This window comes from Frieseomelitta varia, unplaced genomic scaffold (assembly GCF_011392965.1).
Source record: "Frieseomelitta varia isolate USP_RPSP 00005682 unplaced genomic scaffold, Fvar_1.2 scaffold_187, whole genome shotgun sequence".
Classification (NCBI taxonomy): domain Eukaryota; kingdom Metazoa; phylum Arthropoda; class Insecta; order Hymenoptera; family Apidae; genus Frieseomelitta; species Frieseomelitta varia.
In genome coordinates this window covers 101332-245510 of record NW_025109605.1, presented here as the reverse complement: position 1 = coordinate 245510, position 144179 = coordinate 101332, and the positions used below count along the sequence as shown (strand labels likewise).

General features: G+C 26.2%; 1 protein-coding gene, 1 long non-coding RNA gene and 1 pseudogene across 6 annotated transcripts; 2 read left to right on the top strand and 1 right to left on the bottom strand.

Moving 5' to 3' along the window:
* Positions 1-42169: 42169 nt before the first annotated feature.
* On the top strand, positions 42170-42729 carry LOC122539009 (annotated as a pseudogene).
* Positions 42730-60109: 17380 nt separating this feature from the next.
* Positions 60110-124374, top strand: LOC122539011 (4-coumarate--CoA ligase 1-like). 5 transcript variants are annotated; one of them, XM_043673569.1, is made up of 8 exons: positions 60110-60137; positions 62398-62459; positions 110100-110231; positions 112904-113111; positions 113877-114210; positions 115702-115996; positions 120365-120905; positions 124204-124374. In XM_043673569.1, the coding sequence occupies exons 2-8, from the start codon at positions 62418-62420 to the stop codon at positions 124320-124322; spliced, it is 1671 nt and encodes a 556-aa protein (XP_043529504.1). In that variant the 5' UTR covers positions 60110-60137; positions 62398-62417; the 3' UTR covers positions 124323-124374. The 5 variants fall into 5 exon arrangements, with proteins under 5 accessions (XP_043529504.1, XP_043529503.1, XP_043529506.1 ...); XM_043673568.1 differs by having other exon boundaries at positions 60111-60137; positions 62348-62459; XM_043673571.1 differs by lacking the exons at positions 60110-60137; positions 62398-62459 and adding an exon at positions 98502-98831 and having other exon boundaries at positions 124204-124373.
* On the bottom strand, positions 100584-123107 carry LOC122539012. The gene is made up of 3 exons (XR_006308969.1): positions 123095-123107; positions 115019-115029; positions 100584-100714 (listed from the first exon to the last, which is right to left on the bottom strand). It is a non-coding gene; the product is annotated as an uncharacterized LOC122539012 (long non-coding RNA).
* Positions 124375-144179: the final 19805 nt, after the last annotated feature.

Below are 144179 nucleotides of genomic sequence, written 5' to 3'. Positions count from 1 at the left end.
TGATAACCATAAATCTATATATATATAAGAGAATATATTTTCCGTTATTTATATTTTTGAGAAATATAAGAATAAATAATGTTAGTATGGCAAACGAAAATACAAATATTATTAGTAATTATTAATTGAATACAGAGAAACAAAAAAATAAAGAACAAGCATAGGAATTAAATACAACCTTTACTTTGACAATAGAGTCTAAATTATATTATTATTCATGCATTTTTTATTTTGATTCATTTATTTCTTTAAATCTGATTTTATTGTTAGTTAGATTTCTTATTGATTTAAGATTGTGAATATTAAGTGCATTACAGCGATTATCAAACTATAATACATTGTATATCAAATGCCTTTGTGTGTGTCATAAAATTATTTGAGTAAAGATTTCTCTGATTATCTGAACTTACTCTCATTAGAAACCTCTTGCCGGAAAATCGTTGTTACGGACCAGTGACCCAAATACAATTAGGTACTACTATCGTCGACAGGATGATTTAAGACATTGCACTACCTTGGTAACTTTAAGAAACCGAAATTTTTCTTTTAATAAAATATTTATTTAAGAATTATTATTGTTAATATTGTTAATATTCAATCATTTTGATTATATTTTTATTAAAAGATTCAAAAAAGATATTTTAAAATATTTATTAAATGACAATGAAGATTTTTCTGGAGTGTTCCTGACAATACATAGTATTTTATAATGTCACTTGTGATCTGCCATATACAGAAGAAATCCAATATGATCGATTTTTTGGTTTTATGGTTTAACATTTTAATTCATAGTAATGAAATATAAAAATTAATTTTTAGGTAAAAGCCAGATATAATTTCTAATTTATATATTGAGAATTTTATTTATATTTTATTTTTTATTTTAATCAATTATAACACAGAACAATGCGATTGAAATGAGATAGATGAGTGAAAAATATCCACAATTTTAAGAAATTTGTTAGATTAGCGTTAATTGTACAAAATGCTTTTATAGTTCTATAGTTCGTTATTTTCTGTTAACGATTGAAAAATGATTTACACGAAATCTATAGTGATTGGTTCAATCACTTGTATTGAACGTTCTTCATTGCAAGTACATATTTACATGCTTGCCGATAACAGCTGGTTGCTCAAATCATACATAGTACGTGATACCTGCAAATAACTGCTGCCAACCAAAGTCACTTACCTATACGTGACATATGCCGCGCCAAGTGTTAGGTTGAAAAAACTATGTGGAAAGAATTTTGAAAAATTTAATAAAAGCTGTTTTGTTTTTCATTTTCAGCTAACAATACGTAGAAAAGGAAAATTTCTTGGAAATTTCTATGACTGTTGAATATAAAAGTAATTAAATAATGTTTAGCATGATAATTAGGATTTAGCATAATACTTAGGGTTTCAATCCCGTTAATGTCATTGATTCATTCAGAAATGTTTATTATTCATTAAACTTAAATTCTAGTCTCTTTTAAATTTCATCATTTTTATTCTTTATCTATATTCTTATTCAAATTTAGAAGTTCCTATGTTTATATGTATATCTTACAATGCTATAGATTGAATTCTGTATTTTAGAAGGTGACAGTCAATTCTGTATTTTATTATTGCCTTATGAATCAGTGACGATATTACGTTTCATAATCTACTAATAATCGAATATCTGTCCATTAAGCTGTTTATGAACGAAGGTGCAAAGATGAATATTTAGTAACTCGTTTACTACGTGACAATGTAAAGTTTCTATAATTGCGAAGTAATTCCTAAATCTTATTTTCTAAATTCAATGATCTATTAGGATAAAACGTTGGTGTAGATTCCAAACTAATAACCACAACTTATTTATTAGAACGAGCAATTTTTATAGAATTTCATTTTCATTAACATGATGCTAACCACACAGTAATAATTAAATTATTCTCTATCTCTCTATAAATTCTAGACTTTCTAATAGTGATACTGTTATCAAAATAATGTTCTCCAAACTGCTTAACGATGATTTTCTTATGATCTATTTGAATTATCTGGTGGTGGATTTTCTTAATAACTGTCGCTGGTCATTTCTTTCATTATAGAAAACCTGCTGTAATTTGACTCTTTTTTTCAATTCTTTATCCTTCCCAATTTCTTTCAGATTGCAATCTAAATAGAAATTGATATCTTCATATTTTGATTCATGTTGTCTTCTTTTTAAAAATTCAATTAATTTTTTGTTTTACATCTAATAATTTCTTCAAAGCACTTAACTTATTATATTTGTAATAGTCTACGACAGAAGTTTTAACATTATTGATTAGACGTTTCCTTGATATCATTTCTTTATTGTCTATTTCACGCTCTTCTGTCATATCTAAATGTGAAATTGATTTGTCACATTCATCATTCTGTGTAATAGTGTATCTTTCACATGTATCCAAAAACTTCTCTCCTAAATGGAATTATATTTTTTAATAACATGATTGATGCATTTTCTTATTATTGTAATATCATTTTCTATATAAAAATAATATTACAATCAATAATAACCGTACAAACGATTAAAAAAAAGAACCAGAAAGAAACATTATATGGAAAACATAAGAAAGATGGAGAACAAAAATGTACACAACAAGCGGAATTTGCTAAAGAATACTTGCAATCGATTTGTAACACAAAGATTATTTATAACATAAAAAAGTCACCAAAGGAATTTAAAATAACTCCAAGTTATGATCTAATTACTAGAAAAATCTCATATAACATAACACCGAAGATGTATTCCAATATTAATCAACGCAATTCTAGAACTGTGACATTTCTTATCATAATGGAACTGTACAGAATTATTTTACTACTCAATCAAGCAAACCAGCAGTCGTACACACCAATCTTATTACTTTCAATATTTTCTAAAATATTAAACTGAGTTATATTAATATATCCATGTATTGGAAAGTGTAATAATTGTTAGAATGAATATGGTATAGTGTACAGCGAGTCAAACAAATATCGGTACAACTCTTATTTCTACTGCGATACTCGAATTTTTATTTAATTTCAATCTTACACTCAGTAGCAAACAGAAAGAATTTATAATATTTCAAGAAGATTTTTAACATAAAATTTCATCAAGTCAAAAACTCATGTATACTAAGAAAAATTTTTTCATATCTTAAACATTGAGATGTTTAAACTTAGATGCTTTTTAATTTTAGAGAAATATAAATAGATAAACGTTTTCATATATGTAATATTTTTGCTATAAACTATAATATTCTCGAATGAAAATAAATTTACCATTTTTGGTTCTAATGATAAATGATTTGTCAAGACCTAATACCGAATTGGATTTTGAGAATCTTCGACCAAGATGAAACACGGTGGTGAACATGTTATGGTTTGGAGGTACAATGGAGTAGGAAATTGTGCATTTATCGATAGAACAATGAATGCTCAAGGCTACATATGTACATAATTCATTACAAAGTGCTATTAAATTGGGCGTAAGCGGAACACTTCGCTGCCACAAAAAAGAATGGCTATTCTACAAGGTATTCTGAATTTGAATGTTAAACTTTAGAAACGTATAAAGGATTGATAAATTAAGAAAAAAAATCCTTTAGAAATTTGCTCGTTTTTGTTCCATTTTGAACAAAAGAAACAAAAAGAATTTTCATTTTCTCATTTATTTAGTAAATTTATAAATTTAGAATAACAGAGACTAAATCATAAGTGCAGTGTATCAGACATCAGAACAATATCTAGTTACGATTAATGTTATAACACTTTGCTGCAAATGACCAACCTTTTCAACAGCAGCTTCATTAAATGAATGACATAGATGATAACGAATAATATTATAAGATGATAATGTGGATGATAAAATAAGTGATAACATTAATAAATAAAGTGGCAAAACGAAAACTTTATTTCTTCCTTTGCGATTTTCTTCAAAATGGGGCGAAATGAGCAAATCTCTAAAGAAATTTGGGACACTATAATATAAAACTTACAATCCAACTGAACATTTGTGGCAAATTTAAAAATTGAAGAAAAAAAATAATTAACAGAAATGATTTGGAAAAGGCAAATATATATTACAAATTAAATTAAACGCCGAAATTACAAAAAAAAAAAAAAATAAAATATATTATACTATATAATAAATATAATATATAATATAATTATTAAAAAAAATAAAATATACTTCTGTATAATTAAATATTTCTTTTATAAGTAATAAGTGAAATAATGATATAACTAAATTATAAATGTGACAATATTTCGTTTCCTCGTTGTATGCCAAGACATTATGCATGATGCGTTAAAAATATATTAAAGACATAATTGATATTAACAGGTAACTTCAGTATGTAGAAATAGTATGTAGAGAGATACTATGCCAATATTTTTTTGTTCCATTGTACATTAATATTTAACTTAGTCTATATCCGAATAGTAAATTATATATATCGATAAACTTGAGAGTGGATTAATAAGGAATAAATTATATATATATATAAAGAAGTCCTCTTTTGTTTTTTTTTTTTTTGTTTTTTTGAAGAATAAATATTTGATTTGTGGACCAAAGAAACAAAAATAAATTAACATAAACTTATTTTTAAAAAAAATTTTCGATTTACTGTTTGGTGTCAGTAAATAGACATTGGTTATATGAAGAGCTAAGAAACATACTGATAATTATAAAAAGCCAAATTTTTATAATTTAAGTTAATAATGTTTTTCAGGTATTGAAAATTTTCATATATTTAGTTTCATTTTATATATTTCTGATTCTGATTTATTTTTGAGAAGTGAAAATACTTAATTAAGAAAGTAATACAATAAAATATATTGATTATTCGAAGTGTTGATCATTCGAATACGGCCTAATTATATGTATATACACATTTAAACTATATATCGAAAAATGTTTATATTTTGGAACATTTGTCTTTGCCTCAAATGCTCTATTTTAGTGTCTCATGTAAGTGAATTGTACTATTTCATTTATACTATTAAAAGAAAAAGAGTAATATTGAAATTAAAAGAAAAATTAAATATTATTGAACATTTTAAGAAAAAGAAAAAATATATATCATTTATTATTTAGAATATAATGTGAGAAAATGTACAATTAGCTACATTAGAATAATGAATCAATACTATTAGAATTTCAAAATAACTTAGATAATAAGAAAAATTTTCATCTGTATAGGAGCTTGAAAATAAATAATATAAATAAAAATGATGATAATTTGATTGAGCTGTGTACATACAAATGGATCTTGCATTAATTCAAGAGAATTGAATTGCCATACGTGACGAGATAATGAAAATTTTACAATATCTACTGATTATTAGATTTTCTTTTATACAATAAATATCCATATTGAAAAACTGTTTAATTTCTAGTTGATTTATGACATGGTTACAAATTTTATTGATCCAGACCGATTATCCAAGAAACAGCTTATTGGTTTTGATGAAAAACGGATTTGTTTCCCAATTAGTTCGGATAATCGATGTTTTACTGTAATTAACATAAAACATAATTTTACGAGGAACATCGTAAGACTGACTTACACTACTATGATTCTCAGTCCTTTATATGAAATTGCACAGACAGTAACACTTTAAGAAAGATTTGTATAATATGTCGTTTCACCAGATGTTTGCACCTCTTAGATAAAAGCTATGGTTAAGCGAAATTTCCGAGACACAATATTATTGTGAAAAACTACAAACATAAGAAAATTATTGATTTCTCTGCAAATTCAAAAATGATTAAAAATAATATAAGACAAATATTTTTCAGGCAAGATTAATAGATTACCGCTAGGCACGTTGTTTAGAATTCACAATAGTATTAAGGTATTAGAATAGTAGCATTCATTTCATAATCATTATTAAATATATCAACAAAGCAGTTGGAATTAATTTCAAATAGGTGATATTCGAAATAAAACTACATAATTTATTTTATTGAATAATCGAGTATTACGATAAAAAATATGAAATAGAAAAAAAAATGAGGAAAATTACTACTTGTTAGAATTTAAATATCGCGTATATCTAGATATATTATATACGTACACGTATGTATGTGTGTACATAAGTGCTTTCATGATTAAAAGATTCGAGGAATCAATAAGCGAATAATTATAACAATATTAAGAAACAAATATATATTGGTAGTATATTCAACATAATAACGTTTCTTGAATTATAGGGACAAAAAACAATTATTAATTTTAGCATATAAAAGTAATAACCTTCAAACAAAATTCAGAAAATTTAGAAACGATTTTGTTAGTTTCATTAACAATTGTAAACCAACGTATGATTTACTTGAAATTATTTTGGTTAAATACATAATTAAAAATAGAACCTTAGATTATATTGCTTCATTTAATTTAATAATTTTATGTACTCACTTTGATTTATAAAAAATATTTATAAACAGAATTAACTTTATAAAATTAATTTATAAATAATAATAAATATGTAATATTTAAATAGAAGTTGCTTATTTTTCAACAATGTATTATAAATGTATTATTATTCTCTCTAAAATATTTGTTCTATGAAAACACTATTCAAAACATTTCTTTTTATAGAAATTCTACAAAACAAATATTTTTTTACGAAATATATAAGAGCAGAATTTTTTTAGAAACGAAAATCTCTTAATTTCCAATTGTCCAGACAAGAAATCTGCACTTATAAGATATTTCTATTCTCACAAAAGAAATTCCAAATCAAAGAGGACTAACATTTGAAATCGAATTGGAAATCGATAACAGCGTGACTGTATATGAATAATCCTTATTTCATTCGGAGATTGCATTGTTCAATGAAATATTTTATGTCAATTAAATTGTTATAATAAAATGAATAGTAACTTAAATGACGATTAAATTACACAATTATTTTATTCTATTACTCCAAATTAATTAAATAGGTTAAAGTACAATTACAAGGAGCAGTGGTGGCACCAGACAAAATAATTTTGTTGTCAAATTATATGTCATTGAAAAAGGTGAAAAAGGTGAAAAAGATTATTTAATGTTCCTAAAGATTTTATATGAATTATAAATGATTTAAATAATTATTTACTACAGTGGATATAATTATCCTTCTGTATTTTTCATATCGAACTTCGAGTTTCTTCAAATGTATTGTCATAACAAATTCATAAAAATCAATTAACTTTTATACAATATATAAGCGTCTACTTGCAAAAACTCCAACTACATCAGATTATGTCCATATTAAAATTATTCAAAATTATTTTTCCATGGAACGAATAATTTAAGAATAAAATAATGTCGTATAAAAACAATAAAAATAGAAAAAAAAACGTTTTTTTATTAAAACTAATATATTATATTATCATAACCAGACTACAGATTTTTATGCTATTTTCGTGTACATAATTAAAGAAATGTAATTTGAGATAGAGATAGATAGAGATTTATTTCATCTGTTGAATATTGTAATAAATATTTCTCTAGATATTTTATATATTTTTACAATATTATATACATTTTGTAAAATTTTGCATCTTCAAACTTCTCATAAAAGTATAAAAATCAGCAGTCTAATTATAACAATGCATTCTGAAAATTTTTTGCTTTTTAATTATTATATCGTCACACATACATGTATACATCAACTCGGCAATTTGCATTCGCTCGATCACCACACCTGTGCAAACCAAATTTAATTACTTTTCATAATTAATAATTGAATATACAAATAAATTAATAATCAACAACAGCGTATGACTATTCCTGTATTATAACAATATACCTAGTAACAATACCTAATAACAATAATAATTACATTCAAATCGATTGAAATTCTATAGTAGAGAAAGAAATACGCTCTTAACATTGGAACGGATATAAAACTTTTACAAGAACTTGAGAACAAACGTTCAGTTAACGCCGTGCAAATTCTAAATGTAAAGTTCCGTTTTTATTACGAAGGTACGAAGCGCGACAAAGTTTCAGTGTTTTTCCGATAGTTAAAATTTCCAGAAATTGTGGAAGTTAAATGTCCAGGAAGCCGAAGTGTTGGCTCAGTGCTCATTAAAACCTGATACTTCATTGTGTCAATAAAAGTACAACTGTACAAATGGCCGATTAAATAATTTACAGTTTAATATTCAGAATATAACTTCTGTTCTCCTACAATTTAAGTCACGAACTGATTCGTTACCTGTGTTATTACATAATTTATATGCCGTTTATTTAACAAGCGTTAATTTACTTTTCTCGTGAAATTAGCCTTTTGTGTAAAACATTATAATATAATAAAAACAAACTATAGTTTTATTATGAGAAAATAAAATGAAAAAATTGCAGTAATTATGACAACTACAATACACTTAAGTTAAATTAATAAATGGAACAGTATAATTGGTATTTATTATTTCTTTATATATAATAAACTCATCTTTCCTAATTTTCGACTTATGCCACTTGTCGATTGAAAGACTGATATCATTTATGACGACTAATATAAACTATATATTTACTAAATTTTATGATTTTATTTATATTTTTATTTAAAAATAAAATATTATTTTGATTATGTAAGAATTACATATTTTGAATATTTTAAATAATTATGCTTACTAATGTAGAAATATAATATACATGATTTTTATTTAATAATAATAATGATAATAAGACAATAAATAATTAAACAAGACAAATTAACGATTGAAATAAACATTGAATAACACAATCGACTCTTTTAAACAGCTCTCTCTCTGAACGCTTTCTCACGACTCTCATCGATTCCATTTTGCAACTCGCTCTCCTCTTTTCAAAAAAGAAAAACGCTCCACGCCTATGTTGTGCTTCTCGCATCACATTCATATTTTCCCGTATTTCTATGATCAGCAAACAGGCCGTCTGTTATAATTAAACATAACTAAAAATATAACTACAAATTATAACTGCACTAAAGTAATAACATTAACAGGAAAGGATTTCTTTGTAAAATTATAAATGATAATATGTTATTTTTTCAAATTTCTTTTTTTTTGTTTATTCTTCTTTACACTTAAATAACTTTTAAGAGTATTATGCTTTTATTGTTTAATCTATCACAATTATAAATGTCTCGTTTGAGACATTGAAGATTGTGTTAATTTTATCTATATCCATTTATTCGTTCCATCATATCATCAACTTACTATAAGTTAATTGATTGTTGATTGTAAAGACCACATTGAATGTCATTTATAAATCATGATTTACAATAATTAATGGAATATAATAAAAACAGAAATTACATTAATTCAAGTATATGTTTGGAAAAACTGAGACTTTTAGAAAGTCAGTGTGAACATTAGATTAAAGAGTATGTCACAAAATGTACACGTATTTTGAAAAAATAGAAGAAGTTATTCAAAAATTTAAAGAGTAGAAAAAAAGGTTGAAGAACAGAGAAAAGAAATGAAAGAATATGTATAAAAATATTTTTGAATGGAAAATAAGAAATCTTAAAATTTGCATTTTGACATACTTATTGCGTGACATACATACGATTATACAATTATAATCGTTACATTTGCTGATTTTCAACTTAATGATTTCAAAACTCAATTAATAAAAAATCATTATTATTCATTATTAGTGAATGAAACTAAAATGCTGGATAGTAATCTTATACAGGAACTACCGAAACTAGAATTAAGAAGGTAATAAATCTGCAAAGTTCAATTAAGCATAGAAGCGGAAGTTAATCTAAACATTGTGAAATTGATTCATCAAGTCATGTACAAATGGGGCAGGTATTTTAATCTAATTGCAAGTAACTTCCGTAACTTTAAATTAAGTTTCCCGACTACTTGATCATTGGCTTTATTATAGAAGAAAAAAATTTGAAGACTGAAATGAAAGGCAATGGAAAACTGATAAATATTGCATTCATAAGATAACGGAATAAACATTTTTAAAACTGAAATTTCTGTACCAATTGTTACTAAATAATAGATTGCACAATGTCACATAATGATAAAAAACAATAATATGATCTTTATATTTGTTGTATACCTGATTTTAATAAAAAATTAACTTTATGTCAACAACTTGTTAAAAGCATATTCAAAATAAATTTACATGGCCCTCAGGTTATTATTATTAACGTTATAAGTAAAGATAAGAAGCGCGAAATTCGGGTCTCTTATTTTATATAAAAAAATTAATTTGATAAATATTTTTAAATATATATATCCACAACATTAACTTAAACTTATATTTTTTTAATATATTACTATACAATGATTACACATAGAGAATTTACATTTATTATTTATGCTATATTTAAATTTTAATGTGAATTTTATTAATTAATTGTTACATCATGTTTGAATTTTCAAAAAAATTGAAAATTTCTTTCAAAAGTGATTAAAACTTTTTCTCTGAAGAAGTAATGTGGCAAAAGTTCGTTATGAATAAGTTGCAACAGTCAAATTATTATATTAAGACAGTAGAGTTTTGCGGTAAATATAATTACTTCAAGGTTAATAAAATCTAAGGCTTCAGAAAGGTATTAATGCAAGAAAGAAGAAGAAGAAAAAGTTTGATTTTTTCGGAATCAGTGGACTTTCCCTATTTTAACTATTAGTACTCGGAATATTGCGTTGTTACGATCTTTTCAGTATCATAAACTTCCATCTTCATTTAATAAATCAAATTAATAAAGTTATTTGGTATGAATTTTAAATTGAAAAATATTTTTTGTTTCTAAAGACATTCTCACGTAATTAATTTATGTAAATATTATATGCATTATACTTAGAGAAATGATAAAACATCAAATGTGAAAATAATAATCAGCGACTATCTTTTTCAATGATAAATTCATTTTAGAAAAGAACACATCACTTTTTTAATTACGGTTTACGATTCAAATAGAATGAATTTCTTTTTCTAATTATTCCTTCAGGCAAATAAATATTATATTGTTAAATGTTAGCTCATACAAGACGCGTTATCATGTAAGATGCTATTTCAGCGAAAATTGCATTAAATTGTAGATCAAATAAAAATAAAATAAAAGTAAAGAATATATAAAGAGAAGAACGAACCGTGATAGAAAATGGAGATCAGCTCGAAAATATAAATGGTATTTCACAAAAAATTACAAGACAATTTGCTAAATGAGGTAACTGGTCCTATATGCTGTATACGGATCATTAAATATTAACCTTTTAATTGTATTTTATGTTCGTAGCAGTTGTACAAACATAATGGAAGGAAAGGAGGACGCGAATTGAATTTATTTTATACTCTGTACTTTTATACGCGAATTGAATTTATTTTATAACTCTATAATATAAATTAGGATTGCAATTGAGATAGATAAGAGAATCCTAAAACAATAATAGATTTTTTCCTAATGTCCTAATCTGAAATATAATGAATTACGCTTAATATTGTATAACACAAGAACTTGTAATAAAAACTTGTAATAAAAAATAATTAAAATTAATTGATCATATATTATCATCAATATAATATAATATCATTATAATTTTTATTGAATTCGAAATCACTGAATTATGTTGGCCTAGTGATAATTACTGCGTTCTGTATGACATCAGAATTAGTTAGCTATTTTCGCTCAACTATATTACTTATACCAAACCAACAGATATCATGTTATAGGAATAATAGTATACTACGTACAAATGACAGTAAAAAATAGCTATATATGCTATTTTGATAATAAAGTGTTCACGTAAAGGACATTTACATGTGTGCCAAATACAACAAAAAATTTCAATTTTTGTAATTTTCTTCACTTTTATTGATTTTTACGTTTCTACTTTGATCACGATAAAGAATATTTCAAAGAATATTTTCAATAATTTATTAAAGTATCGCCTGTTTCGTTTATGATAAAACATAAATATCTGAGCAGATGAATTATATTGCAATAATAAGTACTCAGTAATAAAGGTACTCAGTTTCGCTGGCATAACTTCTTAAGCTTGCGCCAGACCTAGTTACAAAGTGATAATAATTCACATAATCCATAATAACGATCCGCAAACTATAAAGGACAAACGATTCAGCTTGATAGTAGTATAATCGGGAGCGACGATTAACGGGAGACTCGAGCTTGAACCGCGAGTATAAAATTAGCTGGAAATTCAGGAAGATTCTAATGATAATGCCAGTGCATAATGAAGGAGGATAATGTACCTTAACGATCGGTCAGTGATTAACCGCATACGCCTAGCCGATAATCTCCCCAGTTCACCCCGACCCATATGCGTGGAACCGTCAAGATCCACCGTCAGAAGTGCCAACCACAGTGGTCCCTGTCGCCTTGGTAATTAGTGGAATAGCATTCGAGTGCAAGTTACGACTCGTGGAGGGTGTTGTGGACTAGCCGTGCGGCAGACTAATCGATATCCGATCACTCGAGCAATACGTCAAGTACATCCCACGCGCTCTTCCACGATACGCGACCACGATCGTTTCCATCCAGCCTGTCCACGATTGCATTCGGTACCATTCTACTTTTCATTCGAAATGTTGTTTCACCTAGGCAAAACGAGCCTTTCCGTTACATGGAATAAAATTGAAAGAATATGAAGAAACTTTTTTTGATCAATAATATCAATATTTTCCACTTATTATGGGTAAGTAAATAATTTACATATATATCATAATAATATAAATACTTCATTAAATTGTAGAATTTAAATGATGAAAAAATATTACACGAATCGTTGGAATTCCTTTTCATAATTCTAATATTGAAAAATAGAATTTAGTAATATAAATTTAAATAAATAGTTTAAATAAGTCATTTTTAATAATTATCATTCATATGATACGCATTATATATAATTAATATGTAGTTTTTTAAGAAACTTTTAAGATAAAATATTTTATAAAAACTGCTTGATGCGAAGATATTTCTGTACCACAAATTGCTTAATTTAAATTAATATTTTTTAAAATATATGTATTTTATATATTCATTATTATATTCATATTTATTAACTGCTATATCATTAGACTTAGTTTTAGATATTTATATCATTATATTTAGTTGAATGATCAATAGAGCACTGCAGCTTTTGTTTCGTGTTTGCACATATACATTACAAAGTTATTTAAAATTATCTTCAGATTTCTTATTTCTTAAATTTTAATATGCTATGATCCCATAAGTCCAAGGAAGCTATAAGAGTACAATTATTACTGCAAAAAATTATAAAACAAAATAAATAACAAAATGAAATGGTAAGAGAAGAAAAAAAGTAGATTAATGAAAATATTCACACATCAGAATATTTATGGAGAATGGATTTAAAAATTCATTTCATCAGACATGTTATTTATTGTAATTAATGGCACAATATAAAAATTATTGCATTAATATACTCACATCAATATTTGGATATTAAACATTTAAACTGTTACAATTTCATAAAAGTTGTGCAATAATAAACCTTTGTTTATTTCAAAGGTTCAGCGGGTGAAAAAGTAAAGCTATTTTTTTCCTGAAAAAATCTTTATAAATTCTCATAGTATATAAAAACATCGAAAACTGCTTTTCATGGCTAAATTTACAATGTATTTGAAGTTTGAAGATTCCTCTTTACAATAACCCCCTAAAACTTAATGTACGATTCCTTTTCGTTATTTTACTAAACTTTAAATGTTAGGCTCAGATGATAAATTTTCGTTGTCATTTCATTTTCATTTGATATTCAAAATTTAATAAAATGACGGAAAAAAAATCGTACATTCACAGTTTTAGGATGTCATTGTAAAGAAAACGCTTCAATCTTCAGATCTGTTATAAACACAATTACGAAAAATATTTTTTAATGCTTCTACATATCGTGACAATTTAAAACATTTTTGATGACTTGTTACGTGATGTAAAAACATCTTCATCAGAAATAAGTGATGTATCTTGGAAGTAGAGCCTCTAAGCTTTAAAATAAACTCAAATTTATTGCTACACGATTTTTTTTACGAAATTGTAACGATTCAAATATATAGTGTTCGAATATAAATGTGAGTAACCATATAATCGTTGTATTTATACAAACATTATGATAGATATCGGTGGTATACATATTGCTTATAAGATTTTGTATATCCTGAAGATATCCATTGTCAGTCTGGACTTTTTTTGTTATCAATCTTTCCGCTTTCTAATAAATAATAAATGATCGACTCCCGTGCTACTGTATTAAGCGAGTATCTTTCTATATTCTATATTCTATATAAATACAGGCTTGGTGTCAATGATAATAAGTCATAAAATCAATATTTCATTCTACATATGAGAACTCCTTTATCGAGAAGAAAGATCATATTGTGAAATTGCTGTTATGTGGATTTAAGCAAAGGTAATGTTGCAGATCTTATAAGAAGGTTTAAATGTAAAAATTACATAAAGTCTATCCCACGTACTGGTTAAGAAATTTAAATATTCAAGAGAGAAGACAAATAAAAAAATCCTTAATTATCCTCGACTGAATGCTTCGAAAGTAACAAGCAAATATTCTTAAGAAACAAGAAAGCGAACGTATCTGTAATTCGTATGTAATTCGTCAAACATTAAAAGAAAATCAATACAATGGACTAATGAGAAAAATTATTTATGAATCAATGGAAGAAAAGGTATGAATTTTATAAAAAATGGTAATTATATAAGTAACAGATTTGGTAAAGATTTGTTTTCATTAGGCAAGTTTCAATACAATGAAACCTAAACACTTTATTTGTTGCAAAAATTTTGTAAGTAGAAAAATGAAAATTTTTGAACGTAAATTGAAAAAATTTTACGAATCCTTAGTGATGTTGCATGTTATTGTAGGATTAATTTTGAATTACCCCGTAATGAGAATTTTCTTTAGAAACTTTACGTTTAGCATATTTATATTTATACATTTATTTTTTTATTTATGTATATATATATTTTTAACACATTTATATTACTTTTACTTGTCTGTTGTATATTTTTATTGGATATTTTTATAATTTAGATTATAAAAAATATAATAATAAAGAAATTTTAAAATTAATGATAGAACAATCATTACTAACGTGTTTAATAAAACTGTTAAATTTATTTTTCTATACTTTCTAAGGAATAAAAACGATGTTTTATATAAAAAAAATATATACTGCTGATCTAGAAAGATACTAAAAGAGAATTTATTATGTGAAATTATGTGAAATCGAGTAACCTGATTCTATTTTTTAATAAACGAAAGAAATATTTAAACAATACTTTTTATAATTTAACCTATATTTATTCTCAACTTATAGTCGTTCAATGCAAGCAGAAAATATTGCCAGTTTCTAGCATAATTATAATATATACATCAAACTAAATAAGCAAGAAGGGAATATAGTAAACAAAATAAAATAAATGACCATTTCAATATTGAATATTTCTTTATATTTAATCGTAAAATAATTAATTTTTCTTTTAAAATAATTCTGATAAACTTCTTATAATATTTTATGTCAAGTATCATATTAATTCAGTTTGTATGTGTTTAATTTTATTAAATTTAGTTTTTTTTAAATTGTATATATTTCATGTATATTTTAAGAATTACGCTGTTTATTTATTCTATTTTTGTTCTATTTTGTTCTAAATTTTATTTTATATTTTGATCAGAGTTCAAATCTTCATTTACTTCAATTAACATTAACAGATAATTTGCAAAGAATCTTTTATTAATAAAATTTAAAATGAAGTTTTTATTGACTAAGCATTTTCTTTTAAATATTTATGTAGTATTTTCTCGCAAAACATTTCATAAAATCGAGTTTGTCAAACGAACCGTTACAAAAGTTGTAAAGCTCATCGTAAAATATTTCATTATTAATTTATTTCTCTTAGAGTATATTTAGAGTATATTTTCTTTATCGTTTAAATTTAAAATGAAAGGGCGGACTATAATGTCCTTTTTTACAAATAAAAAGTGTCACTGAATAGTGCATGTCTATCATCAGAGTAATTAAATTAAAAGGAAGAATTAATAATGTACTATTAAATTCTATATTTCATATATTCGTAAAGTTGTAGTTTGAAAATATTTTAGATTTTTCATTTTCATCTCATTCTTAAAAAATTTTCAACCGATTAACCGCAGCCTGTTTCGATACTATGAATTGTCTCTTATCAATAACTTAAAGATTAGAGTTTATCGATGTGAATTTACAAATATTAAATGAAACTGTAAATAAAAAAGAAATAATGTTGAATATGATATTTGTATGCGTAGATATTCATGGGATGCTGCAACTTTTCTTTAGTGAGAGAGGAAATCCAAGAATTAAATTTATTATTATTCGTTGAGGATCAGTTGGACTCACACAAGCTGGAGGCACGTCTATCTTGACGAGTCCTCCAGAGACTGAAATCGAGGTCTACGGTTCGATTGTCGAATCCTGTACACCAAGCTTCTCAAACTTTTTTACTTGGCGATCCGAACAAATATTTTCGCGACTCCAGATATAGAGGAGTATAAACTAAGAATACGAATTAAAACATTTACTGACAATAAATCATAAAGAAAATTTATTCGAAAACAATTCTTTTCGTGTCAAACTGGTTTTGAATTAATTTTCAGTCGTAGCGCGTCTAAGAATTTTTTAGTTTTGCTAAAATTTCTACGACCCCCAAATTTAGTTACGCGATCCACACTACAAGAAGCTCTGCTCTGCACTACTAATTGCTCCACGAGGACTAATCATTTGGATCTTATGTGTCTAGCTGTATATATTCGAACACATTATTATTATAAATATCGCATAAATTAAATTCTTTAATTGTTTCATTCTTTTATTTAAATTCTTTAGTCTCTCCACTTTGTGTTATATGTGTAGTTCTATTGAATATTTGTATAGAATATAGCAATGTTAATTTCTGTATTTTTCGTCCTCTCTTCTATTTTTTATCATTTTGTATAATAATAATAATATTAAAAAATAAAATGTTTAAACCATGGCATAATCACTATAATGTTAAATTAATAAATATTATCATATTTTTATTATTCCTTCAATCATGACTTAATTCTATTTAATTCTAATTAGCAAATATTTGATTTTAAAATTATATGATTGTCTAACTTTCACTTTATTCAATACTTTGAATAGTAAACATATTTCAGATAACTAAATTTAATGGTTGCTACGCAGTCATTTATATGGACTTCATTTATAGCAAATTTTAGTTATTACTCAGTTAAATAAATTCTCAGCAGCTAAATTCCGTTTATTTGGTTATAACCTGATATATGAAAAAAAATCTTAGATGATAGAAAGGACCAATGGATTTCTATTGAAATTCCAATTAATTATTTCTTCCCTGACAAGTTTATATAAACGGAATTCTATTGATAATACCACATAATTAAGAAAGAAATTTAGAAAAACGTATTAATTAATGATAAAAGAAACTTTTTTATGTTATAGTAAATAGCATATATTATGTCATGTCGCTTTAAAATGTATATTATTATATCGTATATATCATAATCAGTATCTTACAGTCAATTATTTTATTTATTATAAAACTATAGTATTATTATTAAAACTTTTGTTACCTAAACTATTCGATAATAATTAATATAGCCAACAATAACAATTTTTATTAATTCCTATTAATTTTTATATTCTTTTATAATTTCTTACACTTAGCTTTTAAAATTTAAAAATAAATTCAAAATCTCCTAGAATTCAGAAATATAAATTTCGTTTATATCAACTCTATTTATTTGAAGCAAATTTTGTATCCATTTATCAGTAAGTGAGTATTCACTTGTTTGAATTTGAACGGAAAAGTCACTAATCCAGAGGAAAATCTGTGGACTTCTGTTATACAAACAACAATTATATATATACTATTATTATATATTTATCCTGATAAGTTCTATAAACGGAATTCTGCTGTACCTGTAATTGCATTACATCAATAAATATTATGAATCTGTTACTACTAGATTATTAAAAAATCGCACGATTATTATATATTTTTCTTCTCTTCTTGTCTCTTAATATTATTCAATGAATGTAATTCTAATTACTAATATATTATAATATTTAGACTACTTTAGCTACTGATTTCGGGAGAATTATCCAAACTATACAATTTTTTTATTTTTTGAAAAAAGAATATCGTTTCATGTTTCTTGAAAAGATAATTTTGATGAAAGGAAAGAAATTATTATATCAATATCAATCGTTCGAAGAGGTAGCCCATGCAAGAGATTTAAAAAGTTAAAAATCGTTTTCAATGCTGTGAACGAATTTGTGGCGGAAGTTGAAGTTTTGGGCATGAGTCGGTATAGTGTGTTAAAGGCGTTCTGTAAATTGGATCTATCAGCGCATTTGGATGGTGCTATATCATGCTGAAAGTAGCGGCCAGAGAGAAGGAGCACCACCATCTTTCAACGTCAACACAGCCTACTCTCGGCCATTCTCTTGCCCTTCCCTTCAATCTGCTTTAACTAAAACTGGTACGCGAAACAACACATTGGAGATTGCAACAGGGCGAAGCTAAACCCTAGATTCTCAATATTGCTCTTAAAGATGACCAATACATAGTTTTTATAACTCTGTGGTCGATCTGTTATTTCCGACTGATTAACCACAGCTTGTTTCGATATGATTAATTGACTTTGCTAGCAACTCGAAGATTAGAGTTTATCGATGTGGTTTTCTAATTTAAAAATTGCAAGTGAAATCGGAAGTAACAACAATACATATAATTTACATTTTTAAATTACTTTTAATAGTAATAGTAATTTATATAATAGTAATAACAGTTATATAGATAGAGATATTTTTTTCTAATGACTCAGATTTATTTTAGTTTGTAATCTCTATTTTACTGAAATACTTAGATTATGTTTCATCAAAATTTAACATATAGTAATTTGAAATTCGAAATAATTAAGAACCAATTTTATAGTATTAATTGTTATTATGATTTTTGGAATAGTGTATATTTATTTTGGATCAAGTAAATAAACTACGAAATTTTTTTGAAAATATCAAATTATTTTTAGGATATATAATCATTTTTTCTTATTTTAAATTTTTAGTGTGATTTCAGAAACATTCAATCGGGATACTTACAAAACATTTATAAATATATAAATATAAATAATTAAAATAGTTTTGTTATCATACTATTTTATATTACTTCTAAAATTATACAGCTGATTATTTTTAAGTTTATCTATGAAAAATTCTTGAACACATGTAGCTTGTGTCTAGTAACTATATTCTACAAATATACAAAAATATATTCTTCAGTCTATACTTATCTTCTTGCTGCAATATGATTTTCTCAATTTCCCTATTCTATTTTATATTATTTAATATTTATATATAATATTAGATTATTTATTATATTATTTATATCATATATACAATTATATTATATTATATTTATAATAAATACATATAATAATACATGTTATAATTATATATTTGTACATGTAGTGTGTCACTTTTTTAAATAATTTGATTTAATAGTAAACCACTCTTTTACTCATATATTTAATATTTATATATTCAATAATCTTGAATAAAAATTAATTTTCTCTTATAAATTATCAAAATTTACAATAGAATAATAACAACTACATCTTCTTTGAAATCTTCTCTAATTGTGAGCTGTAAATAAAAAACTTTTTTTGATAAAATACCAGCAGTACAAATTTTGAACGCTTGTTAATCGGATATATGTATTATATGTATTGATCATTGTTGTAAGTTCATTTCAATAAATCTTGGACTTGTACACAAATTCTCCTTCAAACGGTTTTGTTTTATTCTGTTCTAAAATTTAATTCGCCACAAGTAACTGATGGTTTGGTTACCCTCGTTCTCTATTCTGCTACAATTCGTTGTGTCTTGTATTACGTTTAGAACACATTATGGAATATCTTCTCGGGGAACTAAAATAATTTTGTCAAATTACAACTTCTTAAAACAATGTTACTAAATTACTAAAGTAGTAATAACAATGTTACTTTACTAAAATAAATGTTAGAAACAACAGTCAGAATTAAAAACAATTAAATTCACACGTAATTTATACAGAATAATAAAATATTGACACAAATTTATATCAAATTTACATTAAAATTTATACAATGATACAAGATAATTATGTACAATTTATTATTCTAGAAGTTATAAAAATTCTCATGACTAAATACATTATGGTCTTAAAAATTGAAATTTTATCTTTACAACGATTCCTTAAAACCTTTCGATTTCTTTTCATTATTTTATTGAACTTTGAATATTAGAGTTCAACGGTGACATATTAAGATTTCTTAAATTTTTACATATTAATATAAAATATTATACATATCAATATAATATAAAATGTTATTACATATTAATATAGTAATGATTAAACTATACATGTTTGTGTATTTTTATATTTTCATAAATAAATATAATTAAATATAATTAAATAATATAAAAAAATAAAATTTAGATATAAATTTGAATCATTTACGAAATATTATAAAAAATATTCTATTTTCAGTATATCATATATTTTTGATTATTATATACTATATATTCTGTGAATTTTTACACCTTTAATTTTCCAAAAATGTATAAACACCCGTAATTTAATAATAATAGAGTATTAAGAATTTTATTAAGAATTTTATTTGACGTTATACAATTATTTTATAATTCATAAAACACATTTTGTGATAAAAATACAACAAAAATAGATTCAACCTTGAACATAAATTTATTTTATATTTGTATGTATTTCACATATGTATAAAATAACAATTTATATATACATATATATGTACATATATAAACAGATATGTACTTTTTTAATTGGATAATAAAAAGGCATAAATTATAAAATAATATTTCAATTGAATTGTACATGAAAACAAAAAATAATTTAAAAAACAAAGGAAACTGTAAAATTGATTGTAATTTTTATAATACATAAACAAAATATTTATGATTATGTACGTTCTATTTAGAATTTCTTAACTACGGTATTCGGTGTGTTTAACAACTTGACTGTCATCGGTATAGTTGTTTTCTGTTGTTCGTATTCGGTATACCGTGTAGGAACTATTCAAGGAGCTCGGGATGCTATTCATCACAGGTAACAGTTTCACCGAAACTGGGATCCTGATATAGTCGGGATCGTAACCGAATCAAAATGATCTAGAGAGTGAAATCGACAACGAAATTGCAAATAGATAGTAAAGCATATATCAACAAAAAGTAGAAACAAAAAACTAATCTCTTGGGAAACGCTTCGAGAAAGAAAGAAACAAATAAACAATAAAATAAACTAAAAATATATAGGAATAAAAAGGAGTAATGATATGTTGCAAAAAAACGTGAAAACATAAAAGAACATTTTGAAATGACAAGGTCAAGGGAAAGAACCAAGCGAACCATAATGTTGGTTAACGGAATAAGTGATTGCATAGAAAGCCAGTAAGTCGTGCTCTTCAGTCTGCTAATCCTACATTGGCAAGACAATTAACTCCGAGCGAGAATACAGATCTTGTTTAGCTGTCTCTGCTCGCTAACCTAGTCCTCGGATCGTCTCTTCTCTCTCTGTATAGCAACTGGAGCCGTGTAATATTGCGAGACATTGGTCTGTGCAAAGGGCTGTTCAGCCAGCGGCTGTTTCACCGTAGGGATCACAATATCCTTCTATCCGCTTCAGAAATATCCGGCTGATGTCACTTCGCCTTCTGCAGAGGCCGGAAAGATAATCAAACTTCTCACCGACAATTTGCGGTTATTTGTAGTCGTGTATGCATACATACCGGTAATTCTCTGTAGAAGTAAACCGATTTCAGGACTGTCGCTTTTCTCCGCTGTTGAGAATTCACCCTGATTTTCTCCTTCTATCGTCCCATCTGCGTTTCCTTTGTCCCGCGCCGTTTTCTTCATCTCTCTGCCTACTTTCTTCTATTTGTATCTTCAGCTCCTCCGAATCTCGACTTAGTTATCTGTAACTAAGCTAATCTCAACCAAGAAGTCGGACTATCCCACAATGTGGGCTACTTAAACACGAGTCCGACCGATCCGCCAAAGCTTCCAGACCTCTTCTAATCCAGTCGCTCGAGCTTATATATACCCGAATCCTTACCTCGAGTCCCTTCTGGGTATAGCTTCCACCTCGGTTGGCTAGAAGATCAGTGAAGGCAAAGTCCTCGATTCTCTCGCACGAGTTAGCAGAAGACCATTTTTACTACCAATTTTCTCATTCTGATTTGTCCATACGACAAGGCATTCTATTCTCATTATTGATTTTCAATTAATAAAATAATTCACAATCTTTATCGTGATTTAGATGAAACTAATGAAATTCTTTCTCTTCTTTTGTAGAATTAAACATATTCGATTTAATGTTTTCCTCTTTCAAATATAATCTCTATAATCATTTTACTTCCAGCCAACAAATTTCATATCTCGTATACCGAATTCTTATTTTATCTATGATGTTTCCATAACAATTTTATTTATGAATTAGATATAAATTAAATTGTCAGAATATATTCGCTTTTTTAGTTCATAGTTTCAACTTTACGATTTTTTAAATAAATCAAAGTATCGAAAAATATTAAAACGTGTTTTTTTCTTCATTTCGCATGAAAAAGTTACGGCACTTTGAAACTTTATGTAAGAGTCATCGTTGGACAATAAACGCAAGCTTGGAAGATGAGCGCGTTATTCAAAGATAAATCAGAAAAAGCGTGATATACAAAGAAGCAATGATGTTAATAAAAAAGGAAAGAACAGAGACAAGAACATTGAATCGTCGAAGATTGAAAGAACTTGATTGGTAATATGGCTCGCAACCTTGTGAAATAAAATCTCCGTGAAATCGCAAATTCTCTTAGGAGTTGCAAAGGAGGAGGTTGCGTTCTTGCATCGATTGTCATGTCGCTACTGCTGTAGAAAACAATTAGATTTCAGATCGAGTATTTCTATTGCTAGTAACTTTCTTCACTTTCATTTTCTTTCTCGAAATATCGAGCCAAATAACGATCAAATCGATACTATATATGTTTCGTATATGGTTATCTAATAACCGCATTAATGTTCTATAATCATTGCTGTACCGGATGTTACGCATTTGGTAATGTTGTTAGCTGCAGATGGAACGCAGGTATTTAAGAGATATAAGCGAACTGATTGATGAAACCTTTATTTCAGTTAAATAATCTGTTATATGTAGGCTGTGGATGTTTATGCAAATGTATATTTTTATAGGAAACACATAAAACAGTGAGACTTGATCAAAAATGTGCTTTATGATTTTAGGATTTTAAAAATATATTTTTTACTTTGTATTTTTTTCATAATGCATATACTTCACATATTTATGCTTAAAAGCATATGGGACAGTAGCAGTGTGACGTAGTCAATTGTAGATCATATGAAACCGTGTTCTTATAATCGTTTAATTATTGCAGCTAACAACTTGTGTCAAAGAGTGAACAGTATAATTAAATATAATATTTTAAATTTTAATAAGTAAATAAAATAAATAAATAAGTTTTAATAAATTTTAAGTATAATAATGTAATATAATAATATAATAGTATAATACAATATCAGAGTGTAGTATATAATAAAGTATATAATTGATTATTTTTTAATTTTTTCAAAAATCCTAAAAGTTCGATTCTCGATAGCAAAAACAAAAAATAACGTACAACAAAGATATACACTAATAAATCTCTTTATATTTATAAATATAATAAAGCTCATTATATTACAAGAATAAAATTTTTATACAAATTCGTTATCTTCATTAAAGGAAATTAGCTGTAGATCGTAATTGTATCTCTTCATCAATAGTACTGTTACATTGTAACGATAATATGCAGCTTATGTTATCAAGTAGTGTATGTACATACATACATACATACATCACTGCATCAGGGATTATCTAAAGAGATCTGCAGCCTATAGAAATCTGTAATAGACAATTAGAATGAAATATTAATGTAAATGAGAATGTCAGAGAAATAAATTGAATTTTTTTCAACTACATGTAAATTTTTAAAATTATATGTAAATATACATTTATGTGTAATCTTTTTATACTACTGTTTCAATACTACTTTATAATACTTTCTGGTACAATATTATTATATATTATTATTTCCTTTTTACAATTCCTTTTGTTAACATATAAACTTTTATGCTAAAATTACATAAGAAATAGATGATGTATAATCGCCACTTGTGCTAGCACTATTTCAAAAGTCGAACTGGAATTACTGCAACGACTATGATCGCATTGTATATCATGATATACAAAAGTTATGTAATGTGCCTTTAAAAATTTTTAACGAATTAAAAAATTGATATTATATAGTAATCCTAATTATATGTGAAAATAATGAAGTATTAAGATGTAAGATTTATGACTTAAATATAAGTAATCATTAAAACTTTTTTTAACGAAGATGAAGATGAGATGAATTTTGAAGACATATTTCATGAGATATCGATAACCTGATTCCTCAGTGAAATGCATAACTGAACTCTTTATAAAATTTCAAAGTAAAATCTAAAACTTTACATTTTTCTCAATACTTGTATATATACCTATTCAGTGAAACAATTCGACAAATCAAATTTATCACAAAAGAAAAAATCGCGACAATAAATAGATGATGGGAAACACACGATACTCTTGTCTATATATAATGGCCCAGAATTGATAATCTCATTCAACAGTCTGTCATTACGAGTAGTTGCAGTCTCTTTAGTCAGTATACATTTTCATGATGCATTTCGTGGAAGGATCGTCTAGGCAGGCGAACACATCGATCTGACATGAGTTCTCCCTTTCTTGTTGAAGAAAAGTCATTACACTCGATTCTAGGCGGATTACGCAGAGAATCTCTTTCAAATATGACGACTATCTCGAGATGCAGACACTCATCGCGACCCAATTACTTTTCACCAGCTATCGGATCATTTTGTAATGCTATGCACGTCTGGGAATTTTAGTTGTTGAGAACAATGCTTCTAAACGCAAGCCGTTGCACTTCGGAGCATTATACGGAAGAACATAGGGCAAGAACTTCTCCGGATTTAACTTTGAAAAGAATCCAGACAGACTATATTACTTACTGAATGTTAGAAATTATGGCACACGGATACCCGTTACTTTTAACGTTATAACATACTTTCATGTATGTATTTCATATGTCAAAATTGAAATTGGAAACGTTAAAGGAAGATAGAAGCGCATTATCTTTTTAAGCTATTTTCAATTTATCCAATTTTTGACTATTTATTATGAAATATTATATGTAGAGAACACAATATTGCTGATTAGCAAAATGCACACGCGTGCGCGCACAGACGCAAGTACAGAGGTATTTCATGTGTTTGATCTTTTTCATTCAAACGTTTCGTTGATGTATCACTATGATAAATTAAATTACAACTTGTTGGTACATACGCTGGTAGTAAACCATAAACGACAAATATCAAGAATACATAATCACACTGCAATGTGTTACATAACAACAAACAATATAAGTACGGTATGCAGTTTGTAAAGTAATCCTTGTTATTAATTTAGAAAGTTAACCATATGAAGTTGAAATTAAACACAGTCGTATGGAATAACGCATAATAGAGATTTGAATAGAGTTTAATTGAATTAGCAGTTACAACCAATTACTGAATGTTCCAAGTTTCATTTTAATTGCACGTATATGTAAGAATAATGAATAAATATTTTTACAGTGAACTGTTATACTTGAGATTATTTTCCATTATTAGAGAATGAAATTATTTTTCTGTTGAATGTTTTATTTGTATGTACGTATACTACAGTGATTTGCACTCAATATAATTTAATATTCTGTTAATACGTTCGCGGACGTGGATGCTATAGCATTCATTGTATATAGCTATTAAAATGTGATATTCTGAACAAAATGTGACTAATAAAAATTTAAATATCACAATTAGTTTAAAAATAAATCACTTGTCTTTCTTTGCAGCTCAATAAAATTTTTATTATCCGCAAACGTATTAATTAAGAAGCAATACTGTACAGTTTACTCCATTTGTACTTATTTTATTTATTACTCCATTTCAGTACTTATTTTAAAATTTCGTTAAATAACAGAATATTCATTGGCCACAATTGCCAATTTAATTGCATTGAATTTAATATAACAATATAAACTTATAATACGTTTTCGATAATAATTATTCTTTATTACAAATTCTAATTAATAAATTTTAATTACTTTATTAAAATTCAGCAGTCTAACAAATTGTTGCCGGAAAGGTAGCCAATCGTTTTGGACACTTCGAATAAGCTGTATCGATGAAAGGAAGTATCTATTCTTCGTTCCATCTTCCTCGAAATGACTAATGTCTTTCGATACATTAGGTTGGCTGAATTTATGGGACGTTGTCAGCGAGATTGAAAGACAAAAACAGTATCAGTAACTGGGTGACCGAATAATCTAATGCGGGCCCAGCTGCGCCAAATTGGCAGTGACTATTCTATAGCAGGGGAGTGGTGGCGGTGTCTTTAAAATTCGAAGTGAGTTAATTTGATTATCGCCATAACGGAGCTTTACTGAGCTGAGGAATAATCCGGCTGTATAACGACATCGGCTTAGCTATTGCCGGCGCGTTTCTATTGTACGACTGTACAACGTCCTAGAAAAGCCGTGGTGAGAGGGGACAAGGGTTAAGAGTCTTCGCGTGGAAGGGTGTAAGGGGCTATACTGATTGGCCCCCAGCTGGGGTAGCAGTAAACATTCTCTCGCCTTTCCGTCGTGCTATCAGAGTTACCCTCTCTCCCTTTTCTCTACTATCCTTCTCTCACCGTTACCCTCTCCGTCTTTCCTCCTCCTTATCCTTTCTTCTCCTTCCATTTTCTTCTTACCCCTCCCTTCGACCGTTTGCGCCTTTACCCCTCTTATCCTTCTCTGACCTCTTGCTTCCTACTCAATTCCGCTCCCTAACTCCTTTTCTCTCTCTTACAAACTTAAGCCCGATTTAATGGGGTGGAAACGCGCGGCTCGATCAAGTTGTATTCAATTATCCCTCCTTTCCGTCCCCCTGTTAACCCCGGCCATCTACAGAGTGTCTTGCAAGAAAGTCTTTTTTCTTTCCTCCATTTTTGTTTTGCCGTCTCTGTTGTTGTTTGCCTCTCCGTTCGCCGTTCGTTTCTGTAACGTTACATCGCGTGTCCCTGTTTCAGACAACTTCGAACGATGTATTGCTGCACGTTCGATTAGCTCAAGGTCAATCCAAATAGCTAATTGAAATCCATTCAAACTGTTTCACATTTTCTGCTTTTTTGTCGTTTCGTAATTACACACATTTCATTACTTGTGCATGAATTGCATGTTATGTATTTTCTTAACTAAGATTGTCATAAAAACAAATGCGAAAAATTTTTCCAGTTTCCATTTGCAAAGTAAATAGAAAGAAGTAAGCAGTAAAAGAAATATTTATAAATAATAAGTAATATTAAGTTGTATTATGTTTCGTAGAACTCATAACAGTAACAGTTTAAAAAGCAGTTTAAAATTTAAATAATAAAAATTATACAGAAATGTATATCCTGACATACATGTAAATGTTAATTATTGCTAATTAAAAACAAGTGCGTGATTTACATGTTCCTTTCACGTATAATAATAAATGTTGGTTGCCATGATAAATTCTCTCGTTTACATTTAATTACATCTGTACATATAGTTTAAGATATAATTTGTAATATAATTACTTTTCTGATGTTATAATTTCTGTTAGATGACTTTATGTAAATTCAATCGTAGAGTATATTTATTTTTTTCTTAAGAAATATATATATATATATTTAAAAATAGAAATGCTTATTATATTATAAATACAAAAATTTTCTTAAATTTTTTGATTTTAATTATTATTATTCCAATAAAATATCACCATATTCGTGTATTCTATAAATAATTCTTATGTAATTATATGTTGGAATAGGAATTTTAAGTGGCGCGTTATCGACAGAATCATATTGCCCAAATGAATCGTGAATATATCGAGCCACATATGTTCAACCTGAGCCATCAAATTGCTATATAGCGTTCCGCGTTCATAAAAGTACCTAAAACGATGCGAGGGGAAATGGTGATCTGTCTTTCAGTTAATAGAGTGGTAAATCTGCTTCCCCTAGTTCTGCACGGAGTGTGAGATAAAGTCCAAAAATAGCGATTATTATATTCGCTCATTTCTCCCTTTTTTTTTCTATAACAATATTAGATATAATAAAGAAATATCATTATATATTCTAATAATCATACTTATTCAATTATATTTCAATTATACATATATAATTATATATATCATACACAGTATATTTTGTATCGTATATTATTGAAAAATAACGACTGTTTGGGATTTTACTCACTAATTAATATTTAATAACAACATACTAATTAAATAATTGACAAATTTATAAACGTCGCAGAAAATAAATATGTGATTTTATTTTATTAGATATTTATTAAATTAACGTGCACTTACTAAAGTATAATTTAATCTGACACAAGAAAAGTGATTCTTAGAGTGAATTTCTAATCTGTATTTAATTTTGTAGAAAAAAAAGAAATTTTCGTTAAAAATATTTAAAGACATTATAAATATTTAATAATTTATAAACATTATAAATATTTTCACTCAATCACTATAGTGATTGAAACTTCGATTTCGTGGAAATTTTTCTGGATATTTTTCAATTTATTTCAAACACTAAAGATCTGGTGTGAAATCCGATTAAAAGCAAATGTTATTCTTTTGGAAATCATTAAGTAAGGATGGAAAAAACTAATTTCAGTAGAATATAACTTAGCAAAATATGCACTTCTGCCAATGATCTTCAATAATACGGATAAAATAAATATATCGTCAAAAATGGTGAAACCAACGATATTGAGGATCACTGACGATTTCAGTAAACTATTTTATTTCTTGTATCGAAACTAAATTATTTTACTATCTTTACCTCATTAGTTTTGAAATACATTGGAAAGTACTCAAAAAAATTAAGGTATAAAATCGATGTAAAATCGTACTTGGTACTAAGGATTGTTTAAAAATGTTTAAATATTTATAATAAAACATAGACATAATATTATATTTGGAAGAGTTTGTAAAATTATTTACATAATTAGAATTTCCACTCAAACATCAAACGTAGAACATAAAATTTTTTTTCAAAATTGATCAAAAGAAACATTTCAAAATTATAATTAGCTAGCAAAAATCTATATGAAATGATTGTAACTACATACTAGGAAAATGATAAAGGTTAAAATTTATCGGATAATATAGTCTTTTCATTTTCATAAGAACAACTAGTATAAAAAAATAAAAATATAAGATATGTCGAAAGAACAATTTTTCTTTATATTCATTTCTTGGAATATAATGAAAAGTAATTTTTCTTGTGAAATACTTTTTATGTAAAAGAATTTTTATATATTCCACATTTGAAAGAATGAAAAGAAAGTAGAAAACTGTATAGAGAATATAACATACTTATTCTACTTTTCCATGTTTCTTTTTATAATTACTGACATTACATTTTACAATTATACAATTATTGTATGTATACGATAAGTTGTATGTATGAATAATTTAAATATAATCTAATTATACAAAGAGCAATTAAAAAATTATTTCCAATTACAAATATAATTAGTATTAATTATCAAATGAGTAATAAGATCAAATGTACCTATAATATTAATTTTAATAATACTAATAATGTAATTCTTGTATTATCAATTTAAAAGCTTCTTAAATTTCTAAAATAAGTTAATTGGAGGAATTTATTTATATGAAATTGTTTCAATGTTTTCAAAGAAAAAGAAAATAAGAGAGAAAAAATCTTTTAATATTTACTATCTAATCATTATAATTTAATAAGAATTTCTTAAATGATATTCAAATTACTAAACTTCTATTCTCTTAATAATTAAAAGAAACTTATAATTATAATTATAATTTGAAATTTCTTAACAATTTCATTGCAAACAATTATAGTACATTACAGAATTTACTTAATATATCATTTTGAATATTCATAATTATACTTGACATAATAATAATGATTGTTTAAAAATTCGAAGTTATATCATTGTTAATATTTTTCTAGTTTGAACGTTGCAAGAATAAATACAAAATGATAAAAGTGAGAAAAAAATGATAAATGTGAAAAAAATCATTAAATGAGATATTAAATGTGATTAAAAAACTTACGTACTCTCCGTACTGTGACATCTTTTTGTAATGTCCCCTTTTGCATGCTCCAAAAAGATATAATAATACTTTCAACTAAATCCGTTACGATAGAGAAAAGAAGAATTATTAATCTTTCTTATTTCTACAATATTTTTTATAATTGAAACCATATTTTTTATGACATATATGAGATAAAATCTTTTTCTTCGCGCACACTTTCTGTGCAGTTAATTCTACGTATCATTAGGAAAATAATGAAACCTATTTCAAGAATAGAAATTTTTTAATTTAAAGATATTTGCTATTATGAAATTAACTAGACTATTATCACAAAAGTTTATCAAAATAACATTGTTATGTTAAGAATTTAACAATGTTGAGTTTGAATTAGTCAACGTGATTAAATTACATTTTATTTAATGTATTATCTTGTCACAAGGTGATTATTTAGTAAACAGTTGCAATAGAATTATTTGAAAAAGATTATTGAAACAAAATTACGTATATACTCGGATAATGATAGTACGTAAAACGAAAAAATATGAACACAAAGAGTACACATTTTCGAGAAACTTTAAAAAAATTTTTTAGGAATAAATTTTTCGAAAACTTGTTTCAAGTAGTTTTGCAGCAAATCTGAGGAAACCATAGAATTTTTGTTTAAAGATTTTTCGATATCTTTCCATTCTCGAGATATTTCTCCCTAAAAAAAATTTTATATTTCTTTTAAGAGGTGATTTTACTTTTTAAAATTGAATTTATCTATTTATTGGAACCGACTTAGAATTTATACAATTAAAACAATCATTTGTGTTATGCTGTACTTATACATAAAATTTCATAATTCTTTGAATTTTTGAATTTCTTAATTTTTGGATTTCCTAAGCGTAGAATATTTTATTTTTGTAAAATTATCCAAAGAAATATGTTTTTATTATCAATAACTAATACAACACAATTCTTCCTTAAAAAGAAGTTTCCATAGAAAAAATTCGATTCTGAAAGAATTAATTATTTTAAATTATTAAATTGACTTAATTACTGAGATAAAGTAGCTCGGAAATTTGAGAAAGTGTAAATAGTAAAACTTCATAAAAAATAATAGCAACGTCAAAAATTTGAAAGATTATAGGCGCAAAAATCGTTTTTTTTTTTTTTTTTTATTGTGCTACTGAAAAAGATGATTACCTGATTACCTATGTATGTCATTAAAAATTCTTAGAGAAAAATTTTGCAAAATACTAGAAATATTAGCATTTATGAGAACTATGAAACAATGAATGACTATTGATTTGAGTATGAATCATAAATTACTAAATAAGATAATGCGAGAAAATAATGTGATGTAGATAATGCGATAAAAAAGAATTATACAATTTGTAAATAATATTCGAAAATATTGATCAAATTTATATTAAAGAATTAATTAATAATAGATACAACGCTGTTTGAAAAGATAACTTTAGTGAAATGTAATATCGAGCATAATTTTTAATTAGTTATTTTATTTTTCCTGAACCATCTACTATCTAAGCTAAATAATTTCCCAATATTTGTAATTTTGAATTAAATTATATAATTTATATATTTAATATATAATATATATATAAATAAAATTTTATATATATATTATATTTATTATATATTAATAAAATATGTAATATATAATAAATAATATAATATATAATAAATAAAATGTTATTTTAAAAATTTTAACTTTCTTGTTTAATGTTTATCTAAATTAATTATTTTAAATTAACCAACAATGTTAATTTAATTAAAATCAATGATAGTCAATAATTTTCCCCATGCCTGAATAAATAATACATTTGAAAGATAACTATAGGAGAAATGAAAATAAATAGTCATTGCATGCAATTTAACAAATAGATAAATATAGAAAAAATGCTTTATCCTTGCAAGATCGCAAAATTCAACATTGTTGAAGAGTTTAGTCATGTTTGTCATTGGACCCACCCTCTCAATATCACTGCTTCCCCTTCATCGCCATCATTCTAGGCAATTATTCGCAGCCGAAGGGAAACGTGTACGCCGATCTCCTCTGAACTCTGTTCAAAGATACCCCTGACCCCTTCCTAGGGCTCTTTACATCCAGCAGGCTTCTATGGGAAACACAGGGTTTGAACGTGCGATGCACAATTCGTACTTTCGTTTCTATGTATTCGATAGTCGCGTACGTATTCGAAAGCTGAGCATGTATACGTTCGCGAGGCCATAGAGCAGCTCTGCAGCAACTGCGCCAAACTTCGAATTAGCACCGACGACGAACTTCGAGATTTACAGTACAACTGCGACCTCCGCGAGTGCCGCCACTGAAAGAATTACACCTCCATTTAAGATATATATGTATATATATATATGTGTGTGTGTGTGTGTGTGTGTATAAGTATATGTGCAAGAGTATAGCCATGCGTATTCTCGCCTTTAAAATTAACGTACCCTATTGAGAAATCATTATGATATTTCTCGTATAAATAGCATACGCCAGATTTATTTACGATATTATATATAAATGAATAATTAAAATTTAATAGACGTTTCATTCTCACAACACTAACATCTTGTTCTTAAAATTAAAAATATATAAACCATAGTCATAAAATTTTATACGTAAAATGTATAACAAGTTTAATCAGATTTTATTTTTGACAAACAATTTAAAATTAAGATTAAGTTAATTTTATAAGATTAAAAAATATGTATGAAAAATATATATTCCAAGGTCATTACAATTATGCAATTTTGGTTAAAGAAAATTGTTTCTAATAAATCACATTATAAATCATATTTACTGTACACAACATATACTTATTGTTTCATATCTCTTATTTATAAAAGTTATTATATTCCATATTTGTTCACAAACACACATTAATTTGTAATTAATATAAACATATATTGTTCACAAAGCAAATATATGAAATAGAAAAAAAATTTAATTTTAATCAAAAATTTTAATTTAAATCAAACAATAATTTTGTCGTAAAATGGGAAAACATTTACAATTAATACGAAGATGAAGGATTAAGGTATAGAAATCAGTTGGCAGACGAGAATATACCAGAAAGTCCTCTAATAGCAAATACATTATCCCCACATTGAAGTGGAGCTTTCTAATAGATGTTAACGAACCCGGTGTAATAACACTTAGTAGTAAAAGGCAGACATACTTTAAGATGAAACTAGCAAGAAATTGTTTCCTAATCAAAGATTTGTTTGAAGGTACAGCGTAATTGAGTTTCACAAACATTGAGGTATAATTTATTCAGTAGGTATATTTACCCACTGAAAGAGAACCGCTGATTGATTTGTTTATTGAAACACATATAAATTAGTTAAATGTACTATACGGTATAAACTGGCTAAATAAATTAAATTTACAAATTTATTGATTATCAAGACCAGTGAATTAATTTATTTATCATCAATAATTACATGTCGAAATCATATACATATTGAAATGATGAGGCCATTGTACTAACAATTGAATTGTAATAAACAAAACAATAATTTTAAGCACATTATTGTTTAAGAAATAAAACTTATTACCTCTCATGTCATGTTGCTCATTTACTAGTAATTATTTTTTACTCTTGTCCATATTTAATAATCTAGTAAATAATATAGGATTTGTAAACAAAAATTTAATTTCGATAATATACTATATAATAATTCGTAAATTTTTTAACATTTTATTATATATCGTTAATATTAATTGTTTTTATAGTATGTTATATTTTTTATAACATTTTGTTTATTGTTAATTTGTGTCATTCCATAAATATATCTCCGGGCATTATCGCATTTATACCTAATACCACTCGATGTTTTCGTCGAATAATTAACGTCGACTAGCATCGAGGATCGCCTGACTAAATCTTTCAAAATATTCATTTTCTCTCCACTAAAGTAAATACATACCTCTCAAAAGAAGGATATATATTATAACAACACTTTTCTCCACTTGGAAAAATTAATCAAAATACATATTTTTTAAACTACTTATATGTGTCGAGTCGATCAAGATCAGTCTTTGAAGTATTCAGATGATAAATAGCGTTCATTTGTCTAAGCATTCAAAAATTAACAACCATTGTGAGGAACATTTTAACACTCCATTCAATATTAAATTGACAAATGATAGGCAACTTTGCAACTACAAAAGGATTTTCGTTTAAAGTAAAAGAGGGAAATTAACAGTTCAGTGACTTCTGATGTAGAAGAACTAATATTAACCACATACTAAAAGAAATAAAACTTAATTTTATTAATTTAAATATAAAATATATTATAAAAACTATAAATATAAAAAGATTATTGTAAGCCAAAATATAAATTTCTCATCAAATTTTATGTATGTTATAGGAAAGGAATTTAAAAATTTAAAATTAATCCCATATTTTTAATCAATTCTATAATATCAAAATTGTGTTTCTATTTAATTTTAAGATTAAATACATATATAATAATAAAAAAAACTATAACTAACTCTAACTGTGTACAATAATAAAAAAAAAAAATAAAACTGTATTGTTATAAACTTATTATAGGAAACTTTTATATGTATTATTGTATACTTTTGGAATTTCAATAGCATTGTAATAAAATATACTTCCGTGATTGTGTTATAAAATTTGGAGGAAATTTAAAAATATACATGGAAGTCAAAACATTCATTGCGAATATACATGTATATTTGGCAAAAATCAATTATTTAATGCAATGTTAAAATTAAAATAAATATATTAAAATTTATTAATATAGTGAATCATTAATTTTTTAAATATTTTTATAACCTCTGCAAATTGTTTATTTATAAAATTATAAATTTGAGTTTCCAGATTTTTTTCAAATTTTATTTATATATTTTAATTAACTATCGTTTTCATTAATATAATAGATGTATAGTGAAAATGATAATTTCTAATTAAACTTTTTTAACTAATATTTTTAAAATGACTTCAATTTAGCTAGATTGAAATATTTTCGCAGTCCCCAAAACATGTTGCAAGTTTCTCGTTTTAACTCTTAAATACACAAATTTGTAGCTTTTAAAAAAATCATGCATTCTAATAATAGCTACCTGAAAATTCAGATTCAGGAAATTCTTACTTACCTTTTAATTCTTAATTAATTAACTCAGATAATTCTTACTTTACTCGTACTTTTTAATTCTTAATTGTTTTTTGCTGATACACAATTAGTTTTTATTGTAAACTTGTTATCATTACACTTTATCAATATGACAATATGATCTTTGATTACTTTTCTCAAACACAAATTCTTTTTAAGCACATAACCAATATTAAATACACGATTATCTTCAAATTTATTAAACTCGAGTTAATCTTATCACTTTAATGATTGCATAATATCGAAAGAACTAACAATATCAATAATTTGACATGCAGTATATTATAAATATTTTGACGAAAACATTTTGTAGCGCATTGATAGTGATAGATAGTTAATAGATATCATAATAAATGTTTGAGATCTCCAGAATTTTTTCTCCGTGTCAATATTAATCAATATTTATGTAGTAATTATTTAATCACTTTATCTTACAATTATATTTCACCAATTACTATATTATAAATAATTCTATTATATTATATATAAAAACGTATGGAAATTGTAGTAAATTAATTAAAAATAAACTTAAAAACTTTAATAACCAAGATCGATATAAAGAAATCGCTTTTTCAAATACTTATAATAATATTTTAGTAACTATTATTAATACTTACATAATTTCAGTAAATATAAATTTGAAAAATCAATTATTCTGTAATAAATTTTTAACACAAAAAGATATAATTATTATTCTGTATGATTTCCTTTGACTAAATAAATTTAAGCTAAATTTTGAAAAGTCAATTAAAATATTTTCAAATATTAGGTTCTATGATACACACGATATTTAAAAAAATATTAAAGACATATTATTACTAGCATATGCAATTACTTTATAATACTGCAATAAAAATCAATGTCTTAGAAATTAAGAAATTAAACTTAATAATATAAAGTAAATAATATAAATATAACTAATAATAAAATAACTAAAATAAAGTAATATAATATAACTAATAATTTTTTTAACTAATTTTTTATTATTTTCATAAATGATTCATTACTAACTATAGCATAATGCTTTCTTTCTTCCAAAACTCACATTTGATCAATGTTTCATATTAAATTCTTCAGATTCTTGAACATTTTAAATATATCTTATGTACATCATTATTAATTATGAAAAAACTGTGTAAATATCGTAAATAAGATACTAGTATCTTATTTGTTGTTATTACATTTTAACGACTAGTAACTTGTATATTATGAGATGTGTATGCTATTATAATTTATAAAAGTAATATGACTTCATGATCACACTATTACAAATTGTGTTCATGATCACCTGATTACAAACTGTGTTAAAAATACAGGATTGTCCCATAATTGGTGATATTATTAAATAGGAATAGTTTTAAAAATAGTTTTACTTTTTTTTTGACTCGTTTTTTCACGTAGAATTATTTTCTGTATCTGTATCCAAAATTGTTTGTAATACTGTTACTATTTTAAATATGTTCTCGTTGAAAACTTATACTTTTTTTTCATGCTGGATTGCTATGACTAGTTTATATCAATTAATATTAGGAAAGAAAAATAGAGTAAGAAATAAAAGAAAAGAAAAATGCATTTTATCCAAAAATTATAAAAGGACTTATCAGAATAACAAGCTAGCAAATAAAAATCAAATCAAGAAATTTATTTTGCTATACTGTTACGCACACATTTTATTTATATATGTAAATAATTCATGCAATAAATAGTAACATATTATTTTAGCTACAGTTAAAAGCGACTTTGTAAAATTATAAATCTGAAGACACTTCATTTGATTGTCAACTGCCAATAGCTTAACAACGTAATATTTTTAAGCGACATAATATAAGACATACATATTTCTAACTCTTATAACTCAGAACAGATTCTTGGTATGCAATGCCGTAACGTCAATTTCTTGTGCTTGAACCAACAGGTATCGTAGAGTGTAGCACGATTTGCGTTCAAACAGCTTTCCGGTTCAAAGTCTGAAACTAGTTCGACAGAAACGCGGCAATACCTTCATAGTGTACAAACGTCACCATGTGACTATCGTTATTGGAAACAGCCATTTCAAGGGTCATAAACTCCACTCCGTACTTCCAAACAAATGCGACCGTTAAAAGAGTCGTTCAATTAATTCTAGTATATATTAAGTTTAAAAGATTATAATTACTATTTTTTTTCAATATTGTACATATATCGTGTAAATCATAAATGATATTGTAATTCCGTCATTTTTTCTTTTTTCGAGATTAAGGTTAATATATTTTTTTAAATAACTTTAATAGACTAATTAACAGAAAAATTCAAACATTATTATTGTTGTATTACTTTTCAGTCTTTATTTTATTACATATATTTAATTTGTCATACATTGGTTTTCGGTAAATTTTAAACAAAGTAATACATACAATGAAACATAAAAAATAATGAAAACATAAAGAATCAATGTATCAATGTATATATTTATTTTGACAAAACTTATTTTAATTACTTTATTTTGATGTATATAATGGAAAAAAATGAAAAGAATAGGCAATCGAATCCTAATTATTTAAAAAGAAATTAAATCATTCATATGGCATGGTAGAATATATTGCTCAAAAGAAGTCTAAAAAGAATTCTGATCCGATGTGTTATTTCTGAAGCAGTAAACACAATAATAATGATAAATATATCCATTGACACGCATATGTATATATGTATAAACAGAAAAGTGTAGAGGAGTGTAATAATTAGCGATGGAGAATAATAGTGTTTCGAATTCGGTGGTACAACCAGAAAGGAGCTGATTAAGTTGAAAAGGAAGAATAAAATTTTTTCTATTTAAGATTCCATTTTCGAAAAAATTTAAGTTGAGAATTTATGAAGTATATTTAAATTTAGCTAATACTTAAACTAATCAGAAATGAACAGGAAATTAATTTATTTTCTCCCTGTAAAAATAAGTCAAAAGTATAAAATACAATTGTAATATCTTCTATTTTCGAGAAAACTTAATTTCAAGTATCAAGTCAATTTTTAACTAAAATATATTAACTTAATATGCACAAAGTCTGTTTTCTTTAAAACGAGGTATTAATTAAACAATTTAGGAAAAATTTTATTCCACATTTTTTATTTTTGTGAATAAAATAATCTCCCACTGATTATTCTTGTCTAATTTAAAATTAACCAAATCCAAATATTTTTGATAAATTTTTAAACTCGAAAATGATTTTAATAATAAATTTTCTCGAGAATGAAGCTTTAAATGAGAAAATTTTATTCTTCCTTTCTCACTTTTTTTTTCTTGTAGCATCATTATATTTTAGGTCGAAAATACCTTGTATATTACTTCTTTTGTCCTTGTAAGGTTGCGTATAGCCACTTGGAAAGAACTTTTGCAAAGAAGTGAGCTTATTACTTATTATAATACATTTTAATACATATACTATTTCTCTTGTCCTTGTAGGACTATATACAATCTCATTTTCCGCTACCGCCATGAGACATATGCAACATATAAATTCTGATGGTTCGTAATGTACATACATACATACATACATACATACGTCGTACCTTGTGATCTATGAGTTCGTGCACGATATATCCAATGTATTAAAACAGTGATGTATATTGGAACACTGATGTTAGCGGTACATATGTAGGAACACTTTTTCTGTTAAACACTTCTGTTTTCTAGATAATCACTGGATTCTTTTCCCCATAATTATGAGAGATCTGTCTATTTTTTTTTTTTTTTTTTTGTTTTTTGTTTCTTTATTTGTATGCTCATCAAAACGAAGTAAATGAAAAAATTAGTTGGTAATTGTCTAGAAATTGGTATTCTTTACCAATGAAACGTTAAGATCATTATTTTGAACAAATTTTCCCTATACATGTTACTGTGAAGATAAATTTCATCGATTTCAATGATTTTTAAATTTATGACAGAATTTTCGAGATTATACTTAATTATTTAAAAGTTCTGCTGCATCATCAATTTCAATAACGTTAGAATACATATATAGATAGACATTATCGAAAATATATTATATTTTCATAAATGACATCCTTTCATTTTATTTTAATACAAATTAATACAAATTTCGGTCAGCTGTCGTCGAAAACAATACCAGTACTCTTTAAAAAGAGTTAATCATTTCTTTAACTGTAACTTTAATTAGTTTCAGTTAGACATTTTAACTTGGTCGGCATAAAGCGATAGATATACACAAAAATATTATCTATATATATTAGTATAATCAACATTATATTTTATAGGTTTCATTTAAAATTTCTTAAATCAACTCATACCAGTGAATCATACCTATTCCGAATAATTGGCTTACTTCTGTTTCCAAAATTTTTGATCTTAACTTTCAAGTCATCAAAAATTCTTCTTGTAAATATTGCTTTTATGCAAAATTCCAGTTAAATCGAAAATAACACGTTTCTAGAAATTTCGCTGTAGATTTTTATAAACATCTTGAAAACTGTGCCGAATGGGATACAAAAATTTTTACAGTATATTTCAAGGTTATCAGCGAGGTTATCTTTCCTAGCGTCACTACTTTTGTACAGTGTTTATTAATATTCGGACATCATGCTATTCAAAATATTGTTGTGGATTTCGATTGTTTATAATAGTAAGTTTGAATTAATTTTTCAATAATATATTAGAACATTTATTATAGTTTATAGTAACATAACTTTTATTTATTTATTGCACATACTTTTCTTAATATCAAACATAAATTATGCGAAGCAAAATATTCGAACATTTGAAAAACTATAATATTTGAACCTGAAAATTGTTAACAATAATTAATATTTTGAGTAGCCCTTGACTTCAATTACATATCGCAGACGCTTAGGCACATTTCCAGTAATTTTTTAAAAATAAATATTTTAGCGAAATATTCTTCCATTCTTTGATTAATCGATGTATTTGCATTTGTTTTTTTATAACCTGAAAATTAATTTATTAATGAGTAAATATTAGAACTATAAAATGTACAAATGCACTTGAAAATATACAAAAAATAACAAATGAAGTATAATAATAAACAAAATCTACAAAAGAAGATATAGCTCACAATATGAGATAAATCAAATTTAATATTGTAATAAAATTTGTGAAATAAAATTTATTGATACATTTTACTGGAACAATTGAGACATAAATATGCTGCGTCAAAACAATTAATATAAAATGTAGTTATTCGTTCTATTATAATTCTTGCAAACCTAGTAATAAAATTCTTCACATTTTGCTTATAATATATATATAAATAAACAATATATGTAAATATAATTAAAGTGGAAAGTGAGATTAATTTTTATTTTTGGACTTATCATATACTTATTGTTTAAATTATATTAAAAGTATCTTAAAATGTAAAACGTAAAATTTTTTTCGACTGACTTTCCTTGTCACAAATTTTTCCGTAATAATGCAAATATCAACCAACTGCCACAAATCATTTCATAATTATTTTCTTCCATTTTAATTATCAATAACAAAGATATTATTTGATGAGTTTCAATATCTATCGAAAACTGTACACGTAGCAAAGAACGTGATAAACAAATTAGAAAGAAAAACAATTTTGTAACATTGGATTATCGTTAATTTTTATCTCACAATTAATTTCCTTTACAATCTTCGCTAATCTTTAACGTTTAATATTATTTAAACTGTAACTAAACTGAATTTAAAACATCTATATTTATAAATGAACATGATTTTTAATTAAAAATTCTTTTAATTAGTTCATTACTATAGCCATTTTATTATAATTAATTAATTCATAAATGTTGAAAGTACAACTAATATATTGTCATTTCAACTTATCGCAATTATCTCCGCAACTATTCATCTTTCGAAGAAGTATTTGAAATAAAACTTGTTCTGGGTCAAAGAGATATTTTATAACGACTATTAATGTTCAACTATTATTTACATACTGTAACAACTCTAGCATTTTCGAGGAAAAAAAATGTCTTTGCTTTTTCACTAAATACTATCAAAATATTTTAGAAAAAAAGGAATAAAGCATTTTGATAGTCTTTAGACTTTACAATGAAGCATTTTGATAGTCTTTAGACTTTACAATTTTCAATTTTGGCTACTTCGCTACCGTTTTTTAAATAAAAGGTTCATTTTATCGCATTTTGAAACAAGAAATCAATTGAGAGAGATCGAAAAAATTATACAGTTTTTGTTATTTAAAAAAAATTATAAAAGAAATTATTTAAAAAATAATTAAAGAAATTATAATAAAAATTGGGAAAAGCCACTAAATTAAAAATTTATTCAACTTATTTTAAACTGTTAAACTCAGCTTTTCCAAATAATTATCATATTTTTCTCTAGCACTATTCAGTCAATCTCTGCATGTATATTATTATTTTAGTAGAATGCAATATTTCATCAGCAATTGTGATTGCAAATTTATTTGTATGTTCATTATATCCAATTCTAGGATATCAAATTATATTTTCTCCAATTATCTATCGACAACTTGATACTTGCCGTATCTTTCGTACATTGTGAAAATAGTATAAAATATATACATTATATATATTTCATATACTATATATATATATATATATGGTGGTCTAACTCAAAAATATCCGACCTCTGCATACAACTTTGTCTTTGAGTGTCCAATTGTAAAAAGCAAGTATGGAGCACTTAGGGGTGGGGAGGGGGGGGGGGATCTTTTAAAAGTAACCCTTACCAATTAACAGAAGCCTAAAACTGTTCAGTCGACAGCAATACGCAGTTTTGTGAACGTCAAATTCCCCGAGCGTCGCATTACACAATGACGGAGCGAGACGAGCAAAAGAATTTACATCAAGTTTTGCCAAAAACTTGATCACACCTGTTCGGAGACAATTCGTATGATTCGAAAAGTTTACAGAGACTCTATGAGTGACACGCAGATAAAGGAGTGGTTTAAAGATGATCGTATCTCATTGTCAGTGAGCAGTGATCCGCGTTCTGTGAGGCCTTCAACGTCGAGGACGGCGGAAAACGTGTAACGTGTTTAAGACGCGATTAACGAAAATCGTTGCTTGACTGTACGCGAACTAGAAGAGGACCTCGCAATTCCCAAAACCACTATTGCAAAAATTTTAACTGGGAATGACTCGGGTAGCGGCAAAATTCATTTCACGACTGTTGACGGAAGAGCAGAAAGATTACGGAGTGGAAGTTACTAAAGACATTATGGAGTCAATCCAACAAAATCCTGAGTTGCTTCAAAGGCGACGATATATGGGCTTACGGCTACGACCCTGAAACGAAAGTCCAATCGTCGCAGTGGACGACGGTAAAAGAGCCTCAACCGAAGAAAGCACGGCAGAGTCGGAGTAACGTCATGCTCATCTTTTTCTTCGATAGCAAAGGTGTTGTTCATTATGAATATGCCCCACAAGGTCGCAAAATAAATGAAGAATATTATTTAGAAGTATTGAAGCGATTGCGTGACGCAGTACTGAGGAAATAGCCGCATCTTTGGGAAAATGAAAATTGGTTGCTACACCATGATAACGCTCCTATTCATCCCGCTCACATTGTTCAAGATTTCTTAGTAAAACATGGCATTCTTCAGCTTCGGCAGCCCTCGTACAGTTTGGATCTAGCACCGTGTGACTTTGGTTATTTCCAAAACTGAAAAAAACGTTGAAAGGCCGAAGATTCGACGACGTCGAAGCAAAAAAAACAAAATGAGACGCAGCAGCTGCTAACCATAAAAGAAAAGGATTTCCAGGACTGCTTCTAGAAGTGGATCGATCACTGGAAGAAAGTTATGGAGTCGCAAAGGAACTATTTTGAAGGTGACGTCGTGGAAATTACCCCAAAATAGATATGTTTTAAAATACAAGCAGAAGTCGGATACTTTTGAGACAGTATATATATCCATATCCTTCGACTATAAAGGAAGAGAGAAAGAGAGATTATGCTTCTCTTCATTCATAAGAATAGCTTCTTATCCTTTTCTTTCAATGAATGTATTATTATGAAAACGATAAATATTTGTATATATAAGGATTATTTTATAGTTTCCTTTTTGTTATTTTACAAACTGAACATAAATACAGAGTATTCTATTTGAAAGTCTTACGTAATTATTTCTTAAATTATTTATAAAAAAAAATGTTTTAAATAAAACTTTGTTTCGAGGTGGAACATCTTTTGATGGTCATAAATTTTGTTTAGGTAGAAGCTAGGTTGCTTTCAAGATTTTAAGGTAACCTTCGTTTTTTTTAGATGAAATTATGTACATTTTCAGATGAACATGTAGCCCATTCCATGGTGAATTCACCGATCTTCATATATTGGTGTTTCAAGGTTATTCAAAATCAATTACTGTCTTTCAAAATCTCTTACCTGTATTAAACATATCAAGAAATTATTGTTTTATCTTTCATATTCGGCCTGGAGCATCAATGTACTGCATCCCTAAAGGATAGTTGTTGCTCCATCTTTCTAATGTTTTAAAAGTGTTTCACATATAATATGAAGAGTGAGGGAGTGTGTTGGTACGAGGATGAAGAAAGGTGAATGTTCGGAATGTGAGGGTAATGTGAGGAAAGGTTGTGCGTTTCGTCTCAGAGTCGCTACCTAGACTCATCCAGTGGGGCTGATGGCAGTGACCCCTTATTCCAGACGCTTATTGTTATAACTACTCTGGACGGTCATCCATCCTAGCGGTGTTCCACACTGTTTGCGTAACATCGAAGATCGCTAGACTTCGACGCTAGATGTACAGCCACTTGCGGCTTGTACGAATCGATGTTCGAGACTTGTACTGGAGGGATTATAGGCCGCAACATGATAGATCAATAAATTCGTCATGGAACGGGCTACATGTCCATTTGAAAAAAAAAAACAAAAAAAATACAATCACTTTGAAATCTCAAAAGCACGTTCACCGACTAGATCAGTGATCAGCAAAAAATGTCCTTTCAAAACAAAGTAAATTTTTGTTGAAATATTTTTTCTATAGAAAAAGTTTTCAGAAGCAATAATTTAGGAGATAATTGCGTGGGATATTTCACTCTATCATATTGTTGAGTAACACGTTGTGCACTATATACTTTGTTTAAGTTATTCTCTATAATTCTAACTCTCTATAATTAAAATTATTCTGTACGAGGAGCGTTAAGCTTCTTGTCCACATAAAAGAATTTGTTATCCTATTTAGATATGTTTGAATAAGGGTAACGGCTCGCCTATTTTTTCATGCTTGCAAGAAATCTTAATTGTCTGCCACGCTCCATTGCAGCTGTTGTGACGCGATCGCTATTATCTTCTTTCCCGATCGCTATCCTGCATGTCTATTATGTTTAGTGTCCTTTAGAAATGGTTGACATCGATTTAATTTCAGCATTTTCAGATGAATTACAGGGCAATCAAACGGCTCGCACTTCATAGTGATTGGCCAGCACTTGTCATCACATTCGCATAAAGCAAGTCCATTGTCAACGGGGAAATTAATGCGACCAAAAATTAGTGCCAGTCAGTGCGACAATCAATTACAAATCAGTCAATCTGACAATTATGGACAATTATAGTGTAACATTGCGACAGTTAAATCTTAACTTAAACTACAAGAAATTATGCGTAACCGTTACGGCACTATTTCGGAACATTATGGAAGATCATGACCGTATGAACTCGCAAGGAAATAATAATCGGTAATCAAATTATACAGTCTACTCATCACGATTTCTGATCTCTATCGGAATTGTTCCATTTTGTTTCATTTCGCTATACTTGACACAGTCACTATCCGCCTCAAAGTTTAAGTATCTCGAACCGGATCCATGCTGCTTGGTCCATCAAGTCACAACATACTCATTTACATTTGTGTTAGTAAGTTGCTTCTCTTATTTGTTTTGCACGCTGTTAATACACACAGTTATCCTGTAAATCGAATGATTTTGATAAACTTTGCAATATGTTGATTATAAATAAATTTAAAACAGATGTTTTGCGCCGCAATTATACATTACTTAGAAACTCATCTAAAATTCCTGCTTCATTTGTTTAAATTTATTTTATACCATTTTTTTATGTTAATTCAATTGCTACTCCAGTGATGTTCTTACTCTTTGAAAGGTTTATCTAATGCACGACTTCTGCTCCAGCTACAACGAAAATCAACAAGTTAGAATGTGAATAAAGTTCAAGGGGGAATTTCATATCCGTTGATTGCCAGTACACATTATGATATGTTACTACAGGGTTTCGAAAGTGAATTTGATCTGTAGACGTGTAGAATTTCTGCGAACATAATATTCATTTCTATGTTTCAACTTCTGAACTACGGTTAAATAAAGAAACACTAAGTAATAAAAATGTCAGAAGCATGTAAACAAGATTTAATATAGCAAAAAAAAAAGTTAGACTTCATTTAAAATAGTACATTATGGATTCGGGTATTTTAATAAATTGGAAGTTCTAATAAAGTTCATTAAATCTAATATTTAATATGCGTATCGATATACATATATATGTACCTATAATCATTTGCTATTTTAGCGTTTTGTAAATGGTTCATTACATACTTCAAATCTAGAAATAATACAAGTTGAAAAATAAATTTATGATTTAGTTCAATTAAAACTGTAGAAACAAAAGTCTTAATTTCATCTCGAAATAACGTATGTTTACGGACAAAGAATGCAGAGAAGGATGAAACAAAAGAAGATTTCTATAAATTACAGCGGCAGTTGGTCGCTCTCTAGCAATCGAATCTTAGAAACGTGTAAAAGTAATAGTTCTCGTCGTCCGTAAAAGTAATAAAGAGTTTTATATAAGAAAACCTTCAACAGGTTATGGGCCCAGTGCATTGTGCTTAAAAGTGTCGAATAAAGATTTGAAAATAAAAAAGATTATTTGAATACAGAAGAAGAAAAAAAAGGAAAAAAATGGAGAACAAAATGGCCGAAGAAATTAGCCACGTGATGAAGTTTAGCCATGTTGACGCAGAGAATATGCAACTTTGGAAATTTCAGATAACGATTATACTTAAATCACACGTACATACATATATATAAATATGTAACTGAAAAAATTTCAAGAGAAAAAAGAACCGAGGTTTGGGAAAAGAAAGACACGAACGCCGAAAAGGTGCTGGTGACAACAATCGACCGGAAACCGTTGATGCACATGATAAATTGTGTTACCGCATTTGATATGTAGATAACATTATTAAACATGTATGAAAGAGGCGATGAACAATTAACATGCAATCTGATGGAGCAATTTTTCAGTTGCACGTACGACAAAGGTTTGAGTATCGGTGATCATATAAGCAAACTCGAGAATCATATAAGCAATCTCGCACACCGATTAAGATCATTGGGGTCCGAAATAGGTGATGATATGATTATGGCGAAGATTTTAGTTACTCCTCCAGAGAATTTAAAACATTTTGCCACCGCGTGGGAGTCTGGACAGAAAGGAGAGAAAAAATTGGGAAATTTAATCGCTCGATTACTGGCCGAAGAAAGTAGGAATAAAACGGACAAGGAGGGCATAGTGGCGTTTCAAATTTCCGAAAAAAATGCTTCAACTGTAACAAAGTCGGACACATAGCAAAAAACTGCCGAATAGATTCGTCGAGTAATAGAAAGTCCCATACCCAACGGACATTACAGAAAGGACACAGTCAGTCCTTCCTGTAGAATCAGTAAGAAAAACAATCATTTGGAAGAGGACTGCTATTTTCATGATGAGAAGCATAAGGGAAATCAATACAATAATGAAATAGTTTTCCTAATAAATAATGTACGAGACGAACCCATGTGGATAATGGACTCAGGCACCACGACTCATATAATAAATGAGAAAGGTAAGCTGACAGATATGATACAAACAAATGCTAAAGTGCAAGTAGCAAAATAAGATGAGACAGTCATAAGATGAGAGTTCACGCTATAGGAAAATTAAGATGTACATTCCAGATTCAACGACAAATCTATTATTTGTAAAAGCCATTACAGATAATAACGACAAAGTGACATTCATGGACAAAGTAACTACCAAACACTCAGATCAAGTAATATTAAGAGGGAAAAAAATTGCAGAATAGGCTTGAGTAGACAGAGTTAGCAATGAAAAAAGAAGCTAGCTTGACAGTAAATGGAGCAGAAAAAGCAACAATGTGGCATAGAAGACTTGGGCACATACACAGAGAAAGACTGAAAAAGCTAATAGAACTAATCGACAACTTGGATATCAAAGGAAAGGATGTAGATGAAATTGATAAAATATGCGACACTTGCTTAAAGGCCAACCAAGACTTCCGTTTAAAAAGATACGCGAGAAAACTAATGAGACACTAGAACTAACACACACAGATGTCTGTGGATCGATCAACCTCATCACATGGGAAGGAAAACGCTATTTTTTGACCTTTTTGGATCATTATACGAATTTTAGTATAGTGTACTTGATGAAACACAAATCAGAAGTTTCAGAAGTTCAAACCGAGCTTACTACATTGCATACGTTGTAAACCAGCCAGGAAAAAGGTAAAAAAAAATAAAGTGTGATAATGAATGTGAATATGCAAACGCAGAAGTTCAAGACTGATGCAAGAGGAAAGGGATACAGATGGATTACACTGTGCCCTATATACCACAACACAACGGAAAAGCGGAGAGACTCAATTGGTCGTTGATGGAAAAGGCACGATCTCTGATATTCGATTCGAAGATGAAAAAATCGATGTGAGAAGAAGCGAAATACACCAACGTCAGTTACGCTATTTGAAGCTTGGACGAAAAGGAGACCAAATCTTGATAAAATTAGTATGTTCGGCTGTGAAGCCTATACCAAGATCCTGGGACCTTTAAAGAAATTAGATGAAAGAAATTCAAATTAGTAGGATACAGATTATGAGAATGGTTACAGATTATGAGACGATCAAGAACGGAAAATAGTCATCAGAAGAGACGTAATATTCAATGAAGTCACGAAAGAAGACAAAGAAAAGTAAAAGACAAGGTAATAAAATTACAAAACGACCAAGAAAACGAAGAAGAACCAGAAGAAATTTAAGAAAGAAGCATAGAAAACAGACACATAATGGAAAACTTTGATGATACGGAATTGAAGAGACAAAGGAGAAGGAAAGATAGAGGAGAAGAAAAAATTCTAAGAAGATCAGAAAGAACAAGAAAGCCTCCAGAAAGGTGTTTAGTTCACACATTTCTAATATATAAAGAAGCAATTTCAGGTAGCAGATAGAGACAAATGGATTGAGGCCATCGAAAGAGAGAAAGAGTCCATTGAAGAAAACCACACTAGTTGATCGAAGTTGATCGAAGTGAAGCCGAGGGATTTAAACCGCTAACCTGCAGATGGGTGTTAAAAATAAAAGATGACGGAATCTATAAAGCACGATTGATGGTAAGAGGATGCGAACGAAGATCTGGTATAGATTACAACGAAACGTTCAGTCCAATGGTGAGTACGAATGCACTTAGAATCCTGTTTGCATTAACGACAAGCCTTAGATACAAAATGATAGCACTCGGCGTCAAGACAGCCTTCCTATACGGCGAAATGAAAGAGGATATATTCATGTATCCCTCTGAAGGTTACGAATACAAAAATAAGTTATATAAACTAAAAAAAATCCTTATATGGTTTGAAACAGGCCCCGATGAAATGGAATGAAAGGTTCACAAAATTGCTGAAACAAAAAGGACTGGAAACCGAACAGTGTATTTTCAGAGGAAAGAAACAGTAATTTGATACTGGCCATATACGTCGATGACGGAGTGCTTATGCCAGACAGTGTACAGGAAATAAAAAAGCTGCTGGAGGAGTTTGATATGCGAATTGTAAGAGAAACAAAAACAATTATTGGTATGGAACTATCAAAGACAGCAGAAGGCTTGAAAATTACTCAAGGTCGATATGCACGAAATATCCTGAAAAGATTCGGGATGGAAAAGTCCAAACCCGTAAAAACTCCAATGGTGAAACAAGACAACATTCAAAAAGAACGATATTTAGTCAGAGAAGTCATAGGACGTTTACTATTCCTCTCCAATAAGACAAGACGAGCTATGGCGTCAACGTGTGCAGCAGGTACACTGACAAACCCACGGATAAATTAATAATAAATGTCAAGCGAATTTTCAGATACGTACAAGAAACTAGAAATGAGAGTGTAACATATAACATGAACCAGCCCGACGATGAATTGCCTTTAGTGACTACGCAGACGATTCCGAGACTAGAAGCACGACCGGGTTCTTAATCATGTGTAGAGAAGGACCGATAAGTTGGTACTCGAGAAGACAATCCACGGTGGCCTTATCTACTACAGAAGTTGAGTACATAGCAGAATGTTGCAAAGAATTAATGCATCTCAAAAGTCTAATTGAAGAATTAACAAACATGCCGGTCAGGATCATGCTTTATATAGATAATCAGAGCAGACTCTGCTTAATTAAAAAGGGAATAGTAAAGAAAAGATCCAAACATATCGAAGTCAAATTGCATTATATACATAATTTAGTTAAAGATAAAATGATAAATGTGAAATATTGTCCTATTACAGAACAATTAGCAGATATTCTAATAAAACCACTAGATAACGTTAAATTTAAAGAATTAAAGGCCCACGTTGTAAACTAGTCCAGAAAGCGAAAATCTAAATATAAATATAAGTATAGATATAGATTCAAGTATAAGCATAAATATAAATGTAGTATGTATAGATGTAAATACAATCAATCACGAATGTAATCGAAACGAAATTACGGAGGAGTGTAAGAAACAAACGTCTTAATTTCGACTCAAGATGACGTATGGACAACGAGTGCGAAGAGAGATGAAACAAAAGAAGATTTTTGTAAATTATAGCGACAGTCAGTTGGTCACTCTCTAGCAATCGAATCTTAGACGCGTGTATCTCGTCGTCCGTAAAAGTAATAAAGAGTTTTATATAAGAAAACCTTCAACGAAAATGATAAGTAATAAGTAAGACAAAAATAGTTGTAATTATAAAGATGATTCTTGATCTTTCATTCCATTTTATGATATTACAATTCTAGATTCTCTCTGATAACTTTTTACTCATCGTGTTTTCGTGTATTTTTTTGAAAAATACTCCATTGGAACATTTGGAGATTGTATCATACAGCATTCTTGCTCGTCTTGTTATATTCTTGTTATATTGTTAAGGCCTGTGACATTAATGCTAAGAACATGAGGAGAAAACGTATTGTCAAGCGTTAATTCATAAAATTCAAGCTTCTAACACTTGATATTATCTTTTACTGATCATTATCTTATTTTTTACTGATTCATCCACTAGAAACATAAGTATTTACGTAAAACAAAAATTCACTTATAAATTTTCTGTAGCATAAATCACTTTACTTATAATTTTTTTTTATAATAGTTGACGTTTATTAACTATTAATTATCCAAAATATTTACATTTAATATTTTCTATTTAAAAACTTATTGAGCTAAGAGACGGTTCATTGTTTATGTCAAAAGAACATAAAGAGACGCGGAAATATGTCATATCATTTTATTTTTCTTTATTATTTTATTTCTATAAAATTTTTTATTTCTATTAAAACGAATTCAGTTCATTCCTCCTATATGTTGTATATAATATATGAAAAAGTAAATGATGAAAAAAACACGTACTTACTAGACAGTAAAATAAAAACCTAGACATGATAATACAGAATTTTATTATTAGCATGTTGTAATCCGAGAATACACAATTGTAATTTTAAATTACATGTATTGCAATATATATGACTGACAATTAATATATTTACATAAACTGGCTTTAAATATTACCTTTAAATATTATGTACTTATTAATAAAAATGAAAATTAGTAGCTATCTATTTATTTATATGTATATTATATAGTGTATTATTATCAAACTTATTAAATTTATTAAATGTTTATTAATATATTATGTATAATATTTTTTTGTATGTGCACTATTTTTTTTAGAAATGAATCATTTTGACCGACTTCGTTTTTGACCCTGAAAACAATTTTTATCTGCATTTTATTTAACTTTCCATTACATCCCTTTTTTCTGATTCCTCAAAAAATATTCAACTGTTATTATGATAATTGTTTATTACGTTGTTAAAACCTGTATTCAGATACTGATTTTGGTTTATTTTTTTTCCTTTTCTTTCTTTTTTTTTTTATTTATCTTTTTTGAAAAAAATGCTTATAATTTCAGGAAAGTAGTTAATTATATTTCCAAAATTTCTATATATGTATATCATTCCTTTTAATGAACACGAAAAATCCAAGGACATCCAATCACTTTGTTCCGGACTATATTTAAATTTGCTTAATTACGTAATCAACACGAGTATATTGTACATACTTAAATAAGTGTTAAGTGTAGAATAAAATTTTTTAGTTTACTTTATTTCTAAAAAAATAGTCTTTAAATATATTTATAAATTGTTTTGGTACACGTGATTGATAAATTTTAAAATTGAATTTTCTCGAAAACAAAATGTTTCATGAAAAAATTTTATTCTAGATTTCTTACTTATTTTCATACGTAGAATAACCTTTTGTTAATTATTCATTTTTATGCAATATGAAAGTAACCAAATTCAAGTATTGTAGTGTGCCGATTTGAATCAACGTATTGGACGAAGATTTGATCGGTAGCTTGCCTTCAATGTTAATTGCAGGGCAGCTAGTTCAAAGTGAAAGGTTTGATTGGATTTTAGTTCACTCTTCAAGGTTGAACGAAGTTGAGTTAGATTAAATCTTAATTCACTCGTCAGGAAGTTGAGTTGAATAATTTGAATAATCTGACGGACGTGAATTAAGTAAGTAACGAATGTAGACTGAACGAAAATCTGTTTCGTTGAACAGTACTTCCTGGCTTGGTGATCTGACGATCCTTGAACTCTCTTGCTGAACTATTAAATCTGTCTTTTTCTCTTTCTGGATCGATTTTATATACATATGGACTCTATTGTGTTCTTCCCAATGGATTGGGCAGGTAAGCTAATTAAAGTCAAGAAGTGCCGTTGAGTGAGATCGGCCCCATAAAGTAAAAAATATTTATAATTGCCCTTTGGCCCAACGATACTGTCTAGAAATGCGTCTCTCAAATTGGGAATTTATGTATTAATTTTTGTCCCTTTGATAGGGGTAGTGTAGTAGAGAAAGTTATGGTCGTTGGAATTTGGAATTATACCTGACTGTCAATTTCAAAGTTCGATGACTTTTATATTCGCATTGAGGTTCATGGTCTCTTGTTTGGTAAGACCGAACAAGTATGTTTGAAAAAATTTTCTCTGTTTTCTCCAAAACAAAGCGTCATGTAAGAAAACTTTATTTTACATTTTTGGTTTTTACATTTTTCTACATAGAATCATCACATCACATTCTAAGACAAATTATTTATTGTTTAAAGCAAAATTTAATCATTAGTGTATTTTTTATTTTATCATTTCAGTAATTAGATGCTATTTTTATTAATTTTTAACTTAAATTTAATTTTAATTTTGATTTTTAATTCTTAGTTATTAATGAAAGATTTAAATTAACAAATTTGGACTAAAAATCCAATAATAAAATTTTTATTTTTAATTTCTTAAGCTACATGTATTAAAATAGTTAGAATTAAAAATTTATTTCATGAAAGTAATAGTATAAATTTTAAACAGTACAAATTGTATTCATTTTTAAAAAATTTTTTCATAAAAATTGCACATTGTTGTAAGACTCTAATAAATGTAACATATAAGTTTAAACACATATCTAGAACACATATCTATTCGTTATAGAATAAGATTTAATATAATACTTATTATTGTAATAGCAATTATTATTGTAAAAATTTAATATAACTTTTTCCAATTATCTAAAGTTAATATGGAAAAGAAAAGTTGTATTAAAAATCAAATTTTTTAAGGTTTTCTCTCTAATTTTGATTTTTACAAATAATAATTTTTAATAAATAAATTGTATGTAAGCAGCATGAATAAAAAATTTTTGAAACTAATAAATTTTTTTCAATATATATTGCATAATTATTTTCTGATCCAATGTCGAAATAATTAAAAAACAGTTGCCCTCTTATTAATTTTATTATTGAAGATCATTGTTCTTTCACTAACTTATCAATCAGAAGATTAATAATATGTACAACAATATAAATTTTTATTGAATGTTTTAAAAATCAATATGTAGGGATAAAACGTTCGTGTTAGTTCACGATCGGTTTCCAATACAGGTATGTAACAATCGATATTCATGTAGGAAGTAAAGTAAACGTTTCATCTTCGTGCGATAAATTAGAAATACCTCCGTTTAGTATCACGTTTGATGGATGCGGTACAGCTTGCGGAATGCTGGCACAGTAGGTATTAAAAAAAAAAAAAAAAAATGAAAAAAAGAAGGCGGTGTCCTTCGAAATAAAATTGCGTAATAAAGGTTGTGATATGTCACGTTCAGCGTCTCGAACGTTTTCAAACTCGTCGACCGTCTGGAACTAAGCTCGACCGGAACTGGGAATGCGATCTTCCTGCACACCCGGACCAGTGTGCAACTACTTCATGCCAAGAGTATTTGAAATACTCCGCGGTCCAGGATGAAGTATGCCATGGTATCAGAGGTTTGTGGGCTGTAACAAAGCAGGCCCTCCGGGCACCGAATGTACATACAGCCCTGGCATTTACCGCCAAACGACGACGACAGCCTGAATGCTGCAGGACTCCTGAAAACTTCCTCATAAACGGCTATTTGCGTTCGAGGAATTGGGACACGAGTACACCATGAAATTTTATTTCTCATCCGACGAGCTGGTAATACACTATGGAAAGTTATTTGCACATCTAGATCAAGATTTTATTTATGAATCGTAATACAGACGAAATAACATATTTATGTTGAAACATAATCTGCGTGGAATATCGGTCAATTTTTACATTACTTTTCGTATCAAATTTGTAGTTAAATTTATGAAATTTAATTGCAAACAAATTAGATTTATTACATTTATTATTAATTCAATTATATAAATATTTATAAAACTTATATAATAAATTATTAAATAAATTATATAAATATTATATAAATGGTATATATATTCATATTTCCATATATTTATTATACAGGGTCTCATTTAAGTATGATTTCCAAATATCTTTCTTAACTATAAGCACGCAAAGAATATTTTATATGTAATTTGAATTTGCATGATATTAAGTGACTAATATCTTACAGGCATTGTTTTTTTTTTTTCAAAGTTTCCAAGGCCATCGATATTTTTCTTAAATATCTACACATTTTTCTGTTGTATCGCATAGCTTATGAAAAAATACATTTAATGAGACACCATTTATAGAGTGTTCCGCATTTTAGTTAAAATGTTGTTAATATGTTCTATATCTAAAAATGAGACTAAAGTATCATGTAGCTAAAAATTTCATAAATGTTTCAGTAGGAAATTATAAAAAAATATAAAATATAAAACTGCACATAGATATTTAGATATGCATTTAAAAATGTCATTTATTGATACAAAATTAATATCGAAGCGCTACTGAATTCATTATTCAAGACCAAATTTTATATTGACTTTATCGAATTTCTTCATGCTCAGTTTTAATTCTTATAATCAATTTAGCTCGCATAAATATTTTCATCCTGTGAATATTTGTTTTCAACACACAACTAAACTTTACAACTAAAACTTTAAACATGCAATGTCTTATAATCTTTCTGATTAATATAATCAGAATATAATCTCTGATTTTTATTTAAGTCTTATTTTTACCTATAGAACAAATTGGTACTAAAAAAATGCATATGTATATGTCTAATTTCACTATTCTCTAAAATTTTATATCATTAAACTTATTCAAATATATTACGTTACACTACATTGCATTACGTTAAAAGTATTACAGAAGTATTACATTATATGAAGTCTATAAATGAAACAGGAATCATATAACATTTTGTCAAACATAGTTATATATGCAATATTATTGTTAATATTTTGCAGAAGTCTTCTTGCAATCGTATGCACTCTATTAAATATAAATAACACTGAATTTTCGCAAAAATGGTTATTCATTTTAAAAAAATTTTCCCTAGATTCCATCATACGTGTCCAATCAGGTTTGTATCAAGCGATTACGGATAAGTTTTATTGAACGTGTTATGCACCAGTCAGTGACACAATATGTGGATTGTATATTTTGAATTACAAATAATAAAAACGAAATGTACTTCCAATTTCTAGTTTATTCGAATTTATTTGCGATTTTTCTTTAAAATATTCAAACATAGATATGACTTTCGGTTCAATAAAATGTTACTATTATGTGACTATTAATGACTTAATTAACTTTCGTAGTAATATAGTTAATTTTTTTGTAGTTTTTTAGAAATATTTATTACTATAAGTCTTCGTGTATAATCACTTTTAAATATAAATATTTTAATTATACATAATAATAGAAAATATTACTGTTTTTACTTTTGTATTCTGTATTCTGTATTCTCTTTTACATTTTATCAAAGAAATATTTATGTAAATAGAATTAATGTAGATAACAGATAACTCTTATATTTTTGAAATTTACAGTGAGCAACGAAAGTATTCGAACGGCATGATAGAAAATAATTGATTATACAAAAATTGTATAATAAATTGTAATTTGTACTATTGTATATATATTTGCTAAATATATGCAAAGTTAGAGAAAAATTAAACAATAAGTAAACAAATTACATAACATTTTTCACGGGTACGGCGTAACAAAAGTATTCGAACGCTGAATTATAAACACTATACATTGTAAACACAAGACTGCCGCGAGGTCTAAATGTAAACAAAAGATCTTCAATGTATTTCCAACAGTATTTGAGAGCAAACTGAACCGAAAGTTAAACGTTAACCTGTAATTCAAAATAATAAGTGGTAAAACATCGGAGACAAGTAAACCCGAACGAGAAATTATTATAATTGTTAAATTACACAAAGAAGGTAAATCATATAAAGAAATTGCTTTTCTAAGCAGAATCAAATCAACAATTCATTATATAATAAAAAAGTATAATACGAACGGAAATATTGCAAATGAACAAAGATCTAGGCGTCCAAAAAAATTAACACCACAGGAAGAAAAATTGCTTCTGCATGAAATAAACAAAGATCCGTTTACATCTATTCCAAAATTGGCAACAATGGTTGTTACAAACTTTAATAAAGAAGTACACGCCCAATTATGTCGAAGAATGTTATGGAAAAACAATTTCCATGGTAGAGCCCCACGAGAGAAACCATACATTAGCAAGAAGAATAAATTACTTCGTTTAAAATTTACCAAAGAGTATATAAATAAGGACATACATTTTTGGAACACTGTTATTTTTTCGGATGAAAGTAAATTCAATTTATTTGGGCCCGATGTAAAGATAATAAAAAGATAATAAGGAGGAAGCCAAATAAGGAGTTGGATTCAAAAAGTTTGAAGTCTACAGTGAAACATGATGGAGGCTCCGTAATGGTATGGGGCTGCATATCTGCTAATGGGCCTGGAAATTTCGTATTTATCGATGGAATCGTGGACAAAACTAAATATTTAAATATTTTAAAAGAAAATTTAATCAATAGTCCCGAAAAATTAAGTGTATCAAGAAATTTTTGCTTCCAGCAGGAGACCCTAAACATACGGTCAAAATAGTACAAAAATGGATCTTAGATAATGTATCCCATACATTATCCAGCCTACCACAAAGCCCTGACTTAAATCCGATCGAATTTTTATGGAAAGAATTCGATAGGAGACTTAAAAAAATAATATAACGAGTAAAGAGTCTTTAAAACAAAATATCCTAGCAGCGTGGTACTCTATGGATTCAAGTGTTGCTAGAAAGTTAGTCAATATTATACAAAATCCAAGTTATTAAAGTCAAGAGTGGCCCAACTAGATATTAAAATGCAATATAATCACATATATTGCATTCTATCATGACTATTAAAATTGCGTTCGAATATTTTTGTTATGACTTATATGTACTTATCCGTAAAAAATGTTATGTAATTTGTTTACTTATGGTTTAATTTTTCTCTAACTTTGCATATATTTAGCAAATGTATATACAATAGTATAAAAACAATTTGTTTCAATAAATTGCAATTTATTATACAATTTTTGTGTAATCAATTATTTTCTATCATGTTGTTCGAATACTTTCGTTGCTGACTGTATATACAGCAAACAATATTTACAGATAAAATAATCAAATAATTATTCAATGTATATTTCTTTTAAAAAATAGCATGATTTTTAAATTACATAAGAATTCTTAAATATATTTCTTAAAAGAATTTTAAATAGATTTCTAAATTCTTGAAGAATATTTTGAGCTAACTACTAAGACTTAAAAAGCAAAATAAGTTACTATGTTACTTTATATTAGGTCGTGTCATATAAAATGTTGAATTTGTGTTCATTCAATTTGAGCGTTGGTTTGTTCGATTTCTTGTTCGATTCTTTGATTGGAAATTTGATATCTTTAAAAAGCTTATTATATTTTGCGTTTAGAAAAGATATTTTTAAATGAATTTTTAATTTTATTTCTTTCTAAATTAAATTTCTTTCAATATGTTCACTATCCTATAAATTTGTATTCTTTTCTTGTATGAATTTAAATTAGATCCCTATAATGTATCCCTCACTTTCCCAGATATTTCTCTTCATGAGAATTCATCGTTTCTATAAATCAAGATTTCTTCAAAAAGAGTATTTTTTCATTAGAATGGAAAAAAATCGTGGATGCACATGCCACCTATTTTGATTAAAATTAAAAATAATTTTCAAATATCAAACATAAACTTTTTATATAAAAATTCGACATTTCACATAACACGACCTATAATAATATTATTTAAAATACAATATGAAATTAAAATTTGGTATTAAGAAATTTAAAATTAAAATTAAAATTTAGCATCAAATAACGAAAATAACTTCCGAAGTAAACACTCTTTTCATTGATTAAGCTTCTATAATTGGCTCTATCACTTTTTTTTCCGTATGTCAACACGAGCAATAATGAGGGATGTCCGTCTCTTGATGAGTTATTTCCCAACGAAAATTTCAATTTCTATATTATGAATTAAACCTCTTGGAATAATTATTAATAAAACAATAATTATTAGCCTGCATTTATAGAAAATTTTAAAATGCAAAATTGCATAAAATGCGCATAATATAAAGAAGTGAAATGTTCAAAGTACAATACTTTTTAGAATATTTAATACAAATTAATTTTCTAGTAAGTTTCTGTTTTTTCAATTATATTCCCAAAAATATTGCACAAAATTGGCTGTTTAATTATAATCCGAGAAAGATTATATTTGGATTAATAATATATAAAATATTACTATTAAAATTCAGCAGAAATATCTTTGCTACATTGTGAAATCAGACAGTAATGTGAAATGAAAAAGGATTTATTTCATGTTACATACTATAATCAGTTTTAATTACGTCGATATTTTTTATTATGTTATTAATTATCTGTACAATAACTTAACAAACATTCAAAACGCAAATATAAGAAAAAATTAAATAAACCACCAAAAATATTATGGTATGGAGTTATTAAATAATAAAATAGGTGTAGGTATATAGGCCAATTGAATATATTACAAATTTTTAATACTAAAATAAGCAAATCATCAATATAACGGATTTCAGATTTTCTTTCTCTATAATTGTATTTTGATTTCTTTTTTTGTCGAAATTAATATTGTTTTCTGTGCATATGTACACATGTTAGCAGCGATGCATTTTCATAATCCATAATTCAGCTTTTCATGATTTACGACTGAACCGGCATTTCAACAATTAATTATTATATATTCTTATATTATTTTATAATATTTTATTTTAAAAAATCAGTATGAAGATATTTTTAGTTTTAATTCCAACGATCCAATATTATGCTCGTAATATAAGCGTTTTGAACACATTTTATGAATATTCAAATAGATAGGTATCTATAATAATAAATATATAGAATAAATGAATAAAACTCATTGCCCATTATAGTTGTATTCAATGTAAGCATTTTAGAAATCCGTTTAATATAGTTTAATACATACAAGATATAATACATTCATCTCTCGAAAATAATGATAACTATAAAAAAAACTCAAAAAATAATTCTAAATAATATTAAAAAAAGTTTTCCTTGCACGATATTCCTTTTGAAACGATATAGATACGTCTATGAAATTATGTTTAAAACTTAAAATATTTCTCAGCACCATTAAAAACCTTCTGGGCGATGCACGAATCTCACACCAGCTTCACCGTACACTACATTTCATATGTGTTAGTTTCACCGAACATGTAAAAACAAGTCTATACGTGGCAGGCTCCGTTAAACGAAGGTCGACAGATTTATTATATTTACAAATTTACAAAGGAAAAATGTTGTGGCATAAATGAGGAGATAAAATGAAAACTTATCAGCGTTAAAACTGACGTTTCATTGAATAATCTATTTAGTTCTCGTTATAAACTCGGAGAATACACATACAAATTTTCAATTCAAGCTGTATTGAAATAAATGTTATTAGTTTACTTTTAATACAAAGTGGAAAAAAGAAATCACCGAGAAGAAAAAAACAATATTAGGTACGTAGACAAATTATTCGTTTTGTAAAAATATGCAAATAATATAGTACATATGATAGTTGAATTTTTTATATATCATTTTCGTCATAATTATATGTCTATGATTTTCAAACTATTATTTATTATATTTTACTACTTTCAATTTTTATAAAAATATGTAAATTATACATATTAACTATACGTGCTGTTGAAAAAGAAATAATAAATTCTATTAATTATAATTTAATTAATTAATCATAATTTACTTTAAATCCTTTAAGTCTTCTTTTTGTGGGTAGAATGGGACAATAATATCTTTATCTTTCAACGAAAAACACAAAGTATATTTACACCAAAGATGATAACAAAATATTATATTGAAATGATAAGTCAGTTCTCTCTTTTCACACTCTTTTCTCACTGTCACTCTCTATCTCGCTTTACTTATCAGTTCTCGCTGTCTGACTTTTCTGTAAAGACTAACTGCTCTAGGACATTCTTCAAAACATCATTTACACTAGACTCTCACATATATTTATACCATAAACTTCATAACTATAGACAAAAGACTCTTGCTCATCCAAGGACACTCACACTTTTAGAATTAAATGTTATAAAAACAAAATAACAATATAACAATGATAATATATGACATATTAATAATAATAATAATATATGATAGAAAATTAAATTTTCAAAAACAAATATAATTAAGCAAATTTAGTCAGTCAATTAAATTGTTTAGTTTTTAAAATGCAGTAAAATATATGACATATAGTTCATTGATTTACTGATTTCTTATACAAATGTCTTTATTTTGATTCAAAATTATAATGTATTAGATAAATTTTAGATCATCTATTAATGCTTAAATTTTGTTGTAGATTTATATTTTATTTCAATGATTTTTAGACTATTATTTAAATTAAATATTATCAATAAATAAGGATGTATCAATTTCAAGCAATTCAAACATCAATAAACTTTGATTTCGTCATAATGATTTATAGGACTCTGCCAAATCAGAAATGTTTCTGTCTCTTATAAGACATGATAAGATTTAAAATTTCTTATAAACAAAATGCAATTAAAAATGTGTTTCTGAATATCTATTTCTGTATTGATATTTAATTATTCTTTTAATATTACGATTTTATACTTTTAATTTTATATTCTTATATTAAGGATATCCTGATATTAATTGCACGTAAAATATTTACACTGTTTTAAAATTATATTTATCAATATAACCATTTTTAGTACTTTGTATACTGTCAAAATATATACTTATAGATTACGTCATTAGGTAGTTATAAGCAAAGTAATTGCATATTTTATTTATTTTTTAAAATAAAAAGTACGATGTCTAATACTTTTACAAATATTGTATTTCAACTAATTTAGCTAGGCTTAATGTACATTTTCTATAACAATAGAATAATTATAATATTTATGTTGATTTCTGAAAATGAAATAAATAAGTTGCATGGATCTAACATAAAGTTTCATAAATATATAGATGTGTAAGTTATCATAATTGTATTATATTATTATATTTGAACATACGGTGTAAGTTTTTACACAACTAATAACGAGACAATTTTTATGTTTCATGATATGAATAGTTATATTATGTATTTAAAATCTATATTTATAATGAAATAAATAAAACATGATAAAATAATACAAAATGAACTAAACAAAATTAAATAAATTATGGTATCATAATGATTAATCTCAAACTAATAAAACGTTTGTCATTTACGTATGATAAGGTCATATATAAATTAATGTCTTCGTCACTTACGTATGATAAGGTCATATTTAATTTTTAACCGATTAAAACACAGAGAAATCTTCACATAAATGACTAAAAAATAATATATACATGTATGGTAATAAATTAAAAACAAGTAACATATTAATAGATACTGTAACATCATGCTTAAATTCTCACCTATACTGTAATATGTATATAATAGTGTATTAAATCTATATATAATATATTATATATCTATAATAAATCTAAATCTATATATATAGATCTAGTATAAATCTAAATCTATAATAATATATTAAATCTAATATAATACATTAAATTAAAATTTACTAAAATGTACATTATTTAATGAAAAACAATGTTTTGAGGTTATTTTGAATCAAATGAAAGTAACTTCAATGTTTTTGGTTCAAATGGACTGTCCTTAATTTTCTTTCATTTGTTTTTTCAGTGTATATTTCTTCCTTGCAACTTTATCATGAAAACACTACTTTCTTGCGGGAGTCTTTGACAAAGTTCTAATGCACTTTTTTAAATGCCAAAGTTTCTCACAAGTTTCGAAGGTAATATAGCTACGTTTTCTTTTTTTTTTTATTTCATGGATAATTTATACTATTTTTTTTCAACGAGTTAATTTGCTTAACGACCTTATTTGCAAAAGTCCCCATATTTTTTCACTTTTTAATAATATAATAAATTGTATATTTACTTCTACTAACAACTATATCTTTTTGTAATTTTTTTCTTTATAGAATTTAATTCTCGCATTTTTGTGACTCCGATTTCTTCCTATTCATAACTTTTATACTCTGATTATTATACATAGTATAACATGAAGTTTATTCGCGAAGACGATGTCTTAATATCAATTAAATTTATCTTTGACTGATAACAAGTGTTTGCGCTAAATATATTATAATTATAGGTCTGCGTACTTTAATTTTATTAAAATACCTAATCTTGAAACTTTTCTTTTGCTATCGGTGCCATATTTTGAATATACATATTTAACTTTGACTTATGTACCAAATGAGAAGAGTATTTAGCATTTCACCATATTTTTCCACAATTTCTTTTGCAATATTTATAATTATTATATACAACACTATATTTATATATAACTATTATATATAACTATTATATATAACTATTATATACAACACAGACAAACTCAATAAAAAAAAAAATATCTTGTGTATTAATTTAGTTTTGAACGAAACGGTTAGCTACTACCAAATTTTTAAATCTAATAATAAAGCCTTATAAATCAACAGATAATCTTAAAATACAAAACAAGATAACCTTGAAATAATCTTAAAATACAAAATATTGTGATTATCTCGCATTATATTATGAGATTATCCCGCTTGAATTATCAATGAATTGACTTGTCATGACACATACAAGTACAAGATAACCATTTGAAGAGTTAAAATGACATAGCAATATTATTTTTTTTTCAATATAAAATCACTTTAAAACAATATTAAAACTTCTTCCAAAGCCTTAGACTTTCAAACAAACAAAAAATCTAAGCTGCGGTTACAGTGAATGCTTTTTCTGACTAATTAACGTTTTGACGAGCAACGTTTTTACGTCAAAATGACTAAATAAATTATTCTTATGCGAGTAGTTATAGTACATGAATTTTCTTGTTCAGAAATCGCATGAATTCGTCAAAAAAATTTTACCACAAAATACTGGGATAAAAACTTCGACAGAACAAGCTATGACATTTGACGAGCAAGCTCACTAACAGATGATTCGTTCGAAAATAAAGAGAACGATATTGAAATACGAGGCATTCCAAAAAAAAAGAGATAAAGCAAATTATTTTTAAAATAAAACTAAAGAGAATCCTGCAGTTTGATCTAATTAATGGAAAGATTATCAATGAATTATCAAGAAAAGCACATGACAAGCAGTAGGTTACTATTTAAATTGATTTTTGGAGTAGATAGAAATTTGCATAAATGATAATATTGCCAAGATTGAGAAATCTGATCACCACATTAGTCAGTGTCATTACAATGTATACCAAAATTTTAGAGAGAAATAATTTTTATAAACTTTAAAAATAATTAAAAATAAACAGTTAATTTCTAATTACCAGATCAAAGGAAGGCATCCTATAATAGAACAAACGCATTGATTAATAGAAAGATTTTTAAATATGATTAAATATAAAAAGTATTGTACAGAAAAAGCGTTCAATGAGACTTCTTGAAAACAATCCAAGAATTTCCATATGCATTCTATCAAATGTTAAAATTTTAGTTCAGTAAACTGAATAAAAATAAAAAAAGGAAAGAAATTTATACAGGAAAAAGGAATTTTTTTTAATACAGAAATAAAGAAATTATACCAATCATACATCATATCAATGTATGTATTTTGCATCTTATACCCAACAGACACATTAACAATATGATAAAGAGATATGAAATATACATATTCAGAGAGTCTCATTTTCATTTTTCCATGCAATTAATTTAAATTAACTAAATTAAAAGCATTTCTTATTGTAAAAAAATTTTAAGTAAAACTTATTGTGTTTCGAAAGAAACATTTTATGATCATGGGATTTATCTAGGTAGAGGGCATTTTCGAAATCTCAATCATTTTTATTTTTGCATATAGAATCATATATTTTTTATGCATTAGGTAACAAAACTCGATATTCTCTCTTAAAGATAATTAGTTTAAGAGATATTTTAACTTTTATTTTATAATATCTATCGCGGAAGGACAAGGTCAGTATTTTCGCATTCGTAATTTCATGTCTCGGACAAAATAAAGTAGTGAATAGAGAATAAATAATTTTTGTTGCAAACAATTTTTTATCAACATAACACTGGATTGTTACTTATACTAATCATCTAAATAATAATAATTTTATTTTTTAAATAAAAAATTTTTTAAATTATTTTATTTTTTAAATTATGACGTAAATTGTACACATCTTCAAAGAAAAAAATTTTTTCCAATCTTTTTGCATTATGCGTATACTTGATTTTCATTTTCACTTAATAAAAAGATAACTTCTTATTTTTGAAAATAAAACATGCTCAACGCATATAAGAAAAAGCATGTAAGCAAAGTAACAAACAGAAAATAGAAGATAGTAGTAATGTTAGAATTACGTAGTAATGTTGTTTAGGAGATTTATCTCAAACGATTTTGACTTTGACATATATTATCAACGTCATTTTCCTACAAAAGAGTTTACTCATCGCTCGTTTTTTGTTAAAAAAAATTATTAGTTAAAAAACTAAAAAATAAACAATAGTTATACTTCTGTAAATATAATTTTAAAAATAAAATTGTTAAATATAACTGATGTTAACAGATTATTTTAGATATTTTATTATATTTTCATACATTACATGTATTCTCTATATTTTCATACTTTTAAATTTTCCGTAAATAATTCACATTTTATTAATAAGCATTCGATATCATGAGTCTATATGTTAGTAGAGCTTAGAAAAATACTATTAAAATATTTTTTATACGTACAAATAAGGAACTGAATACGTATTTCCATATAAAAAAATCAATACTTGTCATTTCACTTACAAATTAGATGATTGAAGCAAAGATTTAAAATGGCCACGATATCGATTTCAGTTCTAAAAGTAATTTTTAAAAGCTGAAATAATCTGAAACAATTACGAACGAAAAAAATTTTGACTTATATCAATTTTGAATTCCAATTTTATACTGGGTATGTACATATTGTATTAATCAGTTAATAATAAAATAATAATACTTCAATGTTTATAAACTTTAATTATAATTATTATTTGTCGTCTTTTACAAATTTATCAAAATTTAAACAGAAGTCATAAGACTTCTTTATCAGAATAAAATGTTTGGATAAAATTTGAAATGCTCAACAATTGATAAGAAGTTTTAAACTTCAATCTTTCGGCCCAAAGAATAAGCTTTCTATTATAATAAAGAGATATAAACATATTGACTGCCGATTCAAAAAATGTATATTATTCATAAAATATTTTGAAATACAATAATAAACTCGATATATTCATTACCATTATAAAGACGCTATAAAATCGATATAGAACCGAAATCAAAATCGATATAAATCAAGACTCATTCACACTTCAAAATTATTTTGATTCTGATCACTATTATTTCACTGATCACTAACTATTTCACAGATTATTTCAGAAATAATTACTCAACAGTTGAATAAATCTAAAGTCTAATATAATATAATCTCAAACGTACCAGAGAAAAAGAAGTTCAGTTATCTTCTTAAATATTAGTCTGGATAATAAAGTTTGGTATCCCGTTCTATTTTACAAAATTAAAATAAATTTATCTCAATATTTTTTATTTCCAAAATCATATTTAAGTAATAGATGAAAATTTCTATCCCATTACGTTTGTAGTAACGCAAGTCGCAAGCGTGTTTCGGCGCGAAAATTATACTCTTTGTACAAAGAGATATTATGCCGCACCCACATTGCTGTTGACGTATAGTTTGAGTAAAGTGTGGACATTAGCGAATAGTGATCAAGTTATAGCGAGCTCACTTGCAACAGCGCATAGTTCGCCCAGTAGTACGTCAAAGAATCTGTTCGCGAGCTTGAAGTGTATGTGGATGCGTTGAAGATCGCAAGCGACAACTATTAGCGAATTGTTAGAGAGCTATTCGAGAACAATTCTGCCCAGTCTAGAGTCAACATTAGAGTAGCTATGTTCGACAATACTGTAACATTAATAATTAATCAAGATCCCAAGATAATTTCTAAAATGCTTCAGAAAGGAATTGGAGATATAGAAACATGATCGCTTTTAGTACGAAAAGAAAAAACTATCCTAGTGTCAAGTTATATGGTCAACTTTTGCCGTTTATAGATAAAGCGAAGTACCTTGAGATGCATTTGGACAGTATGTTAAGTAGTGCACAAAAGAAAAGAGTTGAATCTCAAACTATATAAAATGGAAATTTCAACTGTCACTACACAACAAACTAACTATTTATAAAGTTATTCTGAAATCAATGTAAATTTATGGAGTACAGGAGAACTTTCAAAAATTTAAAACAGGAAATAGAATCAATTTTTATTAGATATTTTCGGATATCTAGTAGATATTTTTACTTTATGACCGAACTTAAGTTATTTCGAACATTTTCTTTAATATTTTAAGTAATTATATAAAAAGATGGAATTGCCACTGATTTTAATGACTTTGGAATATATTGTCAAAGTCATTATTTTGTTTTTTCTATACATATAATGGGTTAAATTTGGATAACTAGATACATATGCATATCATGGATATCGATATTGAATTATTGTTTACCATAACTTCGTTATTAATATTACTCTGTATCTTTATTTGTTATATTTAATAATTATTGTCAGTTTTCAATTACCGTAAAATAACAGTCAACATTTCAATTAATGATATTACAAATTATTGCACGATGATATCAATACCTTTAATTTTATTACTTAATTTTGCTCATAACTCATCGAATGACTTAACTAATACTTACAAGAATGAAATTCAAAACAAAAAGAATAATTTCGTTCTCTTTTCTTTTTTTCTTTGCCTTAGGATAAAACTAGTATTTCCTTCTGTACAAAAGTCAAGCTTAATTAAATGATTTTGCCCAATATCTTTATTTCTCTTCTTCTAAACACGAGCTAGCTCATGACTCAATGACTGATTAGATCATTAGTTTCATTAATATTTAAATTAGTTTTACTCTATTACGTTCAATGCATCTAGTTTATTTCATCTTCTATTTTTCTCACAAAGTATTTATGTGCATCCACTCCATTTTTGTTTACGGTACAATTATTTTATTGATGTTATTTATAAAATATTCATGATGTAATACTACTGCATGATGCAAAATTGGAATGGTATGATGTAGGACGCAAAGATGAAAGGTTGATCAGGTTTTTTTCATAAACACGTTCAATTAAGTGTTGCTATCTAGTAGCACGACAGCCACATAACGTAAATGACCTGACAAGTGAATAGGTGTATCGAACAGACTAATTGTAAACAAATTATATATCAGTGAAAGTTATATTCCATTGATTTTAAATTTAAAACTGAATTACTTATTGCTACGGTAAGTTTAATATTATCTTCGTTATTAGACATTTATTACTGACCATTGAACGCTTATAATTTTAGTTATTTGATTAAGGTTATGTTAAATGTTAAGCTTTCGAAGAAGACTTTAAAACTTAAATTTTTCCAAATTAATATTCATATTTAATATTTTTGACACATACATATGTATATATGTACATGTATATATACAAAGTGTTTCAGAACGAGTGATACAAGCGGACATGAGGTGATTCTATACGCAAAAATAAATAGAAAAGAAAAGATAACATTTTCTCGGTTGATGTATCATTTTCGAGAAAATCGAGTTTGAAATTTGATCAAATTGAAAATTGATCAAACGTGTAATCGGCTAACTCCTATGCGAACGCATTCAGTTGTTACTTTCACGAGTACAATATTCTTAACAAGTTCAGTATAGAAAATACACATTATGGAAAAAGCTTCTTCCTTTCACTAATTTCAAAATAAAATAAATCGAAATAAATTAAGATAAATTAAATTAAAATAAAATAAATTTCGATTTTCTCGAAAATGAAGTGTTAACTGAGAAAATATTATTCATTTCTTTTTTTTTAAATTTAGTTTTGCATGTAGAAAAAAAAATTTATATCTACTTGTATCACCGTCCTAAGACAGCGTGATAAATACATATATACAGTTGTACTTCAAGACAACTACCTTTCGATAGATATTTTAAACATTCTAAATTGTTATGAACCATTATAACTTCGTGAAGAAAAACGTATCTAGCTTGATTCATTTTAAAACGTAATGCTTGTACTTTGACGGTGCTGAGTTCGTTTTTTACAAAGATGTTTTTATATAATGTAGCGAGTTGGAAAATAAAGATACTTCTCTCTTCAAGAATTATAAAAATATGACAAAATGTGTAGGATTTCTTGAATTTTTGTCATTAATTTTACTCTGATAGTTCGATAGTTTAATAAAATAGTCAGAAAAAAATCGTACAGTTAGTTTTAGAAGTTTATTGTTGAGGTTGATTTTAATCTTCAAAATCATGGTAAATTTAGTTACGAGAAAAATTTTTCAATGCTTTTAGAGACGTTTGAATTTTTAAAAACATCTCTGAGAAAAGTTACTCTGAGTTATCCAAATAATAACTTTAAGCTTTACAATGAGCTCAGGTTTGTTTTTTTCATGTAATTATAACAGTCTAAAATATCATTTATCCAAAAGGCAGTCAACTTTCGACCGGTACTAGATCTGCAAAATGTTGCAAAATGTATTATTGAAATACATAACATTAATAATAATAATAGATTAACATTTATAATTGTATCTTTTATGCTATGAAATAAAAATTTGTATAAATATTATAAATATTAAAAATTCTAGTCTGTGAGTTAATTAGTTAAATCGATTTTTATATAGATAATTACATACTTTTGTCGATAGTACGTCAATCATGTATTGTAAAATAAATAAACACTTTATTGATATTTATATATAATATAATATATATAATATAATATAACAATATAATATAATAATATCTATGTGAGCTCTTCAATTGACGAGTGGTGTTAAGTCCAAAATTAGCAAAAATGAATTTTAAAAAATGTAAAAAACTTACTTCATTTATCAATTTAATTTGTATATATCTTATTTTAAAGAATAAATTTTTTTATTATAAAGAATAGTTTTATTATAAAGAATAAAAGTCAACTTCTACATTGTATATAAATGGCACTTGATTATTCATATTGAAAAAATGTAACTTTCTTATAAGTTAGTTATTTTATATTATTATAATTATTTCCAATCTATTTCTTTGCATTTTTCTCGTAATCTATTATAAAGTATTATATTTAGAAAGTTCAATTTTCACAACAATAAGAAAAGGGATTTGATTCACTTATCAACTAAGAGGTTAATATAAAGTAATAAAAATCGTAATAAAATCAATGTAAAGTAAAAATCGCATTGTATTTCACTTAATACAATTCGTGTAAAACATAATTTAAGTCAAACAATTATAAATTTAATGTACATGTGTATATGTATATGAATAATATGTATGAATAACAATTATTTTAATGATTATCGATTCAGTTACTTCAAAATACATTTTGTATTCGACACGAAATGTTTTGTCTATATATAAATAAAAATTTAAAAAATGATGTATTTTGAATATTATCCAAAAGGCTTAGATACTTAAAACTTTTAGGCGAACAAAATGTGATTTGTCTAAATTTAGCATCTTATTTGAAACGTATATACAAATTATGCTGATGAAATATTTTTATTACTATAATACATATTTCTTACGATTACTCAATTTGTATTTTTTACTGAAATGATTTCACATAATTTGAAAGAATAGTACAAAAATGATTTTTAAGTAAATAAGCATTATGAATAGATAAGCATTATGAATGTATTATTATAAGCATAGCTTTTATCTAATGATATACAAAATGAAGATTATAGAATATCTTTGAAATAATCACATTGACCTCTGAAATAAATTATTTATTGTTTCATAATCAAAAAAATTTTTGTCATTTAGTGGTATTAAGCTTTATCATTAAGGAAATTTATTTTGAATATAAAAATCAAGTGCTTTGATTTTTATAGAAAGAAATGAAATTTGAACAGAGAAAAATTAGAAAATAAAATTAATCAGTAATTCAATCAAAATTAATTAATCATTGATTTATGGACAACTCATATTTTTTCAATATTTGATGTGGGTATCTGTTATATATATCCATCTATCTATAAATTTACAAATTGTTGATAGCAAATTATTTTATTAACCCCTTCATTAATATTTATATATACTGTTCATAAAAATTAGGGGATATATGAATATCAATATGAAGCGATAGAAAAGGAAACGTTTGATTTTTTTTTATTAAACAAGAACATCAGAAAATTAAACGACAAATCAAAGAAAATTGTTCGATTATGCAAATGAGATGCAAACCTAATTATCGTGATTGAGTAGCAAGTGACATATTGGTGAGGGTGAACAGAAGCATATCAAACTGGACGAGAGAGTGCCATACATTGATTGTTCAGTATCCACCCAAGACTGCCAAAACACACTGATAGCGTTGTGGCATGGACAAGATCAGATTGTCCAATAGTTCTTGTGGGATCCTCTGCCACTCTTGCTTCAGGGCAACTTCTAGCTCAAGAAATGTTGTGGGAGGCATTGGACGGTTTGCCAGACGTCTTCCTAGTGCATCCCAAGCATGTTCAATAGGATTCAAGACTGGAGAACGTGAAGGCCAGTCTATGCGTTCGATTCCTGCCTCTTGATTGCAAGAGGATGTATATTTTTAGATCAGGAAACGTGCAGATACTTTAGTAGTTTCAGCCTTTTGTATACTTTCGGCCATTTTCACCAATGAAATAAAAGTTGGTTTTGCATCTCATTTGTGTAATCGAACAACTTTCTTTGACTTGTCGTTTACTTTTTTGATGTTCTTGTTTGATAAAAAAAAATCAAATGCTTCTTCTTTTTATCGCTTTATATATTTATTCGTTTTGAAGTATCCCCTAATGTTTGTGAACAGTATACTTTTATTTTTAAAGCTACTAATTACATTGAATTTGTATTACCAATTTTGCTAAGTGCAAAACTACTTTTAGATTTAAGTTCAATATGTTTTTCAATGAACTAGAATTATAGGATAGTGTGAAATTCTAGAGACAAATCATTTGCACATAAGTTAAAGTAAAGATTTATGTTGTCAAATAAATATAGCAAGTAGATTCGAGATGGACTTGAATTTATAAAATATCAGTTTTAAACTTTCTAGAAAAACACTTTTATTGTTTATAAATTATACTTTTCTGTGCGCAGTACAGGTAAATCAAAATAAATCGATCAAAACAATTTGCAGTTTGACCTCTATTTAGGCGCAAAAGGATATTCCATAAATATAGAAATATGCAATCCGAAACGGATTGATTCCACGTAAAAAGTAATCGAAAGCGTAAAGTAATGTTACTTCATGCATGAAACTATATTTCTCAGTAAATCGATATTGAAAATTCATTTAGTGTATATGCATTCATGCGTTATTTCATTTACACCTCTGTCAGATTTTTCATTTTTTATATTAGGTAACGAAAAATTAAAATAACTGTAATATGATCAACATTATAAAATTAAGAAAAAAAACACTTTTTGTTAATGATTCTGTTTTTTTAATACAATTATTACTATTACTACTTTCTCTCTCTCAATGTTATTTTTTCAAATATTAATTAATATATCATCAACACGCGTTCAATTTTAAATCGTGAATGTAAGATTAAATGAATAAAACGAAATTAGCAGTATCTAAATAATGGTATCATTATTATTTATACTTTATTTTAATTATTTTCAGAAAATAATTATTTTATATGTTATATAAAAGTATATGCTATTATAAGTTTATATGATATATACAAGATGTCAATGTTATATAAGGCGTTCATACACTTTCGATATAATGTAATCAAAAAGTATTTCAAACAAAAGTTAATTAGGTTTGCATCATCAAATTTATAAAGTAATCATTTTGAACTTTGTTCGTGAAAAAACGTTGTAAACAACACAAACTCACTTAATTGACGTTATGATATATAGATAAATAAAAAGAACAGAAAGCATGTTTAACATGGTTAAATTCTTCAGTTCTTCATTCTATGTGGTAGTAATCAATATCAATATAGTATTAATTATTTTAAAGGGACACTATTTACACTATTGACTTGAATAGTCTTGAAATATGATGTCAGGCATACAATTCTGAGTAATTTTCCTTGTACATGTAACTCGGTTTAATTGCTTGATCTTTGCAGAAATATATTCGATACTTTTTCGTGTTTAAATGAGGTTTGGGTTGAGAATTCGGGTAAAGGTGCACGCAATTATAGTTTGTCCATTAAGTCGAGTAAATAGTTTTTGTTTCGCAGAAAGTATCGTTATGATAATAGGACATATGCATTTTTTGATGTAATGGCAGAAATCGAATTTAATAATAACTTTATTTCACAATTAAAAATACTGTATTATAAAGAAAAAACGTAAGCGGAAGAGAATCTTCGCCTCTCTGTCTGCATTCTCACTCCGATTTCTTAACTTAAATCCAACTCAAATTAATATAGTATGTTTTTGTAAATATTTCGAGAACTAAAAACAAGCGACAATTACATGTTGTACAAAGAAAAATTATTTAGAATTATGCCCTCGACAATATATTTCAAAATCATTGAAACCGGTAGTTCTTTGTAAATAATTGCCTCAATTCATTATTTCATTTTATACGAAGCACGTGGTTAATTATTGTATAAATGAAATTTATATGCTAAAAGATTCACGTTAATTGAAAATGCAAGAGGATAAATATATTTTTTCTTGGGTATAATTTCCACTTTATATTAAGTTCGTTACGAGAAGAAAATACTGTTTTTTAGTAAATACAAGATTAAAACACAAATTCTGGCAAAATTTTTCAGTTAAATAAAATGGTATGAAACTAATTATCTATGCAAATAATTAAATTATTATTCATGTAGTTACGTATATATTTAATTACATATATATACTTTAATTCTGTAAAATTTATCATGTGAAATAAGACGAAAGACAAGGCCAATATGCTTATGTTCATATTATCTTTGTCTTTCATGCATAGATTTTATAAAATTAAAATTAAAATATTTCCTAAATTAATTTTTCGAACATACATAGGTTTATATTTTTTTTATAAAGAATGTCAAATTGCATCGATTAATAAATGGAAAACATTTCATTCCATTTAAGAAGATATGACCTTAAAATCTTCGAAATCTATCTAAAAAAAAATCGTTACTACCATATTATCTTACTACTTACATTTATATTTTTATTAACTTATTTATATGTTATTTATATTTTATTAACTATTGAAATTTAAATTTTATATTTTATTAATTTTCGCTAATAACATTTTTTCATATTATTAAAAACAACAGAGATATTTAAAATGGACAAAGTTATCAGGCATCCTAAATATATATTGTATGTATGTTCTATTATTCGAAAATTTTATTAACCTCCCTGTTAAGTTAATTAATTTGAATATTATATAGGAGGCTCTACTGTAATTATAAATATTGCAAATAAATATATATGTATATGCACAACTTTATAATAAATAGCGGAATAATTGTTTCATTTTAAACAACTATTTGTTTTTAATTAAACATATATTTATTACCGATTTATACCTCACGTAACGAAAATATTTTTGATATAATTGAAATAACAACAGTCAAAAGAGAAACATTGAAGGTAAATTTACTAGTTGATATGGAGTGATTAGATGATATCGAGTTTATCGAAACGGCAATCAAACAAATTTGTTTCAGAGGAATACAGAAGCGCTAGAGAAAAAGATGAAATTCATTAATGTTAAAAAAACTGATATTAATGAGAAGAAGAATCGATTTTATAGAAATAACAACCACAAAGTTATTATAACAGGTATCATTATCGTGCCAGACTGTTAAAATTTTACTCAACGGTATCAATGTCTATACTGCGCTTGTGTTATTAATCTTCTGACTGAATGAACAGAAACGTTTCTTTAGATTGTTTTACTTAATGTTACGATTGTAACGTATTTAATGATATTATAATTTCACGGAACGTAAAATTCATTACACTTTTTTAAAAGTTGGATTCTGGAATGATCTAATTTTAAGGATATAATTAGATAAATGTTAATTGCATATCGTAATTATCTTTTTTGCTTATTTTAAATTAAAGAAATGTATATATACACACGTGCATAATTTATAGATTAATAATTATTATTTTTTCAATTATTAACAATTTTATAAAATTGAATTTTAAAATATAAATAGAGATGAAACAGTTGATGAAAAAAATTGTCAAACATCTCGAAAATACATTATAAATTAATCTATATATCTATTTATCTATATCATATAATAATACCATATATCTAAATAAATAGTAAATTATGACAGATTATGTAATTTATATCTGTTCTAACAATTATATCATGCGAATTATGAGATTTATTATTTTATATTATCGTGTCAAATATAATTAAATACATTCTATTACATTTGTCGAATCGGGAAAATCTCGTTGAGAAAATTTTTCTGAAAATATTTGGGGACAAAAACATCGAAAGTATAAAAAAAAACTGGTTAGAAAAGATGGCTTTGCGTTACTAACGTAGTGCCGTTTCCTCGGCTGGTAGTGTTATTTATTGTTCGATCCGATGAATGTCATTTAAAATTTCGATATAAATTAATTTAAGGGGGTAAAGGGTAGCACAGTGGGACGGGGCGTAATGGCTCGGAAAATGAAGTTCTTGTAGCCCGGCTAAGAGAGAATCTCACCCCCTCTATTTCACTCTTCCGCTTTTACCCTTAGCCGCTTCCGTCTCTGCGGCAAAGCAACCCTCCAGCTACCGTTTCTCTTCTCTTCGGAATTCCCTTCTTCAGCTGGGTCTCCTCTTCTATCGCCGCTCGCCCAAGATCCTATCCCTTCCCGAGCATTCGACTCGCCGCGTTCTTTCCTCGTTTCTCTTCGTCGCCCCTTTTGCCAGGGACTCAACATTGCCTGCTGAAATTTCCTTTCGCCTTTCCCCCGCCAGCTTTCCATCTACGTTCAGCCAGCCACTCCGCTTTGCTATTATCTTAAGTAAACAGGCTACCTGTGCGCTCGGGAATTCCAGATAAAGTCACATGTTATCAAAATCCCGACGCTGCTTCGAGCGGGCCGCTGCGTTTGCATCGTACCGCCGCCACTTCCACCCCGCACTCTGCCGCGTTCTGCCGCCCTTTACGAGCTAGACACGATCTCGTTAATTCTGTTAAGTCGCGGCCTTACGTTAATACGAACCGGAAGATGGAACAATTGAGCCCGATTGCCAGAGACGTTTCAATGTCACTGCTGATTTTTCATCCCGGAAACATACTGTTTCAAAGCTACATGAATAACGTAATGACAGTTTTGTGTTTGTTCAAGACTTCCATCTATTTTTCATTCTATAAAAATTATCTCTTTCATTGTTGAAACTACTGCTATATAGATTTAAAAAAATTAACGTTTTCGCTTTATTATTATTGTTCATGAAGATTTCAATTCGAGTTATAATATTCTGGAAATTTCCAAGCAAATTTCATTACGCAATTTATTTTATTCCTGTTTTATTACGGATTGATATAATATTTTAATAAATATTTTTTTATTATAAACTTGTTGAGATTATTGATTATAATAGAATAACTTTGAAGTGTTATTTGTCAATTCAATTTTCAAAGAGCAGATAAATTAAAATTGTACTTAAATCACAAGTATCTTGTATGTTTTTGACAAATTTTCTTATTCGTATTATATTAATGAATTATTAATTCTTTTTTGTTAATGAATTGAAATATGAATATGTATTGTCGATCTGATAGATATCTCGTTACGTGCTTTTTGTAGGAAAACAAATTGAATAATGTAATGCATTAGATACTCAAAAGCAACACAAAAGATAAATTATTCTCACGCGTGGTAAAATTTCACAGTTTATCTGGCTAAGCAAATTGCAGAGGTTGCCAGTAACATGCTATCTAATTGTAAGTCGCTTTCCTTATCCATTTAACCCATTTAACTCTTGAATGAAGTCATCAAGAACAAGCCAAATACGACTATTCTGAGAATCAAATTTCACATCCGACAATGATACCATTACGTATCGTAACTAAATGAAGTCATCAAGAACAAGCCAAATACGACTATTCTGAGAATCAAATTTCACATCCGACAATGATACCATTACGTATCGTAACTAAATGAAGTCATCAAGAACAAGCCAAATACGACTATTCTGAGAATCAAATTTCACATCCGACAATGATACCATTACGTATCGTAATTCTCTTGTCTTCTGTCACACCTTTCATGGTATTCATGAAAATGTTGATTGAGGGAAGACGTAACCATCCGTTAATTCTATTAGACCGCAAATAGAAGATGTGAAATTATCTGGGAAAAACTGTGGTAAACAATATTCAAGTAGACTTGTTACACATAATCTGCTTAACTGTTAAAGAATTCGAAGTTGCAAAATTTTTCTGTTCATATGTATTATTATCATATGTATGTATTATTCATACGTGTCTGTAGACTGCAAATTTTATGAGGGATTTATGAGGGATGACGCATTTATGAGGGATTTCACAGAATATGAAAAGATGTATAAAAATGTACGAAATAATCATAGTGTTTTTGTTTTAGAGTATTCAATGAAACAACTTTCTATTAAGGTTCTGCTCTTTTAATTGAATTTTAAAAAATATGAATTTGTATATAAGTTTATAATTTATTTATTTGTATTTCAGTATAGTCTATAATTTACTGACTATAATTTATTTATTTGTATTTCAGTATAGTCTATAATTTACTGACTATAATTTATTTATTTGTATTTCAGTATAGTCTATAATTTACTGACTATAATTTATTTATTTGTATTTCAGTATAGTCTATAATTTACTGACTATAATTTATTTATTTGTATTTCAGTATAGTCTATAATTTACTAATTAAATTAAAATTGAAATAAATTATACTAAATAGTATGGTATAATTTACTATTTCTATATTTATTTATTTAGGTATTTAAATCAAATTTAAATGCAACTATAATAAATCAAATATTTAGTTCTATTTTTGCACCTATGTTTAGGAACTTTGTTTTTAATAATAACTATGCTATGTTTTTTAATAGTGACTATGCTTTTATTAATTTTGTCAATTTTATGACCTATCTCATAGACTGTAAAAATTATTTATTTATGTACTTACTTTATATATAATTTATTACTAATGATTCTTTATTTCATATATTAATATAATAAACATAAATTACTTAATTTCAAAATGTAATTTAAAAATATGTTAGCAAAAGTATTAATACTATTTTCTTTTTGTGATCTCATTTTCATTAAATTGTTTTTCAAAGTAAAACATAACACGTACATAATAATATATTAATATATTATATTAATATACATATATAATATATTAAAAATAATGAAATATAGTATCATTCAACTTTTATAATTTAAACAAAGATTTTTATTTTATATCAGTTTATTTACGGTAATACCCTATTAATATCGACTAAAGTGGGCTTGTTGTTATTTTCTTTGATACAAAATGAAATAAATCCTACATTATTTAAAATAATTGATTAATATAGCTATTAATTCTGTCCTAAGTCTAAATCTTTTCATTAGGAAACAATAAAGATTATAGGAATTAAAATTCTTGTTAATTAATGTAATGATTCATATTCAATTTGTAAATTTTTACAAAACTTTAATTTAATAATATTTTTGCAACTGATTCGATATTGGAATGAAAAACAATATAATCATCTATGAAACTTGATATCTTATCTTCAAATTTTTAAAATTTTTAAAATTGAATAATTGCAAACAGACAAAACTAAGTAATCAAATAATGCAAATTACGTATAAGAAATAAATTCCTGTTTTATAAAAATATGCCAACATTGTTTGTTGGCATATTTCTATAAAATTGATATTTTAGTTTTTAGGTTTTTATACTTTTTTTTTTATTATTGAATGACCAGAAATAAAGCAAGAATTCTCCATAAGTTACCATTTATCTATTTATGAATTTTTACTTATCTTTATTTGTGAAATAGAACGAAATTTTACATATATGGGCAATAATCTTCAAAGAAACCATATTATAATATTCGAACATTATCGAAATGTACGGTAAAAAATTTTAAACTTTTGCTGCAGAAATGAGTAAAGTCCGTGCCTATGTAATTTAGATACGAAATTTTATTTTTTTAAATAAACATTTATTCAACATTTTTTATTCGCTTTAAAATACATTTCAGTAATGTCGAATTTTATACAGAAATATAAAGGACTTTCTTACGCAAAGAAAATAAAAAGTTTCTAACTTATATTTAGTAAATCTCATGCAGTTCATCGCGCTAGGAAAATGAAAAATTTTGAGCAAACAGAACTGCAAGCTCTCTGTCTATACAAATCTCATTCAGATTGAAGATCTGTGAAATTTTCTTGTATTTAAATTTATATTTAACCGCCTGTAAACATTTTCTGAAATGAAAGTTTGCTATATGAAAAAGTGTACACCTCTCTGATTGAACTGAAATTTATACATAAGTATAGTTAGTGTACCGAGAAGTTAGTTAAAACTGGCTTACGTAACAAGAAAGAAAGCTTTTTGCATGCGATCTCTTCCGACCTTTAAACTCACCCCAACATGTTGTAAAAGCTCTTTGTTGCGTGAATTAATGCACACCAACCGCGCACCCGCTTTAGATTTTTAAAACCTGGCATTGAATAGAAGTCTCGAGATGAATTTTTAAAAGTGAAATTGAATTTTTGTCCTGTAATGCACGCATGGAAAATATTTCTTTGTGCTCACGTCTCGACATATGAAGAGTTGAAGATTAATATTATTTGATCTGAACCTTTTACTGATGGTGTTCGTCGGAATTATTTTACAAGAGGAACGAAAAATATATACTACATTTGATATTTTTCAAAATGTACATAAAATTATTAATTCATCGATTAATATGATAATTTAATTCACTATTAATTTTGTTAATGATAGAATGTTTTAATTGTCATGTAATAATAAAAGTAATTATTAATTAAGAAATTTATAATAGTAAGTGATATTAATTTTTATAATTATCAATTTTTCTTGAGAGCAATAGTGCATTGTTATACAATTAAATTTAAGATACAGGAAATAAGAATGGTAACTGTTGTTATTTTTAAGCATTTTTGGGATAATAATCTCAGAAAAGCAAAAATATACATAAAATATAAAATATCCGAATTAGGACATTTATTACAGTATTTAACAAACAACTTCTAGTTAGCTTTCTTTTTTTTTAATTATGTTCATAAAAAATATAAAATTGCATGAATCTTTGCAGTTGCATTATTTATTTTATCAATAGACTAAAATTATTGAAATGAAATAACATTAGAATAAAATAACATTATAGTGACTGATTACATTGACTCAAAAAAATATCATCAGATTTTGTAAAAGTTCTAAATTTACAGTAATTCCATCCCCGATGATTCTTGCGCGCGCATTTCCTTCGAATTATTGAAGCAGTGCAATATAGTTTCTCTCTTTCTCTCTCTTCCCCCCTCTTTTTCTCTCTCTATCTATCTATCTATATCTATCTATCTGTCTTTATTCTTATCCTTTTTTTGGACTTCTCGTTTTACACACTTGATTTTAGTATTTCATTCTCTAAAAAATATATATATTCTGACTAAGTATTTAGTTCATTGACTTGATCATCATCAAGAAAATAACGGACATAATATTTGTATAACATATGTATAATTTTAATATAATAAAAAATGAACACATTTTAGATCACACGTATTTTACGTTTTCATAAAAGTATGAGTAAAGAAGACATAATGTTGTCATACTATCTATTAAAAAATCTCTTAAGGTGGTATTTTTATTCGAAGTTTTCGATTTTTAAACGATTTGTTAGATAAAAAATTGTTAGGTTATTATATATAAAGGCTTCTGAAATTTTATATATTTGTCTGATCATACTTCAACAGAAGTATAATTTTTGTACAATTATTATTATTCAAATTATTATATATTTCATGTAATATATTATTTTTAAAACCTGTTACGATTTATGTCGTATTATGTTGTATTCGTCTGAAAGAAAAAGAACAAAAATTAATTTGACGCATACAAAAATGATTATCTTGTGAACTAGGACGATATCAATATCTGCAATAGTTTTTTTTATCGCGTAAAAAAGTTACACATTTAATGAATTCTTGCTTTGTACGGCTGTCATTTTGTTAAAAATTTTTTTTTTATTTCATTCTAATTCGTATTGTTTCTTTCTTTGAAATGAATACAACAATGTAAATCATGACGATCATTAAAAATGATAAATTGCGAGAAATATATAATAATTGAAATAATAATAAAGACAATAAAAATTACATTGCATTGTCTTGAAATATACAAAATTTTAAAACTTCGATTTATAATAACAAATGATCTATAATTTTTATTCGCTAAATGATGATGATCGCTAAATGAAACCTTCTTAAAATTATTTAATATATCTTGTTCCTTTTTATACATATAGACCCTTCCATTTCTATTTTTATTTTTAATCGAGAGATAAATTGTCCCAATGGGTTGGTCCATGACTAATCGTAAATAGTTTTTTAAATGGCACTTTTAGCTACAGGGAGAGCCGTACCGCTTCAGCAAGTCATAAGTATTCTCAGGGTGTCTAGGCACGCAGCATGAAACCAAGAATCGTCGGTATGTGGCTCGTGTGTCCCAGTATGGCGGCTACAATCAGAGTGGCACGCGCTCTCATACCCCGGCCCATCTACCCCTAGCACCGAATCTACGCTGGAACTAACCCCGAACACCGACTCCTAGTCAGGCAGTTCAGTGATTTCCGAGAACGCATTCTCATCTCTTCCTCTGGTCACTGTTACTGTGCGTAGATATTCGAAACATTGCCGGTCGCAAGATCACGATGGATGCTTCGATCACTCGATACCATGCGCATACTAAATTGCATCTTATAAAAAAGTTTATAAAACTTTATTTGTATAAAGAATTTCACAACGTGAAATTCTTTTGATTCTTTATTTATATCTTTTATTTCTTAATTAAGTTAAGCAAAGAAAAAAATTTTAAATAATTTTAATTTTCAATCATTTTGAAGGTGATGTCTTCAAAATCCTCAAAACGTTTTACAAATTAATGTATCATGAAAAAAATCATATTAGATACAAATTACAGGCCAAAAGGTTTCCTGAACCAAAATTGTAGTATCAGAGTACTTGTTTAATATATAAGCTTTTATAATTAAGATCAAATTCCTTAATAATTAAGTTTAACATTACTAAATGACAAAAATTTATTCGGTCATAATAAAATAATTTAGATCAATAAAGATTAATATGATTATTCCAAGTGTGTCCTATTTTCCGCATTTTATTGTTGAATAAAATAATACATTCTATTATGTTTGTTTCAAATTGTAAAGCGAATTTTAAGAAAGAATGTAAATTATTTTGTCAATTTCTCTAATTTCTGTTTTGTGGAGTTCAATTTGGCAAATAAGTGATTTATTTAATTAATATATTTAATAAATATATAAGTGTATATTTAATAAATGAATATATATGTTAATAATTTATAATAAATTTAATGATTCATTGAGAAACAAAATAGGATAACTCAACATTAATTGATTCGTATAAACGAATTTTTATCGTATTCATATATTTTAGAAATGTAAAATAGATATTATAACTCAAAAAGTTAGTCAGCAAATTTTTCTCTTTTATGAATGAATGTCTTGAAAATATAAGACATATAAAGTGATGTATAGAAAATGTCCTTGACAATATATTTCAAGATCACTGAAATCGGTGAAAAAGTCAAAATTCTAAATAATTCTGATAATCTATGCAACCTTGAATATCCTATTGTAAATCCAATGATTAAAACAGGTGACGTTTGCTTTTTAAAAAGTATAAATTATTATATTTTTGCAAATATCTTGTAAATTAAAGTTGTTCGGAATGATGACCTTAACAACATATTTCACTATCATTAAAATCAGTGAGAAGGACCCTAAAATAAATAATTACCAATTATATACTTCAGTCAAATATTTTCCTTTAAATAATATTCATTGAAATTTCATATATTTAATATGCCATGCATTCAGTTTATTCAATAAAAAATTGTTTAAATTACTTTATTTCCCTCTTAAATATTAATATAAATGTTTATCTATTATAATTCTATTAAATTTAATTTCCATGCAGACTATAATATAAAAGGTATGACGCAAATGAATATTTATTTCTGAGAAGATCAATAATGTTATAAAATGTTGTTATGTATAGCGTTGATGTGTCATAAACAAATATTAATATATTTGTTTAAGTTTCTGTTTGATATGGTTAAATGTTAATGTTATGGTAAATGTTATGGTATAAATCGCACCGTGATGCCAAAGAAACTTCAAGATTAATATCAATATTATTAATTATATTTAAACGTCATTAATAATATCTCATAAAATAAAATACTAAATTATGATCATCTTTAAAACTTGACTATACTTATAAAATTAAGTATTTTATTAAGTACATAAATTAAGTATTTCATTATGCTTACAAAATTAACCCAAATTGCATTTATAATATAAATGACATAATTTGCTTGAAATAAAGTTTATAAAGCAATTATTAAATTTTTTTAATTGTAGAATATTAATCTCTTTGAAATTGACAAGAGATGGAAAATAACGAAGTGTAAGAAATATACAAGGTGTTTCGCGAAAACCAGGTCACCTGAATATCTTTTTTATTAGTGATAGTACGAAAATCGTTCTTAAATTAGTTGAAGAAACGAATCGGATGGAAGAACTATTTTTTTCAAAATATCATTTTTTTTCAAGACCATTAGCATTTTTTAATATAAGAAACGTGTATTTTTTTTATTCCATTTTTTTATTCACGTAGCTCATGAAAAAATTCATTCAAATATAAAAACATTCAAATATGTTTATGATATGACCTTCAAGTGATTTTGGATTTTAAAATTTTTAAATTGATATGAAATTTATGAGCAAGATTTCAGATTAGAACGACAATAAAAATGATGTTGAAAGTGTAAACAAACACTATTACTTACTGCTGTATGAAATTCGTTTACTATTAGTTCTCTTAAGGATTTGTTAGTTCTCTGGATGTATCAACAAGTGATTCATAATGAGTTATTCGAAACAGGGAAAGATTGAAATGATTTTCATTTATGGTTAGGTTCCCCCCTAAGAGAAGCTGTTTGAATTTATCAAAAAAGATTTCCATCGCATATTTATATTTGTCCATCGCATTCTACATAAGTAAATATTGTGAAACTGGTAGTGTCGACGGAAAGAAATATATGAAACGTAAAACTGTTATCCATAAAACGAACCAAAAAAATGTCATCATCAAAGTCCATGAAAATCCACATATTAGTTTAAGACAACTTGCACATGAAACCAGTGTTAGAAAAGCCACCGTTTCAAGCGTATTTCAGATGTTTTATATAGAAAAATTTTTCATCCTTTTCATTTATCTGTTCATCAAGCCCTCGATGCAACAGACTTCGAAAACCGTTTAAATTTTTTTGTCAGTGGGACATATGTCAATATGAAAATGATGAAATGTTTTTCACAGAAATATTATTTACCGATGAAGCATTCTTTACAAATCACGGTCAACTAAATCTAAGAAATATGCATTATTGGTCGAGTGAGAATCCGCGATGGTTGACAAATTGATAGACAGAGATCATGGATTCTAAATGTTTGGTACGGACAATGTCAAACTGGACAATGTCACACTAAATTTTTGAAAAACGAATTTTTCGTTAATAAACTTTACTCGGTAATAAACTCAGTATTAAATTAAAGTTTATTATAATCTTGCTCAACATAAGTTTCACATTAATTTAAAAATTTTTCAGTCCAAGATCATATCATAACCATATCTGAATGTATTTTTTTATGGGCTACGTGATGAAGTAAAAAAAAAAAATACACGTTTTTTACATAAAAAATGCAATAAAGGCTTGAAAAAAGATTAAAATATGATATTTTAAAAAAAATAATTCTTCCATTTGATTCGTCTCTCCTATCAGTTTAAGTTACGTCAGGAATGATTTTCGTATTATCACTAATAAAGAAGACATTCAGGTGGCTTGGTTTCCGTAAAGCATCTTATATAATAAAAAGTAGTTCATTCTTATTTAATATGTGCTTCTTTTATCGAATACTATTTGAATCGTTTGACAATCATCTTTTGAGCATTTATTTCGATTTTCAATATTCTACATCAGTTATAGTTGGATAAAGAAAGTTTTAGAGTCAAATCAGTCAGCTTTTAAGTTTTATTTGATTACTCTGTTCATGAAACTTGAACTCCTTTGTTTGTAATCTCTAGGAAAAATTAATGACTGTTAAATAGATGTTTTACATAACAAAGGCCATCAAATTTCGTACTATGGTCGATACCAAAACTACATAAAAGAATACTATGAAAATAATTAGAAGATATTTAAGAAACAGAAAAATACCTAAATTATTTAACCACGAATAAAATATTATAATTGAAAATGTACATACTATTTTGTTTTATTCTTTTCTTGATTAGAAAATCATTTGTCTTTAAAATTCAATATTTTTTAAAGCATCTGCCGTCTTACAGTTAGTATACCAAAATTTAAGTGTGATTCTACTATTATACATTAACTACTGTTAGTAATTTAACTAATTATTAAAAAAGTAATATAAGCCATAAGAAAAGATATATAATTAACAAATAATCACCATAGATGTATAGATACATTTTTGCAGAAACAAATAATTTTGTTTTACCGAAACAAATATATGTACATATGTAGATTTAAAGATAGGTATATGTAAGTAGATTTATAAAAACAAATCATTTTTGCATTTCCAATTATTTAAACGTTTTGATTTAGGTATTTTCATTCCTTTTGTTATCCTATCTTGAAAATTAATTCTTGCGATATACAGAGTTATAAACCTACAAGAACAAAAAATAATTTTCTATACAATTTTAACATTGAATTTGTTATTAAACCATTTACACGCTGTTCTGACTCGGTACTGGGAATCACGTTTCTTATATATCACGCACATATCTTCAATCCAATCTCGCATCTACGTCGGCTGAACCCAAACAGCGATTTCTCAACGTTCCGACTTCCAAGAACGAATTCCTACTTCGCGTTTTACCATTTTACTGATCGAATATTTGAAGGATTTTCAATAGAATTTCAGAGAGAAATGCAGCATCATCATATGTTGTCAGGGAATATTAATATGTTTAACAGATATGAAATAATATATATGTAATTCATTTCGAAATCAGTGTACCTACATTAGTCATTGTCATGTTTCTTATATTACTTATTTTAATTCAGAAACATATGAAGTAAAATATTTTTACTATAATTTTCATTTAGAAATATATAAACATTTCTTTTTCTGTTTCTGTAAATATATTATTACTTTGAATATTAGTTAGACAACAAAAATTCCAAGTAATCGTAACATCTTCTTCATTATATTCATTATATATATTCACCTAATATTCAAAATTCAATAAGCAGTGGGAGCATTCCCAACCAGCCCAATTATTGACATCCTGAGCGAAGCAATGGAAGTTTCTCTAAAAATCAGAAGAATGCATCTAAGCATCAAGTTTGCTATTAAAATCTCTAGCACCCCTCAGAACCCTGTATTAAAATACCTTTCGACAGAACGCAGCTACCACCACAACCCGATGAAGAAAATTGCACTCCCATTCTATAATAGAATTTCCCAACACGATCTCAACATCAAGGTCATCTTGGCAACCCAAAATGTACCCAGTTTTCCGCCGTGGACTGTCCCTATAATCACAACCGATACCGATTTACGCAAACATGACAAAAAACAAACCAACACATTTAAATCCCTGTTCTGGGAGCTAACCCAGAAATATCAAGACCATACATATATCTATACAGATGGATCAAAAACCCGGTTTCGAACATTCAACCACAAAAGTCAAGCTCCACCAGGACACGTCCATCCTGACCGCCGAACTTAACGCACTAAAAAACATGCCCTCGAAACCACATTTAAATATCACAATAGAAAATTCGCCATCTTCAGTGACTCCACAAATGCTATCATCCACGAATGCCAAAACGGCTACATTGAATCAATAAAAAACAATAACTCAATTACAGTAATATGGGTCCTATACCACCCACTCTAAAAAGACGTGACCAAGTCGTAATATCAAGAATAATAATCGGACATACAAAAATAACACACAAATACATACTCACCAAAGAAGACCAACCACTCTGCGAATGGTGCAAGACGACCCTAACAATAGACCACCTCATACTGCAATGCGAAGTATACTTACTGCTAAGAAAACAACTCAGAGTCAAACTTACCCTAAAAGACAACCTAATAGACAGTGGAACATCCTCAAGCCTGCTACAATATCTGAAACACGCCAAGATCTACAACAACATATAAAAAATCTCTCTGTTGTCGCATAACCCATGAAATTGATGCGACATAAAATAATTGATTTAAAAAAAAAATTCAATAAATTGAATAAGTTGTGCATTAAGTTTTATGGAATTATTGGAAAAAATGGCTTCAATCTTCAAATCCATTAATTAAAAATTTTTTAATCTGTTTACATGACATTTATGACTTTACATACTATGACTATTTATACTACTCTTACATACTGTGACATTTATGACTATACATGCTATGACTATACATATTATGACATTTACAATAAAAAAAGTGTCTTCATTTTTCTATCCACTGTGCGATGTAAGAACATTTTAGAATAAAATAAACAGTGTTTTTTAAAAATAGAAACTTCAAACTTTAACATAAGCATAACAGGTTTATTGTTGTATAATTTCTTTTATAAAATTATAATTATAATATAAACTATGATACAGTAATATTAACTGGTGGGTAACTATATATATGCATAGTCCAGAATTGGACAAATTTTATTTAGAAAAAGATAAAAGATGACAATTTGAAATAATGGATCATTTCAATTTATTACTTTTATTTGAAAGATAAGAAAGTAACTTTCTTTAACAAAAGTAATTTTATTGTGCATCTGAATTAAATGAATCATTTGAAAATAATCTTTCATTTGAGTGAATTTATTGAAATAAAATAACAAATAATAGTAGGAATTTTATACAATAGAATTAGAAACTATTTGAGAAATTATTTATAGATACAAATATAAAATATAAAATAAAACAAAGTACTATTTTGTTTAATAACCAAATAATTAAGTAATTTACAGAAAAATCATTCTTAAATAAATTAACATTAGATTATTTCGAGATAACACTGAATTAAATAAGATGACATATTATTTAAATAATTATTTTTCAGATATTTTATTCAAATAATACTTAAGTCTACATACTATTAATATGTACAAATATTTTTATTCCAGAATCATACAAGATTGATTATCTTAATGATATTGACAAGAATTTAATCAGTATTATCGTCGTAGCTGTAGCATATGTTTTGTCGCTCATATTGATATGTATAATATTCTATTAACTTTTCATTACGTTTGAATACCTCAAAAGTTTTTGATTTCCTTTGCTCAAAATATAGTATTTTTTTCTTTTCTTTTAAATCCAGAATCAACTTGTGTGAACAAAGTTAAAAAATATAAATAAGTACTTCCGATATATGTATGTACATATTAGGTTGTCCCAAAAGTTTCTTTCGTTTTGTAAGGAAATAATAGATGCACAAAATTTTTTGTTTTATATTATTTTATTGAATTATGATTTTTGTTCTATTATCTTTCTCCATCTCTCCGGAAGTCGCATAATGTCTTTCCAGAACTTCTGGGGTTTTCTAGTAAAATGTCGTTGTAGGTGCATTTTTATGTCATTTATTGTATTAAATTTTTTACCGCGAAGATAACAATTTGTTCCTGATGGGTAAAGACACATGGGGCCTGGCGTTATCGTGCTGGAAAACGACGCCTCGTCTGTTGGTTAATTTTGTGGCGATTGTATCCTTCAATTTGTCCAGTTGGAAACAGTATTTCACTGAATTGATTGTTTCACCTTGTGGAAGCAATTTATAATAAATGATATCCTTCCAGTCCCACCAGATGGACATCAAAACTTTCTTCGGGCGAAGACCAGACTTTGCTACCGTTAAAGGCTTCTTATTCCTTGACTAAGATCGTTGACGTGTAACATTCTCGTAAAGAATCCACGTCCCATCCCCAGTCTCTTCAAAAATGGATCTTTCTCATTTCGCTGAAGAAGTAGATCACTCGTCGAAATACAGTTAAGGAGGTTGCTCTCTGTCAACTGATGCGGAACCCATACTTTAGAGCACTTGACGTAGCCTATCTTTATAAGATTATTACGCACCGTTGTTCGCGGGATGTTTAAAATATCCGCCAATTTACGAACAGTATATCACGGATTTTCATCAACCATGACTTTGATTAGTTTTGTATTCGTAGTGGATGGGCGACCGCTGCGTTCTTCATCTTCCAGATAAAAATTACCAGTTCTAAACCTCCTAAACCAAATACGAACTGTCTAAGCACTTGTAGCACCACTCCCATACACACTGCAAATCTTAGTTGCGGTGTTTTTAGTACCGATGCTCTTTTTAAAACAATGCAGCATTATATGTCGAAAATACTTTCTTTGATTTTCCATAAAGTCGTATGAAAGGGCATATAAAAGATTTCAAAGCAAATGAAACGTATCCTACGACAGCTAGAAGACGACTGAAGATAAAGATATTTGACTGATTAGGTTTCATGTTTGTATACATATTGCCAGATAAGGACACTGCTGCGTGCAGGTAGCAAAAGACACTTTTGGGACAACCTAATACATCTTACTGTACAATGTTTTCCTTAAAAGAATCATGTACACAAATAATTTTCCAAAAAAAGGAACAATTTATCGTTGCATTAAAGAATATACTTCTTAAATATATACCGTAGCCATTGAGCTACCAAAGTGATCGGTTCTAATAATATTCGCTTTGCCTTAAATAATCAAACAACGATCAATAGGTTTCTTGATGGTGATAAATAGATAGTGGATGTTTATAATATGTCGAAATATATAAAGTATGTACAAAATGAATGCCAAATATATATATCAAAATTTATTTGTTATTTAGTTTAAATTACATTGTGTTACAATAGTCTTTTTCCAATTTATTGTTGTAAATAGCGCCCCTTACTAGTTAAAATTAATTTATATGCCGAAAACAATCTCGCAATATCGCATAATATTGAGGTTACAGGTAATGTATCACATGTATTTATATTCGTATATATTATATCATCGTTTATCGCTCATCGATCTTTTTTAAATAATTCTTTTGTTGTCGTAAATTTCCAAAACGTATTTTCTTTCAAATTTGAGCATTATTCAAATAATACGTGTATCTTAAAAATGTTGAATTGAATAATAATAATAATATATTATTCTTTTCAGTTAAATTGTTTGCGAGCAATGCACTGATTTATTAAGATATACAAACATCATGATTATATATATTGACAGACTGTATTACTTATTGCGCTTTGCGGAAAATTCTCAGGAGGCGATCTGTATCGATTGGGAGTTACATGACTTCTTTCCGGTAAGCGAACTCTTACCGTTGTCAGACGAGTTCTTTATTATTCTGAGCCGATAGAAAATTGGGAAAGACATCCTTGTTTTCCTTTCTATCGGGGTTTATCTCACAATCAGAGGTTTTTGGACCTTATATTTGAGACAAATCATTATCATTCGTCAACTCAGCCCAAAGCGTATTTTGTTTAAATATTTTTGGGAATTTCCATTGAGAGGAATGTACATGGACATAACTTTCGAGGAATGTGATTTAATTCTACTAAGATCTTTAGTTCAACAAGGCCTTAATCCTCTTGCTGGCTTTTCTTTTCAAAAAATCACAGTCGTAACATAAATTAGGGCACCATTCCCGAATATAGATGTTATTTGAAATAGCTAATTAATTGAAATAACTAACTAACTTGAACATGAAAATGATCTTTGTATTTGTAGAATTTGTAATCAAATCATTTCTAATTCTTGTCAATATTGCCAATTGCATTATAAATATATACACTAAGCATGAGAAATATTTAAATAAAATATTTGGAAAATGATTATTTAAATAACATATTATGTTATTTGACTCGATATTATCTTGAAATAATATTACATTAGTTTATTTGAACAAGATATTTTTTTTCGAAATCAATTGATTGTTTGACTGTCGAGTAAAATAATATATTATTTCATTTTATGTGTTTATTTCTATTAATAATTTCTTAAATAGTTTCTAATTCTATTATATACACTTTACATTCTGCTGGAATTATTCTTTTTTAATGAATTAATTCAAATAATTTATTTGAAAGTGATTCATTTGATTTGAACCCAAAATTTTCTATTAAGTCATTTTTCGAATTAAAATAATAAAATAATGAAAATGATTCCTTATTTAAAATTATTCTTTTTTATTTCCATTTCAAAAATTTGTCCCTGATACATAGATTTCAGACAATCTTATAGCAAGTAATTTATTATTTTATTTGGATTAACTTGAATAAGGAATTATTTGAATCTTGTACTAAATAAAGTTACTTTTTCTATGTTATTTGTAAAATAACAGTAACAAATTAATGATAAATTCATTATTTAAAATTAATTAGTTTTTATTTTATTCCAAATAAATAAAATATGCTTAAGTTAATATTATTAGTCACTCTTTTGGTATGTGAAGATGTGGAGACAAATTAAGGAACATTGTATTACACTGTAACTGTATCAGTATTTCTTGTGGGCTTTCAATATTTGTATTCAAGATATCACTAATTTTACTGCTGTTATTACTAATAAAAATATTATTAAAATTACTTTGTGATATTAATATTTAGAATTTCTTTGTGATATACAGTAAAGCCTATTTTTCGAATATCTTAGTGTTCGATTATTACATTATATCAGAATAAAATATCTGTTAATAACTAAAAGTTCATTTGCTATTAGCAGATATTCTATTTTAATAATGTAAGAGAAAGTGAGAGAAATGAAAGATATGTTAAAGTGTTACAAAAAACAATAATGTAGCTATTAAAGATGATCAAAGAAATATTGCTGATAATAATATTCTCAATTAAGACAATTAATATATTTAAAATTAATTATTATCACAGATAATAGGAAATGTGACCAATGTTTCTTGGACTATTATGTTTCTCTTTTATCTATTTCGTACATATATTCTCATTTTATAGATTATCAGTGTTGTTGTACTGAATATATAGTACATGTATACATGTATATGTTTTGCACACAGAATACGCAAAATGAGAACTATAGAAGTTTCAGAATCTCCTAATGCCAAAGTAAATTTTTGTCCATAATTTTACTTATTTCTTATAAAAATATGCATTTACATAAATATTCGCTGTCTACCCATAAGAATGTAATTGTAAACATTTATGTTCTTGTAACTGAATGTAAATGTAAGTATAAATGCAAATGTAAACAATTACGTTCTTGAACTGTGTTCCCTTGTTTATAGTCTTATTTCTATTAAGCAACTTTTGATCGAGCATAAACAATATCAATGAAATTGGAACCCATTTATTCAATCAAAAGTAGCCTATTAGTCTATTGTTAGTTGAATGTCTCGATCGTTTCAGCTGTAAATACTTAATATAAACGCAGATTAAAGTTTGTTACGTATTGACATATCTGATTAGTTGATGATACTATCAAGTTCAAGAAAATACGTAGATAAGTATATAAGTACATATATACATGTAAGCTTATACTTGCGGTGTATGCGAAAGCCCACGCACGGGTGATTCGTTACTCAACTTTCAGTCATGCTCTTCAACTTATCAAACAGATCAAAATTTTTAATTCCATTTTATATATTTTATATATTTTATACATCTTATATCTTGTGCTATATTTTACACCGTTACAACTATGTTTCTAAATAATTTGGTGAATATGTTTTCTATATGGTGTTCATAAAATAAGAAATGCTGCACTGATACTTTTTTTCTTTTTCTTTTTTGGTTTTTGGAAAATATTATGTATACAGTTTGTGTATCCAAGTATCGGTGATACAACCGAAGAAGAGGTGATTCTACATGAAAAATCAAATCGAAAATAAAGAATAAAATTTTTTCATTTGAGGCTTCGTCGTTGAGAAAATCAATTTTGAATATTCACCAAGTACTTAATTATGGCTTAGATGTCTGGATCTCGATACAAGTCATATGTCACTTACAAATAGCACTAATATCGTTAGTATCAACATGATGTGCTGTGTCACTCATCTCTGCCAACGGATTTAGAGTGGATTTAAATGAAAATAACACACGTAATTTAGTTACTAACATACTTTATTAATGCAAAAATTGTTGAAAATGCTGCCCATTGTGCTGCATACACAACTGTACTCTCCGAATTAGATTTGTATGAACGCATTCTAATGTATTTTGTACATTCAATTCTTCAAATATCAAATCCTCGCTTTTAATTGAGGAAGGCTTGTAATTTTCTCCTCATACACTTTTGATTTAATATAGACCCCATAGACCCCAAAGACCCCATAGATAAAAATCAAGGGGTGAGGATCTTGGCCAGTTTATTGAACCATCACGGCTAATCCAAACTTCGTGTCAATCATTTAATAAGTTTTTAACGTCTCGAGAAAAATTTGGTAGGGCACCATCATGTTAGAAAATTGTCTTATTTTCATTTAAATCCACTCTAAATCCAAAGGCAGAGATGAGTAACACAGCAAATCATGTTGATACTAATGATATTAATGCTATTTATAAGTGATATATGACTGTGATATATCTAAGCCATAGTTAAGTGCACGCGCACTCGATGAATATTCGATTTTCTCGACAACGGAACCTCAAATGAAAAAATTTTATTCGTTATTTTTGATTTGTTTTTTCATGTAGAATCACCCTCTCCTCGGTCGTCACCGATGCTGGGACACCCTATATGTCGAAAGATGATTTCTTTATGGATTTTGGTGGGTCTTTTCTAAATCACTTTTTTAAATTATAACATACGAACAATGGAAAAAATATTAAAGAAAGATTCCTCAAATCGCAATTTTCTTGAAAAAGAAAAAATAAAATTAATATTAACTTTAGTCATATTACTGTATAATAGATGGGAGATATAGTATTATTTCGGGAGTATTTTAAATTGCCAAATTTAAAAATTGGGATTAGTTTTTCACAGAGATGAACAATTTTAAAGATATTCGCAAGAAAACTTTTCCGGTTTTCTTTGCTAACATATGCATCAACATTGATTATCGTTCGTCTTACGGCAATCGGATAAAATTAAATTTAACTCAATCTAATTTCTATCTTTGTAGATCATAATTTCTTTCTAGTTTAAAAAAGTTTTAGTGTAATATATGAAGAATAACTTGTCGATAAATTACACTATTTTATTTTATCTTATTTTTTGCAAATTGCGATCTAATAGATATTTTTTATTTGTTTTTGCATTGTTTATAAGTCATAACAAAATAATCTCGTTCAAATCCGTGAGAAAGTGGTCTTTTGACAATTTCATCCAATCAAAATTGCAAAAGAAATTATGGTTTGCAATTCAATCATTCTCTCGAAGAATGATACTAAGTTCCAATAATGAAATTAATACAATTTTTAAATTTGCTTTATTTATAATGTGTTTAATTTTACCAATAGCATATTATTAATAATAGGAAATTGTTCTTTAAGACTTAAATAAGCTGGAGCTAAAATAATTTTATTATTTGAAATTATTAAATAATTACTTATTTGTTGTCAATTTAACGAAAATCAAATGGTGTCAAAAGTAACCCAATTTGGTATTGCTAGCTTTTCTACAAGAAAACGTGTAGAATATATATAAAAATTATTTATCTTTTTCTAAATTTATTTTTTAATAAAGTTAGTTAATGCATCTAGTTATTGCATATAAACAATATTAATTAGTTTATATCAAATAAAGTATAGTTTAAAAAAATATTGAGAATATTGAGAGATATTGAAATAATGAACATTTCTCAAATTATTTTTTATATTTTGCCCTCTTTCAATGAGAAAAAGCTATTAACAATATTGGAAAGAATTTCTTATCTCTTATGGGAGATTTTAATATTCATAATACGATATGAAATTATTCTAGCATTAACTGTAACGATGACAAACAAGCCATCGATAATCATGATTTGTTTCTTCATAATTCAAACTTATTTATTCACATAGATTTCCATAGAATTGCATGATATTGCACATAAAGTTAATACAGAAATTCATGATGGAGATTTAGGCTTTGATTACTGTACCATGTCGAAACATTTTCGTTGAGAAAGAAGTACTGTCAAAAAGTCTTTCGAAATTAAGTACCACGGGAGCATTAAAAAAATAAGTTATTTAAAAAAAAATTTATCAAAGTGAGGGGTGAACGAACATACATTTATTTGGTATAAACAGGTCAGACTCCAGATAGAAATATTTGTATCGCAATATACTATGTATGATGAATATACATAATTTTATGGGCGCGTTCACACGACTCAATGATTCTTGCGCAATTCAATATCTGATATCGATTTTGTGGATCCCAAAAACCGTAGTCGCGTAAAATTAACAGATTTCTTTCATTTCTAAAAAAATTCTTTTATTATATAGTACTTTAACTCGTATAATATTTGCTTTTGTGAAACAAATATTATATAAGTTTGAACTTGTATATTTGTTTTTATAGAACAAATATTATATAAATTCGAACTTGTATATTATTGGTCTTATGGAACGAATATTATATAATATTATATAATATTAATATTTATTTCTGTGGAATTTTTATAAAAAGAGGTGTTATAGCTAGAAATACTTGAATAGTGTTCTCATCAGATATTTTAGAATCTGTATAATAAAAATTTCATAGAAACAAGTTCATTTAAAACTTAATTAAAAATCCATTTTTACATTGAAGTACTATTCGTTTGATGAAAAATGAAGTTATTTTTATATTAAGTTATGTATAAATACTATTCATATTGATGAAAATATGATAAAAAATTATCTGTTCTACCGACAAAAAATTTTTATTTTTGTATTTTATAACTTCCATTCTGTATGAAACATTCATATTTAAGAGTATTTATTTATTGGGATATATTCTTATTGGCACTTGTAATGTAAGTACATTTTTCGAAAAAGTTCTACGATCTATTTTTTCAAATAGTCTATTTGAATCTTTCTTAACTTTTTCGATCCTAATTAAAACAAATAAATCGTATAGGAGAAAGTATGATTCGCGGGTCAAACCGAGTACCATTTTTTAAGTACCGAATACCGTTTTTTTAAAATAAGATCCCTGATATTTGAATTGAACTATGGCATATTATTCGGAAGAATCCCACGACTTTATTTTACAAGTTTCTGAAACAATCAACATCGTAGTATTCCGTACATATACAGTTAAAAATTTCGACTTGAAGATTTTCAATGTTTTGTAATTTAAGTGATTGTTTTTTAGTGTTTCCACATTCAGGAATTCATTCGGATAAACAATATTTGTATTCTATAGTCGTTACAGCGTTTGATCCTTTTTACACCGTTCTATCTCATATTCAAGTATAAATATTTAATGTTTAGTAAATGAATGCACTTTGAACAATACCGGATATTTGACTATGGGGCAGAACCGGGTATCCGGTTTTGCCTCGTACTATCTGTGTATAGCATACGTGTCTTTTCGTTTTCATGTTTCTCATCATTTAATTTAAATTGTTATTGTTTGTATGCATCCTGGGCAATAAAGTCCATAAAATAATTGCGAAAATTATGGCGGTAAATACTTTGAATAGAAGATTAGAAAATAATTGATTTCTAATTCCGGGAGAAGCTAAATCTAACCCAAATCTGACCCAAACCTGACTTCTCAAAATGACATACAAAGAGTACTAAAATACCTCAAAAACATAAACTACTACACTCATATCTAATGGCACCGTCGACACTAATGACCTCGCTGTCGATGCGACATTAAAGAAAAAATAGAAGAAGAAGAAGAAAAATAATAAATTGACTAAAATTGCTTATTTTGAATTTTAATTTTTTACCTTTATTTTAAATGAAATTTATCCAGTTCTGCATAAACATTGGAATCTTAGTTAATACTAATTGGAATTAGTTAATACTAAATGCTTGCGTCATGGCACCTGCTTCTTAGAAGCAATTCCCAAATTCGAGATTCGTTTTAGAAGAAAAACTGGAAAACAGAACATTCAACACACAAGTAAAACAGATAGAATTAAGTGTTTATATTTAATTTTCAGATATGTATCTCAAGCACGCATCGCAAAACCTGTATCGGCAATATTATCTCCGTTTAAAAGGAACTTTGACTTTTTTTTGATAAAGAAAAGTCTATGTTACGAGGCATCTTGGGCATATTAACATGTATTTTGAATTATATATGTATAAATATAAAAGCCATATATATTACACGAACATCTCGTCTGTTGATTTTAGCACATTTTTTACAAACTTTGTGTATAAAAAATAGACTGCATGTCAATTTCAAAGAATTTGAATTTATATATTGAACTGAATTGTAGAGTTTAGAATTTCTATATTTATCAAAAAAAAATCCATAAAAACAATTTTATAATTTTATAACAAATTTTATAAGTTTAGAAAAATAATGCAATTTAATTGAAGTCCAATGTTCAATTGTGTCCAAATTCATAAGCATTATGTAAGACAAAACGATTACTCGTGTCTTACTTTTGTGATTCCTTTTTATTTTGCATAATATGAATTATTTTGTATAATTTATTTTGTGTAAAATAAAATGATCAAAATTATATTCTATTTATTTTTTATTAGATGCAGCACACTATTAAATGTGTTAAGTGATCCATATATTAAAAAGAAAAGAAGTAATATTATGTAAAGTGAAGAAGATATACATTTATGTTGTAAAAAAAAACCAAAAAATTTGTACTAATAGAGCAAATTGATGTTAAAAACTTTAAACAGTAATATCTTTAGCATAGATTGCGATGTTTACTTACAATCACAAAACTAACACGAGAAATGTCGCGTAATGTATTCATCTATGTAAATATATACTTCCATATGTATATCCGTATGAAACACGTTTCAACGCTTGTGTAGATAACTATTCGTACCAATTATGAAAAAGTTCTGTATTGAGCTTTTTACACTATTTTATGATAGATTCTCAGCAACTAGATAATACAAAATTTTTGTTAATATAATAACAAGTCAATTGAAATCAATATTTAAAAAGAAAATCATTATCATCTCGTGTATACATATCCCGTATTATTGTGACATTCCGAACATGATAAATTTAAGAAATTAAGAAAAATATTTTACAAAAAGTGAGAATGTGCAACTAATTTTAATGATTTAATTAATTACTAAAAAAAATCATCAATTTATTTAAGAAGAAATAAAAAGTTAACTTCGAAAAATTCGTTAATATTTTCAAACTTCTATAAATATGAAATTTATTTAGAATAAAATTAAAGTTTTAAAACATAAATGGATCAAGACAATGAGCGTAATAGATATGGGTTTGGTTTTATATTTGTGGATTAGGTTTTAAGTTTGTTGATTTGACTTTAGGATATATGTGTGAGTATGCGTGAGACTCTAGCGACAATGGCATGAAATTATTGCGCAGTAGTTTACCTCTGTCCAAGAGCGAGAAAACAAGTGTTCATATATGCGAGTTAGAGTTAAGAGAGTAATACTAACGAGTGACAGTGTGATTTCAAATGCGAGAGTTGTTACATATATTGTTCTATTTTCTTATATATTATACGTGTTAACTAAAGGTGTACATTTCATTTAATCAACCCACAATTGACAGAAGACCGTGGTTATTGCAAATAGAGAGAGAAAATCACAATTGGTAGAAGAGTGTGGTTGTTGCAAACAGAGAGAAACTCACAATAGAAAACCTTCGAAACGAGAACGAAATTTTTGCTATACTTAAAAAAGTAAGTTTCTCCCCACGATCCTTCTATCTTCTTGTTTGCAATTCTAAAGATTTCTTTAATGCTAATTGAAATTTAATTTGGCCTTAAATTTACGAAATTCCAAGTGATCTTTAGGGAATTAATTTTGAAATTACCAAATAATGAATTAATTGTTTTAGATGTCTATAATTAAATCTATGCAACAAATAAAAAGATTGAACATAAAACTAAAAACTCATTAATTCAATTACAATTAACATCGAATTTAAAAGGGTTTGGATAGAGAAATTCTAATTTAATATTAAGTAATTGGTTAACAAATTATAATTCATATGTCATTTATATTCATAGCAGATCAAATTCAATCTGTATGTAAATATTTGAATGTTTCGATGAAAAACGTTCTATTTACTGATATTACTTTTTTCAATAAAAAAATTTTAACTTTCATTTATCAATTCAATGTATTTTTTTATAAAATGTCATATTGCATAGGTATTTCTAAAATATAACATATATTTTTGCTATTTTTAAACATATATGTTTGTTAAAATTGCAAATAATATTTGTTTTCAAGTCCTTTAACAGGCAAAACATTGTTTTCTAATTGTTATCGTAGTGTTATCCTGTCGAAGATATATTTTTGGAACATAATTATAATAAATCCAAAACAAATAATCATGGACAAAATGTTGAGTTAAATCATATAGGTACAAAATTGTGAATTTTACACACAATTAAACATAATTAAAAAATTTAATCTATTTATTGTTAATAGAAAAATTTGAAAATTTATTTGTTTTTTCATTGTAGATGTTAATTTTTTATCACTGATACAAAGAGATAAATTAAAAATATAGGGAAAAAATTCTCATCAACTTTTTTAATGCTCTTCTTTGTCCTTAAAATTCAAAAAGATATAATGATTAATTTCTATATTTTTTAAATTAAAAACAAATGTTTTGTATTTAAATAAAATCTAACAAATAGTAGTTGTATAAAATTTATTTAGGCTAAATCAGTTTGACTATAGATCAGATTGACAATCTCATTTTTATTCCATTCACTGATTTGCGAAAATTTTTTAAACACAGATGTAATTTAAGTGTTAAAGAATTCATAAAACAATATACGTAAATAGAGAAAAAAATTTTCTCGTTATCATTTTGGAAACATTAGCTAAACCAATATTTTTAACTAAAAGCTTTTCAGGCGAATTTATCGTAATGATCAATTTTTCTTTATTAATTCTATGTTTATATATTGTAAACGTCGTTAGATTTATTACATTATTGAAATTTTTAATATAACATAAGTTTCAATAGTTTCGTAATTATTCGGTTTTAACTTAATTTTAATAAACGATTATTTTTAAAATATTTTGATCATTTCAATTTCTCAATTTACTCTCTACCAGTTACTAAATAATGTACTAAACAATGAACAAGTATTAAATACAAGTGCTATATTTAAACTTAGGTAAATTTTTAACGTAGATAACAATTCATTCAAGTAGATAACAATTTTCATTTTTTGTATTACTTCAAAAAAAAAAGTATAAATCCTTTAGATGTAACTACATGTTATATTAAAATAATAATAATAGAATTATAGTAAGAATGTAAATAATCGGTATTTTATTGTTGTTTTAATTGTATCCATCATCACCAGTATTGCATTGATAATAAAGTTTAACAGATGCTTTGTCACTTTCTATCAATATTCAAAAGTTTCTTTTCCATTCTTGTTTTGAACTGAAACTGTGCAATTTGAATTGCAAATTCTGCAGTGATCATGTAAATTGGAATTGGCTGAATCTGAAGATATCGATTTAAAGATTAACTACTGTTGCAGAGATTAATTCTGTGACGCAATTGATCTGGATTGACATTAACTAGTTATAACTGAATATAATTAATTTATTTCCATAGATTACATGTTTATATTTTATTAGTATATTTCCTACTTATTAGTAAGAAAACGATAATGATAATCCCTCTGTATAAATATTGACAAAATTATGAAAGGTATACAGAAAGAATATATGGTTTTTTTCGCTAAGTATAATGTATGGTTCTTTTCGTAAAAGTCAATATTCAATTTGACAATATTTCATTAATAAGTATGAATTTAATGTATATATAATACGTTTTGACAAAAAGCATAAAGATTACAAGAATGTAAATTTTATTTATTATAAAATTAAAAAAATAATTGTAAATAATTGAAGTAAATAAAATAACCTAGAAACTTCAAATTCTATATTACTTTAGAATTTTTTACACTTATTATCAGTTTATGTCAATTAAAATAAATAAACTTTAATAAACTCTTTAATAATAGAAGCTTAACATAAATTCAACTAATTGAAATTTACTAATTATAATACCAATATTGCATGGAATTAGAATTTTTTTTGCAATATTATAATATTAGAGTTTCACAAAACATATAGAAAAAGTTATATTAATTAAATATTTTGCAATTTGATCTAAAACCTGACAATTTCACTAAATAATTAAATTTTATTGTGTGTGGTCCCTCTTTCTTTCCAATACTAACTAAATATAATTTTATACAATTTTTACAATTACATTTAATAATTATTTATTTTATGATTTTTAACATTTTGATGGTCATAAGAAACATGAAATCACTTGATTTCTTAATGATGATATGTAACGTACTTTAAATCCTGAACTCATAAATGAAAAAAATAACTTGATTTACATATCGATAATTATTCTAATATATTTTTATATCGTTTAATATTAAAATCGTTAAAAATATTGATCACTACTTATTTCGATAATCGTAAATCCTTTAATCACCGAGACAATTAAGTCTTATCCGACTCTGTTCCTAGAGGAAATTGTTTCTCCGGTTTGTGTCAAAGTAAAATCGTATCGTTTCATTTCTACGACGTGAAAACAAAAATATTTTTCCGTCTTTCAGTTGTGTTCCCTGCAGACCACCAAGTCGATACCGAAGGAAAACAATTTGTCAATGAGACGTTTCCGTCGTGATATCGAGTTTTCCTTCCAATTTATCCGATTTTTCGCTATTGCGCAGTTATGCGATAATTTAATATTATAAGCATCGTGGTTTTATATTTTATTATTGGCTTAATTGGCTAATAAGGCTCGATTAAGTGATGATATGCTCATCATGTTATGAAAGGATCGATATTTGATACGTCTTTTCAAATTCTATTTTCTTACATTTAACATCATTGTTTCTTCTAATTATAGTTTTCTTACATTTAACATCATTGTTTCTTCTTTTTTTTTTTTTTTTTTTTTAATAAATGAATTTATTAAATGAATTTATTAAATGAATGTATTCGTTTGTATATGTATAAATCTTTTGATAAAACGAAAATTCAGATTATTTTCATTATCATGTGATCTTTTCATTAAATTTTATTATAATCATAAAAAATCACAAAAGTAATGTAATATTTATTGACATGAAAAATTGTTAATGATTAAGTTAAGATTTTAATCATTATAATTATCTATATTAAATAAATTCTAATAATATTAATTTGTTTAATATAGATATATTAAATTTGTCAAAAGTATTAGAAGTTAAAAACTATACCTACATATTTTGTAAATATTCAACATTTTAAAATATTTATTTATTGAATCATTTTGAGGAAAAATTATAGAAATATTGCTTTATATAAATAGCAAATAATCATTGACTTAAATTTTTATATTATAATGCATAAATGATACATATAAATTTACAATAAAATTTTTGAAATAAAATAGCACGTATAGCGAATGAATAAAATAGCATAATTAATTAAAAACTACTTAATTGATAGATTCTATTCCATTCGCAATAATATTCAATAATGGTGTAAATTTCGTAATAACATTCAATAATTTGTCAAAAATGGAACTGTATGACAATTAAGTAAAATCGTTAATCTGCGTAAATAAACAATGAATTGTATTTAATAAGTGAATCTGCCAAATATTTTCTCGAATAATTCATTTCAGCAAATGTCATTTGTAGTATCCAAAATCCAAGTATCCTCTCACGGTTGAATATACATTGGATTCTATCATTGTGCAATCAGTTGTGGAAGTTCAAGCTAATACCACTACCGAACCAATCAGCCGTCCTGATAAAGTTCTCTGTCTCCTCTCTTTCAATAATGAAAATGGACACTATAATCTTTCAGTTCAATTATTATATGTCAAAGTATACGGTAGTGATATTCGAAAATTATTATAGGAACTTCTTTTCTGCTGCTGTATATGTATAATGACCAATAATTCTGCCATTAATAATATTGATTTGATTGGTCATTATACATGTACAAATTTCCCCACTTTAATACAATGTAAGACAAGATTAATTAAATTTAATTAACTTAATTAATTAAATTGTCTTTTTCTCTATTTTATTCATAGTTAAAATAATTAATTGTGTGAGTGAGCACAGATGAAAAAAGATCGAATTATTTTCTGAAAATTTTCTATTTGCTATTCAAAGTATAAGTTTTTATTATTATATGTTTTCTAGAAATTATTATTTATTCAAAATCAATATTAAAAAAAAAAATGAATTTATTTAATATCTAATTACAATGAATATAATTTGTAATGTTCAGTTACTGCTTCATTACGGTTAATTAATTGAAATACTTGCTTTCATCTTCTTAATAAGTTTCTTAATTGAATTTTAATAAATTTCCTTCTAACACAATTGAAACTTTTGCAATCTTCGAAGAAGTTATTTGAGGTCTAAATTGCTTACATTCTATTGAGAACTAAAAGAGAGAACTAAATATAGTTTGTTTTGCGTTGCTGCTAAATGTATGAAACTTAAATAAAAGAAAATAAATTCACGTCCATCTTGTTTTTAGCTTCTCTTTTAAATTTCAATTTGAAGTTACATTTTTTTAAATCATCTAAAGCGACGAAAGAAAGTTGAAGTTAGACGACTAATCCGTTTCATATTTGTAATGATGATATTCGAAGAGAAGTAAAAATTTTCTTAATTTTAGTAAAAATGATTTATAGAGAATTTTCAATATATCTAACAATAGCTGGAAACAAGAAAAAAAAGTCAACAATATCAAAGTCTGTTATAATTGTATTAATTCTCTTATGTGTGTAAATATAGGTGTATAGAAAAATAAATGTCACGACAATATGATTCTACATTTTGGATAGATGGAAATTTATATAAAAAAATTTACCACAAAATAAAATTGAATTCTTTTATTGTTGCATCATACTTTACTTATCGCTAGGATCAAACTTATCAAAGGAATCATGAATTGCAAATGACCCTCTCTCTTGGAAAACATTCTTAAATTACCATTAGTTCTCAGATGATCTTTATTAACAATATGTTATAATTATATTATATATAATTCTTATTCGCTGTATTATTCGCTTATTTGAATTTTTAATCACTAAATTGTTGATGTAGTCGTTGAAAGTCGCGTCGACCTTTTACAATATATCATATATTTTATATTTATATGCTATATACAATATATTATAGTGTATTATATATTTCTATGTTGAGTAAATAATATAGCTGTATGAATTATTTGAACTTTGATATCATTTTTTAAGAGAACTGGTCATTTTCAACTAATGGTTTGTGTTGCAAAGTTGAACTTCATGATAAGTAGAACGCGATGCATGCAAACAAAAGTTATTTTTAATCTTGAAAATTCAAGATCAAGGTCACAAAATTTTTGGCGAAAGTTTTCTGTATCAAACCATTTTTACCAAATAGATAAGAGTGTAATTATAACTATATGGGTGTCGCAACATATAATTTTGTAACATTCTATACGTATAATCACATTTAAGTTTCAACAATAACCTAATCGGATATGAATGTTTTCAAAAACATAAAAAATACAATATTAATCATTAGGATGAAAAAATAATAATAAATTGAAATTTAATAGGAAAGATTATTAACAACATCAAAATAGAAATTTTTCTAATTGATTCACAGTAGTAATTGTTTAATAAAAATAATATTTATTGTTGTTAGCATCAAGTCAATGATAGGGACACGATTTAAAAGGCATGCTTTGCGTTTTTACGTATTTATACTTTTTCGTAAAACTTAAAATTTGTTACTCTAGCTGGCAACTGATTTTTAGAAGTTCTTAAATAATTTCTAAGATTTTTGGATTATTAAATAATTTCTAAGATTTTTATATCCTAAATAGAAATAAAAATTCAATAGAAATTACTATAAACATTTAGACGGCAATGTGATCTGTTTTTCCCACAACCAAAGTCTTGATCACACTCCCATTCACGTAGAAAAGAGAAATTTCTATGGACTGCTCAAAATTTCTAATTGACATACCTTACTTTTTTTGATAATCTCTGTAACGCATGAGGATATAAAAATAACGCTCTTATCATATCTTGTTCTCTTCACAGATAACCAGAATGTTTTTGGATTGCGAACATTTCAGACTGCGATATTAAATTTTGTACATATATAAATACTAAGGATCGAATTTTGGTTGTATTTAATAGGTTCTATTTAATATTTGGTCCTTCGAATAGGACTTTTCGAAAAGTCAGTGCATCAATTGTATACTGTGCAATCGTGTGTGTGATTCGTGAACTCATAGTGTCTAAACACAGAAGGTACGCAACATGTATGAATGTGACACAAGAATTTTATTTTAGCTGATGCTGATCCAAGAAGAGTGGTTAGACTTTGACGGACTTTATGTGGATTTGGTTTTATATTGTATGTGTAAGGATGCAACAATTGCGAGTGTGTTGTATGATGCGTTTTTGTTCAGAAGCGAGCAGAGGAGTATTCATTGCGAGTCTGAGAAGTGATGTTGATCTGTGAGAAAGTGAATTCATAAATGATAGTTATTATATACATTATTCAATTTATATATATATATATATATATATATATATATATATATATATATATATATATATATATATATATATATATATTAAACATATTAATTAAGAGTGTGTATTTTATTTAACTCACTCACACTTTAGGAAAAATCCGAATTTCAAATTCGAAATCTTCGCATTAAAGAAATCAATTAGCACACATCACGACTTTACATTATTCAAAAGGTCCATAATCCAAATCCTGATCCAATACAACGATCTTCCGTAAGTAAAGCATTTCTCGATTTTCGTACGTGAATTTTTATACGTTGAAATACTATAGACAGCAACGTAAAATGTTATATCTTCGAACAGATCCAAACTGCCCTGACTTGCTTTAAATCATTTCGATTCATAAGACGACTTCATTCTGATTAATGGAATAGAGCTTCACTGCTTCCCACACGAAAAAATCCATTGGAGTTAGATTCTGTGAACGAGGAGGTCAATTGACAGCTCCAGCACGACCGATCCATCTTTCGGGAAAATGAATATTAAGTTGAAGCAAAAAGTGTACCTGTTAATAACATTGAAACATTAAAATTGAGAATAAGCGTGTAACGAAATGTACTGTCAATCGATCACTTCTTCTGTTATTGATAGGTGTAATGATCGTCTCCAAGCTGATGGTAATCATTTTGAGCAACATATTAATTACAATAATTACAATTAGTTTTAGTAATAAATACAATAATTTTCTTTAATAATATACGTAATAAACCTGAATTATTTCGATGGCATACATTACTAAGTCCTACAACTTTAGTAGTAAATATCTCTTGAATGAAGCATTTGCGAGCATACTTCCAGAGGAAAAAAAATTTGTTTGTTTTAGGGTCCTAAATTCATATCTAAAATTTGGCGATTTAACCTGGGAACACCTTGTATATAGATGTATATATGTATAGGAGAACGACGAGAATAGTATTGAAGTTTAATCCACTAAATTTCTTGAGTAATATACAGATGTATATTAACAAAGAAAAATAATACAGAAAAGAGAATAATTACATTGTTTCAATGCTTGCTTACCACTCATCGTTTCTTCTCTAATCCATGGTTTCTCGCTGAGTCGTGCATATACATTCATTCGCCCGTACTCACTCTCGCGCGCGCTAGTATGCTTAAAAGTGAATTTATTATATAAATTATTATATATATATATATATAATATATATTATATAATAAATTATATAAAGTACTATAATTTAATCCAAATATAGTTCTATATTTGTGCAAGACATTACTTTGTAACACAGAAACAGAACCTATCAAATATTATTATTTTCTATTATTTTTAATATTAATAATTTCAATCAAATATTGCAATAATCGATGTATTATCAAATATCGAAATGAATAAATATATAATTTTATAATAATTTATTATTCAACATTGTAAAAATTTGGTCACAAAATTTGTTGCGCATTATGGTATATAATATATAATATGAAAAAGGAATGAAAATTCTTCATTATAAACAGTGCAAAATTTAAAAAAATGATGCATTAGCGTTTATAACATATGTATTATATCACGTCTTATTAGCACCAAATTATTCAGTGGTTATTACATGACATTCATTAAACGAAAATATTTCTTAATAATGCAATTAAATTATAAATAAATTAGAAGAGAGAATATGTATAATAATTATGTTATAATTATATAACTATAAAGTAAGTAAATAAATAAATGCAAGATTAAAAAATGAATAAGAACTTAACAATTTTGAACTTTAATTCTGATAAATTATTTTTGAAATTATTTCTCAACAGATCATACAAATATTTATCATGCTACAATACAATAGAATTGTTTTAAGTTGTAGGAGCATATTATATTTTCAGGAACTTATATTTCTAAAATGTGCAGTTGAGTATAGATTGAAAATATGTTCACAAGCTTCTTATATCATAAGAGAACATTAGTATACATGAACAATAACCACGCATAGTAAATATTCCTTGACGTTTGCAGCCACTTTGAAGTCAATAAATATACTAAACTGAATAGTCTTCACTAACTGTATTTGGTACTTGATTTGAATTGTTTGAAAATAATTCTACATATTTTATATAATATAATGTAATGCTAATTATAATTATAATATAATACTAATAACTAGTACTAATAATATAATACTAATAACTTATAATTATAATATAATACAAATAAACGCAATATTAAAATATATAAATCAAATAATCGTAGAAGCAATATATAACATATTATACTATATTACACTATATTATAATCTATAATTTAGAATCGTTCACCGTGTAAAAATATTTTTACCAAAATTCACTATTGCTTTTTGCAATAATAATGATCGGTCAATTGCACCTGAAATATGTGTATACTTTGAAATAATATTTATTTATTTGTTATGTAAGGGGTTTTGTGCATATTATAGAACTAAATATTTGGGTGAAAATTGAACCAATTAAATGAAGGAATATATGTTGTACGTGCAATGTCTTTTATTAATTAAATAGTAAACTTCCGTATCAAACCTTGTAATAACTGAGCCAGCATGTTTCATTATTGGAGTTTAAATTTTCACTAAATTTACAACTGATGTCCATCTCAATAACAGAATCCATTATAGACCGTTTCAGTGTAGAATATAAAGTTTATAATAAATAGTTTGGCACTTCTCTGGAGTGTAGATGTCACAGATCCTTTGTAAAATTGATACGATAGTTAAAAAACGGAATGTAAAAAGAAAGTAGACGTTCAGTAAATTTATAAATTTATCTATAATTATTTCAAACTTGTTAATACTTTCTAATTGAATTATTTCATATGAGATGAGATACATCAAATAAAACAGAATTTTATTTAAAAGCAAAATTTTATTTCAGGTTTGGTATTAATTAAGTGGATAAAAATTTACAATACTTTTTTTTCTCTAGAAACACAAAAGATTGTCAAAATAAAAAGGTAAACGTAATGTTTAGGAGACCCATCTTCAATGACCTAGATTTTCACTTACCAAAGTGACGTTTAGAAAACTCTAATCATCACTCGTTATTTGTTGAAAAGTTACGATCTAAAAATTAAATTTTATTTACAAACCACTTGATCCACTTCACCAATTTCATTAACAATGAAATATACGAGTCATGTATATGTTAAAAGAAGTATAGTTCTGAATGTTATCAGCTGAGAATTTATCCCAATATGTATCTTTTTAAAAAAAACTTGTTACTTTTTTGCTTATTGATTTGGATTAAACAAAATCTTGACCGGTGGAATCGATAGTATGTATACAGGATGAATCACCTAAAAGCTAAAATATTTTTGAAATAATTGATTATATTTAAAAATGTTTTAGACAAAAATAAAATGATTTCGAGAGGAGCGTTAATTTATATAATTATTATTGTTTAATGTTGATGCATGGAAGGTATTTGAAGGTCAAGTTTGTTTTTTTAAGTGAAATACTTCATATTTTTTAATATATTATTTAATATATTATTCTCGTCATTCTCAATATTAAACTATTTATGCCAAAAAAACCATTAGATCAGAAAATATTTTAAATAAAATATTGCAGTGATACTTGTTCAAAATCGAATTTCTTCGTTCAGTTTCATATTCTTGATGTCAGATAGTGTTTTATTTCTCAAATTATTCACCAGATTTGGACTCAGTAGATTTTTTATAATATGATTTTACTTAAAAAAACAAACTTGATCTTCAAATACGTTTTCTGTACCTACATTAAAAAATATCAGTTACATCAATTAATGTTACTCCTTTCGAAAATATTCAATTTTTATTTAAAACATTTCTTGATTGAACAATTAATCATTTTGAAAATATTTCAACTTCTAGTCTTAAGTGACTTACTCGTACTTTAGAAATGGATTTTTGTACATTTTATTTGTGTATAAATAAAATTTCATAGTTATAAAGTGATCATATTGGCTATAATCAATTCCATAGAGGAATTTAACTCAGAAGAAAAGGCGAAAAATTTATAGGTGATTTGAAAAAGATTTATGAAAGATTTAATTTAAAATCTAAGAGACATTATAGAGACAAAGTTTTTTTTATTATAAAGTAAGGGAAAAATTTTTTCTCTGAAATCCAATAGAAAATTTTTTCTTTCCAACGTTCGATTTTATTTAAATAATAACATTTCTGTCACATATTTTTGTTGCAGTTTATATGATTAAAATTAATATTTTTAACAGTAGGACTTAAATATTATGGGCAGTAATTAAAAAAACATTTTCAGTAATGTTTATAATAAATAATTACTAATATTATAAATAAGCATTTATATATATATATATATATATATATATATATATATATTTGCAGAAACTACAATTTTTATCATTACAGGTACTTTTATCTTGCAAAGTGAAAATGGAAAATAATATACTTCATGGTCCGCCAGTAAAAAAAATACCAAACATAACTTTAGGGAAACATCTATTCGATTGTCTACGTTCTAATGGTGAACATATTATGCAAGTAAGTTAATTATTTTTAAAACAGAATCGCTCATTTATCCGATGTTGTGACATATTAAATCAAGACAAAAAATCAAATTTTTTATTCCATTTTTTAAAAATACAATAGAACTTTGCTTATATAAATTTCTCGAGGTACAAATAGTTTATATAATAAATAATTTATATTGGAATTTACATAATAAAAATCGACTGATTTTTTCATACAATATTGAATTCAACCAGAAATCATTTAATTTAGTATTTAAAATTTGATTTAAATAAAAGTTGACATAAACAGATTATTATTGTACTTTGAAAATGTGTTCCTAGATTTTTATATTTAACCTTAATTAGATAACAATGGCTTCCAAATAATGGTTGTCAGATTGAAATTTTTCATGCATTTATAGAAAATTTGAAACTACAAAAATGCATACTATGACATTTAATAAATAAAACAGTCGTCTAGATTCTTGAAATTGTATTCATAAGAATATGAATTTGCATAAAAGTTCAGAATTACTATATACACATTATATTGAAAGCAAATGTAAAATTTTTACAAAACCTTATAGAATTTTTTTAATATTATTTTCTTTGATAAAACAAGTAATACCTCATCGATTTTAATAATGTCGTTAAACTTAATATACTGAATAATTTTTTTTTATACATATAACTACGACTTAATTTCAATTTTCAAAATATACATATATTTTAATTACTATACAAATGCATGTTATATTCTTAATATCTGAGATATGACGAATTAATAATTACTAATGAATTAAACTGAAATATTAAATCATTAACAATCCGATATATAGAAATTAAATTAAAACATGGCATGTCAAACCTCTAATAGTGATTTTATTAAATCTTTCGTTAAATATAATTTATTAATTGTAGTATATGTAAATTTATTTATTAAAGTTAAGTATGTTCCCAATTTCTTGATGATGAGAATAGATTTTTAGCATAGGACTCCATTTGTTATTAGAATGCAATATAAATAAATATGAATAATTGTCAGATTGTTTAGATATTTAAACTGCCAATATAGTTCAATTTGTAGTTGTAGACAAATAGTTCGTATAAATAATCTATGTAATTGGAGTTTATACGTATAATGGGAGTCCACTGATTCTTCCTTTTACTAGTGACTTTTGTTTTTATAATTTTAAATATTCATTTAATCCGTTTAATTTATTAACTAAAATTCAATTCAAATAAATAAAGTTCATAACAAGCGGAGTTCTACTGTAATTCAGATAGTATTAAAATTGAAATACTTAATATGATTATTGAAATACACAATCTTTAAAATCACAAATAGACAATTTCATAATCGCAACAATAATATGCTAAATTAAATTAAATTATATATTCATTTATTTACTTATTTAGATATTTTATCTGTAATATTAATTTATAAAAAGTATAGCATTAAATTGGTAAAGCATATTTCAGTATGTAAAAGGGAACAAAAATTCATTAAAAGAGTCATGTGCTCTAGTCGCTATTTTTTGCTCAATAACCTAGGAATGTTATCAAACATTATTAAAATTCATTTGGCAATCAGTTCAATCTATTTCGCAATCGGATTGCAATCGAATTATCTACAAGAATCTTATAGCATTATTTCTTTTTCTAAATTGATAGAAGATGCATTAGGGAAAATATTTTGCGTCATTTTTTATTTTTAAAATTATTTTTAGATGTCAATGAGAGATTTTGTTTAAAATAAAATCTGTATTATGTATGTACACAGTAGTGGATTTAACTCTTATGAGACCTAAAGCTAATAATCACTGGAACTTCATTTCATTTTGAAATTCAAAAGCAAATGACAATTAATATTATAAAAGCTTTATCGCAAAATTCTATATACTATACATAATATAAGGAACAATTTGCATATACGAAAATCAATACTTATATTCTTATAATTAAAACTTGTCATAATAGTCACTAAGAACATAAATAAGAACATAAATAAATATTGACTTGGATATGTAAATTGTTTTATTTCATCATACGATAACTATCTAGTTATATCATTTTCGATTGACAAAATGATTAAATTATTTCTACTGTATGTATATGTTAATATGGTATATTTATTTATGATATATTTATTTTTTATTGTTAATTTGGGGATTTCTTTGCGTTGTAATATTGTTAAAAATATATCTATTCAACAAACATCGTTTCAGCCAGATTAAAATTTTTATTCCGGGTTTAAAAAACATTAACAAGTATATCTTACCTAATTCTAATTTTATCATTTTTTATAGCTTAATCATTCTTTTTAACAAACAATTTTGAAGACCTCATAGTCAAGGCCCCTGCATATACACAAAATTTAAGGAAGGGGTTAAATCATAATTTCATTGCTTTTGAACATCTTATAATTCTCGTTACAAGATAAATCTTTTCAGTATTTAATATCGACAATAAGATCGTAATGAATAATTAAAAACTAATACGTATGTTTCATTGTGAATAAGCGACTTGTATTACAACTATTTTAATATTACAATTAACTATATTAGTTTCGGAATGATAAGCAAGTTCATAAAAAAAAATAGGTTTGTTCATATAAAATGGCATTACCTATAAAATGAATTGGTAAGTCACTTTTATTATCACATTATATATTGTAATATTTGAATATTATTATTATTTTAGATAGATGCTAATACTAATAGACACTACACTTGCAAAGATATCCTTGAGAAAAGCATAATAGTATCTAATGCTTTGAGGAATTATGAGATCAACGTCGAAGACAAAATCTCTATTGCGGCGGAAAATCATCCAAATTACATGACAGTGATGTGTGCCTCATTATTTATCGGAGCTACATTTACACCGTTGAATCCAACGTATACAGAAAGTAAGATATTTTTGAAACAAATTATCATTAAATAATAAAGATATCTATGTATGTAAATGTGTGTATATTTAATACTATAAAAAAGTTAACAAAATAGAAATATAAAAAAATAGTAAAAGAAGAAAGAAAAGCTTTTTCCAAAAAAGCTGATCAGTTAATTGATTATGCCATATGTAAATTAATGAAAAATATTTCAATTCAAGTTCATCGTAGAATTTCACACTTATTAGAAAAGGAATTCATCAATTAAATGTTGTTCATTAAGACTAGATTTATTTATTTCCAGAATTAATAATAAAATTTTAAATACTACATTATTTATTTCGAGACTATATCTTAAAATTTGACGCAATAAATGTTAGTGATGAATTGTTTGAACTCGCATATTAAAATATAATAAAAAAGTTATTTATAAACTGAAGTTTACTTATAAATATGTCATTTTTAAATATAAATTTAAACTTAACATAAAAAATAAACTAAAATTTACATTCCCAATATTTATTTCATATTTTATGAATATATATATAACATAAATATCAAGTCGTGTAATTTAACTATTCTGAATAATTTTTTAAAATAACTATTCTACAAGTAAGTTATTCTAAAGAATTGTTTTTGTTTTTATATTGAAGAAATCTTTCACAAAGCTTTTTGGATATTTATAAATCTTTTTATAAAACTTGCAATTTGTAAGTTATTCGGAGTAATGCGATTCAATACGTACATTATCAAACTATACTTAATACACAATTTTTATTCCAGGAGAATTTAAACATATGTTGGAAATTTATCAACCACGACTCCTATTTGTATCTCAATGTACCGAAAAGATTTTGGCGAAAATTGCATCTACTTTAAGCTGGAATATGAAATTAATTGAGTTGGACGACAAGTCTCTTGATGAAAATATAATAACATTAAAGGAAATTGTGGAGAAATATAGAAATATTACGGATCTCAATATGTTTTTACCAACGCAGATAGATGACAACAGCAAAAGAACAGCAGTTATTTTCTGTTCCAGTGGTACAACGGGCTTTCCAAAGGGAGTAATGTTATCCCATAAAAATTTATTAATTTTCATGGAAGCTGCTAAGTAAATAACGTTAAATTAATATTATATATAAGCATAAGCCCTTATAGTTAGATTTTTAACTATTTAATATTTAATCTTCGTCTGTCCATTATATCAATTTGACACAGTTTTCTTATAAATATGTTATACTATTTTACCGCACATGTGCAGGTATAGTTAACTAGAATAGATATCTACTTTATCAATATAACATACAATAAGGAACATAACTGAACACATAACAATGAAAAATTGATACTTTAAATTGTTATAACTTTGTGAAACGGAAAAATCATGTAATAATCTACTTTCTCTTTCATTCTCGCTTGAAAACGTAAAGCTATTTTAACTGCTCCGTCGTATATTTTATATTAGCGGAAGTAGAGAAAGTAAAGATATTTTTTTCTCGATAGCTGTAAAAATTCAAAGCTCTTTGAAAACAGCAAAAATATTTTTCATAACTAAATCTTGAAGAATCTGCTTTTTACAATGATCTCTCAAAACCTGTATGATTCATTTTAGCATTTTATTAAATTTTGAATACTAGGATTAAATGTTAGGATATTTTGAATTTTTGTCATTTAATCTTAAATTCAATAAAGTAGCGAAAAAAATTATACAGAAAGTTTTAAGAAGTCATTATAAATAGAAAATTTCTATTTTCAAAACCACAAAATCTAGTCATCCTCGTATAGTTAGTATAACAGTTTAAATTTTAAACTTTAAAGAATTGAAAGTTTTTTATCTAGATAGAGATAAACTTATATGTAAAACTTAAATTTTTTAGTATCAGTGTCATTTCAAGGTCATATTTTTTACATATCTGAACGTACTTTTTTACTAGTTATACGATGCAATAAAAAAAAAATAGTTTTATGGAGAAAAAACATCAATGACTTTAAAAAGTCCTTGAAAAAAATAAGCTTATCAGTAATAGATTTTTCGATACTATTCACGATAGGTACAAAATATTTTTTTGTATCATCAGAATTCGGAAAGATATTTAGGTGGCTTCATCCTGTATATGTACGGCAGAAATCTAAAAGTCACAAAATATGAATCTTATATGTACATGATTAAATAAAAATTTATTATTGTTCATAACAAAATTTGCAAATTCAACTAATTGTATTTTTATTATATTAATCTTTCATCACTATGTCAATTTGAGAGGATAAATAACTGGAACTGCGACAAACGGACGAGGATTAAACTAATATATCATTATTCTAATATTATACGTATTTAATTGTATAATATTTATATGCATTTAATTGTATAATATTTGAGATTATAGGACAGATATAAAATATTTAGCTTTTATATATTTAACACATGTAAATAACTAGAAAATTCTATTTCTTTTTTTTTATTTATCTTGTTCAATACATCTCAGCATTCATTTTATTGTTATTACGTTTTAAAATATTTCATAGTCAAATTAAGTTATTAAGATAAATTATTCTATCTTAAATTATAATTATTTAATACAACAACTTTTTTTTAATGAAGATATCCAGGTTATGTAAATATTGAACATGGAGATCGAATAATGATTTTCTTGCCATTGTTTCACGGCTATGCATTTGGAATGATGACCATAGCAATAACTTGTGGTGCAACTGTATGCATAATGCGAAATTTCGATTTAGAAACGTTGCTCAAATCTGTTGAACAATATAGAATTACGAATATACCGTTGGTTTCTCCAGTTTTAGTAACTCTTGCGAAACATCCAATGGTGTTAAATTACGACTTCAGCAGCGTAAGAGAGATAGTATGCGGTGCAGCTCCATTTCCGAAAGATGTAAGTTTTTCACCAAAGTTTGTTCAAATCAAGAAAGTTATGACAACATACAGTCTGAACTTGATAATGCAGAAATAAATCCCTCTTCTCTTTCCTTTCCTAATACACAAAATTAATCAGAAACAAGTTTTAAAACATTTAACAAAGAAAATGAATATTACAAATGTTCACTATCTATGATTGCGTCTCTGAAAACATTGAAAAATTTTTTTCTCGACTAAATTCATCATTTTAAAAAATGAAATTCCGCCTTTAAAACTTGCTGTACGATTTTTTTTTAGTACTTTATGAATGTTAGTATTAAATTAAAACTATGAATGTTAGTATTAAATAATAAACATTTAAGAAATCCTAATATTTTGTCATATAATTCTAATATTTTAAATCCTTTGTCATGTAATTTAAAGTTCAATAAAATGGTGAAAAAAATAGCAGGTTTTGAAAGATATTTATAAAGGGGAGATTTGTTTTCAAGACTGATAAATCTAGTCATGAAAAAAATTTTTTATTGTTTTTAGAAATGTTTAAATTTAAAAAAAAAAGTATCTTTACTTTCCTATCTGCTGCATGTTGTAAAAAAATAAAAAATAATTCAAGATTCTAAAAGTAGTGGTTTTAAGTTTTAAACGAGACCACGTTATTTTGTTTTACAAAGTTATAACAGTTTAAATTATCGACAATATTTCATCGTTATTAATTTAGTTATATTCTTTGCTACGTCACGTATATGACATTACTCGATGATCGTATTCAGAAGATTAAAATATTTGTTTTCAATATTATCAAAGAAAAATATTTTATATCGATCGCAAAACTATATTATTTGAACAAGAAACTAATCACATTTTAGCATTAGATATTGAAAGTGAATGTTTCATTCATTTCTATTGTCAAAAATTGAAATACCATAACTGTCACAGATATATAGATTGTACTATTTATTTTGATCATCTTAAATATTTCCATTGTTTTTGGAAACAATTTGTTCAAAATTTTGTTCACAAAAGTATTTATTCAGTTTTTTTTTTTTTGTGTAGTATTTTGAAGATTTCGCAGTTATCTCTACTTTTTTTAAATGGAATGATATATTTTTCGATTCGTTAACTAATATAGCTCGATTCTCTAAATTCTCTAAGACATTCTCTAAATATATATTCTCTAAATATTAAAAATACTAAAAGCATGTTCGGTAAATTGTTAGTTTATTTGTTATTTTAACTTTAATAAAATCTATGTATAAAAGATAAGGACAGTATGAATACAAGGATATTGTTCCCATCTTTCTTCGCTTTTAAATATATTTTATTATATTTCGATATATTTTACAAAATTAAAATTGAAGTATTTTCTAAATTTGATAATTTTTCGACATACATAGTGAATGTCGAGCTTCATCGATCAATGCATAAAAAAATGTATAATTTCATTTGAAGAAGTAGACGTGACCTTGAAAATGTCTTCATCTAGACAGATTTAATGATCATCGTAAGATGTCTCTCTCGAAACACAAAGTTTATTTGAATTTTTCGCAATAACTTTTGGAGAGTATTTTGGAGATAATTGAATATAAAAATTCACATGTATGCGAATATGATATAAAGGAAACATCTTGTATAATAACATATAGTATGACATAATTATGAAATATATTCTAATTATTGTTTAATGGCATTTAGAATGCCAGGTATATATTTAAAAACTTATTTCGAACTGCATAGATTATAACTTTGGTATGGCCTGTCGCATCGCTATTTACGGTTGACTGCTCACAAGCTAATATACAGGGTAATTATCGCAGCAGGTTATATTTCAAAAACGAGATAAAATTAATTGATATGCAACTTTTTTTTAATGAAATCGTACATTCTTTTATACATTAATCGATAAAGCTTCATATATAGACATTCTTTATAAAAAAAAAATATTAATCTACGTAGACATGTTAAAAAACTATTAGTTTAGAAGATATTTTAACTTTAATTTTGTAAAATCTAACGCATGAAAGAGGAAACAATATTATATATAATAGAAACAATATTATTGTATTCATAATGTCTTTATCTTTCATCCACAGATTTCATAAAATTAAAGTTAAAATATCTCCTAAACTAATCATTTTTCGACATACGTAGGTTAGTACTTTTTTTTTATAGACAATATCATTTTATCAATTAATGTATAAAATAATATGATCCATTGAAAAAAATGTTGTATGTGCATTTTCTAGGTACAGTTACACGAAAAGTAAACTTGCAGAAAAATAAGTCTCCTTCAATCAATTTTCTCTTTTACAATTTTTTCTATGTCCTACCATTCTTGAAACATAATCTATTACAATTGCGAGACTCACCCTTATAATAAAGTTTAATATACAATAATAGTTTTTTTTTAACACCATTATTTTTAATACCAACCGATATTACCATATTATAAACTAAATAGTATCAAAAATACTTTTGCGTATAACCTGAAAATTACAGCAGTGGCATATAATGAAAACAATACATTTATCTCAACAGCATACATTATCTACAAAAAGTGCACTACTTAATTGGAATTAATGTACAAGATATATATATATATATATAAATTCCAATCTACATAAATAGACTAGTAATATATTAAAACATAAGATATACTACTTAATTGGAATTATTAAAGTATATTAAAGTATAATATACACTATTTAAAATTGGAATTATTATATGTTAAATTTTGTATCATTAACTGTTTTGCCAGCATGGACGAGATACTTCACTTCATAACACTGCTGTTACAATTCTAGTAACAAGTTATTTTGCGTCACTATTTTGCTCTTGCGATGATGTCTCGAGATATCTCGCATATTTCATAACAGAGGGAACATCTCGTGCAGCAATAACAATATCTTGCGTTTTTTTTTCAATTTATCCTAATAAAAGGTACACGAGATAACTTGTCCATGGCATCGCACAAGAGCTAAACTGCGACGAAATAACTCGATAGCGATGTTATGATAGCTTGTCGGTGATATTGTACAATCGACATAATTCTGGTGAGATATCTCGTCCATGGTAACGAAAGGGTTAGGTAATATTCTCGTACAACTGCAATAATTTGATATAAAATAAAATATAGAGCCTACTGAAATTTGATTGAAAGTAAGCCTAATGAAAATAAGATTGTATGCAAATATTTTCTAGATCCATCAAATTTAGCGAGATATGTCCTATTCTAAATAATTATTTTACACAATCTTAGCATCGGATGTACGATCGAGGAGAAGAAATGATTCTACATAAAAAAAATAAATCGAAAAGAAAGAACAATATTTTTTTTAGTTAAAGCTTCGTTTTTGAAAAACATCAGATTTGAAAATTTATCGGTAATACTTAAATTTAATTGGAACTGGTCAGAAATAAATAATGAACAGAACATTATTCTACGTGCGAAAATAAGTCAAAAATTAGAATATCTTTTTATGCTTCGTTTCCCAAAAATTTCAATTTGAAAATTTATCGAGCTATGTTTATTAAGCCAATTCTTATCTAATTTTATCAAACTCTATTTTTTTGAAAATGAGGTCTTAAACGAAAAAAATAGAGAAATAAATTCTTTATTTTTCATGTATTTTTTGGTTGTACATCCAATGCTGAGACACTCTGTATACAGACTTTACCAACATGTTTGCCCTCGTTTTTTATAAACGAGTTATATGCGCCATGAGTCAATTCGTCTTTGTTTTCGAGATATAGACAGAACTATCGAGTTAGAATTATTCTGTATTTTTTGTAAATGTATGTAATTTTTTTGCATGGAGTTATGTGAAATCGAAGGTATATTTGGATATAAAAACCTAGTACATGTAATGAATTGATAGTGAATATTTGAGTTCATAGAATCAAGAGGTAAATTTGTATAAACCAATCTGAACCAGTACAAAATCAGTGTAAAAAGTAACTTAAAATAAATCACTATTATTAAAAGTTATAGTTCGAATGTATTTGATTATCTGCGTTTTACACTATGTTTCTTTTCATTATCTCGAAAACGAAGATAAATCAACCCATAGTGTGTAATAGTTTGTGCTCAAAATAATCTTTTAAGTTTTATAAGTTTGACGGATCTGAGATCTGAAATATCCTGTACAGTATTTTCTTTGATACACAGGAATTTCAAAACTTTAAAATTAAAATTTTCCCATCATTAAGCACCATTAAAATTCTACTTCTCTATTAAAATTTGGAAAAAAAATGTTAAATTTTTAACAACAATATATTAACTTCGCTTATTCTTGATAATTATTTCATGTAGCATCAAATTAATGTTAATGAATTTCAATGAGATCATCTTCACTGTGAAAATGTGTTCTATATGTATTTCTTTCAGATTGCAGACGAAGTAAAGCGACGTACAAAAGTGAAAACTATTCGAAACGGTTATGGCATGACGGAATTAACGATAGTATCAAACATAAGCAACCCGATGAGCAACGATAATTCCGTAGGTCCTGTAATGGCTGGCTTGAAATACAAAGTGGTGAATACTGAAACAGGCAAGACACTTAGTGCAAGAGAAGTTGGAGAAGTTTGCTTCGCGGGTGATCGGGTAATGTTGGGATATTTCAAGAATCCTAAAATCACTGCGGAAACAATTGACAAAGAGAATTGGTTGCATACTGGCGATCTGGGATATTTTACTGAAGAAGGAACGCTATATATTACAGGACGTATAAAGGAAATTATTAAATACAAAGGTTTTCAAGTTTCACCATCCGAGATTGAAGAAATAATAATGTCGCATCCAAGTGTAAAAGATGCGGCTGTCTTGGGTAAACCAGACGAACTCAGCGGAGAGTTACCAATGGCTTTGGTAGTAAGACAACCTGGTAAAATTATATCAGAGAAAGAAATTCTGGATTTCACTAATGGTAAGCTCGCTTTCTTTTTACTGTTTATGTGGAAACACGTCGTTACCGTAAAGCGCACAAAGAATAAACAACAATCGTCAATGGTAGTAAAGGTTCTATGCGAAATATAAAGGAATTACTTCTCGTTAAAAGAATTTTATTAATAACCTAACAACAATTAACTAATTTTGGGAATAAACTCTAAAGAATATTTTCATAATCTATAAAATCTGTACAAAATATGTATATTATTAATATCAACATTATTATATTAATTTAAAAGATGTAAAAATTGGAAAATGATTTACTCATTAACTGAAAAGAATTATATATGTATATTCCAAGAATTATACATATGTTCCGGACGTGATAATTTTTTCATAATTGAATTCTCAAGTTTTATATTGTATCGTTATATTTATATTAAAATGTATCAATTCATTTTCATTTATGTTTTATTCTGTACATAATAATCAAAAAATAATACTACTAATAAATAATACTAATAGTTGACAGATTAATTTAAATGTATCGATGATTAATATTTATATTAATATAAATGCAGCGATTTTATCCGAAATAATAAGTTGGTATCAAATTTTTTCATTTAAAATTCCACTTTCGAAAAAACTGATTTTGAAAATTAATTAAATAAGCAATAGATCGGTAAATAATATTTGACTGTGTTGACGTTACGTTATCGATAATTTTTAACTGATTTTACTTTTCACTTTTTGCAATGCTTCTATTTTTAGCATTATTAATGTTTAGAAGTGCCAAGAAGAATAGTATTAACTCTTTATCTTACGATTTTCTTCTCAGTCTTCAGTAAACATTAGTTATTATAACATGTTACAATGTATCAGATGTAAAACATTGAGAGCATTATATATTTATATTTGTTAATTTTCAATTTGAAGAATAAAAATTGAAAATTCAAATTCATATTCCATAGAACTACAATCTGCTTTTGCTTTCAAATCAAACCCATAATTTCTATTACAGTTTGAGTAACTCGATATTATAACTCAAAGGGTTACCGATATTGTATAAGAAATATTTCGTTTTTAGAAATACTTTAATAAACATATAAGACTGGCACACTTCGAAGTAGGTATTATTCAAATTTTCTATTTATGGGACATATCTAAATTCATCAATCGTCTGTCAATCATTAGAACTGAATATTGAATAGTTGATCAATTTCTTAATAATATCGCGAGTTTACAAAATGATTCCACATAACGAATTCTCCGTCTCTGCATATTAGCAATACTATTACAATAATTTATAAAAAAAAAGAAAAAATCATATAAGAAAGGAAACAAATTATGTTTGTAATGCATTCTAACTTTTGTTACTCTTGAAGCTAATTTGGACAGGTATTTTTCACACCTATCATTTCATATTATTGAACATCGTAATAACTATTATCGTAATATCATATTCATTAGTCGCTTGCAGATCTTATCAATTTTTAAAATTGATGCTCTCAAAAACTAAGACTAGAATGAAACCATTTAGTATAAAATATTTTACTTATTCTTTTATGGAATCATCCTCATCCTAGTTATATTAATATTTTCAACTAATATTTCCATTTGTATAATAAATACATATATAATATATATATATATATATATATATATATATATATAAAATACATATATTGGACCAGGATGGTGTTAGAGAAAGAGAAATCAAATAAATTATTAACTAATTCTTTGATTATAAATTAACTTGATTTTTACGAAAAATATTTTATTTTTCACCTTTAATGCAATAAATACAACATTAACTTTTTAAAAATGAAAAAAATGAAGAACATACCTTTTTTATTTTCATATTATTTTGGAAAGTGTAAGTGAATCAAATAAAATACACACTCTTAATTAATATGTTTAATATATATATATAAATTGAATAATGTATATAATAACTATCACTTATGAATTCACTGTCTCACAGATCAATATTACTTTTTAACTCAGACTCGCAATGAATACTCTTCTGCTCGCTTCTAAATAAAAACGCATCACGCAACACACTCGCAATTGTCTCACAACACTCATGTCTTCGCTCGACTCTCATGCATTCTCACACATACAATATAAAATCAAATCCACAGAAAGAAACAGCAATTTATCCCAGATTTAACGATATATGATGTAATTATATTAATTATAATTAATTAAATTAATCCTTTTGACTCAAATAAATCAATAAAAAGGTCTCTCTTTCTTATCTATTTCTTTTCAGTTGAGAAAGTAAACTCAGTTTTAATCTTAAATTATTCTTTTGTTGAAGTACGTACATAAAATCATATTTTATTTATCAAGCTAATGTTTCTGAAAATATTAAATATTGTAATATTTATACTTATTCCGCCAAACCGAACAGTAATAAATTTAATATCTTATTTAGCAAATTAACTATACATACAAATAGGCTTATTCACAATTTTTAACTTAATTTTTACTTAAGTTATTTCATAATATATCTATGACATATTTCATACTTCGTTCATTCTTATTGTCGATGAAAAATATTAATAATTTTAATGAATAATTTCACAGAATGATGAATAGATATCTTTGAAATATGTTATTAATTTATTAAGTAGGAAGATCGAATTCCAGAACCAATTTTGTCTTTATTAATTGTTAATTATTCCATAATTATAAAAGTTTAGATAAGAAATGACCCGATTAGCAGGTTAATATCATAATAAAATACAACTAGTAAATACGAAAATAAGAAAATATTATATATAAACAGATTGTGAATTTAGTGTAAAAAATTTTCTACTCTTATAAATAAAAGATGAGAAGAAGAAGTTCTATCAAAAGATGAGACATAATTATTCAGAGTTTTCAAATTAACAATCTTTGTATAATTGCAATAAATATTTATTTTCTAATGCATCTATTATTGTATTTATAAATACTATACTATTCTATATGTTATTATTGTATGTATATAAATTTACTCTTCAAATTATAATAATAATAGTATTTGTACTCTATTATATTATAGTATTAAAGAAATGTCATGACGTTTTATATAACAATTACTATATCAAATACAAGATTAAATATTATTTTAATGAATCATTGTATGGTTAAATAATATGACATTTTGAAATTTTCATACTGTAAATTTTAAACAGGATAATATGAAATAAATATAATATATAAGAAAGAAGTCAAAATTCTATTTCATAGAATTTTAACAATCTTCTGACGGTGTCAAATTAATTACATATATATTAATTATATATTTCATAGAACTTAATTGAAATTGATTTTAAATTTTACAGAGCAACTATCACCACAGAAACGGCTCAGAGGTGGCGTAAAATTTATCGAGGATATACCTAAAACACCATCAGGAAAAATTATACGAAAAGAATTGATTAATCTGATATCTAAGTTATGAATAAATTGTTTTAATTATTTGAATACAATTATTATATTATATTATATATGTTATATTATGATATTATTATATTATTTCATTTTATTATTATATTATATTACTTTAATATTCTAAATAATTATTTGAGCATATTTGAAAAAAAGTTTTATTTATTTATTTACCTACCCAAATCTAGTCAATAAACTGCAATAAATTTTAAATTGCAAATTGTCCATATTTATTTGGATACATACAGAATTGTCAATATTATTATAAGTATAAGCTATTCGTTATTGTTATTTTAATTTGTATATTAAATTGCTTTCAAATCGAAAAGCTATAAATAGAAATAAAGTTTAAACATTAATTGCTCGTATCATTAAAATGCGAAATATAAAATAACTACAAACCTGAGGCTATTTTGATGTAGGTAATAGCAATATTTTTTACACGATTTGGATCAAACATAATGTTTGTATTTGTATTGAAATTTTACTTCGATAAATAACTAAACATTTAATGAATATTCAAATTATTATTAACATAATGAATTACTGATACGAGAAATAAAGTAAAATGTATTGAAAAAGAAATAAATCTATATTAAAAGAATTTAAATTTAGGAATTTATTTTAAATAAAAAATATTTGAGTAAAATATTAATAAAATTTGATTAATCTGATTAAAATTAAATTATTTGTCTATGATATTCTGTGAACATTTTCAAATAATTATATTTGAGTTATCTACAATTACGATTTTTAAATAAAATAATTAATTAATTTTTTTATTAGTTACTCTAACAAATTTTTCGAGCTCGTGTAGAAAATACTGAAGTATTCTAATATTTTTCTCTTTATTTATTAAATTATGTAGAAAACTTGAGTATTAAAGAATTGAAAACTTAAGAATTGTTATTTAGAAATAATACGAACATAAATACGTATATTTATGAGATTGAATTACTAATGTATTAGAATTCCGTTTTATATAGATTCCATTTATTTAAAGCTTAGATACCATTTATTTAAAGCTTTCAATGCTCGATTAAATAAATAAATAAATTTTTGCTCATTGCATTCATTTTGTATTTAAATTTGAATTTCTATTATATGAACGAAAAATCACCAGTTCGAGACGATAACCAATGGATTGCTTTATATTTCTTTATGTGAATTCCAATTATATAAGTCATTTATCTGTAAAGTTTATATAATCAGAGTTCTGTTGTACACATTAATATTTGTTGGCAAAATTGAACGAATGGTTCTAGAAACTCATTATTTTATTCAGTAATTATTTATAATTTATCCAAGTTTAATATGAAAAAAATGTATGATATTTACGCACACAAAATATGCAAATGCATTTAAAAAACACGCAGAATATGTATTTAATATATCGAATATTAGTTATGAATTTTAATATTTAGCAGTAGATATTTCATAATATTATATATTATTCATAATATTACATATTAATCATAATATTTCATAATATTATATATTATTCATAATATTACATATATTTCAGAATATTCCAATTACTGCGGTATGTAACCGTATACATTGTGCGATAACAAATTTTGATAAAATCTGTAGTTGTACGTTTGCCTATGTTTACAAATATCTTTTTATACTTAATCTAAACTAAATTGCAAACATACAGTTTTCTTTATTTTATTGGTATACATCGATTGCACAGTTATGGTAAACTAAATTATTTCAATGAAATAAAATTCCGTTTTAAGAATAAGAATAGTTAAAAATTGTAGTAAGAAAAGAAAGAAAAAAAGAAAAAAGAAAGAAATTATTAAATGAACTCATCATAAAATGAACTCATCATTTAAAAGTTATGATTAGGTCTGCTTTAAATTTGAGTTGAGCATATTTGGCGAGGTGTTCTTATAATTAATGTTTTCTTGATTATTTTTATGCTAGATATAAAATATGGACATACATGTGTAAGTAAACATCACGAAACAAACGCTAAAGAGAGCGTTTTTTTCACAAAAGTATTATTCAGATTACTATTTAGGTTACTATTCAGATCAAGTATTATTCACAATTACTACCTAAGGAAGCCGTAGGAACACAGAACAAACATTCAGTAACAGATGAAATATATAATATTTAACTATCTGCGGGCTTCAGCATGAGCTATACTTACGTGCCTAACGGGCGAAAATAAAAAATTATAAATAATAAAAATACGTTAAAATACGTCAAGGGGTTAATTACAGGAGGAAAGAAAAAATGTACCCAAAAACAGTGCAGAGTATGTGCTGCATCAAAAAATGTGCTTCCTGTACCCGACCCGGCTTTTGACGCCAGTCTGTGGGAAAGATATATTTATTATAAATATCTTTTGTTTTCTATTCTTTAGTAATTATTACGAAAATATTTTAGATTAATTTTTCTCTTCTTCTTGTATGTAAAATTCATAAAGTTTTAAATTTCTTAGAATCTAAAGCGCTAATAAGCATAAAAGACAGAAAGTTAATGAGGAAATAACGATAAGTAAATGCTATGTGTATCATAATATAAGTATCTTTTAATCATTATTCTTTCTTTCAATCATAAAAAAATGTTTTTAATTACTTAAATTAATTACTTTCAATTACTTTTCCTACTATCGACTATTATAATGTTGTGAAAGATTTTTTGATGTTAACATTAGAGAACAAAAAACTTACAAATAGAAAACAAACAGATATACAAAATAAAGAATATATTCAATGAAATATTATACAAGTATCGATCAAAAATTTAGATACATTTTAATTAATATTTCGATAACCATTAATCCCAATTAATTGACTATATTACAGAATAATAAACATATTCACTTCCTAAACACAATATACTAAACTAATCTGGGCAAAGAAATCATTATTAATACTGATTAAAAGATCTTTTACCTACAATGTGTTACATTTTTGATTAATAGTACATTTGTATATGTCACAAGTAGATTTTATGTTTTACACCGATATTGAAGAGAATGAAGAGATCTTTTCTTCCGATTCTGTTTTGTAAATAAGTAAAATTTGTAAAAAATTTGTAAATTTGTAAATGTAAATTGTAATAAGTTTATAAACAAATAAAATAAAAAGCAACAATGCGTTTTTGTTACATTAATAACATTTAATAACATTTCGAAACTTATGAAATACAATTTTGGTTAATTTAAATTATTTGAATGTTTTTATGTAACAAGGAAATTATAGAATTGCCTGATTAGAACCCTATTAGAAAATTCAAAAAATTACGAAACTTCGTGTACAAGTAGAATTATTTTTTATTCGTGCTAATTTGATTCTAAGGAATGAAATCAATTCTTGAAAGCAATGCAAAATTTTCTCTAAAACGAAATATTTTGAGAATGATATTTCGAGAAAAATCGAAAATATTTCGAACAAAAATTATGTTTTTTTCACATCTGAAAAATTGCTTAAAACAATGTTTTGAAAGATTTATATTTTTTAAAATATCCTCTCCACTGAATTTTTTAAAATGTTTATTTGGTCAGTTATTATTGAAATGAATTAATTTCTTTCAACGTGTTTCATATTAATTAAAATGTATTTCTTACAGACTTTAATCTTGTATTAAACCATACATATAAATTTGTCGATCTAGGATCAAGACATATACACAAAATATTGAACTACGTAACGTTGAATTATAATTATGTTAACGTATAAAAAGTGAAATTATGAATTAATGACTGCATTGAGAAATTTCTGTCTCGCCGTCATTTTCTTCATCATACTGCATTCGTGCGCTATTTAATGCAATATATTTTTTCACAAATGCAAATATATCAGAATACTTTGATAAATATTTATAGGCAAATCTGAATAAAATATTAAACTTAAATGCACTCAAACTTAAATGCAAATCGAAAAACAAAACAAGAATAAGTGTCATATTATTACCAACTATTACCTATAATTGCATGTCTGTGACAGAGTGTACGTTAATATTGTGTGCGATTAATATAATATAAAGTAACAAAATTCTTATCTCTTTTTTAAAATCGACAGCTGAAGAACGAACAAAGTTAAATGAACGTATCAGTTGTACTTGTGTTCAAAAATCTTTGAAATCAGAAGTAGCATCCATATAATCAAAAATACGAAAATTTCTCAATTTTTTGTTGTTGTTGTTTACAACTTCTTTTTAAGAATCTCTCCCAAATAAAGAACAATTGTTATATTAGAAAACCAATAGGTATTATTAAAAAAAAAATTGAAAACCCATTTGTAGATGAAACCGTGATCCGAAATAATTATCTACAATGTCAACTGTCTGTTGTGTTATATATGTTTTTATATACTTATAAAAGAATTCAGATATTGATCACTAGGATAGAGGAAAGGAGAATGACAAAATGATTATTGATCAGCGTAACCGCACACTGAAAAAATAATCGGCAGATTGTCTAACATCTGTTGCTGCATCAATGTAATAGTTCTGTTTATTGAAAAAAAGTCATAGGAATTGTTTACAGTTGAGTATGAACCCATTCATACTCATACTTGAAAATAGGTATATAAGAAAAAAAAATAGCATACTATTGCAGTTATTTGAAGATAACATGATATAGTAAAAAGATACATAACATAATATGACAGCTTGAGAATATGTAGACAGAAATACAACACATTATTACATCGTAAAATATTGCCAAGTCACATTCGAAGAAGCATTGAGATGTAAAATTAATTAATAACATGTTACCTTATGTCAAGAACTTAGCAAATGAATGATATGAGATAAGAGCCATCAAAAACGCAATTTAAATTCGTTCAATCTAAAAAAGTTCAGTTTAAATATTCTAATTATAAAATATACATTCAGATGAACAATACCACTAAACTGGATAAAACCATTAAAAACACCAAAAAACTGTACAAGCAATAGCCAAATAAACACTAAAATTAATTTTACAGCCTCTATTTACCAATTAAATTACAAAATTAATTAAATTTATTAATTTAATTTTTATAATTTATATTTATTTAAATTTATATGTATAATAAATTAATATTAATTTAGATTATTCATATTAGGTAATAACTATATTATATATTAAATCATTTTATTTTTATATCAATTATTTTAAATTATATCAAACAATTTATTTTGTAAATAAAATTTTTGATGAAGTAAAAATGATAATGAGGTAAATGAATTTGTTTGATTTTGACAGATTTATTTTATTAACTCATTTCACATTTCAAAAAAGGAGAAACAAAGCTGGATAACGAGATTAAGTAAAATTTTAAATTTAATTAGTTAAAATTTTAAAAAAATTAAGCTAACATTATTGTACAAAATTTAGCAGTTTCAGGTCAATATCTTATATTCATATCACATCAATAAGTGTTATTATGCAACAAGATGAAAAGTGAAATCATCTTCAGGGTCAAATAGAATATTCTTAACCCATGAAAAGAACAAAGTCAATTTTAAAATTATTTATAGGGAATTATTCACAAACAACATTGCAAAATACATTTTTACTATATATAACTAATTATTTCCGCTACGTAAACAAAACATAAATAACATGAAATAGGTAGACCTGGATTAAATAGATTACTGCTACCTGAAATGTAGACTTATTGTTGCATAGTAGCAGAAATCTTGGAAGCTTAAAAAACCTTAAGATAGATATTCATTTGACAAAACCAACTATCGCAAATTGCTCTTACGAATATTTCCCACAAGTGTTGGGCGCAAACGTACAAGAACAACGCTCAACTAACAGAGGTTGCTTTGACTAGAGATTTAGATTAATACTATTGACCAGATTAAAAGTTCATTTATCGATGAGTCGAGCATGAACGAAATAAAATGAATATAGTCAAAGTTTGTATAGTGCTTTATCATTATTTCTAATTATTTATTAATATATACAAGCAAAGCTTAATGAGCGAATGCGTTCTGCTCGACTAAACTATCATTTGAAAAAATCCCAACAAAACTTGCACAAATTTTGAGCTCGATTTGTTGGCAACGAATTTTCGAAAAACTCGTTCAATTTTTATCCGGTGTTTACGATATTAAAAAATAAAAATTGAACAAAAATTTTAGAACGTGATTTACTAATTGGTTGTATAGAAGGAATTTTTCTTGTGTTTTACACACACACGATTGGTCCAAACACTCCATTTCCTTTTCCGTCTTCTTTTTATGTGATTCTGTTCCTCTAATGTAATAGCAGCTAAATTCTTGGTTGAAAATGAAAAATGTGTATATTTGTTGAATACTTTATTTCTTTTGTTGTATCAACAAAACAATAATAAAATACTCTCAATGCCTGTTTTAATGGTGTCTTTCTGCTCGGTTCGTATACGACTCGTCGATAGTATAAATAAATATTGATAGTGTACAGCCGGAGTATTAAAACGGTTCCGTCTACTTGGATATTGTTCATAAATAGCTCAGATTTGTGTATTAAAAATTATAAAATATTACAAATACGAATCCAGATGCGCATGTGATTCAGATGTGTGATCGCAGTTAGACTTTACTTTCCGAGATAATTTGTTATATCGTACTTCTAATAGTTGAGATATATTTATATTAAAATTTGCAGTTTGTAAACAGCTATACATGAAATATGTCACGAATCTATTCTGTATTTACAGACATATTTTGGTTTCCCTCTTGACTACATCATTTATTGACTTATTGGTATTACTATTCATTAAACTGAAATATTTCGTGTTACAAAAAAATTTTCTATTGTAAAATAAAAATATATAAATTTTTGGATACATGCAATAACTATGATAAACTAATTGAAAATAATATTCAATATGAAGAATAGTTATTTTTTTGGACTAAATAATATAATTTAAACCTAATTTCTCTAGAAAGAGCGATTTGAGTGGTTTTGAAATAATTCACAAAAATAAATATTTCGTAATGGATCATTTATTTCTAGAGAAACTCAGGAAAATAGTATCACAGAAAAGTGACATACTTCAAGATCATTGAAATCAATGAGGAGATTAAAATTCTAAATAATTAAGTACATAATCTAGAATATTTTGTTAAAAATCTAAAACTCATTGAAATCGGAAAAATTTGTCTTTTAAAAAATATAAATTATATTTTTATGAACACCTTGAAAATTATGGTCGAACGCCGATAACATACATAGAGAAAAGTTGTGTTGAAATAATGACTTAATAATATATTTCAAGGTCACCAAAATCTAATTAAAAAATTGACAAAGTAAAATCACTAAATTAAATAATTATTTATATTTTTTAATATAAAAAACTAAAAAAGAACTTTAATATAAAAAACAAAAAAGATGCTAAAGGTAAACCTTCAGTATTTAGTATTATATTATATTATATATAGTATTTAGTATTATATTATATATAGTAGTATATAATTAAAAATTCACTCCTCTTTATAACTTTCGATACATTTATTTAATGCGTTGTAATATGTTACTTTACTCCAATAATTAGTAAAAGTGAAGTAAATCAATAGCTTTATTTTTATAATTTTTTGATTTCTTTAAAAAGTATTTAATCATTCATAGCAATGACTAAAGTAGAAATTTAATCACTATTTTTAAGTAACTAAAGTTGGAATGTAGTCGCTTTTAAAAGATTAAAGATTATTGGAAAAATGTAATTGTTAATCTTTGATTAATCTTTAACTCTAATTGCATTTACACAAATCTGTGCTATGATATACGTTCGTGTCCGAACCGAGAAACAGAAAAAATATCGGAAAAGGATAGTGACGAACATGGCACAAATGATATACAAACGGCAATTGTGTATGTGAACTTTAAAACAATACTTTGGTGGTGTTGACACTATTGCATTGTACAAACGGATTTTATTAAAATAAAAAATGTTAAAACGAATTAGACTTGTGAATATATTAGTCTCTTGCGATCGGCGTCGTCACAGCAGCATTTAAAATCTGTCTTCAAGTGTCGCCATTATGATAGTCTCTACTTTATGATCTCTTTCTCTAATTATGAGTATCATTTTATGATCGGAAGCTGTAAATATTTATAATTCTTTACAATCTCTTTCTAAGGATTTTCTAAGAAATCTTACAATTTACTTTTCATGAACAGTTTCGTTCTTCTAGCTTTTGGATGTCCAAAATACACTTGTGCATATTGCATAAGTAATTCGTAATCAATTTTTTTTACCGATAAGCTAATTTAAGACATTCTTCGATGTTCTTTGTATAAGATTACAACATTTGATGTTAAGAATTATTTTAATTGTTCTATCAAGTACCATACTTTGGAAAATAACGGAAACTGAAATTTTTTTTATGCACTGTAATATTCAACAGAATATATACTTTATTTTAAAATAATTTGTGTTTTTTAATATTCATATATATACTTATATATCATCTGTGCGAAAAGTAATTATAAAAATATAAATTTGCTTCGACTAATAGTTGGTAATGTCACCAGCGAAATGTGCCGATTGTAAAGAGTTAGTACGACTAATTTTGCGATACTTTCATTCAAATTAATTTCATAAATTATGAATTTCTTTGATTTACGCCACAGATTTGATATTAAGCGTCAGCACCATATGCTTGTTCATTGTTATCTTTTCACATTATTTTACGCGTATCTATATGCCACATATTTTCTTTCTCTTTTCTTACGGCATCTATCGTTTAGGACACCTGTTACCATGACTCTGTTTCTATATTTGAGACATTTTACTGCTTTTTTTCGTCGGTCAATCGTATCGACTATAACCATGACCCCGACAATAACAGGAAAGCAGGAAATCGATTCTCGATTGTTGTATCTTCGCGATAAAGATACCACGTGGTAGCTTTTAACATGTTATAGCTCTTGACATTACTAATCCTCGCAATGTGACATTCTGAAATGTCCAACGCAGCGCCTGCATTTATATCGATGTGTCTGATTCTACAAATTGCTTATGTTCTCCATTATATAACTGGATTAATATATATTCATTCCTAAATTTATATTAAATTCTTAAATTTAGATTTAAAGGATTATTCATTCGTATAAAATCTCTATATGTAAAGTATTCCTCCATGTATCTATATATTACATACGTATAAATGTGAATCAAGTGGATTATAATATGAGTTTATAATCTTATTATTTTATCCTTTCTCTAATCTCTAATCTTATCCTCATAATCTATTAATTTTTTTGCTGATGGACGCGTAAAAGTAATCTGAAAGTGAGATTCGCGTTTTATATTATTATTATTATTTTATTTTGATATGATTTTATCATGTAAAAATCAAAAAGATTTGATATTTTTATCGAATCGATTAAGCAGTGAATTGGATTTACTTGTACTGATTGTGTCTTGATAGCATTGTTCTGAAAGATGCGCAATAATTGTCAGAAGTTTTCGAATAAAACTAAATTTAATAAATTATTTCAAAATCATTGAAGTAATTAAACTTCTGACAGAAACGTTGTTCAAATTATTTTCGTTCCCCGAAAATATGTATGACACGAAATTTGCAGATGTTTTAAAATAAATTCTACTAAGAGCAAAAACTATATTATTTATTACTTTTAAATAAAATTTTGTTTTTTAACCAATTATTTAAAAAAACTTAGATAGTACTAAAATGAAAATTCATTTCAATTACATATGAAGATACGTACAAATGTTCTATAGTTTTAGTGATGTGTTTTTGAGAAATAATCTATAAGGTGTCAGAATTTACGACAAGGTATCCATTTGCATAATAAAAGAAGACATGCATATACATGATATCTTCTAGCATAAACTTTGATTATTCAGACTATTATAATCCATTCATATACCGTTTAACGAATCTTCATGCATTTAACAGATAATTTACTTTAAAAGTATCTCATGCGAATTTGAATTCGCATGTTTTTACACGCTAAAGTTACTTTCAGTTTCTTTGCCCTGTGCTTATTTCGGTGAACAGTAACAGAACAAAGTCTTTCAATTCTTTGATGAACGAAAGGGATTGAGAAATAAAAAAAGAAGAAAGCGACTGACGTGATGTGAAGGCTATCATTGATAAGTAGACCGATAATTGGTCGTTCTTAGCGAAGTAGTCAGAACGATCGCGTTATCTTCGTTAACGAGAAAGTGCGATAGGAATTTCTAGCAGTTTTACCGGATCAACGGAATTAGTGGTATCCGGTATTGGAAAAATTTAAATTTCACGCCACTGACTATAGCATGAGACCACCTACCTACATGGCTATGTATGTACGTCTATATAGGGTGTCCCATAAATTTACATTGACCTACTTAAAGATCTTAAAAATTTTTAACATTTTTCAGTATTAAATACTCATACTACAAGCGTGAAATTATACAAAAGGTATTGTATATTAATTGTCAATAAATTTTGAAAATATCTTCCTTACTTAAGTATGTTAAAGTTATTTAATCATTACATTTCTGTAACTGGTTTAATCTATTTGTTTTTAATTAAAATGGCTTTCGTGTCAGGCCAATAATATTCAAGCTTTCATTTTCAATAAAAAAACAAGCTATTTTAATTTCTAGCATTATATGTATATAATTATATAATGTAAAACACAACGCAGATATTAATTACTAATTGTAACTAAAATGAATGACTGTGAAACATTTCTAAACAAACATATGTACGTACATAAAACTTCTACATTGAATATGAACTCATAAATTAAAGATTGATATTATTTATTGAATACAAAGTTAAAAAGTTTCATTTTCATTTTTGAAAATAGACAACTATGATTCCAGTAGCAAATATGCCTAATATGTATTTTTATTTTGTTTATTAATTTTATTATATTTATGCTATTATTATATATTACGTAATATTTACAATTTCCTACGAGTACCAGATTTATTTTATCAGATTTGAAATTTATTAACTTTTGCAACTAGCACAACCCTTTTTCATACTTCACATATGTAAATCATTTGATAAAATTTTGATTGTATATATGTTTTATTCTTATATTATATTTTTATTATATTGTATATATGTTTATGAGTTTTATTCATTTATTTTAATGTAAACATGAAAATAACTAAGAGAAGCTAATTATTTCAATAATTAAGATCTAGTTCAGAATTTGATATAGAAATATAAATAACAATCACAATAAGTATATCCTAGAAAACATTAGTAGAACTTGCTTAACAAGCATATCGGATTCAATGTCAACTGATTTGTAATACACCTTGTATGTAAAACAAGTCTATATGTATATATCTATCACCAGTTGTATGTACATGTACATGTCTATGGCTGGTGTTCCTGTTAATTTCATTGCAACGATCACCCTGACAAATCTAATTGACGTGCATCAATTATTTGCTGGACGAAGGCCGCTTAACTCCCTTTCCACTTGCCAGCTAGCATGGTTTCCGGATAATTTCATTTTTCACGATACCTTCTACCGATAGAATTTCGTTATCATGGAGTTATGTCGGTCATGCTTTCTAATTCCCAAGTGAACTGATAGTTCACATGAAACTACGTAAGTTAAAAAGTAAGTAAAAAATACGCTTGTCGATATTAATTGTATTAACAAATTTTTACGATAAGCTATTTCAATAATCGCACATTTTGTAATTTTTTGTTATTTTCTAGTACCTGTAATAACTAGACTGCGGATGTAAAATCATATTTTTGAGGGTATAATTAAAACAAATAAGACTTTCATAGAAAATTATTTTATGACGTAATAGTTTAAATATTTTGTACATTTTTTCACATTAAGTGCATTCTGTATAAATTTACACTTTAAAATTTCCTATAAATTAAATAAAAATCCATTGTTTCTACTGTCGAATTTTATCTTTTGCAAATATAACTTTTGAATTACAAAAATAACTTAAATAATAATACTGTAATAAAATTTATCGTTCTGAAAATGTATCGTTGTAGCAAATTTTAGTGTTTATCAGAAAATACGTACAATATTTATTTTTAATATTTTTAACAATAAACAATATGTATTTTAAACAATATTCTAAGTACATAATAAGTAGCTAGTATTTTTTATTATCATTTTAAGTTTTACTTTTTATAGAAATTAATTTTTTTTTTAGTTATTTAGTTACGAATTATTTTTTTTAGTTATTTAGTTATAAATTATTATTTTTTAGTTATTTAGTTATAAATTAATTTTTTAGTCATTTAGTTAAAAATATTTTTTTATTTAATACAAAATATCATTTTCTATGATATGAATTTTTATAAATTTTTACTGTTTTGAATATTCCAGTTATTTTAATATATTCAAAATATGCATTCGTTTTATAAAACTCAAATAAGTTATCGTGTTTTAAAAGCCATGAAAATGAAAAGAGCAAGAATTAATTGCTCCTCCTGTTTCAACCGCAATTATCGTCCAATTTGAGAAAAATGTACGTATAATTGCATAAAAAATATTTTCATATAAGTATTTGTTTTAATAGTGGTACAATATATTATTTTGTATAAAATATTATAAGAGAAGAATTTTTTATATCTTATACATTTATATTATAAATTAACATCTACATATACATTATACATTAACATTACAAATTAACATTTACATTTAGATTATATATTAACATTATAAGGTAAGAATTTTACATCTTCCAATTTGAAATCTGATTTATTCTGAACATATACCATGATACATATTCCATATCTTGTGGTACAACCGAGGAGTATTCTACGTGAAAAAGTAAGTCGAATAGAAAAAATAACATTTTTTTGTTTTTGAGAAAATCGAATCTAAATATTTGTCAAATGCAGATGTACTAATGCAATTATTAATGAAACATGCTTAAAGTCTATTTTCATAGAAATGACGCTATAAACGAAAATATTTTAATGTATATTATTTACTTATTTTTGCATAAAATATCCTCGCATCGATTATTTGGCCCGTCTACAGAATTAGTCAAATTTATTTGTTTAAAAATTTTCAAATTTTATTTTTATAAAAATTAAAGTTTTAATGAAGAAATTTTATTCTTTCTTCTCAAGTTATTCTTTTTAGAATCACCTTCTAGTCGCTTGTACCACTAATTACGAGACACGTATAAAACTATAGTAGATATGTATTAGATATTTTCGAACCGTTTAATAGTCAAGGTTTACCTATATACAGAGTAATCCGTTTAAGTGAGACCACCTAAATATCTTTCCGAATTGTGTGATGCAAAAAACACTTTTCGCCTACATAAGTGGTATCAAACTAAAACTAATAATTGATAAGAATTGGTAATAATTTTTTTTTCCAAAGTCTTTTCTTCGGAGTCATTTTTTTCAGTTTTCAAAGTCATTGATGTTTTTTTTTCATACAACTATTTCTTTTATTGTATCGTGTAGCTGGTAAAAAAAGTACGTTCAGATAAAGAACATAATCCTGAAAATTTAAGTTTATCACGTATAAATTTATCTCTATCGCGATCACAAAGCTTGGATAAAATTCGACAGTTGACAGCCTCATAATAAATGTAAATAAACATGTCTACTTATTTATTATATCGTCAATGATAATCTTTCCTAGCAGTTTGAAATCTTGATGACTGTATCAACTTTATCAATAATTTAGAGAGAAACAATTCGAGTGTACAGTAAGATATATTTCTTAATCGTAATTGTCCATCACGAAATACACAAGCAAAGATCATTAAAAATTTTCGTCAAACTGGCAGCGTCGTGAAAAAGCATGTGAGGACTAAAACTGTTTATTATAAAAAAAATAACGAAAATAATTAAGAAAATATTATAGTTAAAGTTTAATTACCAAAATCCTCATGTGAGTCTAAGACAACTTGAGTGTGAGAATGGCATTTCTAAAAGTAGCAAATATGAATATTGAAAACAGAAAAATTTTATCCGTATCATTTATTTCCATATCAAGATCTTTACGAAACACATTTTGTAAAGCGTATGGATCTTTCTCAGTACAGTTCGCAATAATACGAAATTCGTGGACATCAGTGTCATTTAAAGATCATGTTCTATATATCTAGATATTTTTTTACCAGCTACACGATGCAATAAAAAAATATTAATGATTTTGAAAATTCCGAATGATTTTCAAAAATAATATTCTGACCAGTTATCGGCCTTTCGATGCTATTCATCTTAGGTGAAAAATATTTTTTGTATTATTGTAATTCGAAAATCTATTTAAATGACCTCACTTAAATGAACCACCGTGTTTATCTGTTACAGTTTCATTTATTTTATTTATTTAAGGTCGCATTACTTAAATAAATTTATAATATCCAGAATAATAAAGCCACGAATTCAGATATAGTAAATGATAAATATCTTTAGTAGAGTTTCATCACAGAATTATGAAAGTATTGGTAAACTTTTCTCTATTTTCTCTCTGTGCTAACTCCTTAAGATTAAAGAAGAATTAATGAAAAAATGACATTTAATGTAACAGATGAACTATAATAAAAGTTAAATGAAATATAATAAAAGTTCTCATACTTCGCAGGATTTTTCTTTTTATAAAAGTGCAATTCATTTTTCATATACTAATAAAAAATAATTTCCTTTATACATAAGCAAACAGATATGCGGAATAGCTTATTTGAAACTTCTGAATTATTATTTAAATTAATATTTAAATATTATCTAAATTATATATTTAAATTAAAATTTGTACGAATAAATGAAAAATACTCATCTTATAATTATTTACATGATAATGATTACATTACGTGATAATTATTTACATCTATTATATATAAAAAGATTAGAAAAACAATATTAATCATATTACATCAACACGTAATATGATTACAAACATATTACGACATGCTGTCGTAGATTTGTACAGATCGTAGATTTGGTACTTAGGTAATAAATATTGTAACCGAAAATGAAATTTGTGTTTAAATCATAAAGTTAGTACAGTAAAGCCCCATTAATATTGAACCGTTCAGGTCTCTGAAATCGATATTAACGAATCCGTGGCAAGTTCTAATTGAATTTTCCTGAATTCAGCTCGAGCTGGCAAAATAAGTAGCAAGTATGAATGAGCAAGAGAATAAAGCCGTTGTTGGATATCGATGAATTGGTTAACAAGAAATTAAAATTTACGATTTTTACTTTTGCCTGATAAAGTGAATTGCAATAAAGTTCTGAAATTTTCTTGATTTAATAAGATTCCAACGAACTACTTCGTTAAATAATACCTAACGATTATAAAAGGTCACTTAAGATATTTCATTTTTTAGATTGACGAAGGACGTTGTGTAAAATAAAATCCATTAAATATAATAACTAATGAAATATATGAACTATAGTTATATAAGAAACAGTTTTGTGTTCTTATAAAATTTATCCTTTTTTTTTTTAAGTATAAAAATATCAACTTTTATTAGCTATATGATTGATCATTTGTTTAGATGATTCAGCTTCGAGTAGTGATAGCTTTGTTGTCTCTTGCTCCTTTTGATTTGTTCTACGTATATATTTTATTCGTTTCAATTGTGTCGGAAAACGATTGTCTCACATTATATACGTGTATCAATATTTTTTCTCAAATAAAATCTTTTATATATTTAAATATTTTTCTGCATTGAAGACAGTTTTCTTCTTTTTTCATTAACATCGAAAAGGAGAGAAATCTTAAATTTTGAATTATGATTTGATTCACGTCGTTCTAGAGATTATTTTCAACAAATTTAAACAATTTATGTACAATAAGAATTAGAAAAAATTTTGTACAAAAATAAGATGGCCAATTTTCTTAGATATCTTATTTTAAGTCATGGAATTTCTCTAACTTGGTTTGTATCATATAACCTGTATATGATTCTGTATAAATCATCTTACATCTTCTTTACTGTTTTAAAATAAATATTCAAAAGTTCTTCGACTGTCAAAACACACAATTCACCAATACAACAATGTTTGTATGTGAAAAGAACATATTATGCTATTTCGTCAGTCATTTATACTACCGGTAAATATTTCACGCGAAAAAATGAATTTCACAACAAATTATTAATATTTTTGTCTATGACTTTTTTTAATTGTATAAAAAATTTATCATAAGATAATTCTAATTATGAAAAGTAAATTTTGTCTGAAAACTTTTTCTTCCTTTCCTGTAGTTTGCAAGTTAGAATATAAAATCGAAAGATGGCCAAAAAATTATCACCATGAGTTTCGGCACGACTGCTGAAATTGCGTGCCTATTATGCCTTTATATGTTTATTTCATAATTTTTTGAATTTCTGAGTTAGAGATCATCTTTTTCTTTTAACTTGTATCATATGATCTTTAAAATGCTATGACACTCAATAAATACATACTTGCGTCATATTTCACATCATTTCAATTATTCTTGAACTTTTGGTTATAGAATAGTAAATATATATCTCTATATTCTTAGAACTTTTATTGATCTGTGATTGTGTGTGATTTTTTCTCATTTAAAATATTCTTTGGTATAGTGAGTTATTAAATACATGTACATTTACATTATACATTAATGTAAAATCGAAATACCATAAGCCTCTCATGTTTTGACAAGATAACTGAGATTTATTTTTATCACTATATTTACAGTAGTTCCTGACAATTGAGCAAAATAAACTTCCTGTTTTTAACAAATTTGTAGTTATTAATAAAATATAAAAAAGGAACACGATACAGTTTAGGAAATAGTATACGCTGAATTATTACTGCGAATATTTAGTTTTAGTCAGTTTTAACCATTATTATACTATTGTATTAAACTATGATACTAAATTATGTATACGACAGTCGTGCTCTGTGTGATTTGGAGAAAAAGAACCGTTCGTCTGACCCAATAAGTTTGAATAAATTTTAGCTGATGGACTATGGATTGGCGAAAGTGCTTGGTTAGATTTTCTATTGTTTATTCATATGATGGGTATGTTTCCGAGAAGAGTCTATGGCTGAAGATGTGGATAGAGAATACATAGTTAATGAAATTCTCGAAGGATTTTCTTCACCTGGGTACCGACTGTGCGGTATGTACAACGATAATGAGATTTATGACACGGCATTCCCTGCTAAGACAAGAAAAAAGAAACGTAAGAAAAGATACTAATTGTGAAAATAATTGCAAACTTACTTGAGTATGGTATCTTTGTATTGGTATCTAGTTGGCAGAAAAAAGAAAATTTGTGTCTTTCAAAACTAGCAATTGTTTCTGATCGTGTCATAAATCTCGTGTTGTGTTGAAATTATCGATGTGTTTTGCTGAAATTTGTTTGAAAACAGAATAATTAGTAATATATTGTAAATTATAATAAAACATTTATTTTGCACGTATATTTTGTTTCTTATAGGAAAACGTTGTTATTACTTTTCACTATCATAATACTCATGAACGTAGTAATGATAAAAATTTTAATTAACACAAAAAGATCATAAAATTTTTTTATCACTTTCTTGGAGTCATTGCAATCCTGGATGTTATATCGTTACACTTGATATAAGTACCTTATATTCTACATTATTAATTAAATTTATATATTAATTAAATTTTGTAAGTATTAATATATTTACTGGCAATATTTATGACAACATAGATACATGAAATATTTGAACAATAATTTACAGATATCTTGCTGAATACATCTTGTTATGTGGAAAAATGATGAAAATATAGGAAAATAATTTTAAAAAGTAATATGAACATTAAACTTTCAATAAATGAATATTTTTGAAAAAATTCAAAAGTATAAATATAGAAAATATAATACAGAACTATAAGAAATTCAATATATTTTTATCAAGTTTTGTTGAATTAAACGACTTTTGCATAATTTATCACATTTTCGAAAGTTAAAGATATATCGGTCTCGCAATGAAATATTAAAAACATCTTTCAACAATAAAAAGAAAATCAAATTTCGTTAGCTTCAGAAAAAAATAATTTAATATCAATCCGTTAGTTTAGTAGATAAGTGTCGAAATATTGGAGAAATAAAGATATTCAACTTGACTTTTTTGAATTAGGTACATATATGATATGTTCTTATTTATATATTTATTTTATATTGAAGCATATGGATACGATGATTAAAGATTTCCTCATTGAGAAACGAGAGTAGAAAATAATTTATTTCTCAAGGAACTAATCGAATGATTGTTTGATTTTTAATAATTAAACTTCACTGATGCCTGTTGTCACATTTGTCTGAATTATTCTTATGTGAATAATACATCAATAAATCGCTTGAATGAAGAAGTTTTTTTATATAATTATTCCTTTCTTTTATATGTGATATTGTCAATATTCGTGGATAACATAATAATCATTCTGTTTCTGCAAATGACCTATCAAAAAAATTTAAAGAAACAATATTAATAAATATTTTATCGATTGAAAAATCTACAATACAATTAAAATCTATAATACAAATTGAAATCTGTAAAAAATACAATGCGGACATTATGATTAATTGCGTGAAAAAAATTTAAAGAAACAATATTAATAAATATTTTATCGATTGAAAAATCTACAATACAATTAAAATCTATAATACAAATTGAAATCTGTAAAAAATACAATGCGGACATTATGATTAATTGCGTGAAAAAAATTTAAAGAAACAATATTAATAAATATTTTATCGATTGAAAAATCTACAATACAATTAAAATCTATAATACAAATTGAAATCTGTAAAAAATACAGTGCGGACATTATGATTAATTGCGTGAAATAAAATTGAACATTTATCCAAATATATTGAACAATGAAAGATGTTCGTCAAATTAGCGAATCAGTGGCGGTTTTATCCCCTTGAGTAATAGAACACCTAGGTCACGAGTACTTGTCTACTAAGCTGCCACGAAAATCGACAAGGCGCAGGTGAAGCCCAAGGGAGAATTTTGCGTTCATTGTCGATATACCGATGTACATATATACCGATGTATCAAGCTGCGAGATACCTAGCAACTTATCTAGTTCCCAGATATAGAATTCAGCAGTTGCGAAATACGAGCTTATAAGTACCGATTTCTGATGATTATTTAGATTAGATAGCAATAAAAACGAAACGTTTAAAAAAAGTATTCAACGTAATAATTTAAATCTGCTTTCAATTATACATTTGGTTAATATATGAATAATTTGTTGTTTTCTTTACTTTTCTTTCCACTTTTAATTCCATATCTACTATTCTATTTTTCGATAATTTTTATGTATTGTTATATTTATAATTGATGTTGCGTTTATTATTATTTTATTTTTAATTATATGGCCAAATTTGTGAACTGAGAAAGATATCAAATCTTTTATAAAATAACCTTTGATATTATTTTATGTTTAATGTTTAATTATACAACTTTTTATACAACAATTCACAGTATCTTTTATCCAAAATAAAATATTATAATCTGTTGTTAAATAAATGATCAAGATACCGACTGATTTAATGATCACTAAATATCTGAATTATTCTATATTTGTTTACAAAGAAAGTGAAATAATTAATAAACTTAATTGCAATTATTTTATTCTTCATTTTAATCTTATTTATTTATAAAGGTACTACATGCTTTTGCGATTATTTCTAAACCTGTACATTATATAATTACTATATTATTAATTACTGTATAACATATGGATATATAATGAATCTTCGTTTATCAAACGATTTTTGTTCAAACAACTTGAAGCTTCAACAAAAAGTTCGAGGAAACTCGAACAATAACTCAGAATTCGAATAAAAAGTCATGAGACAAAATTGGATATCAGGCAATGAATCAAATTTTATTCATTATTTCTTCATTCATTGTTCAATTACATAGAAATTTCGAAAAGAATCTATGTTTACATTTTGATCGAAATTAAGTTGACAGTATAGTATCT

Coding starts and splice junctions, on each gene's coding strand:
- LOC122539011 (XM_043673569.1), top strand. CDS start 62,418: ATGCACTTTTTTAAATGCCAAAGTTTCTCACAAGTTTCGAAG. Junction 113,112..113,876: donor GAATCCAACGTATACAGAAA/GTAAGATATTTT, acceptor TTTTTATTCCAG/GAGAATTTAAACATATGTTG. Junction 114,211..115,701: donor ATTTTCATGGAAGCTGCTAA/GTAAATAACGTT, acceptor TTTTTAATGAAG/ATATCCAGGTTATGTAAATA.